At 37.3% G+C, this 126,161-nt stretch overlaps 3 long non-coding RNA genes and 1 pseudogene across 6 annotated transcripts; 1 reads left to right on the forward strand and 3 right to left on the reverse strand.

The window, feature by feature from the left end:
* Positions 1–39,341: 39,341 nt before the first annotated feature.
* LOC106037290 (glutamate--cysteine ligase regulatory subunit pseudogene) lies at positions 39,342–41,219 on the reverse strand (annotated as a pseudogene).
* A 23,199-nt stretch (positions 41,220–64,418) lies between these two features.
* LOC106037358 (uncharacterized) lies at positions 64,419–91,174 on the reverse strand. Of its 2 annotated transcripts, none has more exons than XR_001207972.3 (4): positions 89,992–91,174; positions 74,190–74,276; positions 68,341–68,403; positions 64,419–65,333 (listed from the first exon to the last, which is right to left on the reverse strand). It is a non-coding gene; the product is annotated as an uncharacterized lncRNA (long non-coding RNA). The 2 variants fall into 2 exon arrangements; XR_001207974.3 differs by lacking the exon at positions 89,992–91,174 and adding an exon at positions 77,337–78,028.
* A 788-nt stretch (positions 91,175–91,962) lies between these two features.
* On the forward strand, positions 91,963–105,790 carry LOC106037362 (uncharacterized). Its single transcript, XR_007158825.2, has 3 exons — positions 91,963–92,051; positions 94,444–94,563; positions 104,855–105,790. It is a non-coding gene; the product is annotated as an uncharacterized lncRNA (long non-coding RNA).
* Positions 105,791–105,798: 8 nt separating this feature from the next.
* LOC106037360 (uncharacterized) lies at positions 105,799–121,637 on the reverse strand. Of its 3 annotated transcripts, XR_007158823.2 has the most exons (5): positions 118,786–121,637; positions 117,951–118,052; positions 112,107–112,225; positions 111,947–112,023; positions 105,799–110,441 (listed from the first exon to the last, which is right to left on the reverse strand). It is a non-coding gene; the product is annotated as an uncharacterized lncRNA (long non-coding RNA). The 3 variants fall into 3 exon arrangements; XR_007158822.2 differs by having other exon boundaries at positions 111,947–112,225; XR_010827663.1 differs by lacking the exons at positions 105,799–110,441; positions 111,947–112,023; positions 112,107–112,225 and adding an exon at positions 117,086–117,681.
* Positions 121,638–126,161: the final 4,524 nt, after the last annotated feature.

The following is a 126,161-nucleotide window of genomic DNA, read 5'->3' on the forward strand; positions in this document are numbered from 1 at the left end:
GCAGAGTGTTTGCATCCCATCTGGTAGCAAAACTGACATAGGTTTTAACCTTTTTACCTTTTTTTTTTTTTTTTTTCCCTATCCTCTGCCAGGGCCAACGTTTGTGGCCATTTTTTTTTTATTATTATTTTTTTGGGGGGGGGGAGGGAGGAGGAGTGGTGATGGTAAAATTCTTTAGTTCTTAAAGCTAACGTAATAAAAGAGAGTGATTAAGGGTTGCCATGCCACAACAGATCTGCAATTGTGTGCCCTGCAAATGGTCAGTAAGAGAAAGCAGAAAAATCAAATTACAATTTTGCTTCAGAAACCAGGTTTTCTTTACTCTAGTACTGATCTGTTCTGCTGCCCAGGCAAGTCACATTGACTCTCTGGACAGAGTTTCCTTGATTAACCCGTGCCTGATTTGACTGTATCGTAAACTCTAGGTGTTTCATAAGAAACTCTTTCCTTCTTTCTGTCCTTTCTTTCTGTCTCATTCCCTCCCCTCCCCTCCTCTTTCCCTTTCCCTTTCCCTTTCCCTTTCCCTTTCCCTTTCCCTTTCCCTTTCCCTTTCCCTTTCCCTTTCCCTTTCCCTTTCCCTTTCCCTTTCCCTTTCCCTTTTTCCCTTTCCCTTTCCCTTTCCCTTTCCCTTTCCCTTTCCCTTTCCCTTTCCCTTTCCCTTTCCCTTTCCCTTTCCCTTTCCCTTTCCCTTTCCCTTTCCCTTTCCCTTTCCCTTTCCCTTTCCCTTTCCCCTTCCCTTCCCTTCCCTTCCCTTCCCTTCCCTTCCCTTCCCTTCCCTTCCCTTCCCTTCCCTTCCCTTCCCTTCCCTTCCCTTCCCTTCCCTTCCCTTCCCTTCCCTTCCCTTTCCTTTCCTTTCCTTTCCTTTCCTTTCCTTTCCTTTCCTTTCCTTCCCTTCCCTTCCCTTCCCTTCCCTTCCCTTCCCTTCCCTTCCCTTCCCTTCCCTTCCCTTCCCTTCCCTTCCCTTCCCTTCCCTTCCCTTCCCTTCCCTTCCCTTCCCTTCCCTTCCCTTCCCTTCCCTTCCCTTCCCTTCCCTTCCCTTCCCTTCCCTTCCCTTCCCTTCCCTTCCCTTCCCTTTCCCTTTCCTTTCCCTTTCCTTTCCCACTCTGTTCCCACTCCTTTCTTTTCCTTTTCACTTTTTCCTTTTTTCCTTTTATCCATTTCTTCCTCTTTTCTTTTTCTTTTCTTCTCTACCTTTCCATCTTCCCTTGATTATTCAGGGTGCTGCCCACCTTTATATTACCCTTTGTCTTAGAAAGCCAAAATTTTCTGTATCCCTGTGTGGTTTTCACATTCTACATTTCTGGATCTTCAGGTTGAACTACCTTCACAGTCTGGAAGAGCACAGCACCAAGTATGCTAATCCAGGATTTAAGGTTTAGAGCATCATGGCTGGTGATAACGAGATATTTACAGCCCAAGAAGACTCAGATTGAGCTGCGTGCTCTGTCATTTTCATTTTATGAGGCTGCTCCATAAAACTGTTCCCATATGGTTAAAGTTAGGGATAAACAAACAGGTTCTGATCAAATAAGAAACCAGTCAAATCTTTGCCCAAGGTTCATAATGAACTTTTTTTTTTTTCTTTACTCTCTGAAATATTGCTTATATATATATTTTTTTTTCTGCTGGATCTTTATTTTTTAATTTAACCTGAGACTTAAAGCATGAAAGAATGTCTGTTTTATATTAGCTCTGATTTAATTGAAAGAAGTAGAAGTAGCAGTTTTACAAGCTGCTGTCATGCAAAAGCCAGGAAAGGTTAAATGAAGCCCCCACCCAGAATCTAATACACCTATTTTCAGGGTTTCAGGAACAAAAGGAGATAAAGTAAGCAACTCAGAATATCTCCATCTCACAGTAGCCTGAGATACAGACAACCTGAAACTGTCAAAATCAGCTAAATCATGCTACCCCGCCATTTGAAGGAACCAGCTCAGCTCCAGAAGCAAAACAATCATGTTTGCATGTCACTTAGCAGGGCTTGCTTATTTAGACACTTTGTTAAGCAAATGTGATCGCACCACACTGCTTATGTGGCTATACCTGTGGTTCTGCACCCACTATGATGTGCTTGTGTTCCTAGAGCACTTGCTAATAACAACAAAATTTCTTTGTTATACATAAAAAAAAGCAACAGAGATGATGCATTTTCCCATGTTTTAGCCTAGATGGCCCAGTCACCTTTCTGACAAGCTTCTTGTCTGTACATGTAAAAAGAATCCTGAACCATCAGCATGAGAAAGTCACAATAGGAAGGGGTTGAAATATCTTTTTTAGACTGACTGCTCTAGCTAGAAAAAAAAGCATATTGTTTTTGGGCTCAGAAATATATAATATATATGTATATATATATATATACAAACATATATATATGTATATATATTTATATATATAAATATTATATATATATATATATTTATATATATATTATTTTTTTTCCCCCAGAGAAGCTTCTGTATATGATAATCTGATAGCTCTTCTGTTTCTTACTTCCTTTGTTTATATATTGCCCCATGATACCATTCAAATCACTGGATCTAAACATAAAACCAGACATAATCTAACTTTTCTCATGCCACAGTACAATAAGCCTGGGACATTTCAATTTAAATGACGAGATGATGAGTCCTAAGAAATGTATATCTACCTAAAAATAAATAAATAAATAAATAAATAAATAATATTTTGATTAACACTACCAGAGCCTAAGGACCTTAATGCAAGCACAAGGTGAACTTTTCTCATAAACAAATTTGGCCTTTTGTCTTCAAACAGGATACTGCAGTATAAGAGCTGAATACACAGGAGGCTTCACTAGTGTACTTGGAGAGTGTATAAAGAAGAGCACCCAGAAGTCCTGGGTGCCTGTCAGAAATGCACTTCTGAATCTCTTGAGATTTGTGCATCCCTAATCACCCATTTAGCTTCTGCCTGCTGTAACAGGGATACTGGACAAAATTCATCCGCAGTGCTGCCAAATGCTCTTACTTCATAAAAAAAAGAACTGCTGTACTTACTGTGGAAGACTGGAAGGGGGAGATAAATAAATAAAAAGCCCACATCATGCCTCAGGTCTAGGAACTGGAGTGTGAAGCCCCAACAATTAGGGGTTTAAGAGCAGCTAAAACCTTGGCTGAGATGAAAGAAAGTCATTTTTCTCTGACCAGGCTTTTAATCTTACTTGATGATCCACTTCTGTCTGCTGTAAGGAAGGCACTTGTCTGAGGCATTATGTAGGTATGGCTGGACTGTGACAAGGAGAGGTCACAGCTATTCAGTTCTTGGGTAGCCCTGCCCAGATGGCATAAAGCTATCAGAGATTCTATATGGAAAGACAGGAATGGACTGCTTAAGTTTCTAGTTAAGTGGCAATTGCACATCATTCAGGGCTTAGACATCTCATGGACAGAGAATGGAGGATGAAAATACTACATTAGTGATCAACTCTGGATGCCTTTTTGGAGGAACTTTGCATGGTAGCGCTCAGAGATTGTAACATGAGCACTTGACCACACAGGGGTGACACAGATCATGTCTTGGTTCATAACTGAGGCCTTGCTTTCCAGTGGTTTGGGGCAGCCTTAGCTCAAAACTTATCCTTCTCCACTGAGTTTAGTTCTCTGGTCTTGTTATCTATTTATGAGTCTTTGCTCAAACTGATGATTTTATTTATTTATTTTTTTCCCCACAAAATTTTACTGTATTGTTAAAGTATGGAAAAAGTGAATCCCAGGAATAATGCCAATGAAAAGACACAGAGACTGATTATGTTATTAAACCAAGAGCATTCATTGTGTCTTCTCACTCCTGCTGGCATGATGCTGTCCCTTCTCCTGAGATGAATCTGTCATGTGTCTTACCTTTCCTGACCCTTATGAGACACTTCGCTTAGCTAAGCAAACAGAAAAATTGTCTGGAGTATTCATTATTCTATTCTCTATTTTCTGCTGATGATGAGCTGAATTGTACCCCAAGTGCAAAACTGTGTAAAGGACCAGGCTGCAAAACCAGAGCTGGGGGAAGAGAGCAGAGAAATGGAGGCATTCCTTTTGGTAGCAATGAGCTACTTGGGTGGGTGCAGCCAACTTGGTGACTGCACTACAAGTATCTGGTTCCACATTAAGCTAATAAGGTTCAAAACACAAACAAAATAAAGATCAGTTTTTCCTCTCCCAGATCCCACCTCTTTTAGCACTTGAACAGGGACAAGAACACAGCCAGAAAGCTCTGAGGGACTGAGATGAGCAGAAGCTGGCATGCAGTAGCCATTCAGCCCATTTATATTCCTTCAAAGGCCTAGCATTTCTGTTCAGATACTGCTCTTGACCAACCATTTGTGTGGTATTCCTAGACAACCCTAATGTGAATAAATAAATAAATAAATAAATAAATAAACTGTGATGGTTTTGCTCCTCAACAGATTTTTTGTTAGGTGTTCACTGAGTTGTTTGATCCGTCTAATTGCTTTTAGTCCTTACACAGTTATGGAGTAAGGTGCAGTCATATTTCATGCCTTTCTTCTCAGGAGCTGTGGTGGCAATTTCAGTCTCAGTTCTTATGTTGACTGCTCCCTGCAAATCTACCCTAAAATGTGGAGTACTTGGGCTTAGACCTTCGTGATGCCACAAAATACATGTTTGCCCTGTAGGCCAGAAAGCTGATAGAGGGATTACGCTTTGTGAAGCTCAGTCTCTTCCAACTGTTGCCTTGGGAGAGCTGCAGATTTGTCCTTCCCTTGACCCAGAGCCATGTGCCATCTGGCTGGCTGTATTTTACTCATGACATGTTTCCTTTAACAACCTCTTCTTCTTCTTCTTTGGAGAATTAGGTCTGCTCCTGGAAAGTGGGAGTAAAGCATTTCAAGCACACTAGGGCATGCACTAAAAATGATGAGGACACCTGTTGAGCAGATCAGAGCAGATAGCGCACTGACCTGTCGTGGAGTTCAGGTGTAATATTCTTTATGCTGTTTTCTGTTTGCATCCTTTTGTCACCCATGTTACACTGGATTTTTCAGAGCAAAAATATAGATACTGGTAGTGGACACCAGCAGGTGATTTATTTCAATGCCAGAATGGAGATTTTGGCTAAAGCTGTGATGTAATTGCTACTGTAATTGACCCCATGATGGAAAGCCAAGAAACCTGTCCCATTTTGCATTTGCAGCTTCTGTGCTCCAGGTTGCTGCTTTCAAGCCTGACTTGACATACAGTCAGCTTCCAGGATATGAATGAGATACCCTTTCTGCCCTTGTTCCTGAAAAGGAAGAATAGTGACACTGCTATGGCAGTGCACAAAGCATAGGGATTTGCATAAAAAGCCATGAATGTTACAAGTTACAATTATGAAACTCAGAGGCAGAAGATGAATTCAGATTAAATCTAGTCCACTCTGGAGACTTTTAATTATCAACCCCAGTGGGAAATGTGGGGTAACAAAAAAAAAAATCCTGAAGTCTAAAATGGACATATAACAGTATTAGAACAGAATTTACAATGTAGAAGAGAGGAGATGTAGAATGGTATTGCCATCTGCAGTCATTAGACTACGGATTAATTTTTGCTTGCTTTCACTGTTAACCTGAGTGATCACAGGAATATTTGCTTCTCAGTTAAGTAAACTAGCTAATTGCCACACTAAAATGGCTGTTTCTCTGAAAAGGACAATTGGAAAGGATTCCTTCTTGAGGGAGAGTGGGAAATTGATAACTTGTACTCTTTTAAATTCATATGAATTTTAATTCCCCAAAGCCTGAAAATAAAATTCTTCACCAGCACTCTGAATATGAGGATCTGAGGTCTCAGACACTTGAGCAACTGAGATGTCACTAACAGTGAAAATACTGGTCCTGCTTTGCCATCCATTTTCTGTGTCTTGTTAGAGATGTCCCTTAACTTCCACAATTATGGATATTAACATGAAAACAAGAAAACATAGTTAAAAGGTGTTTTTTTTTTTTTTTCCTGGGGTGTAGTTTTGTTTTGTTTTCTCTATATCTCTAATGACACTGGTGAATAATTATTTCAGAGGAAGGTCAGTCTTGTGAACTCATGAATGCAGTAAGAGACTAACAAAAAAAAAAAGTCTGAATGTAATCAAAATGTTTAATATTATCACATACATATAAATTCCCCTGTTTTTTTACCACAGTTATCAGAGGACCAGTTAAATGGTGATGCGATTTTCTCAATGTTAATGGACCAATATGGGTGGAAAAAGAATCTCACTGCCATTCAAACCTATTTTAAACAGTAAAGATATGGCTGACATGTCTCCCTACAATTTATTATTATTATTATTATTATTATTATTATTATTATTATTATTATTATTATTATTATTATTATTATTGGGGGGGGAGGGGGGAAGGAGAAGGAGAGGAGGAGGATAAATATCTTACTTCTGTATGTCTGAACTTCTCTGTTCTACCCGAGACTAAAAACAGCTTATAAAAACAGCTCTTGGAAACTTAGAAAGTAATTTCTAGCAAGAATTTAAGATATAATAAATCTGTATAAATCACCTCTGGGAAAAAAAAAAAAAAAACAACAACTTTCTACCTCTGAATATAAGAAAGTCATCAAACACCAGAAGATATTTTCCACTCATAAAATGTGGTAAATATTAAATTTTGGTAAATAATAAATTTTAATTTCCTCGGAGAAATGAAGTACTCTGAAGCTGGAGTACTGTGTTCAGCTCTGGAAGCCCCAGCACAAGAGGGGCATGGAAGTATTAGAACAAGTCCAGAGGAGTCCACAAAGATAATCAAGGGGCTGGAGAACCTCTCTTATGAAGACAGGTTGAGTGAGTTGGTGTTGTTCAGCCTGGAGGACAGAGGGCTCTGGGGAGACCTTACAGCGGCCTTGCAGTACTGAAGGGTCCCTAGGGGAAAGCTGGGGAAGGACTCTGTCAGGGAGTGATATGACAAGTAGTAATGGCATTAAACTAATAGAGGGTGGATTTAGACTAGATATTAGGAAGAAATTCTTTATTCAAAGGGTGGTGAGACACTGAAACAGGTTGCTCAGAGAAGCTGTGTATGTCCCACCCGTGGTAGTGCTCAAGGCCAGGTTGGATGGGACTTTTCACAACCTGGTCTGGTGGGAGGTGTCCCTGCCCATGGCAGAGGGGTGGAATTAGATGATCTCTATGGTTTCTTCCAACACAAACCATTCTACAATTCTGTGATTTTATAACTTAGAATTGGTGAGATTTTCAAAAGAACATCTTCTCCATGGATCAGATCTGCAATTGGATTGAGTATTCAACACTTTATTACCATTCTACATTTGTCTAACAGCCCTAACCCTGGTGGGGATGAAGATTCCACAGTTTTTCTAGGCAATATATTCCAGTGCATCTTTGCTAGACCTTAAAGATTTTAAACTTAATTCTGCTAAACCATTTCATCTCTCAGTGTTGCTTCTGTTCTGCAAAGAAATATTTTAAGCACTTTAGCAAAAATAAAAGGGCTGAAGAAATGCAAATTTGCAGGAGCTGCTGGTTGATAAAACTTATTTTTGTTTTATATTGAATAATACCACTGGCTGGGTCATCTGTGAACATCTGTCATCCATCAACATACATAAATACAAATGTTTTGAGATAAAAGTCTAAGTCAATGAACTTTATGGCTGTGGCAAACTCATTATGCTGTGCATGTTATTCTGTCACAAGAAGTCAGGAAAACAATACTGAAAAATTAAGAGCAAGAATTGAAGATGAGTTTTAATCCTGAAGTCCTACATCAAGGAAATGGTTTCTGAGTAGAGTTCTAGTTAAGATATCAGCTTTTGTCTGAAATTTAATGAATTACAGAAGATATGAAAGAATAGCATTCATATGTTTCACCTTGGATTAATGTGGATTGCTGCTCCTTAGAAGTGGGCTCCTAAATCATTCATACACTGCAGGACAAACCAGAAATTGGAGAAAGCATAAATATACACAGATGGATAAGGGATAATATGGCAATCTTTTTCAAATAATATAAAGAGATGAAGAACGAAAAATTAACCATGATGAAAACAGAATATGTAATAAAGACCATTGCCATAGGTCAAAGGAAGTGCTTATTCCACTTGTGATGCTTCATCTGGATTAGTAAACCCAAATTGTGCCTCCTCCAGTACAAGAGAGACACTGATAAAACAGAGAAAAAGTAAAGGAGGGTCATGAAATTGGGTAAGAGATTGGAGCACATGATGTGCACAAAGACACTGCAGAGAGTTTTAAGCACAGGAAAAGAAGTTTAATAGGTAGTTTAATTGCAGTCTTCAAGCATCTAAATAGATGGACAATAAAAAGGATAAACTGAGGTCTTCATGGAGGCGCAGAGCAAAAAGAGAAGAGGAAAAGGTCACAAATTAGAGGAAAGGAAATTCTAGGTAGATACAATAAAAATAAAATTTGCATAGAGAGTGGTTAAGCACTGGAACTAATTGCCAACAGAGGATGTGAAATCCCCACCCTCAAACAGTTTCAATACTGGACGGGACTGCTCTCTGCACAGCCTGAGCTGACTTACAAGTTGTTCCTGCTTTGAGTAGGAGGTTGTTCTAGATGAACTGCAGGATTCCTTCCTAAACTTCCTAAACTGTTCTCAGATTTTCTGATTCTATAACACCACCAAGACAGAATGTCTGATATATAAATCTAACAAAAAAAAAAAAGGAAAAAAAAAAAGAAAAAAACAACCCCTACACCCCTACCAACAATAGTGTTGGTATATTACACAACTGAACAGTGTTTCCAAGAGAAAGGATGAAAATGTCATAATTTAAATTATTTTTAACTGATCATGACCAAGAAACTAGAAAAGTCCAGCAAGGATGTATGAGGACTCCGATAAGTCTCCTTCTCTATTTACATCAACATGAAACAAAGTACAGTACTTTTCTTTGAAAAGGGATTTCCTGAGACTGAGACAATGGAAGATATTGTATGGGATAAGAACAAGAGGTAGGTTTACAGAGTTAGAGTTTTACAACGTATGTTTCATAAACATACAGAATAATGCTAGGTGTTACAAAGTTAGCAAAATTAATTGTTTTCTTTAAATCATATTACAGCAAAATCTCACCTCCATTTTGCATAAATTAGGCACACCGAATTATCCTGTGCGACACATATTTCTTCATTGCCCTTCATCAGGAAGGTGGAGTTATCTCAGGTTCAGAGATACTAATGGAGTCACTGAAGAGACCAGCTGCTGTCCAAAGGTAATAATACATAGGGACTGGTAAAATTAGATAAGGCCAGGACAGGTGTAAGTAGTGTAATTCATTCTAGTTTAAAGTTAATGTAGCAGAAGGCCAATCTGACATGACACATTTAAAACTGATTGTTTAAGATCTACTGCAGGAGGATTTGGATCTTTAACTGACTAAAACAGATTATGATCTTATAATAGGGGGAAAAAAAGATGGTATTGTCTTTGCCATTAGTCTGGTTAGTCTGTAACCTGCTGCATTAGTAGCAAATACTACATTGCAGTAAACTATTCAGTTGGAAATAAGATTTTTTTTTTCTCTCTTTTTACTTCTTTCCCTTCATAAAGAAGAATGAACTTGTTCTAGCTAACAAGAGCCACACACCTTGACTACTTCTAGAGCTAGACTTTTGCAAAGTTTATGAACAACTTACTCAAAATTCATACATGTGATAAGCCCGGTTCTAAGATCAACATAAAAAGTTTGCTTTAAATACAGTATTAAAAAAAAAAAAAAAGGATATATTATTTAAATTTGAAAATTAAAGAGATTCCCATGAGTATTATTTAATATCTTTAGGTGAAATTGTGCTCTAAATGCTTATGATCATCTACTAATCTACTAATATTCTCATCTACTAAAAATCTCAAAATGGACATAGTACAAAGGTTGTGAAATAGTCGGATAATTACATCAAAAGGCTATGGTTTAGAAGAAGATGATGAGCTGTTAATAGAAGAAGAATAAAGATGCTGAGTAAGACACAATGACAATTACAGACGTAAGAAAGTCTGGGAGGAAGACATATTAAGTTCTTAAAAAATGTAAACCAGCTGGCAGAATGAACTGAGGAAGTGGAATTCAAGATGGACAATTTTCTCATGTTGAACAGATGATATTTTGGGTAAAATTATGAAGAAAAATGTACTATTATTTCAAATCAACTTATTGACTTCTGAAAACAAGAAACTGCATTTTTATCTATTTTCTGTGGCTTTTACATGAGCTTACTTGCCTTCAGTCTTCCATTCTAATAGTTTCTATTGTTCAGTTTTTAATTTCTATTCCATTACTCCCTGAGAGTTTGATAATGAGAATTTCCTGGTAAAAATACCTTTTACAGAGTCTCTTTGACTCCACTTCATTAAAAGAATAAATAAATAAAAATAAAAAATAAATAAAAAAAAGCTGTTTAAGCATTACAGAAGGCTTTTGTTCTTCCCTTTGTGAATGTGACTGCAAAAGAGCTTTTGAGAAAGGATTGTCCTTAGGTCAAAATAGTTTTTTGTTGTTGTTGTTTTGTTTTGTTTTTTTGCTACTGGTTGGTAATGGGGTATTGAGACTTGTTCACCTGCACTAGGCTTCATTTCTGTCCTGTGGTGGACTAGGGAGTCTGATGACCACTCCCTGTTCTTTTCTGCTTGTCTGCAGAAAGTCTGGGCAGGGATCTTTTCCTTTACTAAGTATGCCTGCAGCACAGATGTGTAGGAGGTACAAGCAAGTCTGGATCCCAGCTACAGAGCAGAAATATTTAAATCCATATTTTTATCCCATTGGCTTCAATAGCACCTAAGGGCTTTTTCCAGTACTTTATCAAAAAATGACTGCTCACGACATGACAAAGATGAAGATTTGCATGTTCTTAGCCCATTAGTAGATATTAAAATCTCGATTTTTGGAGAGCTGAAGGAAGACAGATGATGTAGTAGGTGGCTACCTAGATTCCCAGGTGAGTGGTTTTGTGTTTTTCTTTTTCTTTTCTTCTTCTCTTACTATGCAAGAAATATGATTTTGAGTCTGAAGGACTGGATTAGCAACAGGAGCCACATGCCAAACTCGTGCAAAAAGCTTTTCATTATGGATTTTAAAACTCACTTCAGAATGTATACAGGCAAACTCTGATATAAGCAAAAGTGCCACCTGTAAAACAGATATGCCAGGTCACGAATCTGACTATAAGGTATTAGTGCTCTGCACCTGACAGGCACCATTAATGCAGAATGAAAAAGGACACTCCTGTGATATTACACACCACAGATGTGAATCACCAGAAATACCAATCAGATTCTTGCTCAGGAGCTCAGAGTTAGACTTTTGAAGCACTCAGCACCCACCGGTTGTTTTGAAAACACTTCATTTTCAATTTGGGTATGTAAAACATTGGCTTCAGGGTCAGATAACAATGTCTGATGAATATTAACATTTTTCACCTGATCTTCAGATTGAATGACTGCTTGTAACCTTGTGCAGATAGAAGAAAACAAGTTATTTTAACTTAAACCTATTTCACTAAGGAAGCAATGTGTTTCTGTTGTTGTTGCTCTTTGTTTCTGTTTTGGCTTTCTAAAGAACTAACATACCCACTGTTTGTTTGCAGAAGGCTAAGAATAAGACCTTCAGTGAGGTTACCTCTGCTTAGTGATGAATGCAACAAATTGCAGCATTTTAGCTCTGTGTTTGACCTCTACCCACAGAAGCCAACTGTTAACATTTTCTTTCCCTAAAAAATGATGAGTATTTCTGAAAAAAAAAAAAAAAGTCAGAGCAATTATGAACTTTGATATTCTTCTTTTATCTGCTTATTTCTAGTGGAAGCATAAACTATTCATTTGATGAAAAACATAATTATAGCTTTTGACACTAACTTGCTAGGTACTATGGGTCAGAGATTAATATCAAGTCATTTGATTTTTGTAATGACTTCTTATTAGTTCTTCTGTTATTTTGATCATTAATCATTTCATTGTGTCTCACTGTCCAGAGCTACCTAGTGTCTTGGACTTGACAATCAGTGACGTGGAATGCTATTTGACTATAACATTTAATTGGTATGAGTACAACAGCCCTGGAACAGAGGTAGCAAAAAATTATGCTGAGAATTCTTGTACCCAACCACCAGTTATCCAGTTCTCAGAACCAACTCTGTCTTACAGATTGAATGAAGGAAAAAACAAGGAAAATAGTAAACTCTCCTGAAACCTACAGAGCTTTCAACATACAGGGTTAATAATGCTATAAAATATGTTCTCTAGTTAAATTCTTTCTGTGCATTCCAGAAAAAAAAAAGAATTTGGAAGACTGTCTATAAATGCATCATCTGGTGACATTTACCCTAATAGTATAATTAAGACAGAACTAAATTAAGAGAACTAATGGGCTTTTTCCACGTCACTTATTATTTATATCACTGCCAGCTCCATCCTTCTTCATATTTCACGTTTACATTTCGGAAGCATTGGAACACATAGTGCTAGGCATCATACACATATATCATGATAAAAATATCTTTCCCCAGTAATTTGTACTCTAAAGAAAAACATTTTCTCTTAGTGATTTTTCCCACCCCTCAGATTAAGGACACAGTCCTGCTGCTCTTAGAGATGTGCCTGTGCTTCATGTGACTTCATTTCATCAAAGGAAGAGTAGACACGTAGATGCAGTGATAAGCGACCTGGAAATGCTTCTGCCGATATACGATGTCAGCAGTCTAAACCTCAGCCAGCTCTGGTTAATCTCTCATGACTCCAGGTGAATCAGAGATGGGAACTGAGACCCAAATAGTTCCAGGGTTTCTAATCTCTCCTCATCTGGAAATCTTAGTCATTTTCATTACTTTTCTCAAGACTTTCCTATTCCTGCCATATCGAGTTGACCAAAATGGAACATAGTATTCAAGGTATGAATGCACTATATTACTGATTTATCATTCTTCTCTTTAGTGTGCCTAGTGAAAATCAAAAAGTTACAATCATGAAGTAAAGTTGCAGCTTTCAGTTCCTGTAGTATTCTCTCTACAAATATGGCCTGTGAGAATTCATGTAAGAAAAGAAAAAAGGAAAAAAAAAAAAAAAAAACATAAAACACAGCACATAATGGATATTTAGTAGATTGGGGGATATTTTAAATTATCTTTGGACAGTTTCTTTCAGCAGATAAATCAATATTCAGCCTATTCTTTTGTCAGGTTGTGATGGTGGTATGAAAAAATAAGCTTTTGTTTGCATCTGAAGATTAAAAGCGGCACTGTGTTAGAATATTCAGTGGAAGCACTGTGATAGATAAGATGTCAAGGAGAGCTCCAGGAACTACAACAATGCTTTAAGAAGATAAATAAATATACAGTGTTATCTTCTAAGCTTCATATGACTTCACTTTTAAATATGTATGACCAAAACCTTTTTTGTTCTATCCACATCTTCACACATTTGTAAATGTTCTCTTACAAGGCAAACCAATAAGACAATGGAATAGATTACCTACAGAAGCAGCCAACATACTACAGGGATATTCAAGAGGTGTGTGGAAAAAACAACTGTGAGAATATACTGTAAAAAATAACTTTGTGGCAGTCAGGTCACAAAAGGAATAGTTGGTGAACTTTAGGTTCCTGGCTTTGCCATTCCCCAAATCGATTCAGACGGCAATAAAAATTTTACTAGGTCTCATCAGCATCTGAGGACTATGATAGTTTCTGCATTTTTGAGGAAGATCTCATGTTCCTTGCTGTCCTTCCAGTACCCTGGGAGCTCATTCAGTGCATATGATTTGGTTGGCCTTTGGACTTGGCAAGCCTCATAGAGCTGGATACAAAGCAGTGCTTTTTGTAGAACAGTCTGCAGTAAAAATGAATGAACAAACATGAAGAATAATTCAGCCTGGAAGAATAGTCTGGGGAGTATTTCTATTTACACACCCTATTCTTACTCTACATCTCTGCTTTTGGCGTTGTCAGATGCAACATGCCAGGATAAAGTAACTTTGGTCAAAATTAGCATAATTGCATTTCTGTGTAGGCTTGGTCTGAAAACATGATGATGAAAATACGATCCTTTCTTCTTGTGAACATTTAATATGTAAAATCAAATATACGTTTAATTCTCAGAAATGCCTTTATCTCTGGGAAAAAGAAAAAAAAAAGAAAAAAAAAGAAAGAAAAAAGAAAAAAAAAAAAGCCTTTGGTACTTAAGCACTCAAACACCATTGAAAACCTAAGGTATTTCATGAACATTGATATGTCTTGTCTGGCAGAGGTTAAAAGTATGAGTGGTATCACAATAAAGCAACTTCCCATGTATCAATGACACACTAATATAATCCCTTTGTAATGACAGCCCATGGCTGATTTCACAGCTGACCAGTTTAAATAGTGCTGTCATTAGAAAACATCTTCGTATAAACAATTTTACATAAACAAGCTATCACAGATATTCATAGATTAATGAAATAGGGCAGTGCTCTAACAGGACACAATGGACACTGAGGGATTCCTCCAGGACATGTCTATCTTTTTTCCTCGGAATACATATTCATAATACATACAGCATTTAGCTTCTTCTAACTTTTGGGCTTGTTCTGGGCTGGTTCCACAGGATTCAGTGCCAGAACTCATTCTCTGGGGCAGACCACTTCCTCCATATGGTGGTAATGAGAAGGTATAGCTATGTCTACTGGATCAAACTAAAAGTCACTCAAACCTAGCTTGACTTCTACACAAACAAACAAACAAACAAAAAAGCTGTTCCTTCCTGAAAGACTTTGTAATATAAGTATTGTATGAGAGTCAGCAATGTAAAGCAAAGGGAAAACTGGTAAATTGTACTGGTTGCCAAAGTCACAGGAGCTAACACTTCCACTTGCCTCAGCTTTTGAAAGTGGTAGCATTTTTCTGTCAAAATAAAGGAATGAAATAATCGTAACACAAAGCAAAATCCTCTTAAAGAGAAAATGTGGTGCTTCACAGTGAAAAAGGGACTTCCTCCACCTTCCCTCATATTCAGTTTTAAAGTATTCAAAAAAATCATGGTTAACATATCCTTATCATTTAATTAAGACTCCTTCATTTGATTTTTATTGAAATAAGCAACTGATTTCATTATCTATCTGACCTCCAAGATGTATATTACAGCTTGCCCTGTGTTGTTTTTATGGTATCAACAGAAATGAATAATTCAGATGTCTGTCCCAGCTACTACATTTTTATCACCAATTAAGTTATATTTGGCTACATTTTCACCTCTGTCTGATTCAGAATCTTGCTTTTTCTTACTGGTTGCTTTCTTTAGTCAGAAGGCAAATTATCCAAGAATAGAGTATTCAGAATTATCACCAGTGTTCAACTTAGAATGTAGGCTGGTTTTTCGGTTGTTTGTTTTTGTTTTTTTTCCAAGCAAGTAATTTCTTCTTTGTCCATTTGTACGCACAATAAAAATAAATAAATAAATAAATAAATAAATACGAAGCAGAAAATTTGATCATTATAACATGTAAAATGCAAATTTGCAGAAACGATGTTGCATATATAAAGGGGTCAGACACACTTCATATTTGGCACTGTCAAAAGCACTACCAAATGCAACCAGCTTCACCCATATAACATTTCTTGCTCAAGTACCACAATATTTATTTTGCAAAGTGCTTAAGTATTTGGTCAGATCAGGGTACTGGAAGCACAGTGAAGTGCTTCAGAGCAATGTAAGTTTAACACAAAAAACAAAGCCAGTCATTTAGAGGGAAAAAAAAAAAAAGATTCATACCGCACTAGATTTGCTCTCTAAAACATGTTTTGAACTCTGATCATACTTGCAAGATTTGAGTTGTTTGAACTGATTCACTTGTTTCTGGATGTTTTGTTGTTTTTCATTCCATAGCACTCTGGATTTGGGAAGGGCTAACAAGAAATGCTAGGTTACTTCATCCAGAGAAGTCAGCGACTGACAGACCCCAAAGAAGGTCTTTGAAAACTGAGCCAAAAACTTTGTGCTGTGAAATTGTTCCCTGCATTTGATGAAAGCACACACATGGTAATAAACATGCATGTCTGGTTGACCATTCAAGTTTAACTCAACTAACCTAAGGTTCCACAGTTATTCAATATTCATAATTCATTCTTCAATTATACTTCAAATTGAAGAAAAAACTGCATCAAATTGTTCCCTGATAAAAGAAAAAAAAAAAAAAAAAGACTTTTCACTTTTTTTCTTTTCTAAAATGACAGAAAATCATACCTAAAATAAGCACAAAGAAGAATAGAAGCTGCACAAATCAGCAGTGTTACCCTGACTTGCAATTATTTAGTTATTCAGAAAAAAATCTTATCTATATCACCTTCTCACTTTTCATTTCAGTTTGGTCAGCTGGCTCAAACAATTTGTGGACAAGTAAAGTAGGGGAGAGATATGGGTCCTGCCTCAATGCCACTGATCCTTATATGGTACATAAGAAGATAAAATATCTTTCCTGTTTTCCTTCTCTTCTAAGTTAAAACACAATGAAGATAAAGAGATATATAACCCACATGCTTGAACCTTTGATAGAAACAATGAGGGAAGCAGAAAAAGACAAATATCCCCCTAATGACAGACTCCCTGATAGCACAAATCCAACTAATTTATTTTCCAATATACCCGGCAAAAAGGACTGAGTTTGAGGGGATGCTGAAGGAAGGAGAGGATTCAGGCAGCAGAAGAGAAATGGGGAGAAGCACAGAATATTTAATTATGGATTTCTTTTCAAGGTAACTCTGTATTTTGACTTAATGATGTACTGGCTTCAGATATGCTTTGTACTTCACCACACAGGCTTTTTCCTTACTGCCATGGGAGGGCCAAGAATCTGGTTTTAAAGAGCATTTGAGGTTCCTTATATGAAATCTATGGATTAATCTAGAGATGTGATGTATGAATTTTATTTAAAAGCTTACACAAGTCGTTCATGTTCATCTCTCTAAATGTATGTATAGTGCTGCATCATACCTGCTTGGGCAACACATTGGCAATGCCATGGGTCACCTGAGTACCTTTGTTATGTATTCCATGAAAGGAAGAGAGCAAGAAGCAAAGAATCAGAGTGGAGGTCTCCAGCTATGACACGGTAAAGTAAAACTGATACCTCAAAAACAAAACTTCATTTGACAAAAAATAGACAGTAGCTGTTTTACAAACATACATGGGGCTCAGCTGTGCAGATTGTCCATAGGCCTGAGAAGTATCTAATGACTTAGTGTTGGTTTGTTTATTTTCCTCAGTTTGACCACTTCACAGCTGAATAATTCACCTCTTAATATCCTAGCTGTAAAAGAGAGGCAACGTTATTGACTTTCCAGAAAGGCTCTTTGAGATCACTGAGATGCAATGATATGCACAAATTGACATTTTCAATACAGATCATTGAGAGTACACTCATACCCACCTTGAGCATTTCAAACTCTTTGACTAAGAAGCAGCTTTAAGTTCCTCCTTGAAAAAGGTGGAAATGGATCCCAAAATTCCTGCTTCCTAAGCCAATGGACAAACTATGTATTAGCAAAAGATTCTTGCCACCTGCCTCCCTTGAGTTATGCTGTCTGAAATGCCTGATCTGTTAGGCATATTCAGAATGTTACCATCAGACCAAGTCCGGTAATCACCTAGAATTAAGAACATCCACTCTGTAAATCTCAAAGGGACAGAGAACCTGAAGAACTCAAGATAGGACTAAGGAAAGTTTGGGAATGATGTAAGCAGAGTTAACTTAAGAAAGGTTAATGTGTGTGACCAGTAAAAGCCAAGAGTCAGGCAACAACTGGAGTAGAGTACAAATATTTCTGAATATCTGACATTGTAGAGAAAGTGGGAATGTTCTGTAATATTTTATGTTTCTTGAGTCTAAATCAGTTTCACCACCTTTGTGTGTGCTACCTACGGAGGAATGGATCCCCAGAAGAGAAATGTGATGACACAAAGAGCTGCCCGAATGGCCTATCAAGAACTGAATGGGACAATTATCTGAAGAAAAAGTCTGGGTAAGACAGTTTGAACAACAGTTTTTAGGAACAGTAGTGAACAGAAAATGATTTAAAAATATATAAAAACATATCAGAAGAAAAATAATAATAAAAAAAGGTTCTACATGGTTTAGGATAGTAGGCTAGAAGACATTTTCTGCTTTCTGCATTTTCTGTATAAGATTTAAATTTATTTCATATTCTTCTGCCTCAAAAAATGTTCATTTTAGAGTAACACAAAATAGATTTTAAGTCAATTTTAGGAAACCACAAATTTGAACAAAGGTGCTGTGAATTCACAGCTGAAGGAATCAGGGATTTTTTTCCTTGTATAGCAGCTGTGCCAGAGGCAAACTTAGAGGGCTACTTAATAGCCAATAAAATAAAATAAAATAAAATACTATGAAGAATTTTCAGGGAATTAGCTGATATATATATATATATTTCTGTCTGCTCTCTCAAGCCCTTATATGCACCTGGTTTATCTAGCTCTGAATTTAAACCTTTTTAATCTCAGTGACCCTGGATGTTTCTGTAAGTGTCTTCCAAATTAAATTTTTCATCTGATCTTGGTGATAATCCAACATTGTGTAAATTCCTGCTAAGTGTGTGGCAAAATTTAGCTTCTGTACATTCCAGATTGATAATGTCACCCAACTTCTTGCTGAATAGCACTTATCTGGGAGTAGAATATAAGCAAAGAAATAGTTCCCTGCTGCTCAGAAAGTAAGGTCTTGTGATTAAGACACTGCTTTCAGTCTTAGAAATTATGCATTTAATTGTCAGATCCTCCACAAATTTACTTCTATGCAAATCACTTCTTCTCCTCACACTTCAGTTTCCCAGCTGTAAATTCAGGGTTTACAGCTACCTCTGCTGTAACTAACACTACTTAAATCAAAGTCAAGTACTGCCTCTGATCGTAACAGTCTGGGTTCACACTCCTGGTCTGCTACACAATACTGGCGAGACCCCTGGCATGTCACTTAGCCTGCATCTTAGCTTTATTTTCATCTCCCCGATGTGAACCACAAGCCATATTATTTCTCTGGGGTGCATGTTTGGTAATATTTTCAGTGAGTTTCTGTGATTATTTTTCAAACCACATTGTTATCTAGATTGATTTTGGATGTAGGAATTGGTGCAGCACAGGAGGTGTTTATAGTCTATTGTTTAGACAAGTTATCTTTTTTTTCTTTATCAAACTTATCTTTATCAAGCCAAACAAAAAGAAGTGGAGAAAGAAAATGAACACTACACCTCACTAAAAAACTGGCATTAGAGATTTTACAGTTAGTGTTTCTTTCCTAGGAATGATAGGGATGTTGGTCTTATAATTGTACATGTAATTTTCATGATGAGTGCTTGACTTTTCTAGTTAGCTTGAGTCTGCCTCAGGTGAGAGATGTGCATCATCCAGGGAATAGTATCTTTTTTGGCTTTATGAATATTGCTGGTTGAATACTGGTGCTGAATGTTTTTCACATTTCCTGGATGATTTGAAGGCTCTATCTGAATCCTGACCTGCCTTTGCTAGTTTTGTCTTTTATTTCTCCTTTTAGTAGCATTCATTGTTTTTACTTGTTTGTTTGTTTGTTTGGCTTTTCTTGTTTTGTTTTCTTTTTTCTCTTTTTTTTTTCCTCTCTGTTTTTATTACAGCTGTAAAAAATGAAAAAATATTTTATTATATATATACACAATTTCTTTTGAAACTTTCTCACTCGTGACTGACTAATCACTACTAGGGGATATGGGAACTGCTCTCAATAATGCAGTTTAAGAAGGGTATAAAACTCGAGTGGAAAAAAGAAAGAAATATTCACCCCAGTACAATATGGTGCTAAGGTCTCTGTAGTATCTGAGTGCTGGCAATATTTTCTTTGCTGGCATGGTTATAACTTCATTACATGTACACACACACAAAAACACAGTCGCATTTTAGCACCTCATGTTTCTCAGGACTATCAACCCGCCTATCTTTAAGTATTTGACCTACATCAATCGAGGTAAGGCTTTATAACCAATGTATGGGCAAGCACCTGCACAGCATACTGATTTCAGGGGGTTTACTTCAGTGTGGTCCTGCTGACTGTATACATATTAATACACCCACTACAGTACAACCTATGCCGGAGTGCATTGGGTGCGGTTTTGGAGCACATCATCTTGTTCCAGTGTATCTGGAATGGGGCCACCAGAAGATTCACTGAAAAACTTCATTCCCAATCTGAAGTTCCCAAAGTTAATGTAGACAGAGCTTTGGTTCATCTTGGAATTCATCTGTTTGCTTTTAGATAGGTACTGTCTTGATATACAAAGGTATTTTAGCATTGTATTTCTATTTAGATCCCAAACACATGTTGCTTTCCAAGCAAGTTAAAAGTTGTTTTTAGTGACTCTAAGATAAAAGCCATTATTTGACTTATTTTCTTGTCCTTCTTATCATGTTTAAGTTCAAATCTCCTGTTTTCCCCACAGGGTTAAGTACCTTCTCTGGCTGGAGATTCTGTTGTTTCTGAAATTCAATTTTCTGCCAAGATTTGACATACATTTTGTTCACCTACAGACATACAGACAAATTTTCTGAAACGCTGAAATCTGAATCTCCAGCATTTCTTTATATTGTCACATTTCCTAATATTGTTAAAGAGAAAGAAAACAGAAAATACCCAATGCTAGCCATTATACTATTCTATATCAAATGTATGTATACACTGGCATTTAAATACATATTATAATATAGTCTAAGAGCCAGGAAAACTTGAATCAAAACAATAAAACTAACAGAAACCTTTCTTGCCTCTACAAGATGACATGACTAAATTTATCAAAAGAAAATGAGGTTGTTGAAGTGCACAGAGAGCAGTGAGTATCTTCCAAGGGTGTCTCATTTTACCAGCCTTAGACCTTAACCTGAGATTAGAGCACTACAAACTAATTTACCCACTTATTTCAGACAGTGTCCTTTATTATTGTGACATTGCTCTATACCCCTGAGAATGTAGGTGCAATTCTACAATTGATTTGCTGAATGATTTCAGATTTATTTATTTTTTCCTAGTACTTCAGGCTAAAAACTGCCTCCCAGTAAGTGACATCCTTTGAAGTCTCTGGACTATCTATAAAACCTGTCCTCCTGTCCATGTTTGCCTGCTATTTGAACACTCAAAGCAGAGGTCCACCAAAACCTTTGGTCTTGACTGTGGGCAACCCAGTGACATGGAGTCACAGCTGCTCATCACTTTGATTGCCTTGGAAAGCTTTCCATACAGGTGATTGAGCAACAGAAGCTGGTCTGAAATCCTAGCTCTGGCTTTTGTAACAACTGCTGCAGAATATATTTTTAACCTGTAGTTTTAGAAAAGCTCATGGAGGCACCCTCAAGCCCATCCTACACCATTCAGCAGAGGCTCCCTCTGTACGTTTTTCTCTATTGTTTTGTTTCTTTTTGTGCTTGCCTGTTTCTCTGCAGGTAGCTCAGCGATTAGCAAAGCAACTGACTCTGCCTTTTTCAGCTCATCTCAGGGTTCCAGGCAAAACAAGCCCATTTGAAGCAGAGCCCGACGCTCACAATAATTCCCCATATGTTGATTTTCACACCAGCCTTGGGTGGCTGCACCTCATTATTTGATTTTTCCCTGCATCAGTTTTGTGTGTGCACACGCGTGTGTGCATGCATGGTTTTTTCTCTCTAGTTTGAAGTGACTCTGACCTAAATCAAGGAAAGTGTGGGTGGCAGTTTAGTTGTAGGTGCCACTTCAAAGCTTTGAAATGCTACAATCTGCAAATAAGTTCTTTAAGGGTGGGGAGGGGGGGAGAGGATATCCATGTGTATTCAGGGATGTTACTTGTGACAGGACTAACAACAGATGAACCCCAGAGGCTCTGATTTCTATGTGCAATACACCCCTCATGTCTCTGGAGCTTAGGGGGTGGATTTTTAAAGTACTCATTTGCATATCACTAGATCTAATGCAATTAAGCTTATGATTTAGCAAAATTGCTCTGAAAGGGGAATACCACAGAAATAAAACATATGACCCCTCTAATTAAATCAAGAAAAGACCCCATCTTCCCAAAGACAAGATAGGTTTCACCATAAGATCCCACTATATCTGTAAAGACAAAGCACTCTTGGCATTTTCAGTTGTTTATGGTTAAGGATGACAGTTATTTACGCTTTTACATTTATAAATCTGTCACTCAGCCCACGGTTGGTTACTGTACTTTGTAAACATTGGGCTCCAACTTTCTGGAAGCTTAAAGCTAAACAGGCAAAATAGACAAAAAAAGGATGCATGTGGACAAGCAGTGCTTTAGAATGGGCTGCAGAGATCTCTCCAGCTTCCTAGTTGTGAGTCCAATTTATCACAGCAAGTTAACTTAGTGTTTCCACTTTCCCTACAAAGTCCTTTGGGAACTACCAAGCACTACTTGTCTTTCTGTTCATGCTTTCCAGCCACTTTCTTCGAGAATCATTTTCACTCTGTAAATTGTTTGATGAAAAAATGTTCTTCAAGATATTAATATTGAGAACACATTTTAGAAGCCAGAATTGTAAAACTAACACTGAGAAACTTTGGTTTACTGGGAAAGAAGGAAAGCAGCAGTCTGGGTAAAGGAGCCAAGTCCAAAGCCCACTCTGTTGGTGAAGCTGGTCTCATGTTTAGCTACAGGTGAGCCCGGATTGAGGACACGGAGTTACCTTTAAAGATGAGTAAAACCATTTCTGGAGTACTCCTCCCCACTGACTTTGCCACTGAGCATAGGAGATACAGTGCAACAGCTCTTATACGTGTTGCAAACTGTTCTCTCTACACCTTAATGATGCTAATCTAGGCTTTGTTAACTCTATATTTGTACTGAAACATTGAATCTTCCATCTTTTTTATGTATATATAAAGTTTGACAATATAAGCAAACAATCATTAAATAAGCTAGGATCTGAATTTACAATATACATGATGATAAGTGTTTGCATGTGATCTCTTAGTAATAAGGAGAAACTCTCACACCTAGGAGTGAAATTAAAATTATATGATGGCTACAACAGACTAAGAACATATATTTGGGTGGATGCCCATCTATACCGTAGCTTTACTTGTACTATCTTGTTTGTCTTTCCTTAAACATAAAAAAGGGAATAAAAGAATTTAGGTAATTCAGGGGCCATAAAGACTGTAAAACAGTATTACATTAAGGCTAAGGCATTCTCATGAGTTGTGGCAATTTTAAGTTGGAGCTGCCTGACATGAAGAAGGGACGTCTATGTAAAACACAGAGTGAAAACTAGCTCCTGTCATCAGTGCTACCTACTCTCCCAGTCACTTCCTTTACCAAACATTAGGAGTGGCTGACGCACAGACTCCAGCACTATTGCCGTGTGTTGGGCTCCCTGGGAGAGGCAAGTGAAGGGATGCACAGAAGGAAAATCCTAGGCAGACTTAGGTGAAAACTGCTGTTGGGCTGCCTGCCTCTGTCAAGACGATGGCTTTGTGTTTGTGCAGTGATGGACTTTTAAGGAGCTCTGCAAGTCTTGTGGCAAAAAACTGAGGTACTTGTGAATACTGAGATGCCTCAGTGGTTAGGATAGGGTTTTGTGAGGCGTAATGATAGAGCTAGGTACTTAAATGGTGCCTAAAGTGAGATTTCGCAGTCTAGGTCATTACAGGAATTAGTAAAACTGGCTCTCTCTTTTGCACTGAATAAAAATTCTCAAATACTTTTTCATTTTTGGTATTCTCTTACACACCTCTTACCCTTTACATAGTATCTCTTTAGGCTAAGGAAAGCACAGAGAAAAGTATAGCGGTAGTTCTCTAGGTTTCAATTTTACATGCAATGAAGAAGGTGACGTTATTTTCCCTTCATATTTTCCCTTCAGAATAGTTTGTTTCCTACCAAAATTATCAACTCTCCCACCGCTATCACTGACAGTGCAACCCGCTGCTCATGCAAAACACATTGTGCTACTTAAGTGCCCTGTTACTGAGTTCCACTGTCCATCACAGACAATGCTGACAGCAATACTGTCTGTCTGTACAGCAAACTCAGCAGCCAACGGGGAGCGAGATTGATGTCTCTGCACCAGGAAGTTTTGGCCAGCCGAGTGCTTCTGCAATATGACAAGACCTCGGCAGCAGCTGCTTGAGTTACTCTGTAGAAAGCATCATGTTTAGCAAACAATTTTGGTGGCATAATGGACTCCCTTTATTACTGTGATTAGACAGCAAATTATTCCATTAAATGGAATTACATTATTATTATTGTTATTGTTATTTATTATTTACTAAGTGCCAACTGCACTCAGTAATGTTCATGTCTATTAAGGGGAGGGAAGGGAGTTACACTTCAGCACGTACACAGACAACAATGCAGGTGCATGCAGCCATTCCAAGCACATGGTCATTTGTTCATAGCAGAGAGGGCCATGATGCTCTTGCAGAGGTCACTGTAGAAATGTCTCCTAAACACAGTTTTAAATAGAACACAATGAAAGGAGAAATATTGTCCTAATCTCCCTATATATTAAAACAAAATAGATAGAAGATATTATATATATACATACATATAATAGAAACTATTTTGAAGATTAGAACCAGTAGAGAAAAAGTTTATTGGGGGCATTTTCTGGAAGAGCAAGAGGAACAAGGCAGAGGAACATGCATAGGCAAAGGACAGTTCTGCTAAGTTCCAGGTGTCTCACACAGGAGATGTGGCTCTGATATTGCCCATTTTGTCATCCAGCATCCTGAAGCAAAGTGGGGGCAACATTTCTGCTGAACCTTAACATTTCCAGTCTGCTGGGGTGAAAGGCTACACAAACCAGACATTCAAGCACTGTCTCTGTAACAAAGCCCAGGAACATTTTACTGAGTCATTTTTCTCCCTTTTTTTTTTTCTATTATATTTTAAGTTCTTTGAAACTGGAACTGAATTTATAGAGGTAGAGTTTCTTAAGCCTCTCATCCTGCTTTGAAGTCTTAAAAAAACTGTAAAGCAAATCAAAACACTTACCAAAAACAAAACACAATTTGTTTATCAAAACACAATTACCAAAACCAGCATTTTATGCTTTTAAGCAGCAAGACGGTAAGATACAGACAGAATCCCACAGAAAGTAATGAAAAAGACTATTTATTGAAACAGTCATTCCCCATCTTTTTATCTGGTGTTCTGTGGAGTTAATTATATGTTAGATACAATTATTATTTATACATAGATACAATGCTGTATCTACCCATCGTTTCAGGATGGCTATCTGCCTCACTATGTGAGCTCATGTATTCCTTATGGTTCATTCCATATTCTGCATGGGTCACCTCGTCAAATGTCCATCCTGAAACTCATCCATTTCTTCACCCTGAACTTTTCTCCTTTCTCCCCGCTCCCAGCTTTCCAGTTTCCAGTTAGTTTTAAGGATTACAGTCTCATTTTATTTAATGGAGTGTGCACAGCTATATTTCATTATTGCCAGAAAAATCCATATGCCACATTTTTAAAAATAAATCCCCACTAGAAATGTTGGAAACCTTACAGACTTTGATTGAGTTGCCCCAGGTCAAACTGAACATCTGGGAAAGAATTTCTGCCTAGGAAATAGTTGTGCATCCTTGAATACTCCAGTGGCCTCGCACTTGGAATAGGTTTAGGTGAAGCTGTGTGCAAAATGCAGGGATACCATTAAATATTTCCATACAAAGAGCACTACATTTCTCCTACGCTGTTCTGGCAGCCCAATACTGTACATATGCCATTGAGGTACTGGTTTAGTATTAATACACATATTAATAGAAGATGGTCAAATAGTGTTTGCCAGATATATAATTTTGTAAATGTTGGCTTTTCCCCCTTCCTTTTGGCATCGCAAACTATTCACAGATCAGTTGTTAATCTATTCAGTGTTTAAGGATAAGGGTCTGAGTCAAAAGCCCTTTGAAGTCAATGAAAAAATTTCCATGGACTTCAAAGAGCCCTGGATCAGCCCCTAACAGAATAAGATCACAAACAAACATATAGTAGACTATCGAATTACTCATAAAGCCGTTTGCATATCTTTAGACACAGTAAACACATTGCTGTCATAGCAATTAAAAGCTCACATCCAAAATCTGAATCTTAAAATGATCAGTTAGAGAGATCATCTTTCTTATTTTCATTCTGGGGAGGAAATTTAAATCTAGATATGGAACAAATGAACTGATAGTACACATCAGACACTGGATGTGCTTTATATGACAGTATATGAAGTGTGTAATAAAACCTTGAATAATTACTTTACACTATGTCATGCAGGTTCATTTGCATGTTTCACCATACTAAAGGTTTTGAAAGATTACATTATAAGGTTTTGAAAACAATCTTCTATTTGCCAAGTATTCCTTTATCTCTCCTTTGTTCAACATGATATATTTTACTCATCTTGCTCTCCTTTTAATGTATTAGAAATATGAAAATAGTTAAAAATATTGTAGTAAGGATATTTCCTTTTAACATTCCTGCTGCCTCGAAATATTGTAGCTCATGCAAAATCTCTGTATTAATTGTGTACTGTTCTTATGCTACTGCAGATTCCCTACAGAATTCTAAAGCTCCAGGATTTGGAACATAGTCATTTTTATCCAGAAGTATCCCAAAATGTGCTTTTTATGCTTTAAATTTAAAATTGATACTGGTATGGGTCCCATCTTTACCAGAAAGACATTACTGTGCAAGGTAAGAAACAATTCTCTTTCCTTATTCCAAGTGCAAGAAAATACTGCTTCTGTGTGAATGGATAGACTAATCTCCTTTCTTTTTGCTAGCTAGATGTTAGGCAAGTGCACAGCTATGGGAGAGTGAAGAGATTGTCAAGAGAGAAATATTCAAGCAGACAGCCACAGAGAATGAATTCTCCCACCCAAAGCCAAGCAACTTTTAGACAAGCACAGTGAATTTTATTCCGAACCACAGTTTTTGTCTAGTATTACTCTCAACCGAGTAAAAACAATCACTTTTTTTTAGTTATCTAGTTTTAAAAAGGTATAAGCTAAGTCAGCTGAAGATTAGCGTCAGGTAACACAGGATAAGGAAACTGGTAACAGAAGGAGGCTTTTTCCTTAGAATTAAGTGTTAAAAAAATATTAAGCAAGGATATGCAAAATGAAACAGCTCTTGGAAAAGAGACGGTCTGGAGATCTTTGACTTCTAATATCAATAGTGCAGGCAGATGCCACATCACCAGCTGAGATGCACGTATATGTCTACATCTATATGGGTATGTATGTTCGTGCACATTCTGAACTAAAGGGGAATATTGAAACACACGAGTAATGAAGATATTTTCCCAAATTAGACTTCTCTAGACTGTGGAACGAGATGAGCTGATAAGAGTAGATGTCACAGTGTTGCAAGCACCTAAACTTTAATCTACCAACCCATGTCTGATCGCACATCTTAGAAAGCAGACTGATAAGCAGGCACACATAAATCAGGGTTCAGAGGGGGATGTTTTATATAATGGCACAGAATCCTAAACATTATGAAAGGCAGCCCATATACCAAAACACTTAAGCACTACCTTACTTAGAAATATGCATGCAAACATTTTAAATCTGAAAGTTTCAAGGTTCCTTCTGTATGAACATGAATGTTTCATTGAGACTTCCTTGGGAGTATATGATTAAAGTTTAGCATGTGCTTAACCTTTATCAAGCAACAATAGAGCCAACAGAACTCTGAGTTCAAAATCCTTTCCATTGGAAGGTAGCTTATTTCAATTTTCTACTCGTATTTTTTTCAAAGATGAAAAAGGGGGAAAAGAAGAAAGAATGGGAAAAACTGGAACATTGTAATGTTTCTTCTTCATTTTTCTGGTTTTTCCCTCTTTGTTTCTTCTTCCTTGTCATCCTCCTGCCCCCTGTCCCCCGGGAAGAAAGACTAAATAGAAGAGAAAAAAAGATAGAAGAGAAAGGGAAAAGGAAGGTTGACTTTAAAGAATATATATACTATTTTCTTATGAAGCTTGATAATTGATTTAAATTAATTAAAATGAAAATTCACTTAGAAAAAAAAAATACTTTCTTCTTGGAAAGTATTTTCTGTTATCTTATTTCCCCTACCTCTGTCCCTTCCATGCCCTTAATGCAACACCATTTTCAACCACCACTACATGTTTTGTTCTGTCTATAATATTCTAGACTGTTTGAATCTATGAAAATTCAGTGAAATGCAGAAATATTTGTGTGCATTGCATTTCTAATACTATAATAGTGTGCTTACAGCAAGCTTCTGTTCAGATGTTCTCAGTTTCTTGTGCTCTGCTAATCATAGTCTTGGTTTCAGAAAGGAAAAACCTTCCCATTTGCTAAAATAAACATTGACTTAATTTCCCTTGTTAAATTTAGGCCATTCCCCACTTTAAAACTTGTCATTGATTTTACATTCACTTCTCTGATGTAAAATCATCAGCTACTGATTTTGCATCTGTCTTTTAGCTGCTGCTGCTGTGCTAACCTCAGCTACTGGCATATTGTTCCGAATTAGGATTTCTCCCGCTATGACAGCTGCTGATAGAATTGAGACAGGCTGATACGACACCTCCAGCCCACTCGCTACTGCAGACACTGCAAAGAAGCAAATGTTGAACAACAGTTGTAAAACATTAGTACAAAATATCCCTGTATCACAGGCAGGGGAAGATGATCTTTCTTTGACTGCATTTTCTCGTGAGTCTTGTCTCTGGAACCTTAATGCAAAGTCATTAAATAAAATGTAAACCTCCTGGGTGAGATTCATCTGTCCAAATGTAGCTGTTGACATCTAAGCCAGTCACTTGAGGCTCTGTAATCGATGGAGAATCAAGCACGTTTAAGGCACAATTCATCTAATCCTAAGGTGCTAGTCAAAAATAGGTCATTGAATTGTGCCCCAAATGTTCCTATTACTCTTTATTAATGGAAAGGAAGACTGAAGTATGGACTTCCTTATATTTCTACTCTACAGACACTCAACGCAAGGTAAAATGATTCCCACCCTGAGGCCTGGTCCTCGAGTGGGCTCAGCTGAAGTGAAAGCTGATCAATAATTAAAGCTCATTGCAGGACTGCATCAGAGATAAATACTTTGAATGAGAGGGGATGAACATCCATAAGGTTCCTGTGGATTGTCTTATAATGCTGTTACTTATAGGCAATGATTTACCACAGTAGGTTCTAAAGATGGTAAATGGTAGTAGTTAGAAACATTGCTTAAGAGTTCAGAGAAACTGGTTTGTTTGAAGAGATCTGAAGCTATTGAGCCAATTAAGAATTTACAAACTTCTCATATGCTTTCTGAAAGTAGGAAGGCTGCTAAGACTTTTTTAACGATTATACATTTACAAAGAGAATGTGCTTTAATGTTTAATGTAGATACCTTAGAATGAATTGGAAAACAAGAAAAAATCATGTGAATGTATTTTCACCTTTTTCCCTTGCTTTTTTAATATATGAATTGCTAGCTTTTTTTTTTTTTCTTTTTTCTTTTTTTTTAAAGAAATATAGGTAACTTCATCTACTCCTAAGTTTGGCACAGACTCAAGTAGTTATGGCTGTACATTTTCCTCTCTCTACCTAGAAGGGTAGACTACATGTGGACAGTTGACTGGGAGTATCATCTAGTACAATTAATCTCCTTTATTTATCTCTTTTCTGAAAAGATCTTAGAAAAGCTGCTTTTTGAGATTAAAAGTAGTATATATTCCTGTAGTGCCTATGCATTTGCATGTGTATTATAATTTGTATATCAGAGTTATTTAAAATAATTATTTGTTCGTATGTGATTGAAACTCATCACAATTCAACAGGCCAAAGAAAGATTATCTTTTTCCTAAAACTTTAATTACTTACGCTTTCCTTTATTTGGACTATTCTTTCATAAAGAAGATCTTAAGATGAGAAGAAAGAGAAAAGAGAAGAAAATGAGTGAGATACTTTCCACTCTGTTTAATGGAATTTGTTTAAAGAAATCCTATAAATATGTAAACTTTCTGTAAAGGGATAGGAAAAAACAGAGGGAAACATCAGCTAAATTCCCATCCTAAGGAGGACACACTTTCCTGTTCCATTCTCGCACAAACTAAGTGCTGCTTATGCATCTGAGCTGAGAGATGATCAGTGCCATGTGCTAACTGACTCTGACACTCAGATATTTAGGACAGCTGTCAAGCAACACAACTTTCTTTTATGCTTCTTTGCAGAATTAATTAGCAGAAGGAGAGCCCTTAATACACATACACGTGTTCTTGCCAAGATGAACTTGGAAGGAATCTTATTCTACTCCCTACTACTGCCTATTCCCAGCAAAGCTCTAGAGGAGATGAATGAGCAAGTTCTCAAGCTCTCTGCATCCTGTTATCAGTGGGTATAAGTCAGGAGTTATGAGAGGTAACACACATAAAAAGTCTTGGAGTGCAACAAAAATTGGCCAGTTTGGAAATAGTTGACTTCAGAAATTCATGCAATTAGCTATTTCTATGGATTGCATTGAGAATACAGCTAGTTACTGTAGGCTTTCACTTCAGATGTGCATGTGACGTGAAACTTGACCTCTGCCTTGTGGCTACCTAAATTTAGGAAGTACTGCAGAGGTTCAGAAATCAGACAGCAATTCTGTGCCTGGAGGTGAGGCTCAGCTGTATTGCCACCAGCCTCCATTTCATTCACAGGCTGACTGAACTCCCTTGAGAATTTCCAAGGACTGCCCCTCTCTTCCCCTTGTGGCTAATCCTTGGAATATCAAAAGTCTTTCTCAATATTTCAGTGACTTCTTTGTTTTTTATCTCATCCTTAAGCCAGTGAGCAGTGAAAAAGGAAAGGTGAAACCTATCCAAGAAGGGTTAATAGAACTTTCTGAAGTTCGGAGATGTTGAAACTTGAATTGCATTGAATTTGGTGCAGACGTTCAGAACAATTTTCATTTTATCTAAACTGGTGGCTAAACTGACTGATTCAGACAGTCTGGCTTTTACTGGAATTGCTTCGCTGCTGTCTCATTTTATCTGAATGGGTCTGCATGCTTCTTGTTTTTTCAGACTCATTCAATGTGGTTTTAGTTCATCTGTATTTTATCCATCCTGCATTGGCTCAGTAGTATTTCTACCTTGCTTTCTTTTTCTGAATCCTTTATTACTTTTTTTAGTGAGTGGACAGTATCTGGAAATATTTCCAGAACTGAGTAGTCAAGGAAATGGGGGGGAAAAAAGCTTGTCTTCTGACAGATTCAGAAAGCAGTTGCTGCTGTGGTCAAACATGACTTAAGACAGCTACAGTCAGACTCGCTTCACTTAACTTTAGCTATTCAAAAGTTATATGCTACATTAAATCTAGAGTTCCTTGATAGTAAAAGCAGAGAGATCACCATTTCTGTATAGCAGTTAATTTGATCTAGTTTAATTTAGACAAAACAGTAGTTTAGGCTAGGTATACAACTCTTAACTGATATTAAATTAAATTAATCCAATGTCACAAATAGGAAGACACACAGGCATTCCAATTCTTCCACCTTGTTCCCCTCCCAAAAAAGCTTGTGTTTGACTTAGCTTATTATTCTAGTAGTCCATTATTTTTTTTTTTTTACTGTGCCCACCTGAGATTATTTTAATAAAACTCTTGATAAACTTTATTCTGAAGGTCTTGCAGTAGTTAATGATGTAGTTCTTATATTCCTGTTCTTTTGGCCTTGTTGCTTTAAAGCACAGTCCTCAATGCAATCATGTCAGAAAAAGGAAAACATATGATCAACTACCCATGACCCTTAGGATTTGACAATGTCACAAATGTTGAGTAGCTGATTTTAACTGCCCTTCCCTCTCCCCCTCTCACCACACACTTTCCCTAAATGTGTGGGTACTTGGTGTTACTTAGCTCCTGATTTTATTTTTTTTCTTGCCTCCTCAATTTCCATGCCTAATGAGCCTGAGCTGAGTTAATAATGGATGTAATAAGTAATGACTCATTGTTTTGGGGCCTGTGTGTCTCTGTGTGCAATGGAAGAGGAAGCCAGGGCTCCGATGCTATTTGTTCTGCCATGTCACTTGCCGCCAAGCAATGCCACTCATCAATAAAAGGCAAGATGACGGATGAGTTCATTTAATGGAATTCCTCCGAGTGAGCTGCAGCCACTGCTCTTCAGTAGGCTTGGTCTTTGAGTCTCTCTTTCTCTCTCTTTCAGTCCCTCTTCCCCCTCCCACTTTTTTTTTTTTTTTTTTTTTTTTTTTTTTAATATTCAGGACAGTTGGAAAGCGCGGCTGGCTGAGAGGGCTGCCATTTGTGCCAGCAGCTCCTTCTGCTCTTAACAACTGCTATCCTAAATCAAATCAAGAGCTTTGAGCAGGGAGATTAAATCGGCACCACCTGATAGCGGCATCGCATGGTGTTTGTGCATCTCGCCTTCCCCTCTGTTCCTTCCTCTCTCCCCCCTCAGTAGTTGCGGTGGGTGTGGAGGGAGGCTGGCTAAACATCTGAGGAGAACAGGGTTTAAAGTGCTCTCAATATGGCCCTGTACATGCTGAATAGCTAAACCAAACCCATTCCTTTGGAAGACTATCAGGGTCTGTCCTCATGCTTAATCTACAGCCTCACAGGTTTCCAAAGCCAGATTAGCTAATCTGGTTATTATTTCAGTTTTCACATACATGCATCTACTCAGAAGAATAAATGAGTTTTCCTCCCCCCCCCCCCCCCCCCCCAATTTCTTCCACCTGCTGCTTCTTCTGCTTTGCCTTCATTTATTTATAACTCCAAAGATCTGATTGTGGTATTATTTAGCAGAATAAATGTCCAGTAAAGTTTTTAAGACTTGATCTTTTTGATCTGAGGATAAAGACTTGATCCTCAGTTTGGGAGAATGAGAAGAAATTAACATAGATCTGCACGTTAACAGATCTGTGATTTCATTGAGTTCAGCAAGTTGTGACTAAAATATGCCAGCGTAGGAGAAATAGTTGCATTGTACTTAAAACACACCACAAAACACACATTTAACTTCATTTTCTAAGACCATGTATTTTAATACAAAATACCATTTTTCCAGACTATGACTTATTGAGCAGGAAATGAAATTCTTCCATTCCTAATGAAATCAATAAGGATAAAACCATTCTCACAAGTTCTCCTGCTTTCCGAAAACTAACCTGCTACTGCAATAAGGATGTTGCTAGAGCAAAAATAGGTTAAAATCTTGCCTATTTACTGCAGTGAGAGTTTAGGGTTCCCAACACCCTGTTGAGTTGCCTTTGCATCTTGGGTACATACTTACATAGGTATAATGGTATGTGTGTACATATTAAAAAAAAGTAATACTAAATTTATTTAAAGTTCCAGGCAGATTTCCAGCTGGTGTGACTACCCGTGTTGTGTGTTTTGTTGTTGTTGTTTTATTATTATTATTATTTTTATCTGAGACGTATGATATGCTTATGCTATAGCTTGGGGTATGTTCTGAGGGGAAATCTCAGTATTTTCAACACTGGATTTTTTTAAAGTATTTTTCTTATGGTATTAGGAGTCTTTTCACAGAAGGCCAGAGAGAGAAAGAAAGATGTGCTGCAAGGCAGACAGACATGCAGATGCAAAATGAAGTCTGTCACTGTTAAATGTTTTCCACGGTAGGAGGAAAAAAAAATATTACATAAGTATGTTGTAAAAGTGTATGCTACTTCTGGTTAAAAGGATTATATTAAATTCCAAGAGAGTCCTCTGTTCTTTGGACATCTAAACAACTGTAGCTTCAGCAATTTTCTTACATCAACTTTTTTTTTACAGCGTCAAAAATCCTGGGGGAGAGAAATTATGTCCAAATATCACAATCAACTAAAGAGAACTAAAGAGGAAGTGGTAGAAAATTGAAAGTTTTAAAACAAACTTGACACTAGTTGGGGAATCGTTATGGAGAATAAATCGTAAGTATAACCTATCATTCACTTATGGGAAAAAGGTTAAGGATACTGGGGAGGGGAGAGGGTAATGTAAAAGAAACTCTAATGGAAGAAAACATTTTTTTTTTTCTGTCTGTAGTGTATCTAAGAGTGCTAATTAATATCTGTTCTCTCAAGCAGCCAGCATGGGAGTTTGCTTTTATATTTCCTAGAGCATGAGTGCACACTAGTCTCAATTAAAATGCATTTGAAAAGACTAGGTTTTTGAGAAGGGTATATATAGGCAGCTAAACAGGGAATAAAGGAGGATATTAAATATCCCATAGAGTAAAAGTGTATTAAATAACCTATATAGTAATATACAAAAAGTATATTAAAAAGCCTATGGAGTACAGACAGCCAAGAAACAGATTAACAGAGCATTACATTTTATTGTTGAGCACAAATGTTCTATTCCTTTCTCTGAGCTCCTAATCAGCATTTTTCATTATTTCCCTTCCCCTGTATTTGGCTCCTGTGCCTCAGTGCCCATAGCAACACTTCCAGTAGCGTTAAAAACTAGATACTGAACCACGTTCCCAGGCACAGAGCTTTGCCAAGGCCTACATTTGATCCAGCTAGGAGCACATGCCCGCTCGGTGGTACAAGGTCATAATAATAATTCTCCCTTCAGGGGCAAACAGTCTTAGGACTGATCCCCCACTATTCTCCCCTACTATCTTGGCTCATTTTGATCTCAGTTGTTATTAAGCTCATTTTATGCTGCAGTCAGAGCAGCTTGTTTACTTACAGAAATGGTTATTCAGAAAGTGGATGCCTACAATGAAAGCAGAAGTCTTTGTGTGTGTGTGCATGTGCGCATGTGGTGCATCTAGGGAGAGAAAACTGGCTTGTTTTAGGGACACATCATTCCTTTGAAAAACCCCAACACCCCCAAAAAAGTGAGTCTTGGTAGGCCAAGCTTTGTTTTGTTCCATTTGTACCTTGCCCCAGTTTTCTCCCTATAGTGTCTAATGTACATTTCAATGGATGGGAATGATAACAGAAGGCATTTGCAGTCCCTTGAGGCATGGTAGCAATCCCTGGAAATGCTTTTAGTACTAAGTATTCTGAAGAGAAACGTAATATTATTAATATATACATATATTTTTTTCCCATATCCACCTCTTACACCAAGACTGGGATTTCAGTTTGGGTGGGGGGAGGGAGGGGAGGGTATTTACCTGTATTTTATCAGCAGATTCTCCCCCCCACCTTTATTTACCAGCTGTTCCCTTCATTTAGTGTTCCTCATTTCTCTGTTCTGCCACTCCACAAAGTTTCACCAGGCAGTGAGCCCTACTACTGACCAAGTGCACTTACGAATGTCTAGCTGGCTCTATAGGTGACATTCCAGCCCTTCACAGTTTGCTCAAAATTGTTCATGGATGGGCTCTCCACCTCCTGAAGTCTGGAGGGAGTTTTCAGTTTGCACAAAGAAACGTGGCTAATGGGAAAAACCTGGTTTTGTTGGACTGACTGTGGGGAAATGGGAAGTAAGTGGAAGCTGTTGGCAGGAAAGTCAACAGAAGGGAAATTAGATGTTTTTGCAGTTGACTAGAAGAAAGGGAGAGATGAATGGATAGTTCTTGTCTTTCACTCAAACTAAACATTTGGTTATTGTATAGATGACAAAAGAAATCATTCACAGTAGGATATTTGCATTATTTGAGCTAGAGATCTACAAAGATTTCTCAAGACCTCTAAGAAGTGACTGATGATACGAAGAAGATGAGGATCTTTACAGTAAATGTATCAGAGCTAGTGACAAATCCCAGTATTGCCACATCTAAAAAAATTCTAGTGCAGTTTTAAACGATTAAGTGCAAAATTACCTTACACTAGGGCAACTACGTTGACTTCAGTGGTGTGGTTAATAGTTAGCAGAGATGTAATGTTTAGTTTTATGAATAATTTTACATTGATTTACACCAGTGAGGTGCTACACTGGAGTGAGTGAAACTATGCACACAGCATTTGATGAACAAAAGCTGAGGCCTATCCCCAACAATTTATTTTTTTTTTCTGCCTTCAAGCAATATCAGAACCGTATCGAATGTATTTCTGGTCTGCTTATCCTTCCACAAAGACACAATGTGTTCTCTCTCTGTTCTTTTTCAGTGTTCAGGTAGGACTCTTCTATTACAAGGACAGTAAAATATCTACTTTGAGAGTACACATGATGTGGGTACTTGTACCTGAGGGAGGAAGAACTCTCCTTCATTAAAACTGTACCCTAAAATTCATGAAAAAAACATCAATTACGTAGATTTTATGAAACAAGGATTACATTTCATCTTCACAAATATGAGCTACATTATGCTATGTCTATACTGTGTATTTGACTCAGATCTGAGTCTGTACTATACACTAAAGACATCCAAGAAAAATGTTACATATCTCCCATTGACAATATATTGAAAATCTCTGATGTGCCTTCTCAGCTGGGAGAAAATCTTATGAACCTGATCTCTGAACTTCTGGATGTTCAGTCTTTCTACTTGAAACCAGAGGCTGATCTCCCCAAAGCTTCTTCTCTATTCCGAGCATTAAGTGGCTAACAAAGTTGCTTATAGTTCAATATGGGGAGCAGCAACTAACACTTTTCCTGGTAGTAACACTATTCCTCCCCAACTTCACATGTGGGAGGTAGGAGGCTCCCTTCCAGATAAGACAAGGCCATACAGCATGATTTGTTCTCTGATCCAACCTCTAACTCCACTTCTCCACATATCTGCTGCTCTGAGTAGATCCAAGTGAGGAGGGAAACCTTCCTAGTTGGACCATGGCTACAGACAATGGTAGTCCCAGCTGCTGCAATGGAACTTGTACCAGTTTCAGCAACTGGAGACATTAAACCTTCAGTGTGCAATACACAAACAGGAAATATGCACCTCAGGTGAGAGGCACCAAGACCTAGCAAGCAATTCCTTTCAGTAGTACAGTACTTTGGGGTGCATAACTGGTGCAGATAGTCTCAGAGTATATGAAAGTAAGGTGTGCATGTATCTTGATTTGGATTTAACAGCCTCTGAGCTTGTTCACCTAGTCAGAGTACAGTATCAAATCTAGGCCAAAACTGCAATGCAGACTATCAGTTGTTTCCCAGGTCTGTTGGGAGGGAGAAATAAGTCTCCTCCTGAACTCATTTCTGGCACTTCTCTGTAGAACAACTCATGAAGTCACAGATTTATTTTTTTTCCTGTGTTTTATTATACTAAATTGCATCATTTCAATTAAACATTTGTTATAATTTAAACAGAATAGCCACATGAGGCCCTATTTATGCACCTGTAATGTTTTGCATGCATCTGCATTTGCAGTTAAACACGCAAAGTAGGACAAAGTTATGGATTGTTTCTCAGTCCTTGAGATGAGAGCCCAGGATGGACAGAGCTGGTAGGAGGAGAGCACTGCTGGGTGTTCTTCAAATGACTTCTGTATATTCTGGGTAGTCTTGAAGATGCTGAGAAATCACAATTGCAGTGATTTATGATTGTGTACAGCCAAAATAACTATCTTTTGTTCAGTATGTGCTCTTATTTCAGCCCCCATCCCACAAGATTTTATCAAGGCAGGTTAGCTTGAAGTAGCACAGCATTTCTTGATCTCTCTTTTTCTTAAGACAACTCAGCTTTTAAAAGCACATATACAATTTTGACAAATGTGTATCACAGTTTATTCCTGTCTTCTTCCTTCTTATCTTCCGTATGAACAGACGTGTGTGCATATGCATACACACACACACACAGAATCACAGAATCATCTAGGTTGGAAGAGACCTCTAAGATCACCGAGTCCACACACACACATTGAGTCTGTCCAGGTTATTGAACCACAGGATTCTTTGGAGCCACTTTGGTAGTCTGGTGCAAGACACCAGTCCTGCACTTCTGAACAAATACAATTCCATCTCTTTTTTCTATGTTAGCAGAAAACTTGCATAGCATTTCTCATGTTTCTCAAATAGCCTTAATAATCAAACACTGGACCTCAAATAGCTCTGCCATTATTTCACATTTCTTCTAACTTATTTTTAAGAAAAAGCACTTTCCTTGTTGATATGATAATATATCAAGACCGAATTCCAACCTGTTACACTTGTGATATTTCTTAACCATACTGTAGCTTTTTCTAGTTTCTTCTAGATACATGGTTCATAACATCTGTTATATTCTTGAGTCCATTTATAGCTTCCTGTACTTTAAATGTGTATCTTATTCCTGACTACAAATTCCCACTTAAAACTTTTGTTTATTAGCAATTGTCATTCAGAAGGACAGGATGTGATCTGAACAACTAAGAGTTGGAAGGTCATTACCTAAGTTGTTTACCCAGGGGGACCATATTTTGAAGACAAGGACATCCTCTTCTACCATTGATATTGCTTCATTGACTTTTTCAGAGTCCAGTGTTTATTCTAGCCCTGCAATGTGCCTCCACAAACACAGATGAAAGCTAATGGAGTGAATTTCCCTGTTCTCACCATCATCTTGTTCTTCATAGTTGTATGGCCATGTTCATACAACTGATTGCATGACCAATTCAAAGAATTCAGACATTCATCAAGCACATCAGGTAATAAAATAAGAGCATTGAATGCAAGTAGATTGACTCCTTTAAGATTTAGTTAGCTGTATGTTTATAAGATATATGAATTTAATCCCTGTGTGAATAAGAAACAAACTTATGTGAAGAATTTTATGCACAATTTATTTCCCACTAACCCTCCACCTCTCTGCTTCTGAAGAAACTAACAAACAGAAAAATCACAAACCCTAGCCGAGAAAAGATGAAACCTTGCAATCTGTTTGGAGTTTATTCCCACCTTTTCTCCTTCTTTGCTCTGCTTTATGTGATGTACTGTTCATTCCTATTACCTCTTTACAGCTGTTTTGTTAAAGTTCATACCACAAAGACCTGTAAAAGAAATTTATGACTCTTGGGGTTTCAGCAAATTCTAAATAACCATAACATGAACATGAAGCATTAATTAAAGACACTGGAGTCTAAGTTATAACAGAGATGCTGACATTTAAGCCCCTTGCACCACGTAAATTAAAAATGGTATGACAAACAGTGAGTAATTTGATGGTCAGAGGTTCATAATAGATACCTTAATATCTTTGCCATGAAAAACAGTCTGTCCTTGGTTTAACCCATGCTGAACAGCCCAGGGGTCTGGTTCATAAAGCATGACACTGCCTAAACATTTTTGCAATAATTCATATATCAGTCTGGGAATAGCATTGAATATGCTTGAGACTAAACAAACATGCAGGAAATTTGTGAACTGAATGTATTAATGCAAAGATAAATTCACTGTCATCCATGTATCTGGTTCAGTGGGTACTGCAGATTTTAAGGAATCCACTGATCCAGTGTCACTTATAAAACAAAATTCACATTTGTTTAATTGATTATTAGATAAGTTAGCATGAGTGAATACAAGATATCTGTACCATCAAAACCTCAAGTTTCTGGGCATAATAAAGAGGAGATGCCCCTGCCTTAATCTACCTACAGCAGAAAAGGCAACACATAAAGTAGGCTGGTCTTCATTATATAGTTTTTCACGCTGCAGAACATAAATGTTCAGTGATATGATCCTTATGTTCACATAAGAAGTAGCTTAGTACATCCAAAGAACCTGCTGGATTTCTGTTGAGTCATTTTATGAGATTCATTTAACTAGTGCAGACACTTGTATCTGAGCTGGGCATACTAGAGTCCTTCTATAATGCACTGGTTAATAGGTTAAGAAAGAAAAATAGTGTTAGAGCACTGCAGATGCTCCTGCTAACATCACACTGAATGATTACAACTTTTGGTCTTTGTTATAAATATTGTAAAAGTCTCTCTAGGGAAAAAACAAAACAAAACAAAACAAAACAAAAAAACAATGTTCCCCCATCCCCAAGAAATTAAAACAGTAGGCCATTTCAAAGAAGAGCAAAAAGGATGAGAGTGTTTTAAGAGGCATTTCTTTTAGCTTGCATGATATGGCCTTTGGACTTGATAATTCCTCTACTTTTAACAATGACTGAATATTGGAGAATTCATAAAGGAATCTATTTCTGCGCTTTGATGTTCTCGATGCTTTCCCAAAGAACTTCTTGGAAACTTGCTTCACAAAGTAATTCTTTTGGGTCATTATTTCAGTTAGCAACTGTATGTCAACCTGTCTTGCAAGTGCTGTCAGATCAAGCGGCATCACACAACAGGAAGCTAGGTTCACCTGATTACTACTTGGTTTCACCTGTGCCCACACATACAGCTGTTCTAACAGCGTTTTATCAAGGTCAGAGGTATGTATGGTAACAATCTTTTTATTTTGAACCAGACTTTCAAGTTCTTGCCAAGAAGGTTGCAAATACTCTGAGAGGCTAGTTCCACCTTCAATAGGAGGTGGGGCAATAATGACTGAATCTAACTGAGCAACCCCAAGGGCTGAACGTGCCCTATCAACTGCATCTCTGACTGATGAAGAGTTTGATCCAATGATGAAAAGTTTTGCTGATACTTTCAACTCATCCCTTTCTTCAGGATTCATTTTTTCTACAGCTTGAGCTACAGTACATTCTGGAACCTCCACTATTTCCTGATTCAGATCTTGTCCTATCTTTGAGCTCCATTCAGTTAGTGATTTCTGAATGCAGATGGTCATATTCAAAGAGTTGTTCTCAATGTCTCAGTGTCCAGGCAGATACCAGTAATGAGTGATGCTCCTCAGAGGTCTGTACTGGGACCAATGTTATTTAAGTTTGTTAGCAACATGGACGGTGGATTTGAGTGCACCCTCAGCAAGTTTGTTGATGACACCTGGCTGAGTGGTGTAGTTGACATGCTGGAGGGAAAGATGTCATCCAGAGGGACCTGAACATAGGTCCACCCAGAGGTGGGCCCATGCAAACTTCATTCACTTCAACAAGACTACGTTCAAGGTCCTGCATCTGACTTGGGGCAATCCCAAACATGAACACAGGCTGGGCAATGAGAGGATTGAGGCCAGCCCTTCGGAAAAGGACTTGGGAGTATTGGTGGATGAAAACCTGAATATGAGCCAGCAATGTGTGCTTGCAGCCCAGAAAATGAATTGTATCCTGGGCTGCATCAAAAGAAGTGTAGCTAGCATGTTGAGGGAGGTGATTCTTCTATCTTCCTCACACTCACAAGACTCCAGCTGGAATTCTGGGGCTCCCAACATAAGAAAGACATGGACCTGTTAGAGTGAGTCCAGAGGAGGGCCATGAGGATGATCAGAGGGCTGGAGCACCTCTTCTATAAAGGAAGGCTGAGAAAGTTGAGGTTGTTTAGCCTGGAGAAGAGAAAGCTCCAGGAAGAACTTATTGTGGTCTTCCAGTACTTAAAAGTGGCCTACAGAAAAGCTGGGAAGATACTTTTTACAAGGGAATGTAGTAATAGGACAAGGGGTAATGGTTTTAAACTAAAAGAGGCAAGATTTAGGTTAGATATAAGATGAAGAAATTCTTCACTATGAAGGTGATGAGGTACTGGAAAGGCTGGCTAGAGAGTTTGTGGATGCCCCATCCCTGGAAGTGTTCAAGGCCAGGTTGGATGGGACTTCGGGCAGCCTGGTCTATTGGAAGGTGTCCCTGCCCATAGTAGGGGAGTTGGAACTAGATGGTCTTTAATGTCCCTCCCAACTCAAACCATTCTGTGATTCATAGAATCATAGAATCACAGAATCATAGAATCATAGATTCATAGAATCACAGAACAATTAAGGTTGGAAAGGACCTCAGGAGGTCCTCAAGTCCAACTTCATAATAAAGCCAAATTACCTTTGATTAGGTTGCTCAGGGGCTTCTCTACAAAATCCTGTAAGTACTGATTCCTTTCTATTTGATGAAGGAGGTGACTAAGGTAATGAGTCTGAATGGTAAGTGTCTGTTAGAAGAGGCAAGTACTGCATGTTGTAGACCATGTACATATTCCTAATCTCTTGCAAGTGACAGCTGAAACGGGGGATATAATGGAATCTACGTTATCTAACTTCTCTTCATATTTTCAGTGAAGTAGCAATCAGGAACTGTATATTAACCATGGGGCAGAAATATTCCAAAATATCAGTCCCAATTGCTTACAATAGCAGAAGCATGCTTTTAACTGCATATCTAACAGCTACTTAAGTTGCAATTCTCTTCAAAGGTATAGTTAAATATTTTGTTCCAACATAGCCAAAAGAAAGCTTGTGACACATGCAAGAGATATACCCAGATCACCTATGTGTCCCTCTAGGAAGAGGAATACCAACAGAGCAATTATACTGCTCCAGGTTTGATAATCTGCTAATAATTCTGCTATTTTTTCACTGCTGAGCTGGGCCAGCATCCTATGAAGACTTTTTCTGCTGCAGAATCTTAAGATGTAAATGGAAAACAAGGAGGTAAGCAGAGGCTGGCTTGCAAACTCGTTAGGAGTTCTTCACCTTTACCTCAGATTTGTTCCATCACTTTCCTTGCATATCCTTCCTGCTTTGTGCTGCTATTTAATATCCCACTAGTTGTGTAATTTTAGCTTCCAAATTGAATAAGATGTTCCCTCCAGTGGAACCCTCACCTTGATAAATTGCCAAATAGTAATTATTATTCCTTCCAGAGCCTGAGATATGGAATCATGGCTGTAATTTCCAAGGCCTGAGAGCTGAGAAATTTATGCTATGCTTCTCTCCATCGAAGTTTTCATCTGAGATCATATTTCAAGCCCTTTCCTTTGATGATATGATTAAGATAATTCCTTTATGAAGTTCAAGACTCTGTGAGATATTCAAGAAGGAACCTGATAGTTCTTAAGCTTCGTTTGCTTCCCTTATGAATATCAGCAGTGAATGATGGGAAAAAGCAGAGATAGGATGCCTGACAGTTTCAAATGCTCCTAATTTTTTAATGTTAATTATTATGGTAGCATCTGCTGGCCTCAAATATGGGGCCTCTGTTCTTGTGAGTGCTATATAAAACTTAAGGAAGAGACTTTTTTTTTTTTTTTTTCCCTCAGCAATCTTGTCTATAACAGGATATATAGATAGATATTATTAGCTTGTTTGCTTTCTTCTTTTTTTAATCAGATGCTGATGTGAAACTTAGTGAAATTCACTTGTTGAGAAGACTACTCAAACTCTAACTGTGCCAAATTCAATAGTGCATGTACTTAATACCCTTTCTGAGAAAGTAGAAGAATAATAGGATAAATATTGTAATACATATAATCTGCATTTTCCCATAGCATATATACCCCTGGATATGTAAAGTAAAATTTACGCTTTATTCAGATAGGACCATACTGTATTATTTTGGTATTCCTCATCCAAAGACATCAACTAGATTAAGAAAGAGAGTTATGTTATCCCAATTTTACAAACATAAACAGACAGCTAACAAGACATAGCTGAAGATATAGAGAAAACCTACTCTAATTTGTTAAATAAAAAAAAAAAAACAGGAAAGGGTGACTAATGAGATTTTAAATACCTATTTGCCTATAACTTCTGTGTTTAATAGCAGTGTAGTGTCTGCATCAGAGTTATCTCATTTACCTTTAGATATTAACTTTATACAGGTGACTTTCAACCCTTAGTCCTCCTGAATAATATTAGTTGCCAGATTTTTACTGTGGAATCCAGAGACCACAATGCCAGACCTCTGATGGTATACCTAGCCCATCTACATCAGTCACTGGAAGTCTCAGGAGGAGAGCAAGAAACTCTCTAATAAAGGTTTGCAGAATAGTCAGACCACACAGACTTACTCTAACCCTTCCAGTTACTGAATGGGTATGCCCTGAACTAGGATGTTTACTTTCTGGTTTATATGTATACTTCGTACATGAAGTATATATGAAGTGTATATGAAGTACTTCCTTCAGTACTTCTGAATGTTCTCATTTTCAATAACATGTTTAAGTTCCTTTGATATCCTCAAGCTACAGTGTAAGGATTCAGACTAAATCAGCCAAGATGCTACTGTCCTGCAGACACAAGCATGCCCCATATAGGTGTTTTCTCATGAGCATAAAACATACTTGGATTTAAAAACTAACTATTTTACTATTGAATTGGGTAGGGGCTACATCCATTCCTATTACCTCCAAATATATGCCCAAATATTCTTTCTACAAGAAAACACTTAAAAACTCATTCCACCAGTGATGGAGGAGATAAAACATCTCTTTATTATATGTGCGATGTTCAATTTAGAGGGGAAAAAAGTGTCTTGCTGTGTTAAATCCTAATCTAAATAATATGTATATTAAAGCTTTCTTTCTGTTATGATCCTGTTTTATAGGCTCATTGTTCATGGCATGGCCTTATTGCTCATGTACGTGACAGATGAACACATTCCTACCACAGCCTCCACTAGCTCCATAAATTGTGATTACAGATTGAAATATGATATGGCTCAATATTTATTTGTAGCTTTGAAATTTTCTCAAGGATATTTTTTCCTTCTTTGGTGTTACTTTGTTTTAATGATGATGAAAGGCTGCAGAAAAACACATAAGCAATCCAAAGTCCTTTCTTTTACCATGTCATGGGTTGAGGTGTACCATACTGTCCCTTCTTCAATAAGCAGTATTTCCTGGTGCAGAGTAATCTCAGTAAGTCATTACTTTGCTCATTGTTTAGGCTTCAAATCATCAAAGCATTTAAACACATACTTAACTTTAGTGCCTGATTAAGTGCCACTGGAATAGGATTTAAGCACTTGCTTAAAATTAAGTGGGTGTTTACATGCTTTGCTGAATAAGGATGAAATTCTGAACTGAAATCATATTTGTGTCTGAGTGGAAATTGTTCTCAAGTTTAATAAGAAAACCGTTTTGATGGTTTGTCTGTTTCAGAATCCAAAAAAAAATCTTAATAGCATAAAAAGAACACAATGGATTTTGCTCTCCACTGACACAATATGACATTTTGTGAAAATATCCAAACAGAAAAATCTTCTATTTTCTGTTAGATTATTGGTTGTGAAGACAAATCAAAACCTGCTCTCTCCCTTTCCTTATGACCTCACACCATCCTGAAGTCTTTCTTCAGGAATTCTTCTCCTAACTTGCCATTGATTCCTTAAATTTTGAAGCCCTTTTAGACATTTCCATCACTGTCTGCATAGCTCTGGACACCTGACTGCAAACTCTGTGTTCATTTTGGTACCCACATCTTCCACTTCCCAATCCCTCTACCATCTGCACTTGGTAGTTGATCAATCATACAATGTAACCAAAGGTAATGTTGTAATAACATCAGTGAGGCTTTGGGCAAGCCTGGCTTCGGGACAGTTTCTTGGTGCAGTCCCATCTTCTCAGACTGTCCAGAACACACTTGCTGCCATTAGATGCAAACAGCTGGAGATGGTGAGGTCAGTGGCAAATTCCTGCAAGATTTGTTAAGGCCCACATTTCCGTTGAAGGTCTCTGCTACTTTAACAGACTGGTAGTGGAGCTGGGGAATGAGGAAAGGGAGCACACAATTTTAATCTTTGCTTCCCATTTCCTTTTTCAGTGTATTATTCTGTATTTGGAAATATTTTTAACTAATATTCTTAGGACATGTTAGTAGGCATTTTCATTGATCAGCATTTACTATTCATATAAATTTGCTGGGACAGGAAAAACAAAACACTGTTTATGATTCCTGCTATTTTGGTTGCTGTCAGTATTGCCAGAAAGAGAAAGCTTTTTTTCTCTCTCACTCTGCCTTACATTCTTTTCCCCTCTTCTGTCCTTCAAGAAAATTGTCCTTTTATTTATTTTTGGTCTATCCAAGAGTGGCAGCTGATTTTGAAGTGTCAGACTGTTATTTGGTTGGTTGTTTTTTTTGTTGTTGTTTGTTTGTTTGTTTTGTTTTGTTTGGATGTTACCATTTATTGCAAAGAGGATAAAATCAATGTGACATTTCCAGAACAATGATAGATGAAAATGATGAGTGGTCTTTAAACGCAGAAGGCTAATTTTTAAAAATGTCACTAGTGTACTATTTCAGAGTTTGTCAAAGATAAAACAATAAAAGTTATAGATATGAAAACTAATAATATTTCACTGGGTAAGCTACAGATAAGCAGACTGTACAGTATACAAGTTCTATATGCTTCTAAATATAATATGATAGAAATGCTGCAGAAAGGACAGCATTAAATATAGTTACTTTGGGTTATTTGATTAGATCTTCGTTTACGAAGACCTTGATTTCTAAGGCTATGACCTTGCAATCTGTTGTTCTAGGAAGTACTACTGGGCTGGCATTTTATACTATGGAGAATTCACATGGACTCAAGGGATTGTGATTTGATGGCCAGGTTTTGAGTTGCCTGAACAATACAGTTATTGTGCTTTTCAAGCTATTAGTGTGTCACAGTGTGAGTTTCAGATGCTGAAATTTGTTCCTTACTCTGACTTACTCTTACTGCTTCTGATAAATACCCTCCCTTTGTGGCTTGTTACCTACAGTAACCCATGCACATAAAGCAGAGGAGACTCTTGATACCCTGCAGCTCCAACAGACTTGTGTGTACGTATTATTACTATTTAATTGCTAGTTATTTCATTTACAAGTCATGGATGAAAATCTAGTCCTGAAGGCAGAGACCTTCCCCATTTGATGTTAGTGGTGAAGCTATGTGAAATTAGTCAACAGTATCAGCTCTGTTCTTAAGTTAACATTCACAGGCAGAAAGAGCTGGTGTGATTCAGTCATGCTAATCTGGCACAAGCACTTCAATGAATAGGAGAAGTACAGGGAAGCAAGAAGTGAGCATCAGCAATAGGGCCCTTACATGAAAGTACTTAAGTGATTAACCTGCATTTGACTAATAGAGAGATAGGAATATCTAAAATGTTACGCATCCACAGAAGGGGAACTAATACACATTTGCCAACTACTGGACATGAAAAGAATCTGGTGACCTAGGTCTCTAGTGACTTTGGCTAGATTGTCATAGTTAATTTATATCTAACATGGCAAAAGGTGTTTTATTACCAAACCCAAGAGGTCTGTGAAATGCCAGTAAATAAATTTTCAAGATCTCTAAGAAATTTAACTTATATTTGAATGTTTCTCTATCTCAATAGTGTATTTATGTAGTTCTAGCCCAACTGGTGTAGTTTACAAGTAGCTGAAAACCAGATGTCAGTATTTACCATATTTACCATGCTCAAATAGATGCCTTGTTTTGCAGTTGTGAAATATTGAAGGCTTTTTAAAAAAAAAAAAATAAAAATCACACAGCAGCTTAAGCTTGATGTTGGTTTTACAACCTCATTTGGGGGAAAAAATAACTTCACAGTTTAACTGCAGATTAAATCTGATCTGATTCAGCTCTAATCATCTCATTAGAGGCAAATGAACATAAATTGTGAATCAACTTGGAAAGAAGGGTGTTGGAAGATTTATGATAACTCCTCCCATCACTACACTAGACACAAACATTAACCAAAATACTGGAAAAAAAGCATACAGTAAGCACCTGTTTAAGGCCTTGTTTAACCTTGCTCAGCTCTATAAAGACACAGTCTGACTTGAGAGTTGATGAATAAATTAGTCTTTGAATTAAAGAATTGAAAAAATGGCAAATTTAAAGGTAGGTCTCATGTTTCTAATGATCATGTTCAAAAACAGCTGCGAAAAGTCATACGGCTGTTTAAGTAACTATTTGTTGGTATTAAATTTAAATCTGTGCAATATTTGCATCCAGTTCTGGCCCACTGCAAGTCACCTGAACTGTTTCTAGATGTTCACTTGTCTGTATAAATGTGTTTCACATATTTTCCATTAGCGGAAACCTTTGAACAGCACATAAATGAGACACTGGGATGGTCTGTCACATGACAATTAATCTTCAATGTCAGGGGTTTATTTCCAGATATTTCAAACCAAGATGTGAATGTTAAAACAAAATATACTTCCTTCCTCTAGCCTCATTTCTGTGTTTTGAAAATAAGTTTGGTATATATACTGGTATATTTAAGTATCTATAATTGTTATATCAAAGTATTTAATGTTAACTCATATATAGGTGTCCACTTCAAATCTTTACTTTAGCTTATGCATGAAAATATGTGTTTAGAAATATTTTCAAAGAAAAATTCTCTACAGAGGTATTGACTGTTCTTTTTCTGCTTCATATATAACATCACATATACTTATCCCATGAGGATGTACCTTTTCTTTTCACAAACACCTGTTCAAATGAGATATTTTGCTTGTCTTTATTCCTACCAGAAACTTTACAGATGGCTAAGGAGAGTAGTTGCATAGCAATCCCTGATTAATCTTTGTAGGCCTAATATGAAGAAGAAAATCCAAGAAAACCCAAGATTCCAAGAAATCTTCAGGAATACGATTCACTAGACAGCGTGGGGGAGTTGTAAGGGGCAGAGTATACAGGGGACAGACCAAAACTTCAGAAAATAAATGCTAACAATTGCTGTCAGTCTGCATTTACCATATGGGAAATGAGGTCTATGCATCAATCACCACTAAGAGAATATGAAGAGAGGAACCTTGACACAGTTGTAGTTATATTGCTAAATTTATTATTGTGCTTTTAACCATAGAAAGGTCAGGACTTCGCAATTACATACACATTAAACTTGTATTTTTTTCCTTTTTTTTTTTTAATATATGGATAACAGCAATAACAGCAACCTAATTTTTCCTCTCTTGCTGTGTTAATAGAAATTGCTAAGTACTTTTTGCTGCTATTTCATATAAAATAAAAGAAATAAAATTAAAAAAAATGTCAGCCATAGGTAGCCACTGGGGTGGGCTTGGGGTTTTGAATTGTTTAATTAAGTTAAGTAATTTTAAGTTAAATTTAAGTTATAGTAGGCAAAAATATATATATATATATTACTGAAACCAAGAAAAGAGGACTTTCTGAAATAAAAAGTGATGGGAATCCTCAGCTACTACTTCTACTACTGCTAATGACACCTACGCTGTTTATAATTTGACATCAATGTTCTATTTGCACAGCATGAATGACTCCTGCAATCAGCAGAAACTCACCATAGATACTGTATATGTTTGGAATGTAGCCCTCTGAAATGTAGCCCTCATTTGACTTTGAAAAGGACATTCAATTTTATTTGTAATATAGACCAGAGGATAAATATTTATATATATTCTATTTCATATCAAAAATGAGAATTCAGCAGCCTACAGTTCACTGGATTTTAGTATGTGTATTATTATTTTGATTGTGATTTTACAGTTTACATCATTCCAATAAAAATAAGCCTGACTTAGGAAACAGTCTTCATGTTGAATTATTTGCCCAAGGAAAAAAAAAAAAAAAAAAGAAAAAAAAGAAAGCCTACATATTTTGATCAATAAAAAGCAGGGTTCTTAGGGTCAGGAAGAACCAGTGTGTTCCCAAATTAATAAGAAAGCCACTCGTTTCAGCAGGACTGGACATCTTAAAAGACCGTCTCTAGTGCACCTTAGAGACCTCAGTTTCAGGCTGGCTTGATGTCCTAATTGAATTGCCTTTGTTGTAGAGTATAAGAAACTAAGCCTCAGAGAGTTTTCCAGACAGAGAAAAGGAGGTGGGTGAAGGGAATCCAAGATACCTGCTCAATAAACAGTAACGATTTTACTCCAAACTGTGGGGAGGGGGGCAAATCATTGACCTCTGGTGATATGACCCCTCAGAAATGTATTATTTTTGTGGGCATTATATATCACACATAATAATGTTTAACAAAAAGGTATTATTACCTAGCTCTCCTCACCATGTCTCAAAGCCCCTTATAGGTTGTCTCACCACCTCTGCTATGCAGAGAAGTTTTAAACCTGTATACTCCAGACATGATTACACATAGACACATGTACATGAGTCATCTACATATCTGCACTGTATTTTGACATTGCATATTCACAGGGAATTAAGGAAGTGATCATTTTTTATGATTGTTCTTCCTGCCATCCTCCATCTTAGTAGTGTATTTTTACATAGTCCAGTTCTTTAGTCCTTAATTTTGCCTTCAACAACTTTAGAGATAGTTTCAAAGATGAAAGAAGCAATGTCAACACTGGTAGGTGATGCAGGAAAAGGTTGTGAGCACGATGGGAGTTTGGGGTTGGGGATTAGGAAAAACTCTTTCCATAGCTGGGTAATGCAACACTGGAACAGGACTGCACAGGGAAATTATGAAATCTCCATCTTCAGTGGTTTACAACACTTGGCTAGATGAAGCTATGTCTGATCTCATCTAGTACTAAAAGTGTTGTTTTTAACCAGAATGTTAATGGAGATGACCTCCAGAGGTCATCTTTTAACCAACCTTTCTATGACTACATTCTTCCCAAGTAGCCTCCTATTCTATCTCATAAGACTTTTCTCTGTCGCTGGTAGCCTCACCACTTCTGTTATGGTGCTAATCCATCCTCCTGTGTGCCTGTTTCAGCCATCTGTATGATGAAAGGGAGTAAGCATCTGCACACACCAAGCTATTTCAGCCACAAAACACACCATGGTGTGCTACAAGCATATTGGCTTGCAAAATAGATGCATTAGCAACAGCACCACACCTGCCCATTGCTGAGGCAAATCAGCATGTTGTGAATATCTCTCTGGATCTAACTATTAAAATCTAGCCACCAACAGGTTAATGGAAAGGGACACCAAGGTATGAATAAGAAGTTAAAAAAAGATGGGTTACATTTTGTCATGACAGGGCTATGCCTGCTAACCAAAATATCTGGAGCTCTTATGCAAGGAAACGAGTTTGCATGGGTTTGGAGCCTGAATTAAAAGAACATTTTATAGCACAGAATGCAAATAATCAGGTAATTTACTCTGTAGCTGTACAGTAATTGCAGTGTAATTAGAATAATTGCATTTTACCTGCAGGACATGCACTTATGGCATGTTGTATTTGCATTAAATATTCAACATATACGTTCCAGACCAATTCATCTTTGCTGTAGCTCTGTTCTGAATTCAATGGATACACTACAGGGATGAATTTGGCTCTCAGTATCTTAACTTGTACAAGTTGTGATTCTGGTAGAAATTTCCATTTTGCAGAAGAAGAATTTTTAAGGGAGCTTGATGGATTTGGTGGTGAAAACTTGCATAGCCAGGGAGCAGTTTGCCCATGTCAAAGTTTAACTTAAACTCACTTGAATAACAGGCAAACAAAGCATAAAACACCCATGTAACCATTCACTGCAGTGAGCAATCAAGCAGCTCACTTCTGGCAGTAGTCTCACACAGACCATACTTTGGGGTCAAGCCAAGACCTAAACTCCAGCTGCTTTGTGCTACTGAGACAGGGAAAAGCAACCTAAAAGCTGCCTGAAAGGAGTAGCTGTAAATGTGCCCCCATTGCAAGAGGGTATTTGAGTGGCACAAGTCTGATACACTTGGCTCTCCTCCGCATGCCCACTTCCCTTGGCATAAGGACAGGAAGATGCCATGGTAGAAACAGCAAGGGGTAAGGGATAGCGTGTGGGAGGAAGGATGAGTCAGGGGTTAGGGCAGTAATTTGGGACTCTGCAGACCTGGCTTCAGCTCCGTGCTCTGCAACAGCCTTTCTGTATGATCTTAAGCAAATCATGTATAGTTAAATCCACAACAAAACCAAGAGGAGGTAATACCTAACTTCAGGCAGATGAGAAATACTCAGTCCTATTAAAAGTGTCTAAAAATTCTATATTTTATATAATTATCTTGAAGTCTAAGAAAAAGAACCAGCAGCCCAACCAGTGAGCTAATCAGTAAGAGAAAGGCATAATTTCAGCAGCATACCCCCACAAATATAATGTGTTTAAAGACAGATAGGGCTCTCCCAGATGTAGAAACTCTTCTTTCCACAAAACACCACCCTGTACTTTGGAGTAAGGAATAAGAGCAGTGTTCTTCCACTTAATTTTTGTATACCTGTTGCTCAATTAAAGCATTTAAAAGATAAAGAAGAATCTGGATACTCAGAGGTTAACAGGGTTGAGATTAGAATAAAACACAGCAAAGCCCATGGCCCATGTGCTTCTTATCTGCACGGTTAGCCTAACTGCAGGTAGGGCTCAAAGAAGCTGCACTGTGTTGAAGAAGCCAAGCAGTAATATCTAATGATATACTAGTCCATGTTATACTGGGGCTCCTAATAATCATACCTTCTAAGCTATATAAAAATTATTTTCATCTATCGCTAATATACAGATCATAGAGACCTCTGAAGTTTAGCCCATGGTGGAGATAGAGGAGGGAAGCATGGCCAAATTTGAGAACACATATGATCTTGATTTTAAACAGTACAGTGCAGTATCCCTCTTTCTGGCTGGTCCAGTGACTACATAGTTTAGGTATTCCCAAACAGGCTGGGAACATATTCTGCAGATCCTGTCCAGTCTTCATCCCAGAGCAACGTTAAAATTTCTGACCTTTACTTCAGAGCTGACTGTTTGTAACCACAATACCTGCTAATTTCAAGAATAAAAGGGAGAATACCTAGATTCTACAGTTCTTAACACAACAAAGTCTTCCTTGGCCTTGATGTGATATTCACCTGACAGCAGCTGCACAAGTTAGCGCAGAAACTTTTGCCGCGGAATGCTGAACCATGACATTATCCTGCTTCTCTCTCTCTCCCTTTGCAATTGTTTCAGTCCTCTATTAAGTCCTCTATAAAAGCCTCACGTTTTTCAAAATGTGCTCCCTGTTTCAGTCCTCATTGTTGCTGTCTTTGGAGGTGTCCATTCAACACACTAATTGTCCTGCGTGTTTGCTGAAGGAGTTCCTCAGGAGCCCCTTAGATCCTAATCCTTTCTTAGTTAATTACCATGTGCCATACACTGGAGCTATGAGGCCTCAGGGTAATCATTTTGTTGACAATATGCAGCAATAACCATATAATCACAGCGCAATTATGGAACATTTATGGAGTTATTTGTGCCATGTCATAGATGAAGTTAGCAAATGTAATTTACCTCTCACCACCAAAGAGGACAGAGACTTAAGGTCAAAGGCTCTCATTAGAAATTCTATTTTTTCAAATTGCATTTTTTTTTGGACAATAAATTCCCTCAAATCTAATAAAACTAAGTTTCTTGATTTTTAATTTTTGTATTTATAAACTTTGTAGAATTCCAGTCCAAATTTGCTGACAGCAAATTAACTTTCACAAGCTGAAAGGATAACAGTAAGAAAAAAAATCTACCAAAAGGAAAAAAAAAAAAAAAGCCCTCTCACCCAAATATTCTAAATAAATAAATAAATACATACCTAAAAGTGTTTCCCATCAAGTTCTATCTGTCTCTTGATACTACTTATCTGTTCATATCAAACTCCTACCAGGTGCAGAGTGATTAAGAAGACCAAAAATAAAACTATTATCTATCAAGCTAACATTTCCTCACATCATCTGTAGCAGCACATTGGCTGCCGCATGGATGCTCAATCATGTCTAGTGTTGTAAGGTGACATTTGGATAGGAGCCATTCTGCTACAGATTAGGAGAGGAACCAGGGTTTAGCAGAGTGGATATGATCAGCTGAGAAACCTGATGGATAGGAGAAGGGGGAAAGGGAACTGACATTTATGAAAAATGCCGTCCAGAATAGGTCACACTGAGCAGAAGAGGGCAGGCTTTGGAAGGTTTATCAGGAAAAAAAAAATAGCATCACTATGCCTTTTTTCAAATATTGGTGTATATATATATGGTAATAGGACACACAATATATGCATACCTGTATTACCATATATACATATGCATATGTATGTCCATATGCATACAAACACACAAAACCTCCATACATAGACCTGCCCCATAAATACATAAATAGATAAAAAGATAAATTGATAAATATACAACATATTTCCCTTTTCAAATAAAAGAGGATATGGGCTCTCAGACCAACTTTCATATATGGCAGCTTAAAGCAAAAATGTTTTATTCATGAATGATGCCCTCTTTTTTTCCTTTTCTTTTTTTTTTTTTAATAAACACATAAAAATGTGAAACAATAAAAGTGATATATACCTAATAATGAGTGAGCCAATAAACCCCACAAGGCAACTTAGCTTTGGAAGTGGAAAAATTGACTTTGTATAACAAATTGCAGAATTATTAATCCTGTTTGAAACCTTTTTTATATCAGACCATTTACTTTAATTCTTGCTACTTTCAACATTATCATACATTATGCATTTTTCTTTGTAATTTTTTTTTTTTTTATTTCTGCGAGTACAGTGTGCTCCCAAACTTTAAAGGGCTGGAAGCTTTTCAAAGAGAAGCCTACTGGGTAAAAGAAAAAACAAGGGATAAATTATTTAGGCCATTCTGAGGTACTCATCTCTGCAAAAACTCCCTCACAGTGGTCTCTCACAGACCACTGATGAATTAAGCTTTGTGAAACCCCTGCAAGGAAAGGAAATATAGTAACATGAGCAGAGAAACTGAAGAACAGAGCTGATTGCTGTCTACACTATGTTGAGTAGCCTCCAGACGGGCCCTAAGCTCACCATACTAACCCTTCCTCTTATCTTCTGTCCGTACAGCCAGCTAATGAACAGCCTCTAGCCTCCTGCAAGTGGTGGAATTGCAAGGGGAGAAGATAAGGGGAGGACTTCCCTTAAGCTACCTTCTTAAGGACCATAAACGGAGACAAATATGCTTCAACTAAAGCTGTAGCTCTAACTTAGGAGTGCACTTTCATCTTCAGATCCACCTGAAAAGAAGCAAAGATGTGTCAACTGACTCAAAGGGTGGCTGAGGAGAGTTCAGGTGGCCTTTTGTAGGAAAGCCTGCTTTGTGATGCTGTGATGCATCCATGAAGAGCCCCAGCCATATTTGTGCTTATACGAATATGAATACACTGTATGTGGGCTTAGACATAAAAGATCTTGTATGTATGGGAAGGTTAAGTAAGCTTCAGGTTACATCTGCAATATGAGAGACAGACACATCTGATCTTGAAGCTGCTCTTACTGCTACACTTGTTAGAAAGTATCTAAATAACCAGTATTTTCCTAAAAAGCAAATTTTAGATGCATAGTGTAAAAGATTACTGATAGTAAAGATAGTGTAAAAGATTACTGACTTGAAAAAATGTAGAATCTGAAGTTTGACATCACTGAAGATCTACATCCCCACCTGAGATCTACAGAAGTCTAGTATCTTAGAGTTGAATGAGTTCAACAGGAGCACTATCCAGTTTACCAACTATATAATCAACCAAATGGCAAAAAAAAATAGACTAACATTTACTCACAGACTTTGCTGGTCAGATTTATGGTTAGCAACAGGACAAAGACACAAATGTGGTGAGTATGTAAGTGTATCCAGCAGATGTACTTTTCTCTGGAGAAAACTCCAAACCCTTGCATTGCCCCACATTAAGTCTTAAAGGTATTGTCTTTGTTTTAATGGCATTAATATTATCAAAGATATCTTGAAATAGGTGTTTGAAGGATGCCATTACAATTGTTTTTGGCTTTGTTTTATTGAGTTTAGAAACTCAAAACTCCTAAAAAAAAAAAAGAGAAAAAAAGGCAAAACCAACCAACCAAAAAAATTAAAAAAAAAATAAAAAAAAAAAGAAGTAATGTGTCTCTAGCTGTAATTTACTATTATTAATTCCTGGATACATTTCTAATCAACACCACTGTATTTCTCACACATTTCTATTTGGACTTTTTAATGCATAAGGTGCTTGCTACAATAGTGGCAGCAATAATGCGTTTTGTTTGCTTTCAGCCATTTTAAGACTAAGTGATCTTATGATTAAAAAAACAAAAACAAACAAACAAAAAAACTAGCCAACTGTAGGTAACCACAAAATTCTCACTGAATTCAGTAGGACTGGGTTTGAACTGTAGCCCAGTTGTGTTGAGATAAAAGAATTACCTATTTAGTTTTTGCATTTCAATAAAGCAGTATGCCAAGCCTGGCTAAAACAGTAATATATATATATATATTTTTTTTTTTTTAGCAGAGCGTTTCAGTAGGAAGATAGATTGTCAACTGGCAAGTAGCTGGTCCAACTGTGCAATCAGAGTGAGGTCATGTTTCTGCAGTGAACCTTAAAGACTGAAATCCTTTAAACTCAGCTAAAACAGTGCCCATCTTCCAGATGTGTTTAATCTCTGTATTACAATCCATCTGACTTACAATCCATGGAGTTCAGGAACAATAACAGCAGCTGATTAACTTTGGTTACTTTTTTTTTTTTTTTTTGGTTGGCAAGCATATTAACATATTAGAGGTCATGTTTATAGTGAAGTATATCCTTCAGAAAACATTTTGGTCTATCACAGATTCTACCCCTGGGCAAGCCTTCCTCTAATCTTTCTCTGAATAGGTTAGATAATCAGCTTGAAGCATCCTTTAAGATATGAAACATTTCTTTTCACCGCCCTCCTTTGCTAAGCTTAACAATTTCAAACCTTCACATTTGCTAACTATGCATAATGCATTTCTAGATGCAAACACTTACTTCACCCAGTGAATTCTCAACCAAAGTAAGATTCCCACGTATGGAAAAAAGCAACTAAGTGCAACCTTGAGTTCCAGCTACCTAAACTTCCAAGCTTTTATCAACTACTTTGCCACCAAACTACCATCTCTCTGTCACCTTGTACAACGAACCTGTTACAATGTGAGTAACGACACTGGAAAATCAGTATTCTAGTATGTTCTTCTCAGCTCTTCCAGTAACTTCTATATGTATGACAAAAATATTTCTTCCTCCTGTCCCTTGACCTTTCCTTTTCCACACTGCTTGTTAGGTCTGTCCAGATTTATGGTGGTGGGTGACCTGATGACTTGTGTTCTTTTTATTTTTTTGAGGTGATCCAGTTTGATGGGGAAATTGTCTTATAATGAAAGGTGATGTTCTTTAATAACCATTGCCTAGGATGGCAAATGAACAATTATATATTTCTAAATGTTTCAAGAGTTTGGGGAATGACATTTCAGGCAGGATTCGTGGTTAATATCTTTTATCTGTTGGCATCCAAACTGTGGCATATTTTTTAATTAATATTCATCTCTGTAGTAGACTGAATATTAATTTATCTCTGTAGGAAGGGAAGAAGAGGTACCTCCATTGGATCACTCTAGCAGTACCTATTTTTCTCTTTACTGATCATAAGGTATGACAAATTATAGTCTCACCTCCCTTGTCTCATTTAGTGAACACTTTTTGTGTGATGATTCCATGAAGTTTTAACTGTATATAAACAGTGTCTCCCAGTGTTCATTTTAAAGTGTGGTCTGAAAGGGGACCTAACAGCATATGGATCTTTGAAGTACAACCAAAATACCTATCATTTTTAACAATCAAAGAATAATTTTGTGCATTTACCTCACTGATACTCTTGTCTGTTTTCTGATGTCCTCCAGAATCCCCATTATTCTCTGCTCATGAATCTCTCCATACTCTCATTCTCCTATTACTTTTATTACTTTGTTAGTAATCTATGTAATGCTGATTTTGAAGCTCTAAACACAGTTGATGCTGTTTGCAAAAAAAAAAAAAGAACTGCAAAAAAAACTTTCACTGCAAAGAAAGCTGTACTGTGCTATACTGTGCTATAATACAAAGGAAGTGGAAAACATTATAAGGAGTAATTTAAAGTTTCCATTTCCAGACATGGAGGGAGAGAAAAAGAGAGTAATAGGGGACTGGCACAGAGGGAAGCTTGCCTTAATATATGCTTTGAAAGCATTTCTATTTAAACTTTTCCACACAGACAGTCAGTTGCACAGAAAAAGGTTCATTTGCATGAAGTGCTAAAGGTGTGAGCCCCAGAACAAGTCAGTTCTTGGTGTCCAGGCTCTAACGACACCATATGTCACAGCCCAGCCTTAAGTAGGAAAGTACTAAGGCCTAAATAAAGCTGAGCATTTTTTATTGAAGTGACCCCAGCACCAGGCAAATATTGTACATCTTGTGCCAGAAGCCAAAGTGATTTACATATACTTTTTTTCTTCTCTCTGAATAGAGTGGACAGCTGGTGAATCCTTACGCCTATTAATCTTTCTGTGCACAGCCATCTCTTAGTATGTAACAACTATTTTTCAATCTTTGGGGCATCAAGTGAAGTAATGAATAATTCTGTTATATTCTTGCAGGACTGATGAGTATTACTGAAAGACATATTAGGTTTGGGGGTGAAGAGAAGGAGGGAGGGGGAAAATACTAGCATAAGGCAGGCAGCCTATTATTGCCTTTCCATCACAGCAAACAAAAAGAATTCTTTCTAATCTGCTCCTCAGGGGATCACCGTAAAACCCCGACCATCTATATATATTCTGTGTGTGTGTGCATGCGACTGTCTGTGTTAAACTTTCTTGCTGTCAGGTAGGATTTTTAGTACTTCAAAGCTCTTGGTATTTGTAGTCTTAAGCTAAAATGGTGAAGATAATAAAAGTTTTAATCTCTCTTGGCCCTGAAACTAAAACTTCCGTGTCAACTGCACAGAGTGAGTCATGGCACAGAATGTAAGACACTGTAAGTAGCTGAACATTAAATGCAGGCACCCACTTTTATACAAAAGAGAAAGAAGATGAACTAATACTTTGACAATTTAATTAGCTCCAAACTGAAAGGAAGGATCTATTTGACATGGGGCAAGGAAGTTTATGGGGGTAGGTTCTGATGTGAGATTTTAGAAATACCTTAACATTATGTTTAAAACAAGCATCTTGATCATTATTGATAAAAAATCCAGTTGGCCTAGAAAGTAGCAATAGCTGGATAACAAAAAGGCTGGCTAAGTTCCTCTCTGTGAAACAAGGATTGTTATCCTTAAAGTTTCACCTTCCCCTAAATTTTACATAATGTTTAGAAAATTTAGATAACTTTTCATGGTCCCTATTGATGATAGGCCCTAGGTGAAATCCAAATGTGGAGTCTCAAAGTAAAGGGAATGGATTGCTTTGTCCCCTCGTTCCACCCTGCACCGCGCCCCCCCCCCCCCCCCCCCCCCCCCCCCAATGCTGTATCCTTATCCCTTCTAACTCTGAAGGGCTATGAAGTGCAAATACTTTATATCAAGGTAAAAGCAGACTGGACCAAAATTTGGAGACTACAGACTGATCTGGCTTAATATCCTTTTGAGATACACCTCACAGGGCTTTGCTGTCTCCCTCTCTCTCTCTCCTCCTTTGCAACTTCTTTTACAGCCATTCCTATTTCAATGTGCATTACTCCCTTTTGAGTGGAAGCCTTTGAATCTATGACAGCCAAACATGACTGAAAGAAGGCACACATTTTAACAAAAAAAAAATAAAATAAAATAAAAAACTGCCACTAAAAAAGAAGTAAGGCTGGACTCTTAAAAGAGGCAAGGTTTTTCTGTGCATTATGTATATTAAATAATATTCTTTACTGTGTGATACACACTGAAAGAGAGAGAGGAAAAAATTCAGTGTTCAAAGAAAATTGCCATTAAATTTCGCAAGTATGTTAGCAATTTGATTTGGGTATTATTATTATTATTCCATAGCCTAGATAATTTAGCAGCCTGAAAAAGTGGAGAGCATGCCGTATAAATCACTTACTGTATTGTAAAAGTGATGTCCTTATGCAGAATGGGATGCTGAGAACATTTCAAGGGGTTTACCCCATACAATGGTGATTAACTCCTCCCCAGATCCCCCTTCAAAGACACAAAAAATGCTAGCATATAATCAAATGTTTGTTCTTTGATTATCAGTCAAAGACTCATTGCAAATGGTACCAACCCCTTTGGAAGGCACCCAGCCCACTTCCAATTAAAAACTACCTGACCATAAATAATAAAAGTGTACTACATACACAGTAAATAATGGTTCTTAAAATAATGTATTTCGGCAGCTATATTTTAAGGACGCCATATGTGTTCCCTGTATAATGAGCTCTTCCTTCTATCAGTATCACCAGCAGCCTCTCAAATCTAGAGAGGTAAAAAGATTAATTTGTTGGGGTATTTTTTTTTCCCTAAACATTAACCATTTGCTTTTCTTAACCATTTGTATTCCTTTTCCATCTTTAAAATTAAAGTCTTAAAATTAAATTCCCTATTTTCTACATTTCAATTCTCCTTCACAGCTGAGAACAACTTGAAATTCAAAAATAAATTTTCAGAAAAGAAAAAAAAAAGAAGGTACCCATTTTTGGAATTGTAATCTTTACGCATTTATAAAGATGTCTATGTGTAATGGGTGTTCAAATCTGTATATAACTGTGATGTTTCTGTGTGTGTTTTCTATTATATTTATATGCATGTATGTATATATGTATATAAATAGATATATATTTTATAGAAAATTCTAAAATCAGATGCAGTAGAAGTTAATGACACTGATTGGCAAATGTTTTCTAACGACATCTTTTTAAAGATAGTACTGATTAATCAAAGCAAAGACAATACAAAATTCCTTGTATACTAATTAAACAAACAAACAAAAAAGTGGAATTACTAGTAAAAATAGGAATGGGATTCTTCCATGCCTAGAATATACAATAACCCCAAAGGATACATTCTAACAGTATGATGGGACATCACATCTGAGCGCACATGTGAAAAGTCTCACCTCTGTACCAACTATGAACATGAAAGATGTTTTCTGTACTGGCTAGAGTACAGCTTCTGCTGCACAATGAGACAAATTCCTGGATTCACAGAAAATCTTAATTCTTGCTTTTCTTATTTTTTAAGCACTTAGACTTCTCACTACAAACACATATGTCTATGTGTACATACACACAAACATACATAAATATACATAATACCTTCCACATTCAAAGCCTTCCTAACATTTTAAAAAATTATGTAGAAATGAAACTCAGGATTGCTTCATACCATACTTGTAATCTAGAACTGCAATTAGTTTTAAAAAGAAAATGGAAAAGAATATTGTTTCCATTCCCAGCTTAAAACAAAAGATGAAAAGCATTCACACTAGACCTTGACTGGGATAACAGCAATTACATTTCCACTTTTGAAAAGTCACATGACTTATCCATGACTTTAAGCTGTCAGAATCATGACTTTAATTAGGAAGAAACTACATCAACTGATAGGTTATTCTGTAATCGACTTATAAGTGACTATTCCATAAATGGTTAATAATTAGCTATTTCAGAGGTTTGGTAGCTCTATGTGCTACCATTGAAAACAAATTACTTGGAGAAACAGACCAAGAGTTAAGAATACTATTGAGAAAGGGAAACAGTGAGGATCCAAAGACAGCCACAAGCACTGGAGCTTAAGTAGTCCGATGTCCAATAGATTTTCAAGTTTTGTGTTCCATTTTCTATTTTAGAATTTTCTGTTATTTCCACGTATACTATTTTTTCCCTTTCCTATTAGGTGATTTATGCTTATTAGAAACAGTATTAAGGTAAGTAGCCATTGAGCTGTCTGCATTGGTGAAACAGAGACATTGCATATTCCTCCCTTTGTGCATTCTTGGGAATAAATATAAATAGCAAAGCCAAAAAGTTCTGCCAGATTTTTTTCAGCTGATGTTGAAGTCACCCATGTGGATGGTCTTTGAGAAAACTCAGCCTTTGAATGGCTTTGATCGCAATAAGAGTTGTATTTGACTTCCACATTGAAGACCTCACAATACATAAACATTCGTGTTCTATCTATGTACAAGAAATATCTCACTTGTTTCCTCTGTCATTTCTCTTCTATTATTTTTGAGATTTGTGATTACCCAATCATCTTTGAGACCTTCACTTTTCAGCCACACTGTGTTTGAAAGAGCCAAGAAATTCAGAAAGGTATTATGGCAGACCCTGATATATCTGCAGACAAAGTGACCACGTTGCCTCATCCCACAGGACAGCAGCTTACACATAATTATAATTTATCACAAAAGAGACTGGAACCCCCATGCCCCACAGATAACTATCTACGCCATGTAAATACGTCTCTGTGCCTGCCTGCATCTTCTGACCATCTGCATCTGTTTCTCTATTTCTCTTTTGATCTAGCTCCCATATAAACAAGAATAATTCCAACAACAAACACTGAAAAGGAAAATGGTTTCATAATATTACATCTTCTTTTCTTAATGGTGGCAGTTTTAGGTCTCAGTATACCCTAAGGAAGAGAGGGAATTTGATACTAAATCTTGTGTAAATGCGTAACCTCCCTGTATATGAAGGAGCATCTACTGTGTAACTGCCTGTAAACACTTCATTTTCTTTCTGTTCTTTAACAACTCTTGAACAGTATTTCCCAGAAGTGAAGTAGGTAGCATGGGGATTAGATCTCAAAACAGACTGAAGTGTCTAGTATGACTGAAAATTAGTCACTGTATTTGTCTTTCCACTGCATTAAGAAAGCTGGGTATTAAATGGGAGTTCCAATTGTGCCAAGAAAAAGCAGAGAAACACTGAGGACAGTGGTATGTTTGAAAATTTCCCTATTTTTTATTATCTGAGCACTGTTTTGAAACCTTGAACAAGCCATCTCTAGGAGCATCGTGTTCAAGGTACAAACTAGCTTCCTGTAATTAGCGCTGTATAGTATCCCCTTGTCCTTCACCATGCTTCGTTATTTGAGGAGGAGGAGGGCAAGATGATGCAGCAAGCATTTAACATAAAATCTAACCATTACAGCACCTCTACAGCAACTGAAAGATTAGGGTTTAGTTCATTTATCAGCTTCATTAGATTAAATTTTCTATCTATTTGTGAGCAAAGTGGTCCAACTGCATAAGCAGAAAACACTATCTTTGACCATGCTTAACAGTCTTTTCCTCCCTTCCAACTGAATTGAATGCATAACTTAGCAAGAGCCTTGAATTCAGAAGGATGATAAAATATTGGATAGTGTGACTTACCAGAGTACTATTTAAGGGATACCTGGATTTAAGAGATAGTCTGTATTTTAATTATCACTTCTAGTGACTGATTTCTTTGTGTAGGAGCTGTTTCATGTGTCAGATTCGGGGAGCACAGTGAGCAGGCAGCAGAACCCCTCTGTGCTCTCGCTGGGAGCTGCTGCTGGAGGTGCGCCATGATAACTACACCTGATGAAGGACACCTTCTGCAGCCACACAACATAAGGATGCACAACAAGAACCTTGCTTTGTCACTGTTTCACAAGCCAGGCCCCCAACCTTGTGACCACCTTCCAAAACCATCCCTAGATAAAAACAGAGATTTTAGAGACAGTTACCCAAACCCTCACTCAGATATGGAAGTGTCCTTGCCCATGGCAGAGGGGGTAGAACTAAGGTCCCTTCCAACCCAAATTCTATGATTCTATGATTCTTTGATCATGATCTCATTCAGTGAGCCCTGCTTTACAATATCCATATTCACATCACCACTATGACTCCTGCTTGACTTCGTAGTTACCTTGGATTTAAACATAAAGTCAATCCCATGTGATTTCAAACTGGTAATATTTTTTATGTCTATGTTCCTTACCTCAAAATCTCTAGATCAATCAGGCCTCTGCAACCAAATCAAAATTTATTTCTGTTTAAACCTGGAAGGAATCATTCTATTAAAAGTATCCAGAAAGTTTCTGGTAAAACAGAAAGTGTGTATTGTTTGTCTCCTGTGGTTTCCCTATAACTTCAAGGGAATTGATCCTATAAATGATTATTAGGTGAATGAGAAATATTGTTGACTCCAGCTAGTAACAGAACTGGAACAGATTTTTTCAAAAGATTTTAATTTGGCCTGATTCAATTCCTTCATAATTGTTAGAATTTCAAACAGAAAAGTTATCTCATCCTTTATTATTATTATTATTATTATTATTATTATTATTATTATTATTATTATTATTATTATTATTATTTTGCCTTAGGAAAATCACTGCTATTGGTAAAAAAAAATTTATCTTTCTCATTTTAAATAATTCCCTCTAAAATACAAGAAGCTAGCAAACTGCTTTCTCATTCATAATAAAAGTTTCTTCTTTGTCATTTAAAGATAAAATAGAAAAAAGGGGAAAAGAGAATCAAAAGCAAATCTAAGTTAGATGATACCAGAAATCTGAGAATTTCTTTCTTTTCACAGTTCTGTGGCTCATTGGTACTCTGGATTTTTTCACATTGCTTACTTTTCTTTTCTTTTTTTTTTTTTTTACAATCTCTGGCAAGTGAGCTAGAATCAATTTTTAGAGGATTCTTCATCCAGAAAGAGAGTGTTCTTGTTTGCAACTAGATATCCATGTGTTGGGGGAGAAAACTTTCAGTGGCCAAGTGTCCATATCCTAAAGCTGTGAAATGATTTTGGTCATGTGTCCCAGGGCAAATACACAGGACCTAACCAAGCCAGGAAAAAAAAAAAATCAGCAGGAATAAGCTGACACATCTCCATTCAAGTTACCAAAAAAGTCTTGAATAATGCATTGATAAATTATCGTGCTGTACATATGAAAACAATACATGGATCCTAATTCTAATGTTAGTCAAACACTCATTATTATTTATTATTTACTTTACCATGGCACCCAGAAGGCCCAGAAAATACAGTGTAATCGAACTGCATTAGGTGCTGTTCAACACAACAAAATAGGGTATCTGTCCTAAAAGGTTCTTCTCTACTCTCTTTTCGCTGTACGGTTTGCTGAGCCAAACTCTGTAGGACAAATTTTGGAGATAACTTCCTGGCAAAAAGGAAAAAAAAAAAAAAAAGTGGGGGAGGTGAGGGGCGGGGAGGCTTTAAGAATTCCTGAAAGCTAAAATGCTTAAATGAGCATGCCGGTAAGTCCTACTGTAAACCCAGAGCTCAAAGGAGTTAGGTGATGGGTGATTGCTGACCCAGGAGAGGAACCCAGGTCTGCAGAATTCTCACTTCCAAATCTGTCTATCTGCTTGGTGCGTATTTGAGAGGACGTGGTACTGCACTAACAATACTTTGTCAATCTATATAATTCTTCTAACACCATCTGGATGCACTGTAAGTCTTATCTGCACTTTTTTGTTTGTTTGTTTTGTTTTGCAACAGTATTTTGTTATCCTTAGCAGAAACATCCACTTGTATATAAATATATACATACGTTGTATGTACTGTGAGACTTCTACTGTGCCCCAAAGCCCCACACCTGTAAGAAGAGAACTGTTCTCTGAAGATGCTGTTCTTACTTTTGCCATTGATTATACAGGGAATCTAGAAAAACAAAACAAAACAAAACAAAAAACACCATACATCCTCCCTTAGTTTCTTGGTGAAGTGCCAAGTACCTGAATGTCATCAGTGATGTATACATTGCTACTTATTTCCATGGGTTATTTTTGAAGGGCTCTTCTGTTGATGCTGGATGTCTGTCTGTGCTCCCCATCAGATCTCTCCATCACTGGAGAGCTTCAAAGGAAAAGTTCACCTTCAGTGCATTCCTTACAGAACAGACTTTTCTTTGTCCTAGTAAATCCTTTTGCTGGAGTCCGGTCAGTGTGTAGTGTTCTAGCTTAGAGGGTTAATATCATGTTGTGGTAGGGCCTACAAGAGAAAAAACAATCTAAGTAACATTAATGGAAAATCAGCTGATATGGTGAGGCAGGTCTAGCAGAAACTGGGTAGTATAAGTCCTTTATTACCTCAGACCTTTGACAGTATCTTCATTCATACGGTTTGTCTTGGAAATAGTATCTCCTCACTACCTGCAAGATTTCTTTTCCTTGTTCTCCTTCTTTTTCCTATAGGCCCCATTTTCATTTGATATATTTACAGCGGTAGGTAGGGATGACCTAAAGCTATCTCTCCGAAGTTACATGCCAACTAATTCCATGATACATAAACTCTGTTTCTCCAACTTCACTGGCTATGCAGCTTGACCCTGAACGTAGTACTGACTGTCTGCATAAAAGGTCTGGCCTTTTCTGAAATGCATGTACTAGTTACTGCTCTAGAATGGCAGCAAAGACACTTCAAATTCTATTTTAACGGAAGCCTTCTATAGGACATCAGAAGTGTCATTTATTCCCTGTGACTAAATGTCTTATATTTTCCTACTTCCCAGAAGTGCTCAGATACAGGGCCCTGGACCCTGCTATCACCAGATGTACTTGTCCCTCCAATCAGCAGGAATCTTTGCATTCAAAATGATTGCTTTTGCTTGCTGTATTCAGCTATTTAAGTACTTTGGGATGCATGACCCAGTGAAATGGTGGATCTCTTGTACAAACATTCTGTCCCTGCCCTAAAAGACAGTGCAGACTCCAATCTTGTTTCTGGCATTTTGCACCATTTGTTCCTCTTCAGCCCTCAGGCCTTGTCATGCTGTTTGAAGTATTAGTGTGGATCAAGACTCTCCAGGGAAGGATGTGAATTGGGGTTGGCATAAAGTGTGTGATTGGCACTGGTGATGAATTCTTATTGTGTCAAGATTTTAGGCATGACAGTTATTGGTAAACCAATCTGAAATAATCCCATTCAAACCTGCCAGATTTGCTACAAAGTGATATGTTCCTGAAGATCCTTGCCAGAATAATGATTGATGCCCACTGCCAATCAGTGCTGAGACTCAGTCACTTCTTGTTGCCATTTAACTACAGCTACACAGAGCATTTAACAAAATGAAAGCGCATATTTGATGTTTAATGAATAAGGCTACCTACAGTTGTTTATTTAATAGGTGCACACGTTTACTCACTGGAAGGCTAGGCTGGGCAAATCACTTGACCTTCATATGCTTCAGTCAATCTATCACTTGAGTAACAGTAAAACAAAAACAAAAGCAACAACAAAAATCACCATAAGCTCACTTGAAAAACAGGAAGCATTTGAGCTGGGACTTACTAGGGAAATTATACATGCATTATCTGTGTTCAGTCCCTCATCCCAGTAGCTCTTAGCCTCGGTGACTGTATATTCCTCCACAGACAGCAACAAGATATCTTTGGAGGAAAAAAAAAAAAAGCAAAAAAAAAAAGCAGAGTGTTGGATTTTATATTATGTTATTTTTGCCACTTGCAGGTGAATATAGTCAACGGAGGCAGAATTTGACTGACACCATTTTGCTTGATTTTTATAGAAGTGGAAAGCTATGTTTTGGGAGATCACTGGTCTCCAGCAAACTGCTTAATGTTAGGAAAATGCCTAAATCTTACTGGTAGCAATGGAACATCAATGCATTCTTACATTTAAGCCCATGTTTAAATATACCTTCCGAACAGGATAACTACTTGGGGAAAAAAAAAAAAAAAAAAAAAGTTGAGGCACATCGAACACCAGATACGTAAGCTAAGGGGTTACAAATATACTGAGAAATGTGGGTAAGCCACCAGCAAAGGTGGTCAATAAAGATCCCAGTACTTTATCTTAAGCTTCAGTCTTAGTGTATTAATTAAAAACTCCCAGTGACTCAGGACACAGCAATTATATTGATGCTATTTTTCTCTTTTATGCAAGGAGAAACTCACCTGATAATACTAATAATGGCACTTGCATAGCACTTTATGTTCACAAAGTGCTGTACCAACAACACATAAACTACACCCTGGTTTGTATTATTTCTTTTACTGGTGTTACTGAACAGGTTTTAGAGGACAAGGAACAGAGACAAAGATCACTTGCAGTTACTGCACTAACAGCTTCATCCAAACTAGTCTCTCCCTTGGGTTCCTGCTAAGTCAAGTTCCTCTTGCTTACAACTTTTGTAGCATTTCCACATTAATTAAAAACATTAAAGAAACTGAAACCTTATTATCTTGATTCATATTAGAGCTCTGCTATGTAGCATCACTGCAGTGTTTGGACTGGACATCAATGAATTCTGTGGATCCCTGCAAGTTGTTGTTTAAATATTCCACAGACTTACCATCAGCAGAATTTTATAATACTCACCTGAGACAAAATAAATGACACACAGCTTGTTTTGTGTTTGTTTGTTTTTAAAGCAGGTTTAACAACATTTAACAGCAGGGGGATGAATTAAAAAGTTCTGTGGTGCATATTGAAACCTCCCAATGAACTATCAAGATGTGGGTTCACAAGTCTAAATCCAAACAGTCAGCTCATCTCAATACATATTGTTCTGCCCCTCAAACACTTGTGACCATACCAGTCCTGTTAAACACTTTGTACTCAGCATTAACTATTGATTTTTTAAAATATTTTTTTCTCTATTTCTGCACTGCAACATATTAAACCTGTTCTGCATTTCTGTGGGAACATGAACTAATGAGCTCTGCTAGAATTTCTTCCACTCATGTTGGGAGAGAAATTAATAACTTTCCTTTTAATTTATTTCTTTTTATTAAAAAATAAAAAATAAAAATTGAGAATCTCAATGGCCAAACTCTCCTGTATGTAAGGCTCTCAATAATCTATACTGGCACGGTCTGTTTAGGAGCTACAAAGAACCATTAAAACTTACTTTTGCCTCCCCCTCATAGTGTTCTCATACTTCCTTATTTACTTTGTAGAAATAAATTCTAGTATTTTTTTTCCTAAACTCCTCCTTTCTAAACTCTTCCTCATCTTCATATGGGAGTCTTTTACTCACCGGATTCAGTTGACAAAGTCCAACTCCAACAGAGCAATCAGTAAGCTGTACTTCAGCTATGTCCTGACAGAAATGTACACATTATATTAGCCAAATACTAATCTGCATTAACGAGAAGCATGACTTGTGTCTTCCTTCATAAAAAGGCTTTTTTTTGTCATGTTTTAAAAGACATTTGACCAAGTTCATGACTAACTTTTGCATTATTTCACTGGCTTTTTTCAGAGGCAACGCAGCTTGCCAACTAAATTTTTTGAAGTTGCTGAATTATTGTGCTGTGTGTGATAGTCACATAGGTGTGTACAGAACATGTTGTATTTAATCTTCAATGGATGAAAAATTGCTGGCACTATGAATCTTGCCAACCTTTGCTTCTGTACACCCCCCACCCGCCACATTTTGCAAATGGTTTTAGAATCTAAACGCAAGCACATTAAGTATAAAGAATGAATTTGGCATTTAAATTAATGGTTTCGTGTCACTGACAGTACAGGTTTTGTTTTTTGGAGGAAGAAGCTAAAAAATGCATTAAATCTACTGAATGGCTTCAGGTGATTGACCAGCACATTTTGTCCACAGGATGAGCTGCAGAAACAGATCTCAGCTGTGAAATGGCTGGCTGACTTTCAGCATTATTTTCTTTTTCCTTTTTTTTTTTTTTTTTGTTTTGTTTTAAAGTATCTTTACCCATGACCCAGTAGAATCCCTCCCAACACAAATTATCAAGTTTCAAACTGCAAGTTTTCAATGGCAGCCAATCTGGAGGACTGCATATATCTACCCCCAGACAGCTGCATTATGGAGCTAAAGGAACTGCATCTAAATTCATGAGCCGATAAAAAGTAATCTGGCTAAAGTCTTTTTTATACCAGAATATACACTGATAATCACACCCCCTTGAATTACAAATGTTCCATAACCATTCAAACTGGTACCGAGTTACTGACATTATTTGAAGTAATGACATAATAAAGCACACTTTAAAAGACAAACCCATAATTTACTTACTTCTCGCTTAAAAGATGTTTCAGAAATCTTTTGAGATCATAATTGATGGGATACCAGATTTCATAGACCATCAAAGACTTGAATACATTTTAATAAACTAGAAAAATTAAAGTCACTTTAGCTTACTAGCTGGCTTTAGATTATTATTATTATTATTTAATTATTATTATTACTATTATTATTTCCTGTGGCTTTCCCCTTTCTTTTCTCTCCCTGCTCAGTTATCTCTCTTGCTCACTCTCTCTTGGTCTCTAACATTTTAAAACTACAGCTAAAAATTAATTAAAAACTACACCGACCTGCAGCTTTTTCTCTTTAAGAAAAATACGGGATTTTCTTCTCCTTGCTCCTTAGAGACAACAGAAATATCACTATTCTCAACTTCACGTTGTTGTATGGAAGCATGCTAAAATGAAACATTTGATACACCCAGTTTATACAGGGCATCTAACTTGCTTCATAATGTGGATACTTTGGCTACCTACCTGCCTGTGCTTTATGAAACAGTGATAATTAATAAGTTTGTTTAACATAAGGTCTTAGAGGAACTTAATGTCCATCTATCTTTCTAATTGGCATCCAGTGCTATATTAGCTGAAATTTCATGAACGTCAAAAACATGCTGATACCTCTCCCTTCCTGCTACATCAGGAAGAAGTCAAGCTAATTGACTCCACAGCTTTTGTTTTCAAGTAGACATGAATTCTTTATAGTCAGTTGAACTAAGAAACTAAAAGAAATTAAACTAATTGTCAAAATGGTTACATTATTTTCTTCTCTCCAAGTAACTTCCCACAGAATGGAGTCAATTTTGTGTAAGGATGGAAGAGCCTTTAGAAGGATTTGATCAAAGGGTCAAATCTTCTCAAAGTTACACAGTTAAATATTATTATGGGGTTTCTTGGACAGGTTATTTAACCTTGTCTTGGTCTTAAAGTAAAGGAAGGAAACCTTCATTTCCTGGGTGAGTTCCTTAATCTTTTTAACTTCTAAATATGGCAAAAAAAAGTGAATTTAAACAGTTTGTCTGGGTGTTTGTGAATGAAAAATAGTAGGTTACCTGGTTGCATATTGCAAAAGATAGAATATATATATTGGTTAAAAATAAGATAAAGACAAACACTAATAGCAGACACCTATCCAAACCCTATCACTAACAAACCCTAACACTAATAGCAGACACCCTATCCAAAACAAACCACAGCACACAGCAGTCAGCGCAGGCAGAAGAATTTTCACAGGAGATATCTTTTAGCTGAAAATGGTGGCAAAAGGACAAAATAAAAATTAGTTCATTAGAGAGATGCAGGCAATTTCAGTCCCTAATGTCAGGCTCCTTACTCCTGAGATGTCCCTAGCGCCACTTGCAGTTGATTGAAATCAATTCCTCTTATCATCCTCCACACCTAGTTCTTGTGTACCTGTATCCTAACCTGTGCAAAGCTGGAAGATCTACAGCATTGCATGGGAGTACAATCCAGTAACTGCATAATGGCAGTTTTGGGCTGAATTTTTTAACTGTAGACATTAGTCTTCTCTTAGAGGAACAGCAGTGAAAAAAATATTAGGAATAGTAGGTATTTACATGGTAGATAGTAGTAGTTATTTACATGGTAGAACAGGGCATAAATACTTTGTAAAAAGCTACAGGTAGTGGTTTCATTGCATTGAATACCATTATCCAAGTAGACCAAATAAAAAGCTAGCTGAAGTGATTCACCCTAGTACCACTTGTGGCAAACTGACTCATGGAAGGCTCTCACTTTTAGCTGCTTAACACAGAATTGTCTTTAGATACATCTGGTTCCAGCTTCCAGGGCATGATACTCTATCTGTTCATGCCTTAAACCTTGCTTCTCCACCACCATGTCCACGCTCGCTGAGCATGACAGCAAAGGGCCTGGTATATGAAAATGGAGTGGTGATGTGTCAGCAGGAGAGGACAACTTGCTAGCGGGCACAACTTCACTGCATTCAGGCATTACTGCAGGAATTTGTGTACTACTTCAAGCCAGTGGTCCATCTAGTGGCTGTTTGCAAGACACCTCACTGGAAGATACCAAAAATCCTTTATCAGGCAGTGACTGAAAAACTTGTCTTTGCAGAAGTGCCTCCAAGTGCCTCCATCTTTTGCCCAAGACTCAAAGTTGGATTCAATCCTAAAGAGCAACAAATTATACTAATATACAAAGGACTTGTGTGTGGAGTCTGTTCACCTGTTATACTTCTTATTCTTCCACCTCTCTTTTACTTCTTTCTTCATGTTATTTTCCCTTTCTAATCGGGGAACACATCTTACTCCATGAACAGGAAGAAATGCAAAGATTAATCCCATTGAATTTTAGGCTCTTAGCTAAGATCATTTACCCAGTAGCTTAGACTATTTATACAATCAAAAGAGAAAAATATACTTCCTGAAGTGGCAATTTACTCTGTTTAGATCTGAATCACCCTGGAGGTTCCTGTAGCTTTCCAGTAGCTATAGAAGGAGCAGAGGGTAATTTGTCTAAAGTACTCAAATACCTCAGTTATGAGACTTAAGTTGGGTTCACCCTGTGTCTTTGCACCAGCAGTACCACCTGTGAATCTTTCAATGCATCTCTCAGCTGCCTGCTTCTATTCAAACAATTTTTTTAAAGGCTGATCTCATTGCTGTCTGGTTACCACATTTTGCTTTGTGGGCCAGGTCTTGCTGATTTGTTGAACTATTGTCATGGAATTTAACCCAGGAGTCTACATAAAAATAATCAATAATAGGTTAGTAACAAGAGAAATCCGCATGATACTTCATTGACGGAATTACCCTCTCCTCAACCGCAGTAAATTGAGAATAGGTGAACACTTGCCTTTACACAGTCCAGGAGACAAAGACTGAATTAAAGACCATGGTATCAGAACAACTGTTTTTCAGCCAGGCACTTGAATCCTATCCCTTAAGAAGAGATACCAGAAGCTGAGGTCTGATGGCTTTCTGTATGTTTGTTTTGCTCTTTCCACTGACTATCAGCATAAATACCACTTCCTTAGTTATAATCCATCTGCTCTGTTGACAATGTACTCAAATTGCAAGCAAGTATTTAAATGGTGTCATGCTGAAGCTCTACAGAGTGGATGCTGAGGGAGCCTTAGGAGTCACTGAAATGAAAGGGCTTTTCTCTTAATTTCAGTCACTAGAAGACTTTGAACAGAACATGACATCTTAGCCATCTGACCTTTTTAAACAAGACTTTGGCAGACACACAATGCTCAGCTCTGTGGTACCTAAATAATTGAGGCTTTGGAACATCAAAGTACTTGCACCATCAAACACTCAAGTAGCTTTATTTTAAAGATTCTTTTCACAAAAGAAGACTAACTCTGCCATTTGAGATCAATGGAACACTCTGAAACATAGTGCCTCCACTTTAGGTTGGAACACATTGGTTGTTTAACTACATGTTGACTAGAAGTGTCCCAGGTGCAGGAGGCATTTGATTAAACACGTCTGTAATGGCATGATAGATTAGTGAATTATGGATGACATTTGAAAAAGAGGAAAGAGGGGGCATTATAGCAGAAATTAGAATTTCCTAGAGATTCCACAGCTTATATGTGCATTTTATGTTATTTTGTATTTGATTTTGGAGCCTTTCTTTTTTAAACACCCAACAGATTTCTCCAGGACTAAGAACTAGTGCCCTGGTATTTGTGGCAAATCAAAGGATTAGTGACACAGACTTTTCAAGGGCCATGACGTATCTCCTGGATTGGCTTCTCATTAATAAATTTTGCTTTGAGTTTTAAAGGATCTACTTTAGTGCTGCATTCCCATTCCTCTCCCATCTCCTTTATAAATCCTACCTAAAGTAGAGCATGAACTGATATCGTACCCATAAGGATTCTACACTTTTTCACATCCAGATCTGTTTTGTTATTGAAGTCATTATAGTTATTTTTAATCATTCATTTACTCTTCTAATTAGTGGTCACACTGATACAATAATCATTCATGCTTCTTATTAGTGCATACTGTACAACACAGCAAATCCCAAATGTAAATTATAGAATTATAGAATGATTTGGGTTAAGAAGGGACCTTCAAGATCATCCAGTTCTATGAAAATATGATGAAATTAAATATGTTTGTGTGTGTCTTTCAGCACTATCACTCACCTAGGAAGTGGAGAAGACTGCTTATATTTTTGTTTTACTCTCAGTACAGGCTCTGATATATCATGATAGTATCACATTCAAAATGTTGTTAGTGCAAAAGGGAACACTTTCTGCTATATTTGGAGCCAAGACATTATTGTTAGTTTAATTAATGTTTAACAATATAATAAAAATATAATCTTTTTTCTTATTAGTTTATTACAACAGAAACAATATAAATAGCGAAAATTAACAGAGAAAAGCCTTTTACAGCTAAAATTGCTTATCAGAAAAGTTACTAGCTGTCTTTGTTTTTATGCATACCCTTCCAATATGTCTCCGGGCCATAACACTGACATCTTCAGGGTTCCCCAAGAGGAATGGGTGGGCAGATAGGTAGGTATATGATGTACATTGTGTGGTATTCCTCCTTCTCTATTTTCGGTCAGCTTAGGTAATTTTTCTTAACTTAACTTTTCCTTTGCATGGTCTTCTCTCTCTTTCGTAGTTCCTAGCTAAAATTTGAAAGTGCAAAATACCCTGCACCAGTCTCAAATAACATAAAAAACTATTGTTTGTTGCATAAATGTGACTTATATACTCTGTTCAGAGTCCCTGTACAATACAAATTTTGTGGCCTTGTAGCAGCAAAAAACATATTTACTGAGGTAAATCAGGGGAATGTCAAAATCATCAGTCCAGGTACTTACATGTCTCCATCTTTAAAGCTCAGCCATTAGGCAGCAAAATCTTCAGGGCAAGAATGAATGAAGACAGTCTTTCACTTCAGTATTCTCCTGTAAAGAAAAAGTTCAAGTTCTCTTATCTGTTCCTGAGATTGTTTATGTTATCCAGTGATAGGATTTACAAACATAATTAATTAGAAACAATCTTGACAGTAGCCCAAGATATTCAGCCTCTCAGATAAGGGCCTTAATCTTTAGACTACAAAAGTACGTCCTCTCCATGTATCTCTGAATCCATGATGATTGCTTTCCCAGTTAAAGAACTACATGCAGATCAGTGGAAGGTAATTTAGTTTATCAACTCTATAGAGAGTTGTGATTCTCTTGGGCATGAAGGTGACTTGAGATTTTTCCATTCCTTTTATTTTTTTCTAGGAAGGTGCTCAATGCAGCAATGGCAATAATATAGAACTCTGTCCTGTTTCACATACAATTGCTCTTTTATAGGTATTTACATATATATCTACAATTATATACAAATGTTTATATAGCCGGACTAGCAAATAGATCCACAATGGAGGAAAAATACATTTGCTCTTCATTTACTCTAAGAATTCAACATTTACCTGGATTCAAGAAATGATTAGACGAATAAGTTGAAGGAAAATTAATCTAAGGCTGCTAAATACAGACATGCAGCCTGGAGCTCAAAAAGATCCAAAGATACAAGTCATTCAAGACTCTAGGAAAATGCGTTGCAGGAAAATGGTCTTTTGTTCTTCTTACTTTAGCCTCCAACAGCTAGCAAGAAGAGGAAAGGGGATACAGGCTTAGGTGACCCTCTGGTCTGATCCAGCATGGCCAGTCCTATGATCTAATACCTTTTTTTACCCCTGGATGATTTAGTGAAAAAAGAACTCCTACAGTAAAACATGGAATACGTCTGGTTTGATCTTATTTCAACCCTGATATATACCTATCAACTGCAAAACCAAGGTATAATTGCAGGAAAGATGACATCTTAGATTTTGGATTAAAGATATATAGAATATGTTTTCTAACCAACAAAAGGTTTAGTGCTTTTTTTTTTTCTTTTTCTTCTTTTTTCTTGTCATCCATATGCTCAGTATATCTAAGACAAAGTAAGTTTCAAGGAATATTAAAACTTGTAATAGAAAGATAAACAAATGAGTTAGATAATCATGTCAGTTATTGCTTTGTTACCCCTCTGAAACCATTGTGATAGACCTTGTTGTAGAATAGAACAAGGCAGTACTACAAACATTCAGGCGAGAAAAACAGGTTTTTTTTTTGTTTGTTTGTTTGTTTGTTTGTTTTTTCTTTCTGGAATATAACTAGATCACTGAAAAATAATCTTTTACACTTCTGCCACAAGTTCTATGCCTCTGTCCCAGTGATGTACAGGAAGAGGAAAAATATGACCTCAATATTGCTCTTTCACCATTGACTCATCCCAGAATTGATACACTTGTGCTGTGGTTGCCCTGAAGTGTAATAGTGTACCATTAAATTCCAGCTGCAATACCATTATATTGCTATTAGGAAAGACTGCCGAGCAACACAATTTTTCAAATAAATATAAATTGTGAATGGCTGAAATGTGAAATGCCCTCAAGTGCCCAGGAGCAGGATTTTCAAGTGTCCTTTTTCAGTGGGCAGGTTTTATGCTCTCCAGCAGAGGAATGGACCGGTTTCTCTTTTGATTTTTAGTGGTAGTCTTAACAGGCACAAACAATAAAGAACTATACAGAAATCTGGGACATGACCTCTGTGTAGCCTGGTGAAGACACTGAAGTTCTGCTGAGTATTACGAGTAAGAAAGTTGAATCTGTGGCCTCAAAGAGAGCTGGTTCAAAGCCTGTTGCAAATCTCAGCTCTAATCAGTTGTCATCCTATCATTTCATACTTTTTACCAGCTTGCTTTGTTTGTCTTAAACTGGGGCAAAACTCCTCTGCAGTACAACTCCATTAATGATAACAGTGTAACACCAGAAAAGTACGTGGCCCTTTATCTACATAAATGAAACAAACACAAATTTTTGGCTTTCATCAGGCTTGTCTCCTTGAAATTCACACTTCTGTGTCAAGAGGATGTTCTTTACACCTGCTCAGCTGGAATACAGTACACACTGCATGTTGATAGCCGGCATTTTCACACCCACTTATTCATGCATATGCTAATAGTTTTCTCACTACAACTGCTGTGCTTTGTTCAGGACCCCTTACAGCTGTTTCAAGCATGCACCACCAATCAGAGAGCTTCTGGGTAATTTACACCTTCTCCTTACGCCATGGTATTCAGTAGCTGAGCATACAAGATATGTTTGACCATCAAGCACTGACCACGGAGAGACATCATGTTCTTTCATATCAACTTATAGGTGTAAAACAGATGGGATACCCAACTGAAATAGCTTGAGTGATGTTAGCTGCAAGTGGAACTCTAGAGTACAGTTGCATACAGACACTTAGCAGCACTTTGTTCACAATTTCCAACTGTCTTTATGCTAATGGTTACAAATATGCATAGATATAGATGCTTTTAATCTTCCAGAAATATTTGTTTAATTATTATTTGTATTTAAATAACCATTTTAAAGAAGGGAGAAGTTTGATTTAAATCATAGATAGGCTGTGATTTCTTCCTTAAAATATTATCCCAATTGTTCAACTGGTGTGCTAGAGTGTGAATTACAGATTCAGCAATTGCCAGTGCTTTTTATTACTAATTCTGCTGTTCTCTGTTCATTTAATACCTTTAAATTAATGATGAGAAAATCTCCAAAATAAAGTTAGGGAAACCTGACAACGGCAAAGTCTTTTTGTCTGCTAAGGCTCTGCCTTGGGACTTGGGAAGGTTTTCCTCTCTCACCAGCACACCACAATTTTTGTGGACTTTGATTTACAGCATCTGAGGGCTTCATTGCAAGATCTGAAGAGATCTGCCTTGCCATAGGCGTCTGCCTCGTCCTTCTGCTGTGGGTGGAAGAACAGGTGAGGTTTTCAAACATCTGCTGTTGCAAAACAACACTGAGTACTCAGCTACAACCACAACTAATTTCACTTTATATTAATACATTGGACACATATTAATGACAGCCACACCCTTCCTCTGCCATTATTACTAATACTTACAACATAATTACTTACCATACTTACAACGTAGTTACTATGATCACTCGCTGAGGTGATCACTCTGCAGACATGTTCTGCAGAGGAGTGGGGGATCACAGCATGCAGGGGGCTCCTTACATCAAGGCCCCTCGAGGGAACCACCAGGACCCAGTAGCCCTCGCGAGGAAGGCTGACAAGGCCTGGGCAGAGCAAGGATCGCCCCCCTTCATCATAAAATGGCAGCCCCTGCAGAACGCGGCGTGTCAATCAGGGCATGGCGTGGCGAAGTAGTTGTTGCGGCAGGGCAGGCGGAGTATTCCTCTCCACTCAGGAGACCTGCTCACCCACTGGCTGCCTGCCTCGCAACAAATACAGACATGGCCTCCACCAGGCTGAAGGCTCTTGCCAAAAACACTGTGGCAACCCAGACTAAGCGCCTGCCCCAAAACACAGCTGTTCAGGTCACCAGGTGCAGGTAGCTCCTGAGCCTGTTGCTGCCATCGGAGGGTGGCAGAGATGCCACCTGCGTGAGGTGGAGGATCTGATCGGACTGGTGGCTGAGCTCAAGGAGGAGGTGGAGAGATGGCTGTAGATGGGTCCCACCTGTCTCACAGGGGAACGGATCCTAGCCTGGGAGCTGGCAAGGCTCATCAACCGTGGTGTTCCCCGGGGATCAGTATTGGGGCCCATCCTCTTTAATATCTTTATGGATAATTTGGATGAGAGAATTGAGCACACACCCTCAGTAAGATTGCAAATGACACCAAGGTCAGGGGAAATGTTGATCTGCCAGAGGGTAGGAGGGCCCTGAGGGTCTCTGCCAAGTCTGAGTGCTTGTGTGACAGAAGATGAACTGTGTGGTCACTCAATTTCAAGAATTCCTCTCAAACTTTCCCTTTATTCCTGTATCCTTATCTGTTTAAATTGCAAATCCTTTGAAGAAAAGAGTTGTACATAAAAACATAAGCACAGTTGGGTTCTGACCTTAGTTGGGCTCATGAGAGAATGAAACAAAGCTGAGCTTTCTGAAGTCTCCTCCTATGCTAAGTCTTTGCTGTAGAATGCTATTTTGTGAAACATAACAGATTTAAAAATAATATTTTTGTCCAAAGATTTGGTGAGAGACTTGGAGATTGTTATCTTAGGGTGATTTTTCAAACTCTTTTTCTGTAAACATTTTTTTTTATAGTGCTTTTCTCTATAATTTTATGCACTTTCTGCTTAATTGGAAATCAGCTGAATAAACCTTACTTCAGCAATGAATTGCCTTTGGAGGCTCCTTGGGCACTGACTTCAGAGTTTCATAGTGATCCAGTTTGACTGGAGTTATTTGATCATATAGTCTGACTTCATGTACCTCAAAAACCCATTGTTTTACTAATGTATATTTACTAACGTATATTGTTTTACAGCCATTGATTTTAGATAAAGTAAACAATTTCACTATTCTGAAGGCAAGATTATCCTTTTGAATACAAACACAAAAAAATAATATGAGTATGAAGTCCTATGTTATGATATAAACCTATTTAATGACTCCCTACTGCTGAAAAGGAGACTACTTCCTCCCCTTTTCCTTGTCTATCATTCATACTCATTTAAAACACTTGACAATAAACTGAATATTTTTACTACATCAGTGACTTGAATCAGCCCAGAGAAGGATCAAATGAATATCTGAATTTTTACAAGTGAAGGCGTAAGCAACAGATGAGGGAGTGTGGGCCGAAAATAAAACTAGCAAAGATGAAGGACCAGGAGTTGTTCTTTGGAGAAAGCAAACTTCTTTCCTTCCTTATTTTTCAATCTAACCATATGAAAAATACAGACTACCCAGGTATTTAAAGAGGATTTTTTTTTTCCTGTAGCACAAGTAGCCCAAGATATTTTATTATCCTAGAATATCCTGAGCTGAAAGGGACCCATAATGATCATTGAGTCCAACTCCTATTTTATTTTTATTTTTATTTCTATTTATTTATTTATTTATTTTAACTAAAATGTCATGGGATGCTTAAACTTTGCTGTTGGAACTTCGTTCCCAGTCTTGAACTGCTAGACCTTTGTTTCATCAAATTTAGGAAAGAGGTTCCAAGATCCACTTTACATAAAACTGCACTAATTGATATTAGTAATATTTAGCTGTTAATTCTTTGTTGATACATTCTTAGTGTATGATGAATTACACATCTAATAGTTTAAAGCAGTGACAAGTCTCTTCTAATAACTGGGTGGGTTAATAACATTGCACAGAGTGGGAGGCAAATGTTTGTCTGGCTTCCTCTGGCTGTTAAAATCAGCTCCTCCAAACAACAGTCTAAATCAGAATTTGTTTCAGAATTTATGTTTCAGCCCAGGTTTTTTAAAGGATAAGCAGCTGTAAAGCTTACAGTGAATTTTTAAGCTAATGTCTCCTTTATTTATAGTTATAATTAATATCAGGCTGATTTGCCTTTTATTTCTTATACCACCCCCTCTAATATATATATATATTTTTTTTCTTTTTGGTAGGGGTAGTGGCAGGGGTAACAGCTGGAGCTGTCTGATCCCTCATGAATCATGTGGAATCCAACTATTCTGTATAGCAAGGAAAAAAAAAAAAAAAAGAATAAAGGAAAAAGGAAAAAAATCAGAGTAAACTCCATAGAGCTCCACATGCTGAAACTCCGGGAATTTTCTGCCTTGCTGTAGAGTTCTCCTTACAGAGGAAAAAAAATGCACTTTTTCCACTGACACAGACCTTTCTTGGACAAAATTTCTTCTGATATTAATTTATGGTACATAACGTGCCTCTAAAGAGAGCAAGGCCAGGAACTACACACCCTTAGAGCTGTGACTGCATCATTCAGATATGCAAGTTATACCTGATAATATAAATAGTATGCAGGTACAGAGGAAAACAGAAAAGCATGCTCTTAGTTGACCACTGGTTTGAAATACAAGTAAAAGACTTGACCTGTAAGAATACTAGACTTTGGAGTTTAATAGCAAAAAGAAAATAAATAAATCAACAGGTTTGGGTTTGTACAGCAGGAAGTTTAATTCAAATTGCAAAATGTGTTTCATCTCCAAGTTATTTAAGCTTTTTTTCTCTTTTTCTTTTCTTACCCTTTAAAAAGATCAATTTCAAAATTAAAATGACATTTTGAAATGAAATGTTCTAGTTCATTTTGAAAATGTTGATATAAAGCATTCTGACATTTCCTAAAACCATTTTCTTTCACGTGTGCCTGTGTATATGAGGACTACTTGAAGGATGAGACTTGACCTTATAAATTCATACTTGTTGATAGAACAATACAGGTAGAGGTGTGCATAAAAAATGTACATTTTCTCTTGCTAAAAATATTTCATCTAGCTGTAAAAAGACAAGAGGGATACCTGCAAGATTAAACCAATTATTTTGAACCATGTAAAGCAAAGTAACCCTTAGCTGTAGGTCCTGCACTGCCGCAATCAGAAATAGCCACAGGACTGCAACCTTCCAAAATCTTTTTATACACCATCATGCAAACACAAATCAAAACCAAAACAACAAATTAACAACTAATTTGGAAGTAACTGCATTTTTTCTTCTTTTAGGCATTCAGCCTTTGTCACATCAAATTATATTTTAAATGCAATCTATACCAATAGGTGCAATAGCTCATAAATGCCCACTTGTATACAAATTACAAGAAAGAAAGGTATCTGCTTGGTCAGTCTTACATCATGACATTGTTATTTTAATGATCTGGGCTATCCCCATTATGAAAACTAAGTAAGACATTATACCTGTGTTTCAAAAGCAAACAAAATACTAGCTATTACCCTTTTACTCCACAGTGTCAGCTACTTGCCTTTGTCTGTAACAGGGCTGAGATATGGCAAGGTGAAAGGAACTCAGTCTTTGGCCCTGGTCTTCAGACAGAAAAAGAGAATGTGATTTTGACTGTTGTTCACTCCAGTCCAGGGTCCAGGTAGCTCAGTTCAGGATGGGATGAGTTCTTATTTTTTGGAAAGGTTTTGCTGGCCATAATACCACGTGCAATTTTGTGTCGTTAAGGAATGCCATCCAGCTCAACATGACTAGTATTGCTAAACCTGCCAGAACCTGTTGAGAAGACTTCATTGATGGTGTTCAAATCTAATTTCCTGAGATCACCTTGGCTATTATCTGGCTGGAGAAGAAAGGAAATCTAAAACCCAGCAGCTTAACTATTAAAAATTTCAGTGCTGAAATGATAAGCAGGGGATTATTTGTAAGTCTGTCCATACCGCCTCTTCTTTCTCTCTCTCTCTCTCTTTTTTTTTTTTTTTTAATTTAAAAACAAACAACTTGTAATTGGTTTTAATCCTGCTTAAAATTAGGGAAGATTTATGAAAAAGGGACTTGAAGGTCTCTTCTTCAGTGGATTTGATATTATTGATTAACTGATATTTAGACTCCTGAGGCATCACTTCTCATTGTGCAAAATAAGCATAAAAACACTACAAGCAATTAATTGCATGGTTTTTGTACTATGCTTTGAGATGGCCTATCAGCCCTTTATTAATATTAATGAGAAGAATTAGTACCAAAGATCAGGGATCCATGATAGCTGGAAGAACCTGCAAGGACCCTCCAGCTCTCATGCTTTATTATTTTTTAATCAAAGTGGCTGACTTGAAGGCACAAAATTAAAGAACGGAGTCCTTTACGATTCCACAATGATTCAAATTAAAATGATCTATACTTGCATAATTCCAACGAGCCATTTTGTGCTAGTTAAAAACAGTTAAAAATTGCATAAATGCATGATTTAAGGGCTACAGCTTTCTAATCTTAATGAAAGGGCCATTTTTGGTATATTTCTCAACTCGCACATGTGATCAGAATAAATCCACTAGAGAAGAGAAAGGGAGGGAGAATATATTTGACAGCAACATTCTGCTACTAAGTTACCTTGAGAAAAGATGGGATTTGGGCTCTTGGGTAATATTTTCTGCTGGTCTAAATAGACAATTATCTTCTTGTAGGTATATAAAATATCCTGTCTTACTTACTATTTTTTTCTATTACAACAGGGTTTAAATGTCTCATCCAAGATGGCTTTTCTGAAGACAATGTCTGAACAGCACTTAGTAATAAAGCAAGCTGTGAAGGACTCTTCAAAACAATAAATAAATAAATAAATAAATAAATAAACAAACTAGACAGGAATAGAAGGGGAAACAGTGAGTAGCCTACAGTCATATGGCAGTTAAAGAACAGCATCAGGCCTGTGACCACAATATAGCCTGTAGTACAGCCTGTAGAATAGTTCTACAGCTCTGTATGCCTTTATAATAGTTGTGCTGTGGATGTGGTCTACCTTGACTTCAGTAAGGCTTTTGACACCGTTTCCCACAACATTCTCCTCAAGAAACTCTGCTCGTGGCTTGGACTGGCGTACGCTTTGTTGGGTTAGAAACTGGCTGGGTACCCGGGCCCAAAGAGTCGTGGTGAATGGAGTCAAATCCATTTGGAGGCTGGTCACTAGTGGAGTCCCTCAAGGCTCAGTACTAGGGCCAGTTCTCTTTAATATCTTTATTAATGATCTGGATGAGGGGATCAAGTGCACCCTCCATAAGTTTGCAGATGACACCAAGTTAGGTGCGTGTGTCGATCTGCTCGGGGGTAGGAAGGCTCTGCGGGAGGATCTGGATAGGCTGGACCGATGGACTGAGGCCAACTGTATGAAGTTCAACAAGGCCAAGTGCTGGGTCCTGCACCTGGGGCGCAATAACCCCAAGCAGCGCTACAGGCTGGGAGATGAGTGGCTGGAAAGCTGCCTGGCAGAGAAGGACCTGGGAGTACTGGTTGATAGTCGGCTGAATATGAGCCAGCAGTGTGCTCAGGTGGGTATAACCAAGTGTTCAAATCTCACCCAAAGGCTTCCCAATGGGGGGAAGAGAGGCTCAGCCTGTCAACTGATCCCAGGAGTCAGGAGGTCCTCGGGATGGTATATTCCCTCAGGATGGTATCTCGCCTGACAGTGGTATCTTCCTTAACGATAGTATTTTCCTCGACATCCCCTCTCTCTTAGGCCAAGTTATATTTTATATCTTTTAGGTGGAGCTTGAGTGACTCTAGTCAAGCATATCTTAGTTATGGTTGGTGAAAAGATTTCCCGTCTCCGTTTAAAGGTATAGGCTCCGAGAAATTCAGAGCGCGTGCTCAGTGAGGGGTGGTCGCACCTTGGAGGTGGGTAGCTTTTGGGATGGATGGGTTTTGTTATTATAATGATATTATAATGAGCAAAAGTACACTAGAGTACAGCATTTGTCAAAACATGACAGGTCGTTGGCTCAGGGTAGCAAAAAGTGCGACTTATCGGTCTTGGTATGCACAAGAACAATCGAGTCCCCACCTGGTCACAGAGCCTAGCCGTGGTGTCTCCACTCCACTCTGCGCTCCGTACTGTTCCTTAGAGCCAGCAAACCAGGTTCCTCCAGTGTGATAGCATCTAAGGTTGGAAGCCTAGGGAACGCTCAGGTAATGCAGCCACACCCTACCCTGAAAGATTCTTCAATGCTGTACATTTTCTTTAAAATGTGAATGTTAGTTTTATTTTCCTAGTTACTTAGGCAATTGCACCACAGGTGGCCAAGAAGGCCAGCAGCATCCTGGCTTGCATAAGAAACAGTGTGGCCAGCAGGGCTAGGGAAGTGATTGTCCCCCTGTACTCGGCTCTGGTGAGGCCGCACCTCGAGTACTGTATTCAGTTTTGGGCCCCTCGCTACAAGAAGGACATCGAGGTGCTTGAGCGAGTCCAGAGAAGGACAACAAAGCTGGTGAGGACTGGTCTATTCTCCCACGTGCCTGTCAACATGACGAGGGGGAATGGGCTGAAGTTGCGCCAGGGGAGGTTTAGGTTGGATGTTTGGAAGAACTTCTTTACTGAAAGGGTTGTTAGGCATTGGAATAGGCTGCCCAGGGAAGTGGTTGAGTCACCATCCCTGGAGATCTTTAAAAGATGTTGAGATTTAGAGCATAGTGATATGGTTTAGTGGAGGACTTGTTAGTGTTAGGTCAGAGGTTGGACTAGATGATCTTGGAGGTCTCTTTCAACCTCGATGCTTCTGTTATCCTGTGATTTAAATTTAGCCTATCCATTAATTTCAGAAAATTATATCATGAGCTATTGCTATATGGATGTATTAAAATGAATGAGAAAAAAAAATATAAAGCTCCTTAGATCCAGACTCTTTCAGACACCTCTCTTGATCCCTGACAAAAATTACATAATCTGTGTAGCACTGGCATACACTAGCTAAATGAGGCTTTGATGTCTGTCTAACCACCACAGCACAGAAATCTGGATGAGATGTAAGACCCTCCCAAGATTCCTGGAAAATTCTAGAGCTATTATTGTATTCTTAGATCTGGTTTGCTGTGCTTAGGATAAAACCATTTCTCAAGTGAGCTCATTTGAGGTTAGTGGTGTTTGCACGTCGCTGGGATCATGACAGCAAGATCATACCCATAACAGTGAAAGTTTGGCAAGCTCTAATTCTTAGTTCTTTGTCTGAGTCATGTCAAAGTGCATTGATCCTCTGTGCCTTCAACAAATCCTCAAGGAGCCACACTACGGATTGAAAGGCATAGTTCACATTTCTACAATCAACCCATAATCTACATATCATTGATACAGTATAATGGATCATTAGAGTACACTGCCACTGTGTATTTAGAAGTCCTAAATCCGTATATCATGAACATGATAGACTGTAACAGTCCCTTCAAAGAGTTTACAATCTGTCCTATCAGTGTGGATTTAGAAAACAGCAGATTTCCACATGCATAGCCTCTCTGCATACTAAGAAACCTTATGAAGCCTGAATGGACAGAAGATATGGTGCATGAAAAGCAGGAAAAAATTTATAAAACTCCTGCTAGGAAAAAGCATCTATTTTCAAATGTTTCAGATATCTGTGAGCTATCAATTTTGTCCCCCATTAGCCATGGCAAGAGGTTCTGTGTGGTCTTCCTGATAGCATAACTAGAGCTCAAGATCTACACAGTTGCTTTTATGTTAATGCATTACAATAGTTTTGTGAATGGGAGCAATTACCTGGTCCAAGTTCCCCAACTGGCATAGTCAAAATATGATCAGAATAGTTGCATGGAACACAAAGGTCCTGTGATGATTTGTACCAAATACTGCAGTCCTTAATATTTTAGTCTAAAGAACAAGAACAATTTACAAGTAGGTCAACTTTCCCTACCTTTAGTATTAATCGGAAGAGTTTACAGGTTAATTCAATCCCTATGGTTCAATCGATATGTTTCGCCAATGAACTTCAATGAGGATATCTATCTTCATCTGCTCCGAGTTCAGTTTTTCATTATACAAGTTTTAACTTTCTTTGCTCACTGCAAAGCCAGAGGCATGAGTTTAAGCCTCATCCAGACTTGAAGCCAGCCTAAATAAATAGAAATATGCCCTAGGGCATCCACACTGAAACCCAAGGTAGGCATACTGATCACATCATTCCCTTGACACTGGCTACAGAGACGGTTGGAACTAAGGTCAAGAATCCACCCAAGCTAAAATAGCTTACCAAGCTGACTTAGCAATGACCTTGTCTCTAACCAGGCCTGAATTATTTTCTCCAGTATACACTAGCCTAAGTTTGGTTACACCAGTTCATGAATTTAGGCCAAATGTAGGGATATAAAATCCTGCAGTCCACTTCCAAGATAGAGTACAGACACTTATTCTCCAAATGAAAAGGTTTACTGATGGTGTATTTTAATTGCCTACATTCTTTGAGGTGCTCATCTACCACGTGAACTGCTATAACTAGTACTTGTCTATTTGCATCCACAATAGCAAACCCCAGAAGTACATTAGGTGCCAAACACAAAAATGGACATAAAAGACTCGTTAAATCTGTTTTTCTTTCTTTTGGTGCTCTGTCTGCTTTGGCCCAGCTGGAACTTCAAAATAGGCTTCTGTGACTTTACTTTCTGAAATTTGCAAAAGAAATTTGCTCAGGGACTGAGACCGTGCATGTCAGATAAGAAATTTATATGGCTGACATACAATGCATGGGTCCGAGAACATAAGGGTTTGTAATGGAAAAGCTGACAAAATCGTAAGTGGTCCTAGTGGGCAATACTATAATACAGTGTTATTATGCCAAGTTTCCAAAAATGTATATTACTCAAGAACTGAAATTACTGTTTGGCAGCCCAGGAGCTTGTAATGCATTGAACAAACTATACTTTCTGACTAGTATTTGCATGCCTGTCTAAGAATATGTAAATGTGACAGTTTCCCTCCCGGAAAAACTAAAATCCCTAATGAATTGAAGGGCCAAACATGCAAATAAACCTCATGATTCACACGTGTGTCTCTCATTTAATTTTTCAAAATGTATTTTGCATTTTGATTATGCTACAAAATGCAGCATGGAGGGCAGAGCAGTGAGAAAAATAGAAGTGTGTGTACAACATATTTTTCATATCAAACAATGTGATTTACTTTAATCATTTCAGGAGTAACAAATAACTGCAAATACATGCTTTGAATGCCTTCCAGGTGTATGTATTTAGGTTCAAAAAAAAAAAAGTGATGCTGTTTATACTTGCACTTTATAGGCTGTAGGCCTGATTTTTCTCTCAATCAGTCCAGTTTTTCTCTAGTATAATTCTACTTTTAACAGAATTGTACTTGATATTTTTTTACAGTTGGGAGAGGACAATCGTGCTTCAGATGGCTTTGCTGTGGCAGAACTGAATGAGTTCTTTTTGCATATGTTCATACGATAAGACATAAGGTCCACTATTACTCATTTAGATACTCAGATGCAATCAACAATGCAAAGTCTCTCCAAGCACAAGGGGAGCTCACCCAGGAAATGACCCGCACAGTGCCCCTGAGCAACACACAGAATTCATTAGTCTCTCCCTCTCTCTCTCTGAAACAACCCCCCCCCCCCCCCCCCCCCCCCCCCGCCATTCGTGCAAGTAGGAAGTGTTTAAATATGACTTCTTGTCCCCTTCACCCAGACCCCTCTGGCTCATAGCCTGTAAGCAATCCCCCCACCCCAAAACGTAACAGAAAAGGAACATCTGGCTGTACTGCATCATTTCAGCATACAGTTAAATCCACTAATATAATTTAGTGGAGCTTAATTCCAACAGAATGCTGAAAAGTAGGTGCTTCTACCACCCACTCTGTAGTTGTAAGCACAGGGTGAAGGTGATTAATCTGGGTGGTAGTAACATCTCGGGCTGAAGCAGAAAGGTTCACCATGAGATGCCTGCCAGCATGTAAAAACCTTACTTTACTAGTCCCCACCAGTGCTGCAAAATATTTGCCTCACAGTTAGTTTACCTATGGTGTCTGTGTCTCAAATAAAGATTGTAAGATTTCAGATCTTCATATGCAAGACAAATTGTTGTGGTTGAGCTACAGAATTTTCTACTACTCAACAAACAGTCTGATCTGCTTTCTACTCTTTTCAGTGCTGCTGTTGAACAGTAAAAAGGATGGTTTTTTTGGTCCCAGAAGGTGTTTTTGTCTCCATTCAAAAAGTGAACAAACAAAACTGTCTCAAAAGCAAATGCCTCCGTATTTTTCAATTTGGAAAAGCTGTTTTTCTTTTTTGTTTGTTTGTTTGTTTCAAATACTGTTTTCCAATCAGCTCTAAGGTAATACAAATAATAACCAAGCGAGACCAAAGAAGGTTATTTTTTCATAACTGTCAAGTAATGAAAACATGAAGCAGAGACAAATAACATTCTGAAATTAATCATTCAGAATTGATTACAGAGAATGTCCTCTCTTTCAGCCCAAAAGATGCATTTCCTTTCCCTATCTTTATTCACATACAGATTCAGGCAGAGAAAGCTGCCTCCATAAGCCATTTCTTAAAGATACCACGAAATAGAAAGGTTAATAGTTAACGCTGCTAAAAGTCCCATTATTAAAACTGCTTTGCCATGCAATACCAGGGCAAATGGAAAATGAAAATTAGCCTAGACATCTACAAGCTCACAAAGGAGATTCAAAGTCTCCAGGGTTGTCATTCCAGCATCTTTACATGATAATCAAGCAGGTTTTGTGTACTTACTGTAGTTAATGCCACCTCTTCCCATTTTCATTTTGTTGCAAGCACAGAAAATATAACCAATAATGTGCATGTTCTTTTTTCTTTGAGGGGAGGAAAGGGGAAAAAAAAAAGAATTTAATTGACAGATAAAACGGATGTAGAAAGGGTAATTTCATTTTCCATCAGAAGAAGTAAGGTTTTATGTTGGGAATTAAATTAACAGCACATGAAATTGGCTTTTCCTAAGTTCATATTTTTTAAACTTTTTTTTTTTTCTTTTTGTAAGAAGGAGAAGAGGAAGAAAGAAAAAGACCCCCAAACCAAGGTAGAGTAGTAAAAAGCCTGACAATGAGCACAGACGATTTCCAAAGATGATAAAACTCCACTGCAGTGTGGTTGTGGGCCTGGTTGCTTTCGAATCACTACATTTTCTGCTTGTGTGCTACTAAAAAGTTATGCTTGTAAATGTTTCCCAATTTCTGTGGGTGATGTTCCATCTTTTGACTCCAGCTGGTTTCGAGCCACACTCCCTACCCCACATCTTTTCCTCTCTTTCCTCAGCTTATTCATGTTGCCTGCAGGTTGTGATTTATCTTTGCAGTTAATACATTTGTATTCACATAATTTTTTGCTTCTGTTTGGCTACACAAATCTCTATTGGAATACCAATATGTATGGATTTCCATATTGTCACCACTGACAAAATAGCAGCAACTTGGAAGTGAAAAAAATCTAAGTGACGAGCAAGAAAAAAAAATGCAGAAAAGGGAAAAGTCATTTTGAAATCACAATATATAGTGGGTTCTCCCTCCTTCTTTTAATGCATAAAAGTGAACTTAATGAAAAAAAATCTTACTAATCTTGTGCTTAAGAGAAAAAAAGAGGATATTTAAAAAGAGAGCTCCAGGAATAAATTAAGTAAAATGATAATTTATCAAGACAAGTGTAAAAATCAGCTATGAACCAAGCCAAAAATATATGTGAACACACACACATACACACACACGTGCACACATTGATATTTACCAATGGAAAAAAAAAAAAGGGGGGGGGAAGTAAATTATAACCACCAAAACCAGGGACCTAGTATCATTATAATCAGCTAAAAGATTAATGGTTTTGACAATTTTTGGTTTATCAATGTATTGAAAACAGCTGTTCTCAGGCTTAGTCACACAACTATATATATATATTTTTTTTTTTTCATTATTTTTATTCTTAAAATGTCTGTTGTTCTACAAGCAGAACACCCTTCAATACTAGAAGGTCAATTTCTGCAACACATGTAACTAGAATTAAATTTCTGAGCAAACCCTCAAGGACTTTAATGGAAATGGTGGTATATTCAGAAGTTTCTCACAACTTCAAGCGCCAACAAAGCAAGCATCAGCTCTGGGTGCTCGGAATCCCCCGACAAGTTTTTTTAAGTATGCAAAAGGCGCTAAAACTGGTCATGTAATCTTAAGCGGCCTGACATATTTCCACAGGTGACAGACAGACACATGTATGTCTCTGTGGTGATTTAACCTTGGCCAGGAGCCCACCCAGCCACTCTCGCACTTCCTTCTTCAATGGGCCAAGGGGAAAAACAGCTTGTGTCTGACATAAAGAAAGGGAGATCACTTACCAGTTACTATCAGGGGCAAAACACACTCTACCTTGGTAAAATTAATTCATTACCTGTTGAAACACAGTTAATGAGAAACCAAGAGCAAAACTAAACCAATACCTCTCCTTCCCACACTCCCACCTCCACCCCTTTCAAGGCTCAGCTTCACTCCTAACTTCTGCACCTTTCCTGGAGGAGGACAGGGTTATGGTTCACATACAGCAGCTCCTCTCTGCTGCTCATTCCCTCATGCTTCCTCCCTGCCCCATGGATCCTTCCCACGGGCTGCTGCTGCCTTCAGGGACACACACCTGCTCTGACAGGGGGCCCTGCGTGGGCTTCAGGGATCTGAAGAATTGGTGTTTGTAGTACTTTTACTCACTTTTTTTTCTGAAGCTCATCAAGCTTGTCTGCACCCACAGTGGGGCTGCTGGAGCCTGCTGGGAGTGGCTGGAGCCATCTTTGTCCAGCCCAGGGCAGCCTCTATGCATGTGTCTATCCATACGTGTGTGCACAAGCATGATTGACTGTATGAATAGGGTCTGCTGGAGACAGACTACAACTGTGGGAGGTGGGATAGGATCGTAACGGCCACATGGAAGCCACACGGTCAAGGAGGTGGGTCTTTTTCTCTGATGTCCCTGTTCTCCTGCCCTTGATCACTGTGGTGGTGCCATGGTAAAGACACATGCTTATGTGATAACACCAAAATTACGTATTCAGATTACTTTTGATGTCACTTTAAGATGAACTGCCTCTGGTTTTGTTGTGATTCACATTATCCAGGTAACTTGCTAAAGGTCTCAGTTACTGCTGGTGAAGAAACTAGGCCACTTCCAAAGGCAACCAGATTTCCATGACCTGATTTTTGGTGTCACCATCTGCCCATGAACTTTATATAAAGTTGATGCACAAATATTTATTTCCAAAATGGAAACAGAGAAGCTAGTAAAGGCATTAAGTAAATCTGATTTGAAGCTTCTTCGAAGGGATCATCGTTTCTGTTGTCATCCCCCTAGCATATCAGTGAGTGCATCAGGAAAGCTAAGGGAAGTTGGTGCAGATACATGAACACCTCAGGCCTTCCTCAGTGAGAGTTTGGGTTTTCCCCCTCTTCATTTCCGGCAGACATTAGGTGGTGGCCAACTCCTACCCAGCTGTCCAGGACACATGGCATCTTAACATGCAATAACTCTTGTTTAGACACAGTCTAAAGTGAAATCGAGAAAGAAAGTATTATTGGCTTAATTTGACTACGGGCATGTTACGATGTTCTAGCAGAGAACAGTTCTATTTTGATATTTAAAAGCTATGTTTTTTGTTTTTTGTTTTTTTTTTTCTTCACATTTTACGCCTTCTAAGTTGCTCTGTAGCAAAGTGATAGCTGGGATTCTGTGAACAGATTTAAACATTCTTCTGGTAATTTTGGTGAAAACGTTTGAATTTTCTGAGCATTAGCTATAAAGAAAGCGTCTAACTCTGAAGAATTCAGCCCGTAGAAACAATGGAGGAAAGTGGGTACCTCTGAAGAACAGTTGCTCTCACACCAGAATGAATGTCTAAAATGGGCTCAAATAAACTTTATCTAGAAGTATTTCTTTCCACTGATTAAATATGGCCCCTATCATAATTAGTTTGGATATTGATAGCTAATTGATAGTCTCCCTCCTTGGAGATCTTCAAAAGCCACCTGGACATGAGAAACCTGCTCAGGGTGTCTCTGCTTCAGCAGTTTTGTTGGACTAGATGACCTCCAGAGATCTCTTCCAACTTCAAGCATTCTGTAATTCTGTAAACAATATGTATAATTACATAGATGTACGTCTATGTATATATGCACTATTTTGTGTGTGTGTATGCATAAATACATCTTTTCTTTTTCAAAGTCTGTTTTTGTTCCTGTTTTTCTTTTCCAGTACTGTAGATAGAATCTGTCAGGAGGGGAACACACCACAATGATAACATTTACATTAAAATTCTTTTAGTGGGAAAAAAAAAAAAAAAGAACATGAAAAAGAGACAGGAGAAGAAAGAAGAAAAAAAAAAGAAGAAAAAGAAAAAGCAAGTACGAGGGAAAGGTATGCATTTTAGGGTGACTGCATTCTCAGAGCATAAGAGCTTTATCTTGATTTCAAGCTCTTCTAACAATAAGGAATAGCATCTCAGTAAATGGGACTTCTTTTTTCTTTTGCTGACCTACTAAAAAAAATAAAGCACAGTACAAAAAAAAAAAAATCTCCATTGCTGAGATATTTCCTTTTTCTTACCTTTCGTCTGATAAGAGCTCTCAGTGTTTCTGGATAAGAAGAGATACTTTATTGTCTCCTGAAAAGATATAAGAGAACAGAGGGGAAAAAACAATGCCTTTTGTTAGACGGAAAACTAACTGCAATTTGAAGAGCGATTGTTATAGACAGTATTGCTGAAGGCAAACAGAAACTAAAAAGAAAGCTCTTTAGAATATTATCCTTCCTTAACATTTTGATAAAGTTCTTTAAAATGGGAGCCACTTTTGCCTTTGCAGCAGTTTAATTTCCTATAATCATCTCTGATGGAACAGATGATACACACAGAGTTACCCCAGGTATTGTTTAAGTGGGGACTGAATTACTTTTATACTATCACTAAATGATCGAAAAAAAAGGAAACAAAACAAGTTTTCAGCAGTGCTTTGCTTCCATGCTGCAAGCCCAGCATAGTGATGCTCTTTCTAATCCTGTTTAAACTGCATTCTAGAAGTATTCACAAGTCATTTTTTTTTTAAAGCCGTTAAAAAGAATGTGCAAGCCACATAGGATGGAAAGCAGAGGGAATGTTCATTATCAGGCCCAGAAGAAAAGGACTGTTTGAAGAGAAAACCCACAAACTACAAGACTTTGAGGAATTTGCTAGTTATCTTTTCCACTTGGGTGACTTTAGGTTTCACTACCAAATTGAAACACCATTTTCAGAACAATAATACTATACATTTTTTTGACATCACAAAAGAATGCTTTTAAGGCATAAAAAATGTATTTCCCTTATGTAATCAAAAACAAAACTCTATAAATTATAATGCAATGTACAGTCCAATTCCTCCATTCAATGCATTTAAATGGTATGTGCTGATTAAGCTCTTACTCATTTATGTTAAATGTCTAATGAAAAGCTCTTTGAATCTGGTTTAACCCATATTAAATGCCCTAGTGGTGCCCCTGGAATTAAAAGAGAAGAAGAAAATTAATCCCATTCTTTGTTCCCTTTATACATTTTAATAAATTATACTGCATCTTCCTTAAAGCATTTATGGCTCAGACAAAATGCCAAATGGTTTGATCCTTTCAGCAAAAAGCCAAGGAACAAATTTGCACATTAAAATGTAGAGTGATTCAACAATTCAAGGCATAGTGTTTTCCAGAAGGAGATGATGTGTTTTCTATGTTTCTTAATAACTCTGCACGATGATTTCTGCTTTGTATGTAAGCAGGGTCTGATGAAAGTTTGCTAAGTTTTTCTTTTTGTGTTCTCTTTCTTCTTCTTTCTTTTTCTTTCTTTTTCTTTCTTTTCTTTCTTTTCTCTTTCTTTCTTTCTTTCTGTCGTTCTTTCGTTCTTTCGTTCTTTCGTTCTTTCTTTCTCTCTTTTTCTTTCTTTCTGTCTCTCCTCTTTCTCTTTCTCTCCCTCTTTCTCTCTTTCTCTCTCTCTTTCTCTCTTTCTCTCTTTCCCTCTTTCTTTCTCTCTTTCTACGTTTCTCCCTCTTTCTCTTTCTTTTTCCTTCCTTCCTTCCTTCCTTCCTTCCTTCCTTCCTTCCTTCCTTCCTTCCTTCCTTCCTTCCTTCCTTCCTTCCTTCCTTCCTTCCTTCCTTCCTTCCTTCCTTCCTTCCTTCCTTCCTTCCTTCCTTCCTTCTCTCCTTCCTTCCTTCCTTCCTTCCTTTCTTCCTTCCTTCCTTCCTTCCTTCCCTCCTTCCTTCCATCTCATTTTATTTAGATCTACAGTTAGCAGACTTGTGAATTATTTCATTAACCACTGAGAGTTTTGTTGAGCCAAAATTGAAATCTAGTGAGAGGTAAGTTTCTATGCATTTGAGGAAGACACGGAACGGAATAATACTACCACCAGCAACAATAAGCATTTAGATACCTCAATGATAAAATGAAACAAGAAATGAAAATACTTTTGTTAACAGAATTCAAGTTATGGGAATTAGAGTGTAAATAATGATTGCCTATGACTGTATAGAGAAGTGCATAAAGGAAATACTTAAGTTACGCTTAAATATGGTCTGTTTTTTCCTGATTACTAAAGCATTCCTTTAAAAATTCCTAAGACTTGCCTGAAATAAGAAAATCTCTATCCACAGATTACAACTGAAAGTCTTCAGACAGATTTTTAAACCTAAATATGTTGCAGGATTTTTTTTCTTCATTAGAAGGGGAAACTATTTATTTGGTTTGAATTCAGTAGTGGTCCTAACACTATTAAATATGACTTCAGGGCTATGTCTTCTGGAAAATGAAGAGTTACAGTAAGAGTCAGTGGTGGAGAGCATCTGTATACTATGGAGTTTAACTGATTCATGATGTGGGAGGCTACTGAGTATCTTGAAGCCTTAAGGTCAGTGACTTCTTCCCTAGAGGTATGTTCTTCTAGATTTTTACCTTAGGTGTGTCTGAAAAAGACTGCTTAATGCTTCCAATTTCCATGGCTTAGAGACAGTCTTGAAGTCACAAAAGCTTATTCCTAACTTTATCATGTGATCAGTAACAAGAAAATCCCAAGAATTTGGCTCTTGAAATTCATGGTGTTCTTGTCATGGAATCAGGACATTGAAAGTCCTCAAGCTCTAAAAGGCAGTAGCCTGACAAAGTTTTCAGCCTAAGCTTCCAGATACACATGAGGAAGTCAGGGGCCTTGGAAGGTTTTCAGGACTTCCAGACTCTTCACTGAAAAACAAAGTTCCTAGAAGCAGTGAGAGCTGTGATCCTCCCTGTTGCTCCAAGAGCCCAAAAAGATGGTAATTCTGTGTCTAGTAAACTTGGAAACTCAGTACTTCTTCCTTTGTGTCTTCAAAGTCTCCTGGTTCCTGTCTAGCTGGCCTCTTCCACACCATGCATAAATTAAATGTAGTAAATTTGCCTCTAATTTGCCTCTAGCAGCTGTTCAAATCTTAGGATCATGTTTAATTTAAGAATGCCCATTTCTAATTGCAGCTGATATAAAAAGGCTTGTTTGTCTGTTTGTTTTAATGAAGGATTTCTTACTTTGGGAAAATTTTACAATGTCAATAAAAGGCAAAGTTTGCTTATAATACTGGTTTGTTAATTACTTATCCCCTTTTGGCTAGTTTTTTTGTTTGTTTGTTTGTTTGTTTGTTTGTTTAAAGAAGTTGAAGGATCTGATTGAGGATGAGGAAATGAAGTTGTCAATAGAGGGAAGTTAGGAAGTTCCATGCTGTACGGCATTCCTGCTGAGTACAGCTGTAAACTGTAGTGTGCATAAAACTGCAGTGAGTACTTCTGGGGTCTAATAAAAAAAATAATGGAGAAATTGTCAAGAAATTCAAGGGCATTGTTAGTGGTCAGGAAAGGAATATAAGTAAAGGAACTCATGACATAGCAAATACTTCTTCTTGTCCCTTATTTCAGGTAAATACAATAGAGAAGGATAGGAATAAGAACCCTAAGGAATGGATAAAAAGTCTGTCTGTGCTGTACATTCTCTCTTTCTCATGAAGCCACTCTCCAAACCAATGCCACACACAAGTGGTACATCCTGAAGATGAATCAGCAGCAGCTCACAAACATCTGCCTTTGCACAAAGCCTGGCACAGGCTTTCACATTTTGTACTTGCTAGCTCACTTGTCAATAAACAGAATTTAGTGGCAGCTTTGGATAGCAGGGTCCAGCCACCTGCAGATGTTTTATATAGAGAAAAAGTGGGCCATATAGTCTCATGCTTTTATAATAGCTCTCACCACTCCAGGTCTGTCTGAACGTTCATCCTCAGCCATGCATCCTACAATTGCCTTCTGTAGGGCACCACTCACCTTTGCATCCTCAGCCATAAAATGAATAATTTGGGCTGAAGTGTTCTGTTGGGCACAGAACAGGTGGTTCTAGCCATAGAAAAAACAAACAAGCAAACAAACAAACAAAAACAGGGAAAAAAAAAAAAAAGGTTTCAGATAGTCAGCAAATTCACTGCCTCCAAAGCCATGGCTTATTATTCAGTCCAGATAATGGACCATTCATACAAACTTCTGCTATTTAAATCTTAGCTTCTGAAACAAACCAGACTCTCTAATTCCCTCTGCATATCCAGCTTTGCCTTGGCTACATCTGACCCCAACTGTACTCGGGATAGACTGTTACATATATGTAAAATATATTTTCTAGTAACAAATATATGCGTCTGTACCTGTTTCAAGCTGTTTCCTATGTGGTAGTCCCAGCAGCTATTTTCACATCAGTGGTCTCCAGTCGAGCTATTATTTTAAAACGTAATTCTCCAGTCCCATATATTCATTCATTAGACCTGTCAGTTTCCAATTCAAATTTTAGATTTTTCTTTTCTCTTACTCTCATTACTTGACACCTCTGTACAATACGTTGTGTTAAACCTGAATTCCTACATAGCGCTTGACATAAGATCTTTACTAGTTATATCCAAACTGTAGATTTAGGAGCAACTAGAAAACAGAGAATGACCACAAACACCCTTTTGGCATTTGGTAGATGTGGTCAGATTTCCTATTGCAGGTTTTCTTATTATCTCTTCTTCTTATCATCAGAATTCCAACTTTGTGTGCAGAATAATAGGAGCCGGTAGGGGATACATATATCTCAGGTTTCAGAAACTTACGTCACATTCATAACTGGAAACTAGATCTCTCACAGTTTGAAGTCTGGATCTCTCGCTTGTACTGCAGAAGCATTAGGAACAGAAATGTTTTCTCAACATTGCTGAACCTTACATGGGCTTACATAGTTCTTACAGGTTTATGTCAGCGCTCCGAACATTATAACTGGCTTTTCCTTTTTTTATTGTACCATATAAAATAAACAATCAATGAAAAAAAAAAATGTTTGTTATGTAGGACCCCTAGGATAAAAAAGCACATTTGTTTAATGTTCCAAACCTTCTCAACATGGTCACTGTGAAATTTGGGGCACCTTTCATAATCAGTGAACTTACAGGGGGAAGTCTGCAGTGATGTCAGTATTGGCCTGCCTCTTGCAAGCATCAACAACAAAAAAACATCACCCGTTCTCATAGAATAAATTAACCCGGTCATACCTTACCATATGGTCATTTCAACTTCCTCCAGTGCATCTGTTTCTACAGAAAAAAATTAAGTGTTGTGTATGGTCCCATAATTAATAAGAAGCTGCATTCATGCCATGTACCATCTAGGCATACCTGAGGAAAAATGTTTGAAAGACCTGATACTCCTTCTACAAAAACATCCTGAACTGAATGCAGACCCTGTGACTACTTGTTATGTTGTAAGTCTGCATAATGAAATCCCAAACTACATTATGCTGAGTGACAGTGCTTTGCTTTCATCCAGGCTGAGATGATCTTAGGGAAGTTCCTTGCCCTCATCTGGCAACCTCATTCAGCAGCAGACCAGCAAACCTACTTAAGGTCTTCAAGGGCTTGAATACCATAATATGATTCTTCTACAGTTAAGCGAACTGAGACTGAGTGATTTGCCAAATGTCAGACAAAGAACTGTTTATAGGACTCAGGAGACCTGATTCTCAGTCTGGAGCTCTACCCATTAATGATGCTCCTTTCCTCAGCTATTCTTCATGAAGCTGGTATGATTCATCCACCACCTGCTGTACAGTATAGCTAGGCATAACATCTTACAGAAAGATTTACTCCTAGGTACTACAAGCTGACCGGATTTTGCAATTAAGGGGACATCTTTTTTCCTCTGTTTCTCCCCTAAAATGAATTATTTGGTTCCATAGACCTTAATGATTTTCCCTTCCTCTTAATTACATAATTAAACCCTGAGTTCAGATCATAACATGCTGCATTAATGATATCTATTTAATCAAAATGTTCATTTGTTTTCATTATATTATGCTTAGTAAGGGATGTTTAGGAGAGTTCCATGTTAGTTCAGCTTTTTTCTTTCTCTTGGCCTTTTGTTGTTTATTGTGTGTATGTCTATAGATACAATATCAGCAAATGTTAATATATTAATAATAGTAAATCGTTTTTGTTTTCTTAGAGAACAAAGCAATGTTATTTAAGCCTGCTGGCATTATAACAGAAATAGCCTGATCATATCTCCAACATTTTTGAAAGTTTGTAGTAATCACACTCAATCCATCTTGTTGTTCAGTTTTGGACTAAGTTTTTTGATACCATTTGTCTGAACACTTTAAGAATGCTTCTTTTGAACCATGTGTTTTTCTTAGACGTGGAGAAATATAGGCAACTGAAAACTTTGATCATGTTTTAAAATCTTGTCTCCTAGATTTATAAAATAACTTCCGTAAGAAAGCTGGATTTTTTTATAGTACACCACTGATTTTATCTTCATTATTTTCTGTGGAGGATTAATCTCCATATGATGTTAAACTTGAAACAGAAGTAGTTGATACCATGTTATTTTCAGTTATATCGGTTTGGATTTTGTTTCTACATATTTGTAAGCATTTATTTTTTCCTGTTATTTTATTTTTTTCTCCTTACGGTGCAAGAGAGCAGCAATTGTAGTTAATTTTTCACGAGATAAAACTGAAAATGATAAACCCCCAACCACAAAGTACACTAAAACCACAAAGAAAATAAATGGCTACCTGTCCTGCAACTTTCCTTTTAAAGACCTTCTTGGCCTTGCTAGAAAGTTGGCAGATAATCATACTTTAACATGACAACTCCATTAATGAATGCCCCAGCTCTTTCACTTGCTGACTCATGGCAGGAGGCTTCTCTAATGGAATACCAAATACGTCAGATTTTTTTCTGCTGTTACCATTCAGTGAGGAATTTTCAACAAATACATTCCATGAAACCAGGTTAGGAATGATAGCTTCTTGGTGGAAATGAAAATGGAGTCACGCATAAGGAAGATTTATTCAAAGATCTGCATATTTTGGGATACATGCAAGAAAACATGAGTTTGTCAAGATTATAAATATAGGGGAGGAAGAAAGCTTTTTTCTCTCCTGTTTTAACTATGATAGTTAATTATATACTTACTACCATTTGCTTGGCAGTCGTAGTGTAGACAGAGAAGAGCAGATTTCTCTGTCCAAGGTAAGGTCATGAGCTTATTGGAGACTGTAGACACTTCAAGTACATAATAAGGCAGGTACAATTTAAGACAGATCAGACAGAAGCGGTATTAACTGTGATCATAGTGAGACCATTTGGTCAGATATCTAACCCTCTGCATCCTTGTTTTCTGCCCAGTGATTGCAGAGACCACACCCATATACTCTCAGAAAAAAAGAAAGAGGAGAGGAAAAAACAATCATTTCCTTGTTAACAAAGCCAGGTACCCATCCTTGGGATGATGGACTTTTTTTTTTTTTTTTTTTTTTAATTCATAAATGGACTAAAATGGGTGGACTTTTTTAAGTCTGTATTTTTAACATAAGAATGATTTTTTAATCATTTAACATGGTCAAGCACCCTTACCTGGGAGGGACGGACTCCTCAAGTAGCTTTTTAACTGCCACAGTTTTAAGAAGGAATTGGACAGTGAATATGTGCCAATAAGGAGAGATGGCTCTTGGTGGAGCCTGTTGTAGTGGCACATCCAGGATTATTTTAGCCATAAGTGAGATGTTGGAAACAATTGCAGACTGCTAGCTTTTAGTTGAAAGGAGCGTTCTTTTAGTCAGGATAAACTTTTTAGCCAAGACTCTCAAATATTAAATATTAGTAATTTTAATATAGAATAATGCATCACCAGTGTGTCAAGTGTTTCAATACCTTTCTCTAAATTAAATTAGAAAAGCTAACAAAACCTTACTGACTTCTAAACCAAGGAAATCTGAACAGAAATAAATTTGTGGTGGAATTTATACTATTGCTAGGAATAAAAAGTATCTTCTCTACTGTTTTGATTTTGAACATGGTTCAGGTGCACATAGCTGCACTGTTCTGCCAATCCTATGGCATATTCTCTTTTTATAACATTGTAGAATCTGATATGACATCATCATTACTACTGAGAGAAGTTTTTTTGGAGTATTTAAAACAAAATTTTCAAGGAATATGTCAACATGGATCATCACACTTTTAACAAATCTTGCAGACTTTTAGCTGCGTTGATTTGCACATGCACAACACCTAATAGCTGGTCTTGAATGCTGCTGTACAAAGCACTCCAAACATTTGCAATGGCTGCCTGCTGAAGTACTAGATAATTGTAAAATACATGGTGTCCATATTGCATTCTGCCATTTATAATTCATCCTGCCAAGAGTTTTCAGTGGCCAACTCTGGGGCTTTTCATAAATCTTACATCATTTGGAAAGCATAATATGGAAATGCAGATACTTTGGGAATGGAGAGAACTATTTGCGAATTAAAAAAGAACTACATGTTTTGATCCAAATACCAAGATTTGCTAATGTGTTTAGAAAACTGACAATTTCAGTCTTAATCCTATTCAATCTAGTGTCTTGTAATTATGCAGCACTAAACAGTCATAATTTATGAAGCAGTAGAAGAATATCCAAACTGAAGCCTTACATCTGACGTCAGGCTACAGGGACAGGAATAGTGGTGGGGGTGGCCTCTGAAAGCCATCCTGCTACTTGCCAATCTTATTTAAATTTTATTGCTGCCCAAATTGGCAAGATTAGACAGTAATTAGCAGTTTCCCCTCCAGTATAGATTCTGCCTCTCCAAGCAATCTTTTGATAATGATCCCGTCCCTCCTCCCCAGCAACTTCAGGGAAATTTCAGAGCCAAATATTAAACAAGCAGTTATGAAATTGTGCTCAACCACCTGTTCTCTTGATCCATAGCCGACCTACTTAACAAAGGACTGTATATCTCAATTAGGCCAGGTGATCTCATAGATTTCCATTCAATAATTAGCATGCTCTACCCTTCCCTCAAGGTTTTACAAGACTCTTTTCATGAATAAGCCTTCTTTGATACAGAAGGGGATGTCAAAATGATGCCTTGTCAGATACTTAGCTTCACATTTTAGAGATATGTCTAAAGAGTGATATGGGAGAAATGAAATCATGGATAAGAATGTAAGATCAGCTACAAGGTGTCTCATATAAAACAATGTCCTGTCTTTGAAAGTGGCCAAAAATGTCCAGTAATGAGTCTAAGATCGGGGTTAGTATATATGATTTTTCTCTCACTACTGCCTGAGCCTGCAATAATTGCAGCTCAGGGGTTTTTGAGATGGAAATGGGTTCTAGAGATATAGCTATCCTCAATGACCTTGTCCATTCTCCCCTCGAAACCATACAGATGCTTGGAATAGACATCCTGTGTCATGGAACTCCATGTCTTAATGAATGCCGAAAAACTGAAAAAGATTAATCATTCACTATTTCTCAGAATACAAGAAAAAGAAGAATCAGGCAAAGGTTGAAAGGAAAAGAACTACTTTGTCACACAAGGCTGTGGTTGCTGCTATATATTAAGGAAAATGAAAGTACAAATGGATTCAAAAACACATTGACAGATATATCTAACCGTGGCTATTAAGTGTGTCGACTTAAATAAAATTATCAGCTCTGTAGGACCAGTCATTTTCACTAGAATGGAGGTAATTGAGGAAGATTGTTTGTATCCCTTTATACACATTCCTTGTGTACAAACAAGCACTTAACAAATCTACAACTGGACAGTTTGGTAGCACGATTCAAATGGCTCTTGTCTTCTCACGACTATGCCTGTATAATATAATCAGTTCTGAACTTCTTTTATGGAAGCTGCAAGAGAATATGGTGATTGCAATGGGAGCAAATGCAAAGGGAAGACCATGAAATGCATACGCAAATTAAGGGTAAAATGTTCAAAGTTTACCAACTTCTAATAGAGATGTAGTCATTAAATACTTGTGGCATTAGTGATCCTTTAAAGTAATTGAAGAGGAGATGATTAGGAGACCAGACAGTTGAAGAAGTTGTGTAGAATAACGGAGAGAAAGACAGCAAAAAATAAGAATAAAGGACTGCAAGAAAGGAAAAAGAGGAAAAAGGATTAGACAGGAAATCAAGGAAGGCAGGAGAAATGAAACATTGGTGAAGGAAGAAGGGAGATGAAGGATGAGTCAAAAAAAAAAGAGGAAATAGAAAAAGATATAGAAAAAGCATTGCAGAGGAAAATATGAGAAAAAAAAGTAAAACATAAATTAGAGATTGAAGAAAAGACGGAGAAGTGTTTGAAGAATGGGATGAAAGGTCGAAGTAGAGAAATAAAGAAATCAAATTGGGGAAAAAAAAAATGCCCCAAGCAATCTAATATATCTTTGAAGTTTTTCCTACTTTGAGTGAGGGTTTGGACAAGATGACCTTCAAAAGACCAATGAAACCTGAATTATGTAATTACAGTTATTACAGTTCTCTGCATCTTTATTTGTACAGCCACAATACCTAAAGATTATGTCTATGAAGGAGAAAATTAAGAATAATGCCAAGCAAGATACCTGTTTCTAGAAACAGCTTCTAGATCCAAGGGTCCCTGGGAAAAATGAGAAAACAAATAACTTTTACAAACAACTGATGATACTGAAGAACTGTAAAATGCTGATGATTAAGTAATTACAGACAATGTCTGTCATGGTTCATGGGTCTAAGGCACGCGGGATATTCCTCTGGCTCAGTTACTTGATCATTATATTACTTTTTAAAGTCTTTTCACAGTCTTAAGCCTTCGTTTTTTCCCTTATGCAAATTCAGGTAAAGACATTGCTATTTTATGTAGTGTACTTCATCTGTAGTTGGAAGGTTCTATAAAAGGGTGCAGGAAATTCCCTTAAGTGTAAAACAAACCATTCAAAGGCATTGTTTTCCTTGAGAGGGTGAAAAGTATTCCAAAACAAGTAGTGTGTTGATATTCAAATCTTACAATTTCTTTCACTAGGTTATAAATTAATTGCTATGATTTAAAGAAAATTGCTGGCCTCCAAACTAAAAACCCACTGAAATACTGAACTGAAAGCTTTATTGCCCTCTACGATCAATGCTACTAATTCTTTGGGCATTTTTACATAGACGATTGCAGTTCCAGGCCTACTGTCTCTAGTGTGTATTTGGAGGCTGCTAATGGAAAAATCAAACACAAGCTCTGTTTTCCATTCGGTTCCCTAGCTCTCAGGATTCATTGTGATAAGACAGAGTGGTGTGAGAGACTTTCTTCTTCCTTTACCAACCATCATAGAAGAACACAGGTATTTTTTTTTTTTTTCTGGATTTCCAGAAGCCAAGAGTTTTGCTATGATTCTTCATACAAAGCAGGTCACTAAGGAATCAATTGAGAAAAATAATTGCACAAAGGAACTGGCAAATCCCTGTAAATGTTAGCTCGACTTAATTTTTTATAAGAATCACCTATCTGACTGCAGTCATATTCTGCCCAGGAACGTGGTCCAAACAAACATAAAATAGACATTTGTCCAAATGTTATGGACAAATAACCAGTATGCTTGCGTAGATCTCCTCAGCTCCATCTTGATTCCTTTTCCCAGAGGAGGAGCAGATGTAGGTACACGGCCTTTTGAATTCTAAAGGAGTTCACTAGAGAGAGGGTCTGGACAGAAAATGAGACAACCTCCTCTTGCTTTCTTGGAAGGAAGGAATAGAGACTGAAGAAGACCTGCTTTGCATGGTGGAGTCTGTGACTACATCTGTTCTAGTAAATTAAACATAGAATAATTCAGATTTGAAAAAAACTCCAGTTCTAAACTCCCTGTCAGACTGAAAGTTAGATCACATTACTCTGGGCTTCATCATTGTTACAGTAAAGAGCTTTTTACCTTATCTAATTGAAATTCGTCTTTCTGCAGCTTGATTTCATTGTTTTGTCTTTTCTCCCTGCATGAAAGCTGTATGTGCTTGGGAATGTATCTGACAGTGAGGCTAGCTTTCATAGAATGCCATATTCAAGCTATTATCCTTAAAAATGGCTTGCCTGCTTCTGAATTGCCTTTTACAAGTGGTCCTTGGCTGGTGTCAAGTCTTGAGGCATGCTCAAGAATCATTTGGGAGAGTGATAATAGTTTGGGGTCAAAATCTTGATATAGGCCACTATGACAATTTCACAGTATAACTGCCTAAGTTCCAGTGCCCAGAAATGCTTACTGGGAAAGTTAAATTTGCCACTGTAGACATAGATGTGTATGGAAAAGACCGTAGCAGTAAGAGATCCCAAAGCCAAGGACATGAAGTCCAAGGATAAATGTCGAAGTACCACAGCCTCCCTCCCTGTGGACTGATGTCCTCTAAAGACAGTGAATATATACTGGCTATTTTGAGATAATGAGGAACACAATTTCTTGTGAGAAAAGCAAGCTTTTTACAAGTGATGTGTGAGTAACCAGCATCTATCACTGATATTACCAAAAAGGTATAATGTTTCTTAATATTAGTAAGTTCCAACTTTACTGATTAGTTCTCAGCGTGCTATTGTACAATCCCTCAGTATTGTATATACATAATTTACTTGGTGGTCTAGCCATAGAGTTCTCTGCTCCTAGCATACAATTACGCTCTGTTCCCTAACATTTCACCTATATTGTGAATCTTCTGAAAATAGTTCAGAAACATGCTTTCATTATCTCAGAGAGGTTGCCCACCACTGATTTATTCCCTGTCTCCAAAGTTAAAAACATCAGCTCTGGAAAGATATTTTTCACTGTCAAAAATTGACTTTGTTTGTTTGTTTATTCTTTTATTCATTCAGTGTCTGCTGCCACCCTTTGGAGTCCTTCTGGTTTGCTTTCAATTAAAATGAAGACCTCAACATCATTTCTGATCTTTGCTGTACTTTCTGTGAGCTCTGATTGTTTGTACGGTCAAAATATCAGTCTACCAAACAAAAAAGGACACTGAGACAAATTCCCTGTGGCTAGTGCAAACAATTTTATTGGTATTAAATATATTAATGTCCTTGAAACCATGAGGATGGAAATTATCAAATAAAATCTTCACGCTTCTTTTGTTCAGCAAGCAAGACTGATGGATCAGATACTCATCTGGTGTAAACGGACATATACACAGGCTGATAATGGTAATTGTTAGGTAAATTTTTATGTGGCTGGTATAGGTGTGAGTCGATGCCTTTCTAAACTTTACATAGGTAGGCTTTACTTTCTAAACTCAACTCCATTTTCTTACAAGGATGATTGCTGGTTATCATCAGAAGACAGGCTATTTTCATGTAAAATATATGCAGAATGGACCACATAATTAGCAGGAAATTGTCAGTTAAAATATCCTGATTTACTCATGGTTCTTTCAGAAAAAAAAAAAAAAAAAAAGGCCTGAAAAGCAAGCCATTACGAAAGTGCTTCTTAAAGACTATCAGGTCATTTGATGCTTTAATCTCTATGTGGTCAAACATCATAAAGAATATGACTCCTGAACCACAGTCAAGGAAGTTCCCGGTGGGTAACTAACTGCTACTGACTTTCGTACAGCACACAAATGTGTGCCCTGAATGTTCCTAAATTGCTTCAAAAGTTCTCTCATGACCCTAACGAAGCACGAGAAGGGCCTGACATTTTGGAGGATGGAAGATCAAAGGTAACCCTGTGACATCCTGAAGCTTTGTTTTTCATTTCAGTGGAACAAAATCTGTCTTCTCAGATAAAGACATAAGGATTTATTCCAACTGAAAGATTCAGAATGTTTTATTTGATCTCACAGGACTGCTAAATGAAACAATGCTACATTTCCAAATTAAAAATTGGCACAAATAACAAGAAAGAAGCAAATAAAACTAAAACCAGTTAACAGAAGCCTCTAATCACTTAAATATACCTGCAAGTTAGAAAGGTATATTACTGTTGGTCTGACTTCTGAAGTGATAATATTTCAGCGCACCTTCACTGATGTTAGCACAGTTATTGGTTTAAAATGCGCAACAATCTATTTTTATTTGTGCCTCTCAATGCTTTCTCCTTATCTCTCACAATAAAAACCGAGCTGCAAGAAGTGTAGTGTATTTGTTTGAGACTACTGTGATCATTTAGGTTGACCTTCTGTGACACAGTTTGTCTTGAAAGGCAAGTATCTGATCATGCTGACTGCATTTTATTTACTGAATGAGTGAAGAGACCACATTTGTTTCCCAAGAAGTTACTCTCAATTGCAGAAAGTGAAGAACTGTGAGATCTTCAGATGGAAGCTGCTGTGGGGAAGCACAGATCATATATTTATGAAGATGAATGAATATAAGACGGGAATAGGTAAAGTTTGTCGAGTGCTTTTCTGACCCTAACTGCCCACAAAAGCACTTCAAGTACCACCTAAATGAAGGCTAAGGTGTGAGAGTCAAACACAGCATATTAGAAAGTTGCTGGTTTCCTAATGAATCTTGTGCTTCTACAGCAGTCCAAAGAAGATTTATTCTGACTCATAGACTCTTATCGTAGTCCCTTTCCATTCCGGTGAAAGCATAAACCAACAGATTACCTAATCAAGAATAAGGCTTCCTAAGAAAGTGGAAAGCTTCAGTGAATCATGAAGTCATTCCACCATTTGTGTCTGATAACTCAATACCTGTAATCTTTGCTTCACTAAACAATCATAAAGGCCATTTAACTTCCTATCACTTTTAAATCCCGAACACTCGCTCTGAGGAAAAGATGTAGTAAGTGGGCATTTGAGTGACATCTTCCACCCAAACTCTCTGTCTGTCTTCAATGTAGGAGTGTGTTCACAGATGCCTGGGTAACGCAAGGGACTTCTGATGACTTTTCATATGTAGAGAGATCTCCCACTCTCTCAAAATGAGTCCGGATTCTGAACTAAGCAAGTGTGTTAAGGTTGTTACCAATTTAACAGAATCTAGGGAAAAATTAATTTGATGATTTCAGTCCACTTTTCAGAAGTCGGGAGCATGTGTCACAACCCACAGCTGGCTCGTTGCACACTTTTTGGAAGTCTCTTCTCTCTTTCTTTAAATGCCCACTTGTCACTAGAAAACAAACAAGCAAAAAAACACCTCATTTTTCTCCCTGATGCTGTTTTTCTCCTTTTGATTTTGAAAGCATGGTGGAGTAAATCTAGCCAAGACCTTGGGTATTTGAACTATATGCTGAATCACTGTTGGTAATTATAGAAATAGAATAAATAGTCTAGAATCTCAAGGTAAGCTTGATACATTTCAATATTTTCTGATCAGAAATGCAGCTAGTGCTCTTGGAATTAGTCTATTAAAGCTGCTTTGCAAATTCTCCTGATATCACTTCATATTATTTCCCCTTAAATCTCTATCTTTCTGAAGAACATTTCAATATTGGGTCAGATTATGAATATTAAAGGCTCTCCAAAATCCACACTAATTTTAAACTACAGGCACTGTGAATTGCAAATGACCTCAACTGTTTAAGCCTCATAGTGTATGTGACTCATCTGCTTCCAAAAAATCAGGTCGTGAAATTTTATGTGTTCACAACTCACGTCCCTGAAATACCAAATTCTTGTTATGGTTCTCCACACTTTTCATTTCTGATGTATTTTTAAAAGAGAATTTAAATTTCTAGCCTGATAAAGACCTGTTATCAGAGTTCCACAGTGCCCTGCTGAAGACTAAAGACTTCTCTGCAAGCACTGGGTAGGGTTTCCCTGACACCACAATACCCTGTCTTGAACATAGCTGCTGTGCTTCTCTTCTGGGTCACCCCAAGGTATCGTATTATCATGTGTGACTATGGGGCAATGATTTTCAAGAATTTCCTTGCTGAGATTCAGGATAGACACATCATAGAATGCCAATGGAATGCCATATTCTGCAGAAAAGTAATTATTCATGAGAATTAAACTAATGAGCTCAAGACTAATCAGTCTTCCATTGTTGGTAGACTAGGTAACAAATCTAGTTACATATACATACATAAATGTGAAGATGTGAACAGAAAGATGTGAATATTGTGAGAGGCCAACCTAACAACCTCTTTTTTGTAATCCCACCTCTCTCCTCACCTTTCTTTTCCTCAATGCAGAAAATGTTGTCACTATTTTTCATCACAATGCAATAAAACACTGTGAAGCTAAAGTAAATATTTAACAGCATAGAGAGACAAGGATGTTTTGCATAAGGATCTGTTGAATTGCTTGACTAAAATAGATGACAGAAAATACAGAAAACAGTGGCCATGATGAAGTTTTGGTTACTTTCTCTGCTGTGTCCACAAAGCTGTAGACTGGCACAGAAAGACTGGCAAAATCTGCGGATAAGTTTGCCTGTCTTGCCTAGAAAACCCGCAAACGATGAACTTCTTAAAGATGCTGATTCATATGATCTAAAATGCCTTTTTTTTTTTTGATCTTTAAGTGTTTTGTTTTGTTTTGTTTTGTTTTGTTTTTGAGAATGGCAGACAAGTACACACACAGCTGCTTCCTTACTACTCCTCATGAGGGAGAAAATATGAGCATGAGAAAACTCATGGGATGAGTTAAAGCCAGGGGTATCACTTACCAATTACTTTTGCAGTCAAAACAGAATCAACCTGAGGAATTGACATAACTCGTTGCCAATTAATATAATAGTTAGTTATGGGTACTGGGAAACAAAAAACAACAGCAAAAAGAAACACACCTTAAAGTCATTTAGGAAAAACACCTTTCTGACCTCTGAGCAGGCTCAGCTTCACTCCTCTCCAGACTTCTCTCTTCCTCCCTTGTTATCATGTCAAATTATATTCAGTGCCTTCAGTGAGGCAAGAAGGTGGTGCAGGGTGGGTGGTTACAGTCAATACACAGCAATTTCTCTCTGATGGTCCTTCCTTACTCTGTTCCTCTGCACTGCTGTGGGTCCTCCATGAGCTGTAGGGAATATCTACTCCACCATGATTCACCTCCTCCTTTGACCTTCGTGTTCCCTCTGCTCTTTCTCACTCTTACCCTTCCTTCTCTGTCCATGGGGCACTTTCTGCCCTTTCTTAAATACACTTTCACAGAGGCACCACAAACTCCGCAGCTATGGCCTGCAGTGTTTCCATTGTGGAGCTGGCTGAAAAAGCCTGTGTCTGGCACAGGGCAGCTCTTGACCTCTTCTTATAAAGAATAATCTTGCACCCCCCTGCTACCAAAACCTTGGCTTGTACATCTGATACAAAAGCAAACCTAAGCAGTGAAAAGAACAGATGCTTTTTGATGCTTAAATTAGTGCAAATCTTTTCCATTCTTATGTTCTTCCATCCGCAGCTTACTGGATAAAGTGCTTTCCAGCTCCCATAACAACCAGCAAGGCTAAAGTACCCTGGATCAGCTGTTCTTTTACCTGATCCTTAAATCTTTTCAATACAAATGAATTTAGATAGGTAACTTTTATGTTTTTTTGTTATGGCTGATTATGTCTGGAAGAGAACTTTTGCTAGTAGCTTAATGTGTAACACACAGATTTTTCTCCTAGGTTGTAAACATTTAGTATAAGTTTTAATTAACCCTTTCTTTGTTAGACTGGCTCAACAAACAAAAGGTCTTAAGTCTATTGCAATTAGTTGGCCTTTTGCATGGCAGCACCTTTCCTAGATCTCTATTAGCATTTAAATGAAGAAAGGTCAACTGCACACATTATAGCTCAGTTGTACAAAGCCAACCAAATGATGAGCGAAAAAAATACAATACTGTAATAAAAGTAAGAGTTAGGAAGCACACTTGGAAGGTTAACCCAATTTTGGCTTAACCCAATTTTGAAGAAAGGTAGAAAAGCAAGATGAAATGTTACTTCTAACTCAAGTGTTCTTTCTGTTCATGTTTTCTTTGATTAGTGGTAAGTTGCCTTCTTTACAGAAGGCCCCAAATCTGTTTGACTTTATACAGTCTGGAATCTGAAGTTACTCCAGATTTATTTTGCTCTAGATAGAAGCAGAATTTGACCCAAAGGCTTCTAAATCAGATCACTGGTTTTCCACTTGGTTATTAAACCTGATAATCAGATTCAGTGTCTGGCATAGAAAGTCCCCACATTGCTTTTGCTGGAAGGACAATTCTAAAGAAAAACAATTTCATATCTGTTCTTTGCCTTATACTTTCTCATATCTCTTATACTTTCTCAAGATATCAATTCTGGCCAAAATCAGAAGTAAGATATAGTATAAGTGGAATTTTATTTTGACTCAGACTGATATTACCGTAGTTGTATTACCATCAACACACCACAGTTTCTGTAATCCATGCAAATTTTCTATAAAATACTGTAAAAACAGGTGTCCTTGTTCAGTTCTGTAGGTGTGAGATTATATACTTGCCTGACTGCAAGAGGTAGAGATGCTCCAAATGTACACAACAGGTGTACGTAGTCCTGATTTCAGTGAAGGTAGCTTGAAAATGAACAGTTGAAAATGAACCATTAAAAAAAAAAAGTTTTTTTTAGGACCATAAAAGTTACCTGCTTCCTGTTTTAGAGTTATCAGAACATCTAATCATCCTGTACTGCGTCAGCTTCTCAAGGGAAAAAGAAATACTTTAATTTCACCAGCCTGATGCCCTGGGGTAAGACATATTTCACCAGCCTGAGGGCCTGGGGTAAGACATATGGTTTGGGATTTAACTTTTCTAGAAAATTTACACTTCTAGGTATCCTGAGAAGAACCCCTAGTAATAGGTCTACCCAAAATCCTCTTGTGGAACAAGACATAAAGCCATATTTTCGTAGTTTCTGGCATGATAACCTGTTCAGTTTGTGTTCCAAGAACACAAGGTGAGTCCTAATGTAATTAATACAAAAGCAGAAAATGGCATAAGTGTTTTTGCTAAAAATAAAATAAGATTAAATATATAGATAATAAGAATGTGGGGCCATGCTATCAACATCTGTGGTATGTCACAGAACCCAACCATAGCCTCACGGCTGCTCACAGTAATCTGTACTCTCCCCTTCTCACAGTCTCTTTCTGTCACATAGAAAGGAAGAGTATTCCCAAAGGGCAGGTCCCACCATGCTAAAATAAGCAGCTAAGAAAGCTGGGATCTACTGCGTTTCTGAAGGTGTCTAATCCCTCCAGAAAAAGAGCCTTGACAGTGGCTCACTTAACTACTCACTTAACTACTCACTTAACTATGAGAGAGCTAAATTTAACTGAGGTGATCCTACCACAGGTGTTTGTTATTACTTAAGTTGAGCAAATAATTCTCCTCTAGAAAGGTTCCTTTAGATCTTTGTTTGCACAAAGCATGGTGCTCAGTGGTGCTCTGATTCAAGAATCAGATTCTTAAAAGCATTTCAGATGCTAATAAAGCATGAAAAGGTAATGGAGACATTTATATTTTGAACAGTGCATCAGCCACCCGTGCTTTACCCAGATGAAAAATTTCTCTTTATTCATTTTAATAAATTAAATTACTTTTATTGTGCTGCTTATCCTCTCAAAAGGAAGGTAATATAGCTACATGTAGACAAGACTGCATGCAATCCTCTATAAAAGCGTCCAGTTGACCCCACATTGATCATTTCTGATTGGTCAAAGTAATGTTTTATTTATTCTCTTCCCTGATTGGGTAAGTATGCCAGAAGATGTGTTCTTAAAATAAAATGCATTAAAATGAATATTTTTTAGAAATCTTTTGCACATCTTTGGGATTCTATTCCTGTCATAGTCTAGTAAGGCCCTTTGATGTAGTCATAAGAAAGCAAGATTTGAGTAATGGTAATAGATGCCCAAAATTTCAAATTAAAAGTACTTTTCAAGGGGGAATCTACCCACTTCTAGTTGGTTTCAAGAACAAATACATTTCAAAAATATCACTTCTCCTATATGCATAATGCAAATGTTCCTTATTTTCATCATGCTAATGACCAATGTCTTTATAAACAAATTTCTTTTACCTCCAGCCAGGTCTCACTGAATTGCTTGCTTGCAAACAATCCTTACTGATCTCTGGAAGAATCTGAAAGTGAAATAACTGCAGTAGTGTTGTCAAATGTGGTACACACATTCTGGGTCACAGGATGAGGAAGTGCTTGTCCTGACCCTTTAGTTTCTCACTTCACTGTCAGCAAATCTACAGCTTCGCTGTATCCAGCCTGTTGTTTTTTCCTTCCTGTCCTTCTGCTGGATGAGGCTGCCATGGCTACTTTTCTGTGACTTGGTGGTCATCAGTGCAGCTGTAACAGGAGAGTCTGAGTCAATTATAAAACTGTTTTAAACTAACAGTTTCTTTTAGAGAAGACTTTATTTATTTTTTCTTTCTTTTATTAATGATAAGGGGATGGGGAGAAACAACCTATCTTACATAAGTGATAGGATAAGCAGCCACCACACAATAGCTGACATATCCCAAGTTCACTCCCTAGCCTGTGCAGTAGCTCATACCTTTACATTTACTCAGCTTACCCAGGTATAATTTTGCCTCGCAACAAAGCTGAATGTCCCTCTCTTTTAGAGCATCTACTTGGAAGTCAACATGGTGATCTGCCAAGTAAATGGGGTGGCTGACAGAACAGTGCATTAACCAGAGGGGGATTCCATTACAATCCTCTGATGCATGCTTTACAAAATACAGTTTCACTCTAACAGGTATTTTTTGCCCTTTTTTTTTTTTTTTCTAGGAGAAAACAAGACGTGTTCTACCATGTATTTGCATGATCGTGATTTTAATGAAAGGTGTGAGTGACTGTGTGTGAAGGCAAGTGTGTGTGTATGTGTGTATGAGTACTTACCACACTTACTAGCTAAGCTCTATCTGAATAAAACAAAATGACAAGCAGGAGTGCAAAACTCCATTCATTTGCATGTCAGCTTGTGTACAAGACAGAGAGGAATTGCCTCTAATGATGCTTCCTTCCCTGTTAGGATTTAAAAGGGCAAAAACATCATGGAGGTCACTTGTGACAAACCTATTTATTTTCCATTTTCCACAGCGTTTGCCTTGGCAATCAGAATCCTGCTCAGTTTCTGCTTTATTTATTTATTTATTATTTTATCTGCACTGCCCCCTTCCTCTCCTTAGCTTTTCCCCCCTTTTTCCTCCTTTGAAAACTCTAATGAGTAGAATCAACTAAAATGTCAACATTTGCAATTCTGGAGCTTCATTTAAGCAATAAAAATAATAATTAAAAAGGTAAAACCTTAGAGAGATTTCTTCATTTTATATGGTTTGCCAGAGATGATACACATTCAAAAAAGCCAGTAAAAGAATTAATTAGAAACAGCTAAAGCTCAACAAGCTATGCAAGTTAATGAAGCAGAGAGGGAAATGTCATCTTTGAGACCCAGAGCTACACAGGCTTGGATAATATATACTTCTGCTTCACTCTCCTAACTAAACCTCTTTTAATCTCTCCTCTAAAAAATCAATGCTAATGACACTGATTTACCAGGAAATGACAGGCGAATAATAACATAGGACTTGTTCTTGTTTAATGGTAACTTAGACCTGAAGAATGGCAAAGATTTTATTTTGAAGTGTAGGTTTGATTATTGCAACTTAAATTCAACATTTAATTTTTTTTTTCCCCTCTGTTTTCTTTTGTATCTGATTCTGAATCAGTGCAAAATCTTCCTCCATCTCCTACAAGAAATGGGAAATATCTTACAGTTTCAGACCAGGAAAGAACCATATAGCCTAGATCTATCTAGCTTACTGTTTTCTCTGAATTTGTATTGCTTTTCTCTCTTGCACTTTTCTCATTTGTTATACTGAAGGCTAAATGAAGAACTGCAAAAATAACTGCATATAAACAACACTTACCAGCAGGTCTTTTTGCAGGACCTACCTATGCCTGTTCACATTTGCAGAATAATACATGACTTTGGAGGAAGAATTCATTTATTCTATAAAATGAGTCAGAAGTCAGTAGTAGTAAATCATCATTCAAGACAAAGGAAAGTGAACGTTTTCTCTAAACAAATATTTAAAAATCCAAGAAAAAAGGTTGTTATATACTGTCTTTTTATTTTGGAGAGTTTAATGTCCTTTCAGTTAAGCTCTCACTGTCTTCTAAATATCCATCTCAAATATTTCATATACATTTCCAAATGTCATCCGTATTACGGTGTCTGAAAGTCTTCCAGTAGTTCTGGAACAATTTTCAATGGCTTTTCTGAACTATCTTCCAGGAACTTATTGTGAGAATTGTTATGGCTTTTCTGTGCTTTTGTCACATTTTCCCAAGTATTTTGTTTTTCCTCACAGAGATCTAAAAAGATCTTGCTGTTTTATGTATTTAAGTATTGAGGGTATTTTTAGTCTTTTTTTTTTTTTAATTAAAGCCACCACCTATTCAATATATATATATATATATATGTATGAAAACCCTATGAACTTACGCATGCAATTACCTAACAAATACAAAAAAATTAGTAGGAAAAAGAAAAAAAAATAATAATATATGAAGTCATGTTACCCAGTGCTTTTCTAATAGATGTATAAAATATCTTCATTCTAGAATTTCTGCTCATCTTTTAGAAGTTTTAGATATATTACATATATGAGTCTCTATTCCTTTGTACAGAGCTGCAGGGAAGCATTTTTGATGTGATTATGTTACTGTCATGTAACGTATGTGCAGATTTTTCCTAGAATGATATATTATGGATTTAGGGAACCAGCTTAAACTAATCTGCTGGATGATCTAGGTTGTTCCAACTGCTCTTAAAGCCTATGCTTCTACAGAACAAGTAAGGAGAAAAACCTTCCTGTAAATAATTATCCTTCCATACAAAGTATGGTAAAGTGGTAAGAGAAAATCACGTACAGCCTAATCTCTTAGGATTTATACCAGCATCTAACAGTGCTGTTTCACACAAGCCCAAGATGGATGTCACCTCTGGCACTCTGATCCAAAAAGCTCTTGATCTCAGTTGTGATAAACGAAAAAAGGGTACAATACTATTTACATCCTATTTTACCCTGCTGTGAACAATAATATATAAATGGATTGGATATTCATTAATATTTTTAAAGTTATCTCAAAACCTTAGCTCAAAGGTGCCATATCCCTGCAAAGCTTTATTAGTGCTATCACACAGGAGAGCCATGAGAACTAATTAATTAATGTTTGTAGAGTATCTTGCAAATGCAAAGTGCAATGTGAATATGGATCATTATTATTTATTATCCTAAAAGATATAAAGATATATTGGAGAGCCTGATCTCCTTTTAAGTTGTACTTCTGTTGCATCAAAGTGGGCATAAAATGCCTTAAGGCACCTGCTGAGGATTCAAAAGCAGCAAGGATGATCAAATGCCTAGGAAGTATGATCACTGAGAAAAGAGAAAAGTTTATGATAAAGAAAAGACTGATGTAGAACCTGATAAAAAAACTTCAAATATTTAAAATATAGAAACAGGTAGTGAATATAATCTGCTCTCCTTATACCCACTAGACTTATAGATTATAGATTTATATAGATTATTATATTATATAGATATTATTTATATAGATTATTATAGATATAAATCTAGATTTTAAATTTATATATATAATATATATATATTGCCTTTCTTCTGAAGGGCTTGGGGCTTCACTGCTGAAGTTTTGTAAACATCGCACAAATATCTGACAAAAATAACAAACATATTTGATTTTGCTTTTGAAAAGTTTCATTCTGTTAGTAATAGTTAGTTTTGAATCATGCTTGGAGAGATATTTTAGGGTAGATTGGGCTAATACATGCAACTCTTCCTATTTTGTGTCAACATCCTTACCCGATTTTCAATGCAAACCAAGTTCCCATGAATGCTTTCCATTTCACCATCTGGCCCCATAGTTGTTACTGGAAATGTGGAAGCAAAAGAATTTGCTTCCCTCATAGATCAGTAGGCTTCTTTTTTTCCTCCTCTTGGTGAAAATCTCTGTCTTAGATCCAAAGTTAAACATGTGCTGCAAACTTAGCTTTGAGTAATAACACATTTTTTTTAGAAGCACTGCTCATAAAAGTAATTTAAAAAGGAAAGAGATAAATATTAAAGCTGCAAAAAGTGAGAGTTTTAGACTCCTGCAGCTTCCAAGAAAACTTGCAGCAAAGCAAGTATTTACCTTCCTTCCCCCCCCCCCCCCCCCCCCCCCCCCCCAAGGAATTACTTTGTGAATTTTAGCAGGAAGAAGATGGCTTTTTGGCTTTTTTCCAGTTATTCTCAATATCAGTGCTCTCAGGGTGATGTCTGCCTGTTCTCTGCCCACTCCCCATTCACCCTTTCACACTGTAATGCTATATTGAAAATGCTTAAACTGTGCCTACACACTGTGAATTCAAAAAGATAGTTAACAGACAACACCAGCAGCACTGCCTTTCCCCATGTTTGCTGCTAAGCCATTACTTGGGAAGGTGATAAACACTCTTTTAGCAGGACAGAAAATACAAAGATAAGTGTGGAAATGGGAGCTAAGAAATTGGACTCAATAATGTCTTCTTTCAAAGATATATGTTTATACAAACTGTCATTTCCTGGGTAAGGATATGTGTGCGTGTGTGTGTGTTTGCAGCAATTTCTCTTTGTTTGATGATAGATTACATTATATGGTTACCAGTGTACGATGAAAATTTTGGGGGAAAAAATCTATGTTTTTAGGTAAGGTACTGAAGACATTTGCAACAGCAAGGTTTTATCCGTGTTCTTTTTCATTTGTTTCCTTTCCCCAAAGGCATCTGTGTGAAGGACCTACCTGTACTTCTGAGTGATGTAACCTGGATGAAATGTTCAAACTGAAGTTTTTTCTGGACATGGGACTTCTTCAGAAGAAGATACTGAAGTGTAGGTAACTACTGTAGTTTTAAAGGTGTAGGGAATTGGCATTGCTCCCTGGTGTACTAGATCTCCAGTCCTGAAAGCAAGTCACTATTATATTTTAACACAGGTTAAAAAAATTAACTGTTCTTGAGCTTATTGAATTATTCTGGGCTTTGTTAAATAATGGCTTAGCCCTTACTTTATTACTCATAAGCAATGCTGGTAAAAGGAAAAAAAAAAAAAAAAAAGAACAAATGCTAAACTTTATACTTTTATGTACAGATAAGGGATTTGTTTTATCACAGTGATATATGCATATTTGAAACCTTCTGTGTATTTTTAAATATACCACCATGCCCCAGTTGATAGCAGAAGGAATTAAGACCTTAATTTCTACAATGCAGCAAAGCCTAAAGGCCCAGATCTCTTAAGATATGTAGATATGCTCAACTCCTGCTGAAATCACCAAGTGATTAGCAACTGATCTAGTCTAAATGACCTGATCAAACCTACACAGAGGATCCATGACAGTAGAGGTATTAAAGCCAGTTTCTTTACACACAGACTAAAATAGAAATAAGCCTTTTAATGTGCCTCAATGTTCCCAGTCCTGTCCCATCCTGTTCCCTGCCTACCCACACCCTGCCTATCAACCCTCTCCCCCCCAAGAAAAAAAAAAAAAGAAACGCTTATAATACTAGAAACTGAAAAGAGGATTGAGGAATATTGATACAGAAGTTGCAGGTAGGTAGATAAATCCATACTTCATTGAGAAACGCAGTTAACAAAGATGAAATTCTTCCATTTTCTACTGTCTATTTCTACTGGCTTTAAGGAGTATCCACGCTGTGGAGTGTGATTGCACAGACAGGCAGTTTTGTGCCACTTCTGAAAAAAGAAAATAGGATGATTTCCTGCTCAGGAAGGTAACCTCTCATGAAAGTAACTTTCACTGTGTCATTCTCTATCTTGATCAAAAGATTTTAATAACTTTATTTCTTATTAAAGTGTGTTTCCTTACTTGTTCATGATGAAAGAGCTCATTTATAGAGGAAAGCTCAAGTACCTTTTTTATTTAATAGCTACAGGGTCTATCTTTCTGTTACTTTCTTTTTTTTTTTCTTTCATTTCTTTCTTTCTGCTTCTTTGTTTCTTACCTTTTTTCTTTCCTCCTTTCTTTCCTTCTCTCCTTCTTTCTCTCCTTCTCTGTTTCTTGTCTATCGTTCCTTTGAATTAAGTTGTTCTTTGCAGTTAATTTTCTGTGAAAGGTAATCCTCATCTCAAACCACTCTTCTGGCAACATCAGCATTTGATACAGTAAATAAATTTTCAGTTATCTTCATATTCCACCACTACCAAGTATTGTCCCACCACAAAATGTGATCAAGTATTAAAGACTCCTGAGAACTAAATGATCCAAGCTCAGAAGCTCTGAATCCCATGATAAATTATACAAAAGAGGCACTTGAAGGGATTTGTAACTGATTTTGCCACTCAGAATGCCTCCATTTCAATTAGAGGTAACCAAGAGGCATGACACTGAAGAACAAAACTAATAATTTTTGCTGATGTCAAGAAAGGTTATGGGAGGTGAGGGTATAGAAGCAATGACTTCCACAAAATGTGTGTAATGCAAGTGCCTTTGTCTCTGCTTTCAGTCCATGAAGAGAAAAAAAGTGACCATTTCTATTTTGTTTCCATCCCAGAGCTGGGGACATTGCCCTGAGGAGTTGCCCTCCCACAATGAGGTAACTTCAGTCCCAGCAAAGCTCAGGTGGTGAAACAAGAAGGTGTTCAAGAAATGAAACAAGAAGGTGTTCATTTCACTGGTTGCAGATAAATATATATTATATATATATAATATATATATTGTTATATATTATTATACATTTTATATATATATATATATATATATATATATATATATATATATATGCAGATATATCCATAGTTGTTTTCATGGTTGTAATTTACATCCAAATAAATACATACACGATGAAAATCTGTACTACCAAGCAAACCAAAAACACAGTGTCTGCAATTCCTCAGAGAAACCGCAGTGAGAATTTCGGCAACTGCTGGCCAGTTCATTAGTCTGTTAGCTCAGTTATGATGTCTCTGACTCCCAAACTTCTAGAACTCTCTGACACACTTTGTATCTCCCCACAGGCTTCAGCAACGGCCCCCTCTGCCACAGCTGCAGCATCTGGCCCTTCAGAGCATACAAATCCTGTCCTCATGCTTTGTCTTACACGTAGGGCCTGTTCAGCTCAGCATCCTTTGCCTTTCACAGCACAAAAAGACAGTTTCTTCCCATTTTTAACAGCCTTTGTTAGTTTATCTGTGCTGGGTGGTGGCAGGCATAAAAAGCAAGCTGTCTGCTCTGGTTGCATTTGCAGCTAAAATACCTTTTACTTTTTTTTTTTTTACTTTTTTTTTACTTTTTTTTTTTTACTTTTTTTTTAAAAAAAAAAAGCTCTTCAAGTAAAATTAATAGGCCAGACAAACGTGACTTGTGTTACCACATACAACTGATTAGACCATGCCTGTGTAAGTGATTACAGTCACTCTGTAGTCACTAGATCAGTGACAATATGGAAATCTGACTAATTTTGTGTTGTAGTTTTTTGAATCTGTGCTTCCAACATATTTACAAGTTCAAAATATGAAGGTAATATTTTTATAGGTACAATGGAGTTATATTTCTCTGCTTTATAGGTACTACTTATCAGAAGGCCAGACCTCAATGTAATTAATAATTTTAGATGTGTACCCATCATTAGAGGTTTCAAAACTAGTCTTGATCTTTTTTTTTATTTTTATTTTTATTTATTTTTTTTATTAATGCCACTTAGTTAAAAGACTTAAATAACATTTTTGGGTCCTGAAAAGTTTAAAGCTGAAGGTCTTTGATTTCTTTATCATTCACTATGAAATCAAATTACCCTTTTTCTTTTTACATCTGGATATATAGAAAAACACAATTTTTCTGCTTTAAAATTCTATAGTAAATAATCAATGATATTTTGTGATGAAAAAATGATAATAATAAAAGCAGAGGATTAGTGAGAAAGGTAAGGACATGAAGGCAATCAGTACCTGAAGACAAGAGTCTGCATGTGAAGCTCAGCCCCTGAGAACTGTATATTTGTGTTGTTGTATGTAACTCTTCCTATGAGAGTTCCTGAGAAATCATCTCAGTCTTTGGAAGCTAAATAGTATGGCTTTGCAGAAAACAGTTTGGGCTCCGGAGAAATCACTTAACCTGTGTTTAAATATTAAGCAGTTTAAAGGGTGGATCTCTGCTAACCTAGAGTGGGTCCTTGGGGAGTGTCCCCATGAGGAGCACAGAGGATAAATCAGAGTGGAAAGTCATTTCCAGCAAGGGATGAAGGTGACAAGTACCTGGAGCACAACTCCAACTGCTGGAGGACATAACTGAAGCTATTGTTTCTATTACTAGTGTTAATACTGGTATTTTCTTTCTTAACTGGCTACAAACATTATTATTATGATTATTAAAAATTACCTATTATTATAAAACAACTTATAGGAATTAGTTGCATAGCATAAGATTCATCTTTCCTTCCTGTAAATTTCTGTGATATAAATGTCTAAACATGAGTTAATACCCCGGGTCTGTATTTACAGTCCATGGAGAAAAACATCGCTTTGTAGGAGCAATTATCTGATTTATTTTGGAGGTGTGCTTTATAATGAAATTAGAAGAGCCTAATAGTCTAGACTAGGTGCAGATGTCTATGTAGTAGATAACTGTCTTTGGAAAAATAATTCTTACCCTTTATGCATATCTAAAAGATACTGCTACTATAATATGAAACAATTCAAGTTCCTTTTCATTTTTAATTAAGCTAGGAAAGTATGGCTTTCATTATTTATTTTTTTATAAGAATCTGGCTTCTGATCTGGGTTAAATACAAAATTATCAGCAAAAGGAATTATTGCTAGATAGAAGTATGTATTAGTATGTGTATGAATGTACATCCAGTATACACGTGCAGGAATGTGTGTGTTAATGTGTGTGTGTGTGCATATGTGTGCATGCATTTCTTGTTCTAGCCAAATTCCAGAGGGTTTTTCTAAAAGATGTATATATGTACTGGGTCTGGCTGGGATGTTAACTTTCCCTGCAGCAGCCCATACAGTGCTGTGCTCTGCAGTTGTAGCTAGAACAGCAGTGGTATCACACCGGTGTTGTCTGCTCCTGAGCACTGCTGGCACAGCATCACGACTCTCTCTAACCCTCCTAGGGGGTGGGCAAAAAAGTGAGAAAGAAACATCACCAGGGCAGCTGACCTAAACCAACCAAAGGGATATTCCGTACCATATGATGTCACACTCAGCCATAAAGGGTGGAAAAGGGAAGAAGAGGGGAGGGGTGGGCTCTCATTGTGAAAACATCTGTCCTCCTGAACACCAGCTACGTGCATTGAGGCCCTGCTTCAAGGACATGGTCAAGCATTGCTCATTTGTGGGAAGTAGAGAGTAATTTCTTTCCTCTGCATTTCCACACGGGCTTTACTTGTTTTGTTTTGTTTTTCCCTTTCCCCCTCCCTTTTCCCCTTTCCCTTTTTTCCCTTTAATTATTTTTTTTAATTATTAATACTCTTTCCTTAGTAATTATTTTTTTCCCTTCAATTAAATTATCCTTATCTCAACCCATGAGTTGTTCTTTCCTTTAATTCTTCCCCTCCTCTTCTAAGGAGGGGGAGTGAGAGCGCGGTTGTGGTGTTCAGCTGCCTAGCATGGTAAAACCACCACAATATGAATTTCTGAGTGCATGTTTTTTTCTAGCCTTAAGCCTTGTAGAAATAGAACTATCAGAGAAGCTGCTGTACTATTAAAAAATAAATAAATAAATAGATATTTTTTAAAGTAAACTCAGCCTGCAATGATATCAAAGAAAATATTTTTGGAAATTTGATGAAGTTGGAGACAGGTTACATGCTTTCAATTTTTACGTTCTTTAGTTCTCAGGCTATTCTGGGTACCCCGACTGTCAATAAAGGTAATACAGAACGAGCATTTTGGAAAAGGCTAATATAGTGACTGTTAGATCACTGCATTATATTTTAAAATACCCTTTGAGAATAAGTACCAGCACAGCTGGTACTGTAAAATCATTCATCACGTTTCTAACCCCATCAGAAATAATATGCAGTTGTACAGGTGGGGAAATCTAAGATCGGCTAGTCAGATTTAGTTCTCATTTCTGCCAGTAGCTTCCTTTGTGATCTTAAGTTGCTCACTCTCTTCTGTAATTCTCCCTTTACAGCCAAGAGATAATTGTTCTTTCTTTATGAAAATTTTTGAAAATATATTCATAAAGAGATGGGATGTGTTTTGGTCTCTAAGTGATGAGAAGCATGGAAGTACTTAGACTGTCATGGAAAATAATTTTGTCCATAAGGGAATCAGTCCAGTTGTCCCCTCATAGGCTAATCTCTTGCTAAAATCATTTGGATATTGCCCATGACCAGACTGTCGAATCACACATTTTGGGGTAGGCAATTAAAATCCCAAGTACTTAGGCATGTGGCTAATTCCGAGTACATAAATGGTCCCAATGAAGCCAATATTTGAGTGCCTTTTGGAATCAGAAACTTGTGGAAAATCTTTAGTTAAGGGGAAAAATGCTTTTTGAAATTCTCCCTTCTCTGCATTCCAGTCTTCCCAAATGAACCAAGTGTTTTGCTTATCTGAACTCTGTTTGGTTTGTAAAGCAAACCGAAGTCTCAGTTTCAATGCATTTGACCTTGATGACAACTTTGTTGTTAAACTTTGCAAAGCTAACTAGGCTCCTGTGCCTGTGCTATTAAACCTTACACAAATAGCACAGAGCACATGGAAAGAATAATACTAATTACCAAAAAAAAAAAAAAGGGAAAAAAAAAGCCATAAATTGATGGCATGTTTTCCTGAATTTGGTCCATATTCAAGCTCAGATCACTGCCACATGCCACTGTGCCATCCAGTCCCCTACTCACACAACTACTGCAAATGGTATCATTTTGCAACTAATTTAATCGCTTAGTTTTGGCCATTAGTCATTCCCAATATCCTCAATCTGCAGGTAATTTTCCACATTATTAGTTACCCACCTGTCTTATTAAACTGGACTTTCTGAAACCCTGTGTGTCTACATTTTCTGCACCTTTAGATCAAGCAAATAATTGCCTGTACCTGGATGGAAGGATTTAATAGGAAGATTATAGTTGATTCCAAAAGTTAATAACTATAGCATCTGGTTTCTCTTTTTAACATTTAAATGATAAATTCAGTGTTCATGAAGAAAGGAGAAAAAGTGAAAAATGCAGAAGAATGAAATCTTCTTATCATTTGTAGGCCAGGTTAAATATAGATGGGCAGAAGGTAGGTTTTACTCTTTTCCACTTAATGTACCACTATCGTGACCCAAAGGGACCAATCTTTATCACATTAAGAGAAATAATTTCTCACTGCCGAGGCAAGACTTGGCTTCTTTTTCTCTAAGAATGCCAAGTGTGCTGCATTATGCAAAATCTTAGGTATCTTCCACTGCTCTTTATGATAGACTATAGCTGTTCTGAGATGTCTCAACTCATTTCTATTCAGACCTCTATAAAACCATCTGCATGGGAAGAGTTTTAAATATTGCAGAGTAAAACTGGGAACATTATTTTCCAAATCAGTTCAGAAGATAAAGGTGGGGGTAGGGATGGACTAGGATGGGGGGGGGGGGGGGGGGGTGGCGAGGAGAGAGGGAGAGAAAGAGGAAAGAGAAAGAAGAAGGAAGAACCTCGGGCCTGGCTGTCCAGAGCTGAGATGCTAAGGGCTGGGTTGGCAGCTGGCCATGGGCACAAGTGCTAAACCTATTTTGCATATAAATTGACACACTTAAAAAGATGCACACATCCTTAGCAGATGCATTTTCCTTGCTAGGCAAATAAAAACATGCTTGTTGCTTAAGTTCACCTGCAATGAAAACAAAATACCCAAGAGCTATTCAAGAGGAATAACAGACTTGAGCTCCAGCCTGCATGACTCATTAGTCTTTATGGATTCAACATCCAAATCTAAGTGCTGAAGGCCTGATGGCCCACCCTGAAGGTAGAGTGCTTTCCTAAAAGAGCTGAGTATCACAGGGACATTGTGGGCAGTGTAATTAACCTACCCAGGTGAAACTCTCCTTGGGGAGACATTCACTCTCTGAGTCTTCAAGATTCACTGAATTTGGTAGCAGCAGAAATGGAGGAAGACATCTTAGTCCTGTTGCTCCATCTGAGGTTAAACATAATTTCCATGCGTAATAATTTGTTTCGGAGGGTATAGGTTCAACAAATTAATTTGAAAACACCTTGGACCTTCTCAGTTACCTCTGAGATAGAAGAAAGATCCTCTCTCCTCAACGTGGACATTTTCTTCCCTTTTGAATGTTGAGCTGAAAGCAAGGGTATCTCTCACAGAAATCGGTCCAGAGAAACCAACACACAGTTCATCCCCAGACCTTGTGTATGGGCTCTGCTGTTCCTTAAGTGATGCAGCTGTGGCCAAAAGATTTTCTGAAGTCCTTGCCAGCTGCAAGACTTGAAACAGAGTTTGTTCTTGAATCCATCCTCTGGTCAAACAGTTTTGGTATACTGACACAGAACATGCAAATCAAGATAATATCCAATGAAAACAACAATACTGTAGCAATTAATACTACATGAACATAATTTATTCTATACAATACATGTACATCTTCTGGCCCAACTGAAGTCTGTGACAGGATGCCTATCGACTTCAGCACTGAGATTTTAACTGACTAGCTGTCTTCACTCTGCTTCAGGCATTTCCCCACATGTTAATTTATGTGTAACATCAATGTGTTAGCAATTGTGAAACAGCTACTTTGGATATGAACAACTGAAAACTGAATTTCAGGACTCTGGCATTGCATCTCCAGCTCTGTCACTGGGATGTTTCAGTGCTGATTTTGATTCCCTTAGTTCTCACCTTACTCAAAAAGACTAAATAAGTCTGTCCTATACAGCTGTTATAACACTCCATGAAAGTCTGATGTCATTTTAACTGTCAAGTAAAATTCTTAATAATTCAGACAGTTTCAAGTAGAGCTGGTATCTTTAATAGAATTGCCGGAACACAAGAATCTGCAGATTTAGGTACTTTTGTCAGAAGTTCAAGTATTTTGCTCCTCATACAAATTGAAACTGGCTATCTGTAAAATTGCTATAATGATAATAACCAACTTCATGGGTGTTTAGTGAGTACTATGTAATTACTTGTTCTGTATTTTTTCAAGGAGGAAAAAATATAAATATTATTAATAGTTTATGTTTGCATGATGCTCTAAACTGCTTGGACTAGTCACTATGAAATTCTACATTTTCCTTCCTCTCTCCCTCCTCTCTTTCTTAACCCATTTCTTTATAGATAAATTCCATGTGTCATGTAAATAGACACCTTTATTTATTTATTTATTTTTCCTTAATGCAGATATAAAGACAGAACGGTTAAGGGAACAAAAAAAAAAAAAAAACTGAAAAAAACAAACACTCTTCCATTGTTAAATTTTTGGTCCTGATTGGGAAGACTGGTTGAGTCCTGCAATGGTTGGAATTCACCAAAAGGATGAAATCGCACTAGCTCTATTAACTGTCAGTTAAAGTTTTTGAACCTTCAAGTCATATTCATAGAAAGAATGGTATTTTGAGGGACACTATAAATTGTAAAATGGGGAATGGATCACTAAAACTTGTAAAATGGGGAATGGATTTGTGTTCATTTACTGGCAAGTACTGGAAATTATTAACTGACGCTGCTTTCTTGCTGCATGCAAACTCTAATCTATTGCCAAAACCTGAATAAAAATGAAGTTTTACTGCCAACTTCTTTCTACTGTTTAATGTAAAGCAAGTAAAGGATGCAAAGGTTGCCACAATTCCAAATCCTACAGCAATCACTTGGAATGTGTTTCAGTTACAGGGTGCTGTCCTTAGTCCTAAAACCAGTCATAAAAAAGCAAATCCTACATATAAATTTCCACAATAATAATGAAACTTACCCATTCTTTCTTCTAATTTGTATAATACTTCATTCTACACACTCATGCCTTTTGGACATAAATGCTCAGAATAAAAGCCTTTCTGTGACGTCATCCAATAGCTGAAAGCAGCTAAAAACTAAACCAAAAAAAAAAAGAAAAAAGAAAAAAAGCCATTTGGACAATGGCATTGGGAAATTTAATTAACATTAAATTAGGCTGAGATTATACATCATAGGCAATTAGAGCAGGGCTTTGAAAAGCACCTTTCCTCTCTGACGCTTTCAAACCTTTCAGTGTTAATATTCCAATAAAGTTGCTA

The sequence above is a fragment of the Anser cygnoides genome, chromosome Z, assembly GCF_040182565.1.
Source record: "Anser cygnoides isolate HZ-2024a breed goose chromosome Z, Taihu_goose_T2T_genome, whole genome shotgun sequence".
Classification (NCBI taxonomy): Eukaryota; Metazoa; Chordata; class Aves; order Anseriformes; family Anatidae; genus Anser; species Anser cygnoides.